Source organism: Balaenoptera ricei, chromosome 2 (assembly GCF_028023285.1).
Source record: "Balaenoptera ricei isolate mBalRic1 chromosome 2, mBalRic1.hap2, whole genome shotgun sequence".
Classification (NCBI taxonomy): domain Eukaryota; kingdom Metazoa; phylum Chordata; class Mammalia; order Artiodactyla; family Balaenopteridae; genus Balaenoptera; species Balaenoptera ricei.
Window position 1 is genome coordinate 139,487,473 of NC_082640.1, and position 121,896 is coordinate 139,609,368.

General features: G+C 39.0%; 1 protein-coding gene across 3 annotated transcripts; it reads left to right on the plus strand.

Moving 5' to 3' along the window:
• Window positions 1–37,556: 37,556 nt before the first annotated feature.
• FRMD6 (FERM domain containing 6) lies at window positions 37,557–121,526 on the plus strand. 3 transcript variants are annotated; one of them, XM_059914228.1, is made up of 14 exons: window positions 37,557–37,679; window positions 81,602–81,846; window positions 87,522–87,612; window positions 90,541–90,644; window positions 91,621–91,697; window positions 93,934–94,120; window positions 97,288–97,443; window positions 100,685–100,750; window positions 101,640–101,708; window positions 104,206–104,380; window positions 108,924–109,259; window positions 110,014–110,145; window positions 111,459–111,550; window positions 118,581–121,526. In XM_059914228.1, exons 2-14 carry the CDS (start codon window positions 81,748–81,750, stop codon window positions 118,863–118,865), a joined length of 1,869 nt encoding a protein of 622 aa, XP_059770211.1. In that variant the 5' UTR covers window positions 37,557–37,679; window positions 81,602–81,747; the 3' UTR covers window positions 118,866–121,526. The 3 variants fall into 3 exon arrangements, with proteins under 3 accessions (XP_059770211.1, XP_059770214.1, XP_059770213.1); XM_059914231.1 differs by having other exon boundaries at window positions 90,541–90,620; XM_059914230.1 differs by having other exon boundaries at window positions 81,646–81,846.
• Window positions 121,527–121,896: the final 370 nt, after the last annotated feature.

The window sequence follows — 121,896 nt, forward strand, 5'->3', positions numbered from 1 at the left end:
CAGTGGTGAGGAAGATGATCTTGAAAAAGGGAGGCAGGTGGGAGGTTATGACAATAATCCAGGCAGGGGTAACAGAGAAACACAAAAGGGTGTATTAGAAAGATTGATAGGCCTTAATGATCGTTTGCGTGTGCTGGCGTGGGCAGGGAATGAGAAGAGGAATTCGAAGATGCCTGTGACCCAGATAGAAAATCAGGAGGGCAAGGTTGGTGTGAGAAGTGCTACTATGGATACATTAGATGGAGAATCCACGAAGACAGGGCAGATTCGTGGATATGTGTCCCTCTAAGACTGGAAGAAGAGAGGTTACAGGATCTGTGTGCCAGTGGTGAAGTGACGGGTACGTCAATGTTTGTCTCCGGAAACACCAGCAGTGTTAGGGGTTTCCAAGGCAGCCTGTCTCTAATGTGGACCAAGGACAGCCTTACCAGCATCACAGACCCCTGGTGCTCTGTCAAGGCTCTGTCAAGGCCCACTGAGACAGAATCTGCAGGATGAGAGATGAGCATTTATATCTCAGCAAGTTTCTCTTTGCTCTAAGAAAAATAGCCCTTTAAATACTGATGAAAGCTATGGACACAGTACCATCCAACAGAAATATAATGTGAGCTAAGTAGGTAGTCTTGGTTTTTCTAGTAACCAGGTTTAAAAAAATAAAAATAATCAGGTAAGATTAATTTTAATAATATTTTTATTTAGTCAAATACATACAAATATTATAATTTCAACATTAATCAGTAAAATAATTATTAATGAGATATTTTGCATTTTTTTTTATCACTCTAAGTCTTTAAAATCCAGTAGGGATTTTAACACAGTACACTACAATTGAGGCTATAATATATCAGGCACTCAATAGCCATGTAGTAATGGCTACTGCACTAGACCGTGTAGTTACAAATACCTCCCACTCCCCTGCTTTGGAAAAAAATACATACACACAGAATTTTTCTAGAATTTCTAAGGATGCTCATAGCTTCTGAAGCATATCCATGTTTGGTTAAGAACTCTTGTTTTTCAGGTCTTTGAGTTTTTTGAGACTGATTCTGAAAATAGATGGCTTTCTTCAATATTGTGAGGTTAATTTTAAATATTATAGGCGTGTAGAATATAAAGTAAGGTACAGTGCAGAGTGATAAGAATTCATTCTTGCACATAAAAGAAAGGATTAAACAAAACTTATTATTTTAAAATTCTGCAGTGGACTGTCTACTCTAAAAGTTGGATTTTTACATTTTCACAGGACATACTATTGGTTGCAGACTTGATTTGTTAACTCTGTGGATATTGTTTCTAGGCTGGACAGAAACAAAGGCTTAAATGCAACACTTTCTAGGTGAATCATTTTAAACACGCTTTTTAATTCAGTGAATTTTAAAAATTGGTTTAGATGGTTTCCTTTCCCCTCATCGTGGTTATAGACATATTGCAGAGAAATGGCCTGAGACATCACTCCTTTTCCAAACTCCTATGTGTAGTCGCTTTAAAGCAGCACCATTATAAAGGAGACTTCTTTCTGAGTCTCAGGCAGAAGTATTTTTAGAGAAAGCATCATGTTGTATTTGAAAGAATGACCCTTCCTGTAATTGGCCTGTTGGGATGATTTGGTTGTGGTCTCACATAATTACAGACCCGTGCCAAGGGTCTGAGGGCCATCAGCATATTTCCAAGCCCTCTAAATCAAGGTTATTTGGTTAATTGCTCACAGGTGTTTTCCTGTGCTTATGAATACACGCAGCCTATGAATTTTACAAAACTTGGCAGAAGGAAGGGCCGTGCGGCCAAGGAGTTTCTTAGATTTACTCAGCTGATTAATCAGGCAGGGTAGGGATTTGGCTATTCTGTTGAGGGAGCTAAGCGTTTGGAGTATGACTGAGAAGTAACCTGTATTTTTGAAGGAGAGTTTAAGAGGAAAACAAAAGGAAACAGAAACACTTCAGTAAGCTGCTGCCGGTGAGAGCTCAGAGTGGTGGCGTAGCCTATTCTGGCTGATGTGCAGAGCTGTATCAGCTCTGCCTCTGCAAAGAAATGGTGCTGGATTCTAAAAGTGGCCGTATCAGGGTATGAATTTTAATTTCTAAAACTGTGTCTAGAGTACAAGCCACACTGTTTATTCTTCTTTCTTCTGATTTCTCATGATCATTATTGTTTGGGCAATGGCCTTGGAAAGTGTGGAAATTCTGAGGAGAGGATTCCTATACTGGATTTGTTTAGAAATTCATCCTAAACAAGTGAATATGACATTATTCTGTGGCATAATGTGAAATCCAGAAGAATGTCTCAATAATTGCCCTAGGTCATTTCTATGATAGTTATTCACGGGAGAAAAGCATGGAGGCCTGGTTAAATGAAATTCACCTACAGTCAGTTAGACCACATCATTCTGCCCAAGAAGCTGGATAGAAAATTGTTTTGCAATTCATTTCAACAAGTGTAGGTGAATTCCTACAAAAAGCCAGGTGCCGATGTTAACAAAGATGAAAATGACATGATTTCTGTTCTCAAGTCTCTTACATTTGAGGGGAGAGGAGAGAAAACAAATAGAGAATGTCAATTGAAGGTACTACACGCTATGGAAGAGTCTTGATCCAGCCAGCGAATCTGGGACTCTTTCATGGAGGGTGTATGTAGCAGCTGGGCCCAATTATGAAAGATGAGGACGAGTCCAGCTAAGAAAGCCTGGTATTCAGGAAGAATATTACCAGCATACAAAGAACTAAGTGGAGAGTAGATGGGCATGAGGCTGGAAACAGAGAGGTGACAAGCTCCATGGATACCTTTTCAAAGATGAGAGAGACTTAATATTGCTTATAATCTAAAAGAAAAGATCCAGTAGAGGGGAAGAGATTAGAGCAGGTCCTGGAAGATCTTGGAAGATATGGGTATAAAGGACATAGTTTTCCTGAAATAGAGGGATGACTCAACCAGTAAGACCAGAGGGCAGGACAACAGGGTGGCGGCACATGTAGAGAAGCTTGTGAGCAGATAGGAATTTGAGATCTTTGGTGTTTACTGCCTCACATTTTCTGATGAAGTTGGAAAGTTCTCTGCTTTAAGGCAATGGTTCTAATCCTTAGCTGTACACTGGAATCATCTGGGGAGCTTAAAAAAAAAAAAAAACTGATGCTTGGATCCACTGCCAGAGGATCTAATATAATCGGCCTGGGATGCGGCCTAGGCACTGGGATTTTTTAAAAGTCCTAGGGTGATTTTAATGGGTTGCCACAGTTGAGAACTCCTGGCTCAGACTAGAGTAAGGGGGCTGAGGAAAGTAGTGAAGAGGTCTAGAACAGCTGCTGAGGTCTGGAAAAGGGAGCTGAGGAGAAGCAAAATAATTGTGAGGCAATCTTAAAGCCAGGTGAGTCTTAAGATCATATCTGTATAAGAGCCCCAATCCACACGGGCTGATTTGTTCCCCCAACGACAGTGTTACGTCAGCCAAGGAGGCTACTTGCGGGACTGGTCCCAAGGTGGGCTTTACACAGTCTCCAGGGAACAGAGGCGTGAGAAAGGGGTCAGGTCATTTCCTGCAGTTTAGGCTGGGCTTCGAAGAAAGCGAGGCAAGGAGCCGCCCAGCCCAATTCCACCACAATCCTATATTTCTACTAGTGGGAGTTCTTCTCAGCAGGAATTTAGACCAAAAAAACCAACAAGTAAACAACCCCGCTGGGAAAAGCCAGGGAACCGGACACTCCAGCACTTACATAACTAATTGCTGAATAACCTAGAGGTGAGTGTACACGCTTACTATAAATATGTGTGCCACTGCATGTCAGGAACTCATTTCATGCCCATCCCTATTTGAAAATCACCTTTCATGCCCGTGAAATAAAAAACCAGGATGTGGTTGATGGTGGGTATGGCTCTTCCATTTGTCATAGAAGGCTTGTCCCAGATCACAGGAGGGCTGTCTACTAGCCCCCTTTTTTCCCCTGGGGACGGGCAGCATCGCTCTCGCTAAGGCAGTGACCTATTATTGAACCATTTTGCATGTGCACAGTGAGTCATTGTTCTGGCAGAATTCCCCGCTCTCCACACACATTTTTACCCACCTTTGGAATGTGGGAACACTGACTATGTATATAATAGCCTGGCAGAAAAGTGGCTCTGCAGAGATTTTCCTACTGAACAGCAGGAGGGGAAGCCAGGAACAGGAGAAGGGAAGGGAAGAGGGAGGGTAGGGAGAGCAGTGGCAGGGGACATAGAGAGAAAGAGAAATTTCAAGAGGGACCAGAAACCATGTTACCATGTAGAAGAGTGAAATTAGAACACTCCCTAACACCGTACACAAAAATAAACTCAAAATGGATTAAAGACCTAAATGTAAGGCCAGACACTATAAAACTCTTAGAGGAAAACATAGGCAGAACCGTCTATTACATAAATCACAGCAAGATCTTTTTTGACCCATCTCCTAGAGTAATGGAAATAAAAACAAAAATAAACAAATGGGACCGAATGAAACTTCAAAGCTTTTACACAGCAAAGGAAACCATAAACAAGACAGAAAGACAACCCTCAGAATGGGAGAAAATATTTGCAAATGAAGCAACTGACAAAGGATTAATCTCCAAAATATACAAGCAGCTCATACAGCTCAATATCAAAAAAACAAACAACCCAATCCAAAAATGGTCAGAAGACCTAAATAGACACTTCTCCAAAGAAGATATACAGATTGCCAACAACACATGAAAAGATGCTCAACATCACTAATCATTAGAGAAATGCAAATCAAAACCACAATGAGGTATCACCTCACACGGATCAGAATGGCCATCATCAAAAAATCTACAAACAGTAAATGCTGGAGAGAGTGTGGAGAAAAGGGAACCCTCTTGCACTGTTGGTGGGAATGTAAATTGATACAGCCACTATGGAGAACAGTATGGAGGTTCCTTAAAAAACTAAAAATAGAACTACCATATGACCCAGCAATCCCACTACTGGGCATATACCCTGAGAAAACCATAATTCAAAAAGAGACATGTACCACAATATTCGTTGCAGCACTATTTACAATAGCCAGGACATGGAAGCAACCTGTGTCCATCGACAGATGAATGGATAAAGAAGATGTGGCACATATATATACAATGGAATATTACTCAGCCATAAAAAGAAATTGAGTTGTTTGTAGTGAGGTGGATGGACCTAGGGTCTGTCATACAGAGTGAAGTAAGTCAGAAAGAGAAAAAGAATACCATATGCTAACGCATATATATGGAATCTTAAAAAAAAAAAAAAAAAAAACATGGTTCTGATGAACCTAGGGGCAGGACAGGAATAAAGATGCAGACATAGAGAATGGACTTGAGGACACGGGGAGGGGGAAGGGTAAGCTGGGACGAAGTGAGAGAGTGGCATTGACATATATACACTACCAAATGTAAAATAGGTAGCTAGTGGGAAGCAGCTGCATAGCACAGGGAGATCAGCTCTGTGCTTTGTGACCACCTAGAGGGGTGGGATAGGGAGGGTGGGAGGCAGACGCAAGAGGGAGGGGATATGGGGATATATGTATACATATAGCTGATTCACTTTGTTATACAGCAGAAGCTAGCACAACATTGTAAAGCAATTGTACTCCAATAAAGATATTAAAAGAAAAAAGAAAAGAAAAGAAATCATGCTACCTGCAGTATTCCTCACTAATGAGAACCCTGACTGAGTAAAGCTCAATGTCAGTGAGATAACCAACATGAATACGTATGTAAAAAACATTTAACATGATGCACATATATATATATATGTTTAAGACCCTGGGCAAGTTACCTAACCTCCATTTTCTCAAAAAAAAGAGATATTACCTACCTCACAGGGTTGTTATAGGGATTAAATGAGTTAATATTATTGGAGCACTCCTGGAACATCATAAGACAACAATAAATGGTAATCATTGCTGTTGTTAATATGTTTTTTCTATGTATTAGGCAGCTCTGAACTTGAGGATGTTAAGTCACCTTTCCTAACTTATTTTTTTTCTTGAAACCTGTTTTTTACTATCTGTAAAAGGGGGATAAAATCATCTGGTCAATAGGTACATACATTTAAGGGAATTAGAATGCTCATGCACCTTAAAGTAAAATAAAACATGCAGTGTACAAATGCATTATAATGACGATCTGTTTATTCACAAATAGTTATTGAACATTTATTATATGCCTGCACTGAGCCAGGACACGCATGATGTCTGCCCACATAGGGCTTAAAGTCTGCAGGAGAAGCTAGACCTTATATATGATAGAATAATACAATATAGTATATGTTTTATAATATGTATTATATTATAAAAATTTACAATTGTGGTGAGGGTTCTGAAAGAGAAGAACCAGTTGTTATGTTTGAGCATTACAATGGGAACTATGTTAGTCTGGGTACAAACCTTTGCTGAGGATTGATGTTTAGTTAAGACCTGCCTGATAAAGAAAGTAGAGATGGGGGTGGAGGTGGAGGGGAGGAGGAGGAAATGTTCCAGATCAGTTTACACACCAAAAGAAGAGTAAAGGCAGCTAGGGTTTAGGGAGCCAAGGGAAAAATGGCAAGAGATCTAGACCTGCATTAAGGAATCTGGAACCAAAGCACAACTTGCTCCTGTTTACTTCTCTAAAAGGTCACCATGGTTGTTGGGAGCAGAACAGATTGGAGAGAGGCAAGGGTGGAAGAAGAGAGACCAGGTGGAAGGCAAAGAAATGATGGTGGCCTGGGAAGACTGGAGTAAATGGAGACGAGAAGCAAATTAGGCAGAGTTGAAATATATTGTGGAAGTGAAATTGGCAGGACTTGGTGAATGGATTGAATGTTAAGGGTGAGGGCTGAGAGGTGCCGAGAATGGGTCTCCGGTTTCTAGCCTGAGATGCTGGCTAGATGGTGCAGCCACCAATGGAAATGAGGAAGTCTGTTGGAGGAACAGATCTGGTGGGGAAGATGATTAGTACTTGTGGTTTGTTTTCAAAATCATTTCATTGAAATGCAAATTATTGTAATCCATTGCAATCAGTAAAGAATTATAATACAATTATGATGTATATTTTATGAAAAACTGACAAAGTTTCATCTGATATATATATATAGTTATCATAGTAAGGCAATCTGGATGATTCTTGGACTCCCTATGTTTGAAGAACCTCAAGTAATTGGTTGTGAGGCAAAACGTATGATCGGTCATCTGGTGTTTTAGTACCCCCTTGACTGTTATTCTGGAATCATTTAAAGTTAAAGATTACAGCTCTGTGCACAAAACAGAAATTTCTCATGACAGAAGTTCTGTACTAAAACTTCCTGGTCTTGATTATCTATAAAATGAAGAGTCTTCTTGTATTTATATTAAAAGATGAATATTCATAGTATCTATACGAAAGCTGAGCAACATGAAGGAGCCCTTATCTTTCATATGTGCACAGGAGGCCAAGGCTCAACAAGTGACCGACTGATACAGTATCCCTTCCACAAGCTGTGACTGTGAGTGACTGTTTATTAACTCGCACAGTTGAGCTTTGAGGTACAAGGAGGAAAAGGAGGAGGAGGAAGAGAAAAGAAAGAGAAGAATAAGGAAGACAAATAGGGAAGGGGGAGGGAGAGAGGAGGAATGGAAAGTAGGGAGAGAGGGAGGGAGGAAGGGAGAGAAGGAAGGAAGGAAGGGAAAGGAGAAAGAAAAAAGAAAAGAAAAAATAAGAGAAAATCTTGACTTTCACTTCTATCTGATGCCAGTACATAAAGAAAAAATACCATTTGGAAGAGTTATCATAAACATGACAAGAAAGATTTCTTCCCAAATATGCCATAAAACAAACCTCCCTACCATCACTACCTTGCTAACTACTCTTAAAGCGCCAGAGACAGATGGGGAGTCAGAGAATATTCCAGACTCAGAGCATAAAGGTTTATAGCTAATGCACAGTTTATGACTGGAGCCTAGGACACAGATCAGTCCAGATGTTTGGGGAGTTCATACTTTCCAACAGCTGGTCCCCGTACCTACCAAAATTACATCAGCAACTTTGTATACTTTTCAGAAAGTCTGAAATATCTCATCAGCTGGATTCCACATGCTTTCTTTAGGGATACAACATTACTCCATGAAAACAAGTGAAAAGAAAGACGAACTTGAGAAAAATAGACAAGGCCTTTGCTTGTGACAACTGTATTTAATTTGCCCCAGAAGACAAACAGATATTTCCCCTGTAGTCAATAGTGTCACCCATGCCCTTTGCGCTTTCAGTGGTGACTGGTAAATAGCTATGTGATTGGGCAGGTTAATTCACCTTTATGAGCCCCAAGTCCCTCATTGTAAAGCAAAGCGCCTGAACTAAATGGTCTCCATGAGATTTCTTCCAGGTCTTCCTTCGACTTTAACTTGCCTCCCTGGGAACACTGTGTTTAAACCCCATGGGAATTGGCTTAACTTGCTCTGTGGAGGTCATCCAAACCTGATTTCCACTCAGCTTGTCCTGTGACTTCTACTTTTAAGTTGGCCTGGGAACTTCTCCTCTAAAATTTACAACTGGATGAAATAAATCCATCAAGGGCGGCTAATTAGCATGAATATAGTTGCCAGCACTAACTTATGAAGGAAGTTCTGTGAGGATAAAGGGAAATGATTCACCTCAGGCACAAGAAAAGTTCCACTGATTTGGCACACGGTGGGGGATTGGGTGCCAGGACATAGGGCAGAGGGGTGATTACTAGGTCTTTTTCCCTGAGAAAGGCAGGATTCCAAAGTGGAAAGGGATAAAAGAGACCCTGTGTCCCTGTATTTAGGATGAAGTTAGACTTCACCGGTCAGACATTTGCCTGGGCCCATGAGGTCAGGGCTTCTGCAGCCAGCAGCTGGGAGACATTGTCTTCACTTCTAGGGATGTCACCTTCCCAGGAAGCCTTGCCCACACCACCAGCCTTTCTCTAGCTGGATTTCTCCAGCTTGCTGAGCAGTAACTGTCCAGCCCCAGCAAGATCTGGCAAGACAAGGTGAGACACAGACCCAGGCCATGGCCACTGTCACTCCCATCGGCCTCAGCAATTTTCCAAGGGCTCCCACTGAACATGAGTGACCACAGCTGCTATGGGCCAACGTCTGCAAGCCGTGTCCCAGACATATTGTTGGTTGCAAGCCGGCCTCAGCCTTAGAGAGCTGGGCAGTGCACCCACGAGTTCTGACTTTCCCAGAGAGAGTTCCCAAGTAGGAAGTAGTAAATTCAGGGAGAAGCAGGATCCGGGCCAGCTGACTTGCCAGTTTGCTGATAGAATCAACTTTGCTGCAATGGGGCTTTCACATCGCCACATTCCAGCACTGTAGTATAATTACTTTAAACACAAAGTGGCATCTAACCATGCCACTGTTTATGTGCCCAAATCAGCACTCAGAGGAAACTTTTTGATGTTACCTCGACATTGCATGTGACTTTGGCAGGGAAAATAAGCCTGGTTATTTGCGCTTGACGTCTGACTCAAAGGCTCTGAAGTGGTGTGTTGGATCTGGTAGCCTGCCCACAACGGAGCTGTGTTGTCGTTCTTACTGGTCCAGCCTGCAAACCAGCTTCACATGGGGGCAGAGATTTCCTGCCTTGCTTGTCTTTCTCTAATAGCAATGAACTGACACAGTGTGACCCACCAAGGCCAAGCTATTGCCAGGATAACACTTCTTAACTCCACCAGCACATTCAGACGCAGTGTTTCACCCAAAGGGTAGGCACCGACCTATCTTTTTAACTAGGCCTGAATGTCCTGCTGCTTCACCCTGTAGGCTGTTCAAGAAGGTGGGTGGATCTTCATGAAAGCATAACCGAGAGAACTAAAGCTACTGGATTAGATGGTGTTACTTACAGATTCTTGGATGTCTAAATGAAAGAGGCCTTACACACCTCTGACAAATTTTTTAAAGTGTGAATTTATATAATATCAAAACGATGACTCTTAAGAAGAGTCCTTCCTTGCAACGCACAATAAGTAGGTCAATGTGATTAAGACTTTAAGACTGGGAAACTGGGATTCTACCAGACCTACTTGGGGCAGAAAGGCAATGAAGATGCTAAAGTCAGAACTGAAAGCTCCCACCTGGGACCAGCTTGTGTGGTCACAGAGGTGTCCAACATAAATAGGGTGACCATACACTTTATAAGGCAAACCAGGACTGTTTTTTCAGAAAGAAAAGGAAATTATTAAAATTTAAACCTGGACCCATATCTCACATCACTCACAAAAATTAACTTGAAATGGATTAAAGACTTAAATGTAAGATCTGAAACCATGGAACTCCCGGAAGAAAACGCTGGAACACTGAAACTCTTTGACATGGGTCTTGGTAATGATTTTTTGGATTTGACACCTGAAGCACAAGCAACAAAATAAAAAATAAACAAGGGGGCTACGTCAAACTAAACAGCTTCTGCATAGCCATCAACAAAATGAAAAGGCAACCTAAAAATTCAAAAAAAAATTGCAAACCATATATCTGATAAGGGGTTAATGTCCAAAGCATATAAAGAACTCAAAACCCCAAATAACCCGATTTAAAAATAGGGAAAGGACCGGAATAAACATTTCTCCAAAGAAGATCTATGAAATGCCAACAGGTGCATGAAAAGATGCTCAACACCACTAGCCATCAGGGAAATGCAAATTAAAGCCACAATGAGATATCACCTCACATCTGTTAGAATGGCCATCATCAAAAAGACAAGGTATACAAGTGCTGGTGTGGATGCGGAGAAAAGGAAACCCTTGTTCACTGTTGGTGCACAATGTAAATTGGTGTAGCCACTGTGGAAAACAGCATGGAGGATCCTCAAAAAATTAAAAACAGATCTACCATATATGATTCAGTAATTCCCCTTCTGGGAATATATCTAAAGGTAACAAAAACACTAACTCAAAAAGATATCTGCACCCCTGTGTTCATAGTAGCATTATTTACAATAGCCAAGACATAGAAACAACCTAAGTGCCCATCGATGTATGAATGGATAAAGAAGTTGTGGTATATATATATATATATATATATATATATATATATATATATATATATATATACACACACAATGGAATGTTATGCGGCTACAAAAATTGAAGAAATCCTAACATTCGTGACAACGTGGAAGGACCTGGAAGGCATTATGTTAAGTGAAATAAGTTAGAGAAAGACAAATACTGTATGATCTCACTTATATGTGGAATCTGAAAACAGCAACAACAACAAATCAAACTTAGAGAAAAAGAGATCAGGCTTGTGGTCACGGGGAGGGGGACTTGGAGGAAGGTGGTCAAAAGATACAAAGTTCCAGTTATAAGATGAACAAGTTCTAAGAACTGTAATGTGCAACATGATGACTACAGCTAACACCGCTGCCTGTTATATAGAAAAGTTGTTATAAGAAGATCCTAAGAGTTCTCATCACAAGGAGAAGTATTTTTTTTCCTTTATGATTTTCTTCCTCCTTTTCTCTTTATTGTAGCTAGAGGAGAAGATGGATGTTAGCTGAACCTATTGTGGTAATCATTTCACAATTTATGTAAATCAAACCATCATGCTGTAAGCCTTAAATTTATACAGCCATGTATGTCAATTATTTCTCAATAAAACTGGAAAAAAAACGTAAACAAGAATAACAGGCATTACCTGGGACTTTCTAGCAAACCAGGACGTACATCCAAGTCATTCTCCAGCAGCCTTTATCAGTGGTACTGCATCTGGGTGAACCATGAGGCCAATGAAGCATAAGCTTCGAGTCCCTCACTTGCATTGGTCCCTGTGAGTGCTGGGAGTGGACCGAGCCTGTAGCGTTGCAGGTGTGAAGGGAAAGCCAGACACAATCTGGAAGCGTCTCTATGGAAGCAATGCTGGTAACTCCCCTAAAGATATTTTAGGAAAAGTCCCAGATCTCCGAGGCTTCAGTTACCTGTTATGATTTCTTTCCTAAATCATTATTCATTTCTGTACTTAATTTTGCATAATACACAATTTTTTTCTTCAAGAGTATCCCCCTTTCCACCCCTTCACCTCCACCCAAGTTATCTAAGCCTCAGGTTTCATACCTCGTGCTAAGGGCACCTGCTTAGGTGGGGCAGTCTGGGGAGAGAAGTAGGGATCAACATCATCCCACAGGGTGCAAATAGGCTATTTCTTACCCTCACCACGTTTATACTAATGAAATTAGGATAAAATGATCATTAAGGGCAGCTCAAGAGAAGAAAATCAATCTCCCAGGTGGAGCTGAGGGTCACAGCTGATAGAAAAGGGGTAGCAGTAGTCTTGACTCCTAATCCTTAGTTATAGGAAGAAATACAGAAGAAAATGATTTAGCGTATGTCTGTGAGCTTCAAGTCTTTTTATAGTCCCCATTAGTAGAGTTATTTCTCGCCCTAGAGCTTCACTCAGAGTCAGTCCCTGACCCGGCTTCTGGGTTGCTGCCCAACCCCCAGCTCACACAAGCTCTGTTCCTGTTCCAGGGTATTTGCTCCTATTCACAGTACCCTAAAGATTCATCCCAAACCAAGCTTTGGGAATCCTTCAATCTAATTCTTTCTCTGCACTGACTTATTTTGTGGCTCTGCCATTTGTCACAAGATCCTCAGTTTTCTTGGATGTGCAATGAAAGTAAATAATGCCAGCAGCTCCTTGAAAAAAATAGATCAAAATTTAAAGTCAGCTGACCTCTATGTGTTAAAGCAACACCTTAGGTGCATGGAGTATGAGAAAAGAATAGGTGATTGTTAAAACAACACAAAAATGATCTTGATGGACTTCCTGATCATACTTCAAGAAATGAAGTGAGATACTCTTGTTTTATCACCAGCTGGATACATTGCAGAATCTTTGCCCCAAGGAGTTAGGCATTTTGAACCAGTCTGCCATCATGTTTCCTGACTGCCAATCAAGGAAATGTTCTTTTGGGCTCCTGAATTCCACAGATCCAAACACTCAAATTGATTAGATTGTGAAAACTAGAGGCTGGCTGGTGACTCTGAAAGCTATAATTCTGCACATCTCTCAGCCCTCTTCCAGCTCTGTCATCTTTCATATTTTTACAAAGGTCATGCACATTTTCTCATGCCTCTGGACATGCTGTTTTTCCAGTTAGAATGCCTCTTTACAACTTCTCCATCTGGGCCACTCCTCCTTCCTTCACAGTTTCCCTGTTTCCAGGAAGATTTCCTGAGCACTGCTGCCCTCCGCCCATCACCATTAGCACTTAGTTCCTGAACACATCATAGGGCTCTACACTGCATTTATTATCTGTCTACTCCACTGGACCAGGAGCAATCTGGGTGTAAGGACTGTGTTTACTATAGTTGTAGTAGACAGTCAGTAAATGTTGAATAAATGAGCAAATGAATGAAAGCAAGAAGGTATTGTAGATCATTAATAAGGCATGAACTGTGATTTAGTGACTCTGGAAATAGATTCAAAGAATTTCCTATGAACCTTATTTTGATGTTTCCCAACTTAAGAGACTGTAGCCCTTTTTTGGGAACACCGTATGGGCAAAATATTCACAGATTTGGATAAAAGAAAATTTCAACGGTCTGGGAGACTTTGAGTGATATATAAAAGGGTAATTTGGACTCTCTTTCCTGGCTTTTAATATCGTTGGCCTCCTAAAAGCAAGATGGATTTGTAGGGTGAGTGTGTATGGTGTATTATCCCACAATGGAATATATGTCTCTCCCATTGCTCTGTATTTTTAAAACAGCCTCTGCTAGGCACAGCTTAGCCAGTGAATGCGAGCAGGGTCCGAAGCTGCTTCTGTCCAGCCTCAAGAGCCCCGAGGGATGTTTTTCACTTGCCCTTCTAAACTGCAGCACTGAGATAGCTAAACATCAGCACCAAATATTTTATGCTCAGCAAGTTAGTAAAATGAATTTTTAAAGTCCAAATTAGAGCCAAGGGAGCTTGGGAAAATTTGTCTGGAAGCCTAACTTGCTTTGTTAAAACTCACTAACAGAATTGCTCACCCCAATCTTGCACAAATTAAAAACTGTGTAATTATACACATTGGAAAGTTTTCAAGTTGTCCAGGTAGTAGGAAAATCGTAATGACAATAATTACATTGTATCTAGAAACTATGCTTGAAGACTATAAAGACAGTTAAAGCTATTTCTCTTGTTTCACTAAAAGATGCCAACACTGTTGTAATTTTAAAACCACGTCATTTACTGCCCACCGTGTCTCCAGCATAGAATGAGCTGTGAAATAGGTATAGGGATATGGGAGTGAAGCAGGGCAGTTTGGGGGCACTTTCATTACCAAAATCGGTACTTGAAACACTTGGTATCATACCTCCAACAATCTGCATATTTAGAATGGGATGAGTTTGTCTGTGTTGGGAGAGGTGGTGATATATTTTTTCCCATTTAGCAGAAACTAATTCAGAAGAAGTTCAGTAATTTCTACTGTTGCATTTTCAGAGAAGAAATGACTGAAACTGAAAACAGAACCCAGAAATTCTGATTTCTAAACCCATATTTGTCCCATGACCTTTCTGGGATTCCCCTTACTTTTTTTTTTTCTTTTTTCCCTGAATGATGGCAAAAAGTAGACAAAGCTCTACCCATGACAGGACGCAGTACCTGGATAACTATTCCCTGGACCCAGACGTAACTTCTTTAGTGTCATAATGAACTGCCGTAGGATAAATCACTCTAGCGTTTGAGTCTTTTTGCTCCCTGGCACAAGCCCCATCACACCAACTGGGTAGGTGTCCTCACCGTTCTGGGATTCGGCATGCTCATTCCTAGTTCCAAGGATGCTCTTCCCTCTCTTCTCTGCTCATCCAAACTGTGTCTTCTGTCAGGTTCAGCGAGGCCTCACGTCATTCGAGGAGGCTCCCCGCTATTCTCATCAGCTCATAACTGGGTCCCTCTCTAAATTCCTCTAGCACTTACTGTCTGAATCATTCTTCTTAGAATTTCATTCTCTTCTCCTCTCTTTACTGAATTGTGAGCTTCTGGAGAGCAAGGTCCATGTCTTACTTTGGAGGATTCTCATTTCCTACACTTGGTAGGCATTAAATAGGCAACTTATAAATGGTTGTTCAAGCAGCCCACCAAATCATCTAATCCTTAGTGGTACTCCAAGGCTTGATGAAGAATGAGAAAGCATGATGGAAAGCACATGAATTTCGAGTCAGACAGAATTTTTTAATCTCCCTCTGTTCTGTTTTTTTCTTTTTTTCCCCTGTAAACAGGAATAAGAAGACCTAACTTGCCAAGTTGTCTGGATTAGAAATACTGTGAAATGCCAAGTACAGTGCCTTCTATATAGTAGGCTCTCAATAAATGGAAGCTGTTATTGGTTATGTACCAAGATCTGGAAAATAAGGATTCTATTTTGTATTCGTTTGCCAAACAGATGAAAGAGTTTTGAGATTTCTCTTACTGAGGGAAAATAAAAATTATTGAGTAATATTGTTTGAACTCATGATCAGAGAAGTCTGTAGGGAAAATGGAAAAGGTTGCAGCATGTTACAGGCTGTGTGAATATTTTTTTTACTTACCAGCATCAGGCTCAGAACTGGGGTTTTCTGCAGTGAATATAGCAGGAGTCACATCTTCACAATGAAAGGTTTTAAAGCATATTCCTCTGCAAATCATTCACTCTGTTCTCAGGATTTGTCAGTCTTCTCTGCTACTCTTGCCTGATGTCAGATTAAGAAGATAAACAATTCTGAAACACACCAAAGGGAGATTTTAAAGGAATTTGAGATGCAATGATTTACCTTTAGTCAAATGACTAGTTTTAATTACTTAAAATGTGTGCATATATCCACCGTGTGATAACGTTCTTGATCCATAATCTCCTGTCTTTTCCTCAGTGGAACGGATGCCAAAATCTTTTGCATTGAATGTAAACCGAAGTTGCTACTTAATTTGTTCTAATGACCTGGTAACCTGAACACAAATGGTCCTTTTATTTTCAGCCACTCCAGTGATTTTCAGCAAATGAAGAGTCTGAAATGTTCTGGCTGTCTGGAGAACCTATAGCTGAAAGTCAGGTGAGTACCCTAGAAGAAGAGAGTCCTGTTCAGGAGAGTCTTACAACCTGGTGAACAATTTATAAAACACTGAAGAGGAGGCCCGCACGGCTCAAGAACAGAAATCTATAGAGGACCGACTTGATGCCTATTCTTGAGTGAGTCATATGTCCTTGGCCCCTTGTGGCGTCTCCATTTGTAAAAATGAGGGTGACAATTTTTACAAGATATTATCATGAGGTCTACTTGGATGTATAATGTAGTGACTGAGGGCTCTGGCTTTGGAGTTGGAAAGACCTGGACTTGAATCTTGGTTGTACTAGCTATCAACGGCCACTTTGAGCAGAGAACCTCTTTATGTCTTACTTTCCTCATTTGTAAAATTGGGGTAATTATTGTTCCTATCTCATAGGGTCATTATGAAGATTAAATAAGGTGCGTAGAACATCACAGTAACTCAATAATTATTAGCTATTATTTGTGGAGTACTCTAAGCTTCTTATGGAAAAAAAAAAAGCCATATAATTCAAAATCCAAACTATTCAATTGGCAGATAGGTTTGGTAGGGCATTTTTAATTTTAAGTAGATTTAAATAGGCTTCCACTTTAAATAAGTACTGTATGCCAAATTATCTCATATTTTCTGTGTGAAATGCACACAATTTCTGATTTCTTTTATATACCTGTAGAAATTTTTTATATGCCTGATTATTTTTCATAGACCTGTAGAATTACAACCATCAAGATTAGGAGTGCATCACTTTCATCTGCGTAACACTGCTCCCTCGTGATAATTTTCCCGTGAAATACTGGAACTGGATGAAGTAAAAGGGAGAATTATTAAATTATCAAGTCCTGAACTAGTCAAACTTCACTATTTTTTGAGATTCTCAGCCACATTCACTTCTTCAATAATGTAAATTGCAAATTAATAATCTTAGCTTCTTAGGTATATGTTTGTAGATGAGACCTGGAAAGAAGTTTGATAAGTAACTGAAAAATAATAATTGGAAGATAGGGTTTTCCTTGGTTTGGACTGTTACATACAGGGGTTAAGACAGTTTAGAGGATCTAGCCAGATAGGACACCCTGGTGCGCAGATGACTGAGGGACTAATAGATGGAGAAGCACAGCTCAGAGGAAGTTGGAAATCGAAAAGCAGGAGTGGGATAGGGTGGGGCAAAGAGAGACTGCTGGCCAAGATAGGAAGTGGCAGGATGCGCATACTGGGAGCTGGTTTGCCAAAGATCAGGCCATGCAGGTGTGTGCTACCACCCCCATTCCTGACATCAATGTACAGAAGTAGTTCCGGTCTGCTTATCTGCCCTCTGCACCTTCTCTTCTGTGGCTGACATCACCCAATCCTGCTTCCCTCCTCTGCTCACAGCTTACCCAGTTGGAAAGTTGGAGCATTGGGGTTGTTTACTGTTAGAATCAGAGAATAATGAATATGTGAGCTGGAAGACAGATGTGTCCCTATTTCTAAGAATACACCCTGATTTTCATATTCTCCACAACCTCTGAATGTTACTTTTGATAAGGAGATCATTTCATGAATTGCATAACAATAAGCATTCTTTTTAAACAGCTTTATTGACGTATAATTGATATATCATCTATTTTAAATGTACAATGTAATGACTTTTTAATAAATTCATAGAGTTGTGTAATCATCACCACAATCCAGTTTGAGAACATTTCCAACATCCCCAAAAGATCTCTTATGCTTGTTTTCAATTAATCCTTATTTCCACCCCTAACACTAGGTGACCACCAAATCTGTCCCTATATATTTGCCTTTTCTAGGCATGTGCACAAAAGCATCCATTATGTCCCTTGCACCTGGCTTCTTTCACTTAGTGTAATGTTTTTGAGTGTTATCCTTGTTTGTAGCAAGCTTCAGTAGTTTGTTCCTTTTTAGTGCTGAATAGTATTCCATTGTCCAGGCACAATTGATAGACATTTGAATTGTTTCCAGTCTTTTGCTATTATAAATAATGCTGCTATGAACATTCATATATATGTCTTCGTGTAAATATATGTTTTCATTTCTCTTGGGTTGATTCCTAAGAGCAAAATTACTGGTGAGGTTTAACTTCTTAAGAAACTGCCAAATGATTTTTCAAAGTGAAAAAATATTTTACATTCCCACCATCAATGTAAGAGGGTTCCAGTCTCTCCACATCATTGTCAACACTTACTATTTTCTGTCTTTTTAATTATACCCATTCAATAGGATCATAAGCATCCTAAAATGACCAGAGGTCATTTACCAACTTGAAACAGACCCTTTGATGTCTGTACAAACATAAAAGGAATGCTTATTTGCTATTTCTTGTTTTGGCCAAACAAGTAGAATAAGTTCAAACACATACACACACACCTAGCACTTTATGTGGGCAGGGGCGGAGGCTCAGCACTGACTGTCTTCTCCCCCGGGCCAGTGGGCCAGCTGCTTCTCCTATACAACTCCTCTGCTCCAGCAAATTGAAGCAGGTCCCTTTAGGATAACCCTCTCATAGCCCATGGTGTTATTTCAAAGAAAACAAGCAAACAAACAAATTCAGGGAAGTAAGTTATTCTTTATTTTCTTCCCCAAATGGCGAGATTGGGTGATAAATAATGCAAGCAGAGGAGAAGAGAAGAAAGCAGAGAACTCAACATTTGTCAACTGCCCAAACACTGGAAATGAGATAAGCGTTTTCATATTTTTCACATCATGAAATTTTCATAATCTTTGATATAATTTTATGATCACTATCTCACGGGTGAAGAAGTGAAAGCTCAGAGAGGTTAGGTAGATTGTGTAAGGTCACACAGCGAGTAAAGCTGGGATTCAAGCCCAGGTCAAGTAGTTCTGAGCCAATTTTATTTCAATATGCCAACTGAGAAGAAATAAATAAGGGAGGAAAATTCTAAGAAACAGGGAGAAAAAAGGTCATGTAAATGTTAACTAGTGAGAAAATATAACAGTGAGATTTACAATGGTCTAAATTATACAGCCAACAATTAGCTTGTGGTGCAGGGCTTCTATTATTTCCACACTTTGGTGCCTATGCATATACAAAGTTCACATCCTGGGGACTAGGAATCAAACTCGAAGCTTCAGGAAGGATGGGGAGGAGTGGTATTCCTGATTATTTGATTTTCTCCCAGCTGAAAAAAGATTGTTCATTCTGAGCACTTGCCCAGATAGTGCAGAGAAAAACCGCAGAGACATTTTTACCACCCAGGGTGAGAAACTGAGAAGTTCCAGAATTAACCTGGTACATTTTTTGAGTAATAGTTCTGCTTCCCGCGGGTAAGCGGAACCTTTGCTGATGTCATCACCACCCACCATCACCTGGCATCCCTGAGAGGTGATGGTCATAGCAGTAGAGAAATAGGGTGGAGCATTTAGAAGAGGTTACTTGCAGGAGCTGTCTCAAAGAAACACATTTACAGATTCCACAGTGAAGGCCTCCTTAATCTCTGTCTTTAGGAATATTTGATATATGTGTCTCTTACTCCATTTTTTTCCATAAATGTTTATATGGTCATCATGAAAGAAAAAGTGGTAACTCATCTTTAGGATGCCTAGTTTCAGGGGAAATAGCACTGTCTCCCTTTAGTTTTTCTAGTCCTCAGGGCATTAAGTTAGGGGTTGTTCATGCTTAGGTTGGGAATGTGGTAAGAGGGACAGGGGATGAGAGATGAGAATATGAGTAATATTCTGTGAAATTACTTTTTCTCTAACAACCAACACAAACTCTAGTATTTGGGGACTATTTGGATTTTTGCCAATTAAGTCTTCAAATTTTAGGACTTTAAATTAAATCCTGACTCTGGCAGCAAACTTGTTACTCAGCTCATATTACGTACTTAATAGCTCTTATTTTTGAATGGGAATAAAAATACCAGTTTACACCACAGGATCTCAGAGTGAGGGGAAAAACTAGCAAAAGTGATTACAAGGTGCTTTGCCAGAACAAATGTTTATTGGTGTACCTAATAAAAGCGGTAATAATAGTACAATAGATCAATGCAGACTTCCCAAACTACGTTCTAAAACATGTTAACAGGTGATCTGTGGTGGAGAAAAACAACCCCAACTCCAAAATCAGATACATTTGGGAAACACGGAGTGAAATTTGTGTAACACCAAAAAGACTTTAATATATTAAATGTGCATTATCAGCTTTCAAGAGGGGTATGCTAGAGGGGGATTTTCTGAGCTGCTTGAAAAGAAAAACTTTTAATCACAGAAACATTTCGTGAAACATTTTGGGGAAAGATGACACAGAAAATTTGCAATTGCTTTAGGAGTATATTTTCTTGTCCTACCCAAAGTTCACATATCCAGGCAACTCTCCATTTCGCCCATCTTTTGTCTAATATCTCCAACCAGGACCCAGATTGGTAAACCCACAGAGCACAGAAAGATGTTGAAAGAGGAATGATATCTATGACGCTTTCTAAATCTGAATTATCTTCTAAAAGCCTAGAGAGCCAGCCTGATTGAGACACTGATTAATGGTGGTTTCACGTGAAAGGGGAATTCTTCATTAAAACAAACAAACAAACAAACAAACACTACACTTGTGTAATAACTACATGCAGTTCGTGGAACTTGTTTGGACCTGGATTCTAACAAGCCAACTATAAGAAGATATTTTGGGGATAAGTGGAAAGTTTGGAGGCTAAGGAATTATTATTAGCTGTGTAACCAGATAATTGTATCTGGTTATCTAAGGACATACACTCAAGTGTTTAGTGTGAAATATCCTGATGTTTAGGATTGGCTTTAAAATAATTCAGGGAATTCCCTGGCAGTCCAGTGGCTAGGACTCCGCGCGTTCACTGCCGAGGGGCTCGGTTTCAATCCCTGGTCAGGGAACAAAGATCCTGCAAGCCATGTGGGGCAGCCAAAAAACAAACAAACAAAGAAACAAAATTTCAAAAAATAGAGGAAGCAAATATGGCAAAATATTAATAACTGTTCAATCTAAATAATGGGATATATGGGGATTTTTGTTTAAAATATTTTTCTGTCAGTCTGAATTTTTTGATGATGAACAGTGTTTTTTTTAATGAAGATTTATCAGTCCCAGATCTACTAAATCAAACTCTCTGAAGATTGGGCCTGAAAGTCCGCTGTTGTTTCCCTCCTCCTCTCTCTCGCTCTCTTTCTTTTTTAATCATATGTAGTATCAGGGTTTTTTAGGAAAGCTGAGTTGCTAGCTTCCTCCGGACTGTTATAGCCTTTGCACGTTGCCCCATCCTTCACAGCCCAGTACTTGGCAGTGATGTAGGTGTGTAAGGTAGTTTTAATATAGGGGAAAGCCTATCACCCAAATATGTAGGGTGAGGCTACAGATGCTTACTAAAAACCATCTCATTAAACAAGTTTAACATGACGTTTTTACTGATTAGTTTTGGTGTTTACTGTTTGTAATATGAACACAGTTGCACATCTTTGAATTAAAAATAAAAAAGTGAATAATTATTTGCCGTAATTAGAAGGTAACCATAAAGTTATAATAAAAAAGTAATGTATTTTACAAATAAAACATTTTAAAACAAACAGTATAAATAATAACCCTAATCAATTTCTAACACATTTACCCAAAAATAATTTCCTTAGAGAGAACGGCCACTATGAGTGATCAGCTTAATAAAGTTATGTATTATACTTCACATGCTAAACGACTGTCAACCTTCAGAGGTGACATTTTGATGTATCTTTTAAAAGAACACAGTGATGAACACAGAAATTCAGTACCTGCAGAATCCATGCTATTAATCCATATCAGCGGTACTTTCAAAAAACCATATTGTCGTACTTTCTAAATGTTATGGCAGAAGGTTTACATAACGGGCCTGAGTGTCATGCTGTGGTGCATACGGTCTGCAGAAAGTAGTCACCAGCATAATTAGCCATGTTCTAAGCCATCACATCCATTGAATATGGGTTTGTGAGCTGTTTTCATTTTTCTAAAATATTACACTGAAATGGACTCATAACTGTTCTTTTTAAATGCTTGTCTGTTACCATCTAAAATCATGTGGCATACCACAAGGAGTACCCTTAATACACCTTGGGAAACATCAACCTAATTTAAGAGCAGCAAGATTATATCAGATCCTTTGCTAATAGGAAAGAAAGGGGAAAATGATTCCTAAAGGGGAAGAAGTTATGTCGTAATTATATTTGTATGACCTATAGCTAGCACAGTGCCTAAAACATAATAGGCATGCAATACATGTCTGAGTAAATGAATGAACGCTCATCATGTCTCTGAATTATCTCTAGCCCCTACTCTCAAAACCAATTATTTGTCAAGGTAAAGGCTTTTAATCAGAGCTCTTAGCCCATGAAAATTAAATTGCTGAGCCTGGCCCCTTTGTAGGAAATGTAACACTCATGAAATTCAAGTACTCTTGGGAAATCCAAACACATTTTCATTTACCAATGTATATAATCGAGGCAAAAATAAATTTAGATAAATTTATTTAAATAATGGATATTAGCTTTTGACATTTCCTAAAACACTGGAAAAGGAAATGGAAAATTCTATCTCACGGATTTGGCGGCAGCTTAGTGTAACTGAAAGAATGCAGACAAAAAGCCCAGGCTCAAATCCTGGCTCTGCTACAAGTTAGCAATGTATAACCTGGTAAAGTCACGTAATCTCTCTGAGCTTCAGTATTCTCATTTATAAAATGAAAAGGTGAGATTAAACTATCTATAAGTTTCCTTCCAGCTCTGAAATTCTATTTTCCAATTCTTCTCCCAGAGACTCCTGAGCAGTGCTTGGTATGAAGCTTCAGGTCTTTTCCAGTACTGAGTAGGCAGAGTCTGGCATGGTCCAGTGTATGGACCCAGAGCCATTCTGAATTACTTGAGCCCAGGTACTGGCAAACAAAATCATTGGCATATAAGTAAAGCCTCTTGGTTTTTCAATTTTCAAAAAAATATATTCAGAAAACAATTTAAAATGCTCTCATTTCCTTTAATATTTTAAGTAAATTTTATCACAAGGCAGTACATTTAGCTGTTAAGGTCTACTCTTGGCAATCAGATTGTTTAGGACTGAGTCCTAACTTTAGAACTTAGACAAGGATAGATGTGCTACCTAATCTTACCTAATCTTATTGTGGTAGTCATTTCGCAATATATATGTGTATCAAATCATCACACTGTACGCCTTAAACTTACACAATGTTATATGTCAGTTATATCTCAAAGCTGGGGAGAAAAGATCTTAGGACAAGGGACTTCTCCATGACTCAATTACCTCATCTTTTTTAAGTGATTACAGAAAGAAAAAAAATGCTATCTACTTCACAGGTTTGTGGGAGGCATAAGAATTAAATGAAAAACAATACTTGCAAAGCACTTAGGAGAATGCCTGACATGTAGTAATCACTCAATAAAGCAGCTACAGTTGGTCTTTTCCAAATATCCTTTATCTAGGAAACAACTGTTTTTTCCTACTAAAGAACACAATAAAAGAGTTCATTTGATGTGTACCTACCCCTTCCCTCTGAACTATTTACATTTACATCTGCAGAATAAGTGAGGAAGGCAGGCAGGGATCATAGCCTGTCTGCTCCTGGCCACTCCTACCCTAGAGTTCTGTTCCACTCTGCAACCAACTAAATCGCTTTAGTCAAGTCATCAAATTTGCCTAAAGTTAACCATCTGTCTAGCTGTGTGCTATTGGCCCATTCTGGGCAGCTCTACAGAAGTTGCCATGTGAAATGCTGACTTGTGTTGAAAATGATGGTTCAGGAAGTCCCTGTCCTGTTTTTGCAAGGCCCATGAGATAATGCCTGTGGTTTAAATGCTGCAAAATGCTGTTCAAATGTCACTTATTATACGTAAGGTCCAATTTGAAGATAAAATCGAAAGGGAAAAGGCCAGAATGTGGGATGTGACCTCTGGAAGGTCTCTCATTATTACAGGGGACTGTGCTCATGTCCCATGGGTCCTGGCGTGGTTGTTTCTCTGTCCTGATTTGGCACAATGAGAGGGATGACCTGAGGGGGAAGAGGAGAGACCCTGTTCCCCAAGAGGGCTGGGAATGAAAAGATGGAGGCACCATAGGGAAGAAAAGGCCATATTCATTTTGAACTATTTTCTCACATTCATAAACATTTTAAGTAAACAGTAATTGTATTTTACATTTTAAAAAATAAATGTTTGTTTTTCTTTAAAATAACTGACAGGAAATTTATATGAATATGTCCCCTATTTAAGGGAAAGAATAAACATTTGAATTCACAGCCATTAAATCAAAATCCTTTGAAAACTGGTTTTACTCTACAACTGATGTGCCCCCATTTCATATGTTAATGAATGATGTTAAATGTATGTGTCATTCCTTTATTTTAGAAACGTATTTTTGCAATTTTTTTTTGGAAGCATAATACATAAGAGTGATACCACTGGCTGGAAGTAGTTGCTGGGGGAAACAACTGACATCAAGCAAATGGCATGTAATCAGCCAGAACAGTACAATTAGCAATAACATTTTGCCCAACCGCACACACTTGCAGTGCCCTGTATCTAAAAACAAGCTTCAAGGGAATGGAGAACAGGGTAAACATTTTTTCCTTGTTAATTAGCATAAGTCACAAAGCTAGAGGGATTTTAGTTTGAAGTAGGAATTACAAATAATGGGGGCAATCTCAAAAACTGAGGCTAAAGATTAAATTCACAAGACAAGTTGATATCTTTATATCTTCGGGAAGGTAATCCATAAATCCATCTAAAACCATTTAAAAAAATCATTCCAATTTAACTCATCTCTCCCCAGATCTCTCAAAAGATTTTAATGCCTGGCTTTTCCTGAAACTCAAGGACTTTTAGTTCTCCAAGTTGGCGAAGAGTAATGGGGAAATCTCTGGTTTAAGAAATGGAACGTTTGCCAAATTCTTTCCATGGGTTTGGAGTGAGATAGGATAGCACAGTGCCCGATCCTCATCCTCAACATCAGTGGGAACAGTAATTCGGTCCCTACCACCCCATTCAGACTGGGAGCCTCCAGCTGTGGGTGGTTCTGCATTGTTCACATTCCTCCTAGAGACCGTCAGGGCTGGGCTGACGGTCACTCTGGGAGCCACAGCTGACAGAGGAAGCTCCTGTCGCGTGCTACATTTTACAGCTCGGCTCTAGCAGTGATAAACAAAACCATAGGAACGAAAGGCAAAGGTGATTCCAGGGACTGCCATCAGTTCCCTACATGGACCCTGAACTGTCCAACTCTCTCCTTTATGTTGTGTGTGTGGCTCAGATGAAGTAACTGGAAACCCTAAGGGGAAAAAAGCTAGGCTGCAGATAGAATGCAGAGGCAATGGCAACTTACCTGAGAGCTTTGTCATTCTTCCTTCAGTTTATCAATTTACAACCCAGGCAAACTTAAGCTGTTAGGGTGGAAGGGGTGCCATCAGGCACTGCCCTATTGACACCTTCTTGTCAAATGATATATAATTCTTTATAAATTCATTTAATTCTCTATAATTATTTAAAAATAGATCTGTCCACTGGCAGCAGGGCTGAGAATTTTGTCCCCAGCCCTTTCTATCTCAAATCTGGGTTTGCACACGTTTGAGTGGGCACAGATCTTGGGTATTTCTCAAAGTTTTCTGATACCATAGCTTGCTGTCTGAAAAATCAAACACTTTGCTAAAAAGTGGACGCTCTAGTGTCAGGTTTTAAAAATTGTATTGAATGCAAATGCAAACTGTGACTTTTCCATTTTGCTTTAAAAAAATTATTTACAAACTCTAATACTAAGGGGCATTTTGTATTTGGGTATGTTGTCTGTGCCCTGGTTTCCTTATTTGTGAAGTAGGAACTGTGATGGTACCTATCTCAGGGGGTGACTGCTATGATTAAATGAGATAATAAATTTAAAACCCTTGCCACAGTACCTGCAACACAGTAAATAATAAACCATCAACTGTCATTTTATTTTATTCCTGGAAACCACTCTTTTGAAGTCACTTGTCATTCATAGAACAAAATAGTATCTATCCATGCAGGCTTGCACTTATTATCCATGAGGTGTCGGTCACCTTCCAAAGCCCTGAGTGGGTCAGTGCAGTGGGCATGAAATATATAGATGTTTATCAGGCAGCATTAAAAGAGCAAAGCTATGAAATGGGAAGAAATAAAAACTGGGATGCTTATATATTCTGTTCAGTCTATATTCTCAGAGCTGCCCTGCAGCATGTTTACAGAAATGTTAGTTAAGACTGTGATTCATTTACATGCTATTAGATTCATGAGGAAGTTTCTGGGGACTTAATGTTATTGTGATGTTTCTGGAGATGCGTTATTCATGTTATTTACGTTATTCACTAAAACTGGTAGTCTCTATTGCTTTGTCTTCAGTTGAATGACTTTGTAAAAATTAATAAACAGAAACCTCAGTTGAACTAGAGTTGGGTTAAAATGCCCTACAACGATAGCAGAGCCCAAAAGGAAGAAGAAAGACTTCCTCTTCTTGCCTGGCAAAAGCTCAGCCAATGAGAGACTCAGCCAATGAAAAGCCACTATACTTTGAACTCTCAATTCCTCCAGTGGACTCTGTTTACTATAACCCTCCCAACTTCCTTTTCCCCTTTATGAAAGAGATCTCCTCTCCCTGTTGTGTGGGACTTGAAAGTGGCTCCCCATGGGTGCAGACCCCGAATTGCAATTCTTTGCTGGTCCTGAGTAAGCCCATTTTTGCTGGAGAAATAATTGGCAGTCTATTTGTTTAAGGTCAGCAGCTTCCTATTGACCAAATTAATGATCACAGTTTTAGTTACTCCATTCACATCACAGAAAATTAAAAATAGGCAACCCTTTGTGAATTTGAATTGGATGCACTGACATCAATGTCCTTATTGTGATAAAAAGATTACTAACACATTACCTCCCCACCAACACACATTTTTATTCATTGGATAAAATGAATTGGTGGAGTAACAGTACCTAAAGTATTTTGGGGCTTTCAAATGAAACATTTCAAAAGTATCTTTAATCTGGCCTCTTCATTTAAATCTTACTTTAGCATCGGTATTAACAGAGCAGCTGGTCACAAATGAGTGTCAGAATCATCTGGAGAGTTTGTTGCTTTTTTTTGAGATTCCCAGCCCTGTCACTAGTTCTTAAAAGGTTCTGATACACTTATGGGTTTGGAAACCACTATCTAAAATAAATCAGCTAATAAGTCTAAGTGGAAATCGGGCAATATTTGTAAAAGGTACTTACTGATGTCTTTTTAAAGCTATTTTTCTTGGGTTTTGCTTTCATGAGAATTTGAATATATTTGAATATATACATATATATTCTTTATTTTAAAATGCTAGTGATATGAAGAATAATGGAAGGAAATATAGAGACAAGGAAATGGCTGTAGTCAATATGAATGTGATCAATATGATTTATGCAAATAATTTTTGATAGCCCTAATAATCCTTTCAAAGTTCATTTCTATGTAGTATTTGTCAATAGCTATTTGTTCAAAACAATTTTTAATATTTAATCTATTAAGTACATTTCTATCACACTATTTTAAAATAAAATTTAGCGAATTATTTAAGTAATTACAATTATTATTCATTGTGAGAACTAATAACTAGTCAGGTCTTGTTAAATTATAAAGTTTATACTTTATTAATATAACTTTTCCTTAAGGCTAATTTTAGTTCAGTAAGTTGATTTTTCACTGAAGTGAAAAGCTTTAGTGTTTCCAAATTTTTTCTTCTCTGACATCACTATCATTTAATATGAATTGAGATAAATCTTGCCATACCTCGGCTGACAAAGAGGATGTGTTCTACCACCTTAGAAATTTTATAGCCAGAGATAGAAATTATGCTAATGCAAACAAGGCTTTTGTCAGATAAAAAGATTTTCCTATTTTCTTTCCCTCTTAAAAATCACTGTATACTTATAAAGGTGATACAGGAAGACATAAAATGTGTATCAAGTCTTGGGGCTGAGAAAGAGATCCAGGTAAAGTTAGGAGAGTAGATGGAGAAACGGAGCCTAAATACCTCACTCTTTCAGTCCCAAATGATCCCTCACCTCCAGCAACTCTTTTCAACAGACCTTCAGTAGGCTCAGCCAGCATCCCTAGATGGGAACCTCCCCTCATCCCAACTCACAGGGCACCTAAATGTTCCAGTCAAGTTCACCCTTTAGATCAGCGGTTCTCAACTAGGGGCAATAATTCTTTATCATGAGGTACCCTACACTGTAGGACGTTTAGCAGCATCCCTAGCCTCTACCCACGAAATACCAGTAGTATCACCCATCTCACCACGCATGCCCCACCGCACTGTGACAACTGACCATGTCTCCAGACACTGCCAAATGTTTCTGGAGGGGCAAAAGTCATATACTGGTTGAGAACCACCAGATTAGAAGTGGCAAAATAGGGGTTTGAAAAGTGCCTTATCTCAAAAATATACATCTCTCCCCTTAAAAATGCTGAAATTCCTATAATAAGACCTTGTATCTTTCTTTCCACAATTGCAGAATACAGGGCTTAAACTTGTACCTATTCTTGTATAGGTACCAGTCTGAGGTTAACTTTGTGGGAATACTTTCAGCTAAAGTGCAACTAGTCAGTCAATTATGACAAAAGGTTGGACTTCCCTGGCAGTCCAGCAGTTAACACTCTGCATTTTCCACCGCAGGGGGCACAGGTTCCATCCCTGGTCAGGGAACTAAGATCCCACGTGCCATGCGGTGCGGCCACAGAAATACATACATACATACATAACGTACATACATACATACAAAAGGTTGGTTTTCAGAACCTTCCCAGGTCTGCTCAGATCACCTCAAGTGGACCACTTTTCAGAAAGAGGACTAAGAACAAACTTCCAAACCTTGATGACTTTACCTGGAATTGTTCATCTACCTGTCTAACACATACCTGCTGCCTTGTCACGATTGGTGCTAGATGTAGTGTGAAATATACAGTGACTTCAACATTCTGTAAGTGGAAAGAAGGGTCTAGGAGAGGTTCAGATATTGGATATTTAAGAGGGAGAGTGGATAATTGAAATTTAACTACAGGATGGGAGATTAGGTCTCGTTTACCTCTGTGTCCCCAACACCTGGTACACAATAGGTACTTAATAAGAATTTGCTAAGTGAATAAACGAATGATGGAGAAGGCCCTCAAGCAGCTGGGGGGACTGGGGATACAGAGCTTTGGTAGGAGGAAATTGACTGAGAAGAGTCAGGAGAGAATGGCCTAAGAGGAAGATACATGGAAGCTTGGAAGTGGAGAGGACTAAAACCCTAGTGAGAAGATGCCTGATCAACTCTGCACCAGAAGCAAGGCAGTTTAGGGAGAAAGCATGAGCTTGGACAGATTTCCTGAGTTCAGATCCAGGCACAACCACTTGTTTTCTTTAAGATCCTGGGCATCTGTAAACCAGGGATAATGACAGTTCCTCTGTCAAAAGGCTGTCATGAGGGTTCAATGAGGTAATACTTATAAACCTCTTAGACCAGTGACCAGCCAAGGGTCAAGCTAGATCAACCCTTGAGAGTGGCAGTGTTTCAGAGAAGGATGAGGGACTTGAGAGCCATAAAAATCTGAACGATCATTGTGGTGAAAGGAAAAGGAAGCCAACCAGGAATGAGTAAAAAGTTGACCAAACATCTGTGAGCACTCCACTGACGCAAGTGTTGTCTTGGTGATATGACTAATTGACTCATGTATTCAATTTTCCTTAATCTTCCTCAGTGACTTTAAAGCAAAATGCAAGAACATTGATGATTGAGTTGACCTGAATTTGGGGATTGTTAAGAAAGCTGCATTAGAAGGTCAAAGAGATATGGGACGTTGAGACTAAGGGGAGGATATATTCAAAATGGCAAGCCCAGGCATTAAACTCAAAGGTTAAGAAGGGAAGCCCAAAACAGCTAATAAACTGAAGGAACTGGGGGGTGGGTGCGGGTTGGTGACTGAAAGTCTCAAGGTCAAACAACAGCTCTGGTGGGAGAGGTGGAAGGGCAGGATGTGGTGGACAGAGCAGTTTCCAGTGTTCAGAGATGGAGCAGCTCCAGATGACACAAGGTCCAGTTAAACTTCACATGGAGGTGGGGGAATCCAGCAAGGAATGGAAGCAAGGCCACTTCATTTCCTCTTGATCAACTCAAACCACTCTGTTCCCAAGGGTATCTCATCAAAATGTTTTGTTGGCAAGGAATTCAATAATTGATTAACTGCTCTATTAAAATCCCTCTAACGTTCTTCTTGCTATCTCAAAAGGCTGTAGTGTGAGTAGTTAAAGTCAGGGGGAAGGCTCACACAGAAATAAAGTACACATCAAGGAATATCAGTAGAGACAGAACATTGATAATTATACCATATGTTTATACTTTAAATATAAACATTAGGTAAACTGGCTGATGTATGATGTCCCATTCAAATCAACTGAAAGTCTTCTTAAGAGATTGATTCTTTCTCATCATTACCTGGGATATCTGTCCAAGAACCATCTCAGCAAATGTTAATCCTCTCCCATTCTCATCTCAGTGCTTTCTCTCTTTTCTCCACCTCACTCTCAAAGCAGCTGTGTGCGCTTGCGAGCGCACACACACACGCACACACACACACACATACATACATACATACCCTCCCTACACACAGTTTATGCGATTCATTCATTCAACAAATATGTACCAGACACTGTTCTAGATGCTGGGGCCACAGCAGTCAGAGAGGTTAGAACTGTGCTTACATGAAGCTTATATTCTAAATGGAGAGACAGTTGACAAACAAGTGAACATATTCATAAATAATTTCAGATTGTGAAAATGCTACCAAAAAACTAAGTGATGTGATAATAAATTATTTTATATTCATTTGTATATTAAATCTGTACGTATATAAAATTATCATGTAGTAGGTATATATCCCCATTATTTTTTAAGAAATTGGGGTGAAAGTGACAAAAATTATTATCCAATATAGAACTATTGGCAGAAGAGAAAGTCATTAATTTGCTGATTCTGTTTTTCTGCTCCAGAAATCACATAGAATATTTGGCTTATGATATATGAATCACAAATACTTTATTAAAAGTTTTTAAAAGAAAGCAAGTTTAAGAAAGCCTATTCCCGCCCCCCCAACCCCGAATGGTCTTACCTTCAAAGCAAGATCTAGTTAAGAGTGCTACCAACCAGCACTTTATTCTCCCGGCCTGTCAAAACTAAACTTCAGGGTCTGAGATCCTTTGAGAACAATCTCAAATCCATGATCCCTAATTCCAACTCCATAGTCTAATTACCAGTGTCCCTTCTTCAAAGAACTAGAGCATAAGAATTCTGTTTAGGCTAACAGAATGATATATTAGGCTACCCTTGAAAAAGAAAAATGGAACCACTGCTTTGCCTGCAGAAGAATTTCTTAAGATTTTTTTGGCATTAGGTTCCGTAGGCAAGCCAAACAAGAGTGAATGTAGGTTTTGTTTCTAAACTAGGATCAGGTGAAAGGGAAACATCGATCTAATGTGGGTGTTCACAAATACTTTTTCCCTTTTATCCTACCAGTTAATAATAACCAGCACGCCAGGACCTTGTGTTATAACCAAAATCCCAACCACTGCAGATGGGTAGGGCTGTCTCTTGGAGGCCCCACCAACAGAGTTCTTTAGCCTCAGTGAATCTCCTGTGAAATTCCAGAGAAAGCACATCTTATTTGTACTTTTATCCATCATTCTTTTTTAAGCAACTAAAATCAAGTTTAAGAGCATGTTCGTTATGCCTACAATCTACTCAAGGTAACCAAATTAAAACAGACTGGACAGATTTTAAACCTTCTTCATAAATGGACTTTCCCTCAAGAAAGCCAGAATCAGCCAGGCTGTAAGTCTGTATTCATTTGGGAAGATGGACGTTCATACCTCCCCCGTTCTAGTTCAGTATGTTTCATGTGCCTCAGGCACAAATCGATAAGATGGCATTTAAATATGGAAGAGAATTTCAGTGACATCTGTACTGTTATCATTTGTGTTTCAAAGTGACGCCACCTAGAATACTATCCCAGATAAAGATCATCAGCGTGTGCCCGAGGCATAACTCAAGAGTAACCAGTCTATCACCAGAGTCCTACTTCCTTTCCTTTCTCATCTGTCTCCCCCAATGGGGAGTGGAGGGCATTGCCTTCCATCTCTGGGGGGTAGGAATGTTTTCTTTCAGCTTTTCGGAGAGTAATCAAGGAATTGGACCGAAAAACTGCTCTGGGACCTTAAAGGCCCATTGTATAAACACACAAGCGGCATACATCAGGAGGTTTTATACTGTAGGCAGTCTACCCCTTGTCTTGTCCCTTCTACTAGACATTTTTTGGTATGAGGGCCCTTCTACCTGTCCTCAGTCTTCTCTAGAATGTGAAGCCCATGCATAAGGCAGCAGTGCTCTTTTCACACTTAATTCCAAGACCTCAGTGCAATTCTCTGTGCTGGGCTCTCCTACCTTGTGTACCTAATACCTCCGCTGTACCACTTAGAACGGCCTCTCCTCAAGAGTAAAGGGCCTGGCCTGCCCGCCCCCGGTCTTCTGGAAGCTTTTGTCTGGAGTATCAAGAATTCAAGCCCTCAGGGAATTGGAATGTGGTGTTTGTGGTGAAACTAAAACCATAACGGAATAGAAAGAAAGAAGCTCTTCAAATGTATCTCCTGTAAACTTTTATATACTGTATTAAAACCAGACTTTGTCCCAGGATAATCAAGTTAACCTATTTAAAAACAGTGTCTCAAAATTTGATGGCCAAGAGAACAGAATTTAATGAATGCAGACTTTTTCAAGTTTGTATCTCTAAATTGGGTAAAGGTAAATCTTCCTGAGTTAGAGGTACATAATATTAATCCCAATGCTGTGCTGTCTCTGCAATATACAATTGACCCTTGAACAACCGAGGGGTGTGGGGTGGGATTTAGGGGCACCAACCCTCTGTGCAGTCAAAGATCCAAGAATAATTTATAGTTGGCCCTCCACATATACACATATACCCTCAGTTCCTCCATATGTGTGGTTTCTCTGTATCTGCAGTTCCATATCTGCAGATTCAACCAATAGCGGATCCTGTAGTACTGTAGTATTAACTATTGAAAAAAATCCACATGTAAGTGGATCTGTGCAGTTCGAACTTGTGTTGTTCAGGGGTCAAATGTAATTCTTTCTATTCCTGGTTAGGGATTCCTGGTACATAATAATGAGACAGCTGGATTAAATGACTGTTAATCAATTCTCCTGCCTTTCCTTGAGAATTAAAATATCCTTTGGTGTTTTTATTTTACAGAACACAATTTATATACTAGCTGAGAATAATAAAAAGGGCACTTGGAGTTTTAGTCAGTGAAAACCAGGACTACATCACTGCACTATTTGTTTCCACAAGTGATTCTTTTTTTCTTTCAAAGTGATATACGTTAGCTAAAGGGACATTTAAGACCTTAGAGTAGGACTTACTTAAAATTTATTTTGCTTTAAAATGCATTTTGTTTAGCTTTTTCAATGAACTTCAGTAATTACCAAAAAGAAAAAGGAACCTAATTTCTTTACTATGACCTTCAGCCAGAATGATGAACAGTATTTAATTTAGGGAAAGTATTCTTTAAAAGCTAATATGTCAAATTACTGGCTTCTCCCTTTGACTAGAATTTATATTTCAGCATTAAAACATACGGTAAGTCCCAAATTCCCTTGAATTATGTATAAAAGATGAAAAATAACTAAGCTTTTTTCTTCTAACATACTGAACTCATCTTAATTCTTAACATACTATTCTGGTGTTTGGAAAATATCAATACTTATAAAGGAATGTAAATTATAGCAGTTCACATCTCTTAGTTTTCTATACAACTGTGTTTCTTCCATAAAAGTGTGTAACTATCACCCACCAAACCTTAAGCCTCTTCAATTCCAAAATGAGGCTACGGCCATTGTCCTTTAAAACCATGTCTCCGTGCACCTGCTCATTCTGCACTCTCTTCCTAAGATACCCTAACCCATGGTTCCCACATGTGTCTTCACTTAGAATAATCTGGGGATTTTGAAAACACTCCCAAGCCCAGGTCACATCCCAGGCCAATTAAATCATATGCCTGGTACACAGGCATCAGGAGTTCTTTTTAAAGTCCCCAGGTGGTTGCAATATGCTGCCAAGTTTGAGAACCACCACCTCAACCAACTTGTTCCCAAACTGTCCTTCATCCTTCCCATCTCAGTTGACAGGGTATGTCTGAAGCCCTCCCTGAAGGTTCTAGGCCTTCCCATTACTCCTCCTGCATATCTCTACCATAGCAAGCAGTAAAAAGTATATTGTAACTGTTTACCTGCTCACCTGTTCCCTCAAACTACTCCAAGAGTCTATTTTTAGGTCTGAATCCCACAGTCTCACCCTGTGCTTGGTGTAAGGGCGTACTCAATAAATACATTCATGGAACGAATAACTTCTTCCTGATAAAACTAAAGCAAAAACATACAGTTATGTTAATATTTATATGTTATGGAGAAAGTATTAGTTTAAGATGTGTTTTAGGATAATGTTTCACTTGATAGGCAATGTCTCATATTTAGGAAAACATCTCATCATACCAATGAAAATAAATCTATATCTCAACATCAAAAAGAATAATAAAATATAACTTTACCTACAAAACTTCATTCTTTATTGTAATAAGCACAGAAAAACGTTTCCTGTGATAAGAAACATCTAAAACAACCCATCCTTTCTCAGTTCCATTTCCATCTTGAGTGGATTATGCGTTGTTTTCCAAAGCAATCCTTTCCGAATTTTATGATGTTTCAGGGGTTTATAAAACTGATTTTTAAGAGTTTTAAAGTACTTAGTTGGGACTTCCCTGGCGGTCCAGTGGTTAAGACTCCGTGCTTCCAATGCAGCGGGCTGGGGTTCAATCCCTAGTCTGGGAACTAAGATCCCACATGCCACGTGGCGTGGCCAAAATAAATAAACAAATAAATAAATAAGTACTTAGTTTACAAAATGTATCATGTTAAGAGTCTATGTTTATCAAGGTATTCATACTGTTAACATGATCATTATACTTAAAAAAATTCATACAGTAAGTTTTGCTATAATCAAATTCTAGACAATAAACCCAATCTTAAACGCATGTTTTAAAAAAGGGTTTTTTTTTATTTTTTATTTTTTTGCCTTATATATCCTGAGAGGTTTATTGATTTCTTTCTTTTTTCAATGTAATTGTAGCTTCTTTTCATTAGTAGGAGTGATAATATGATGTTTTATTGTGGTAAAAGATATATAACATAAAATTTACCATGTTTCCAGGTTTGTTGAGATATAATTGACATATAACATTTTATTTGTTTCAGGTATACAGCATGAAGGTTTGATATACGTATAGATGGTGAAATGATTACAATACAAGTTAACATCTATCACCTCATATAGTTCCAAATTCTGTGTGCATGTGTGTTAACTTTCAAGATCTACCCTCTAAGCAACTTTCAAATATACAATACGTTGTTTTCAACTTTAGTCACCATGCTGTATGTTACATCCCCAGTACTTATTTACCTTATAGCTGAAAGTCTGTACCTTTTGAACACCTTCACCCATTTTGACCACTCCCACTCACCCCTTCCTCTGGCAACTGACCAATCTGTCCTCTATATCTATGAGTTTGGGGTTTTTTTAGAGTCCACATATAAGTGATATCATATTTAAAATATTTTGCTCCTTGGGTTACCTATTCATCTCATATTGCAGCAATGTTTTACAGTCTAACAATATGTTATTCTTTATCTGCTAGATTTTTATGCATGAAGCCTGAAAAAAAAATCAAATTTAGGAACTGTTTTCCAAGACAGTATTATATTTCTCACTTGTCTCACATCAAGTTAATTTAAGACCTTAACAACTACTGTTCAATATGCACTCATTCTGAATGCATATTAAAGACAAAAATGAGAGAAAAAGCATAATCCTCCACTTTTTAAACGCCAACATTGTAATCAACTACTAAACAAAAATTTAAATTTAGTCTGTTAATTAAATACAGCTAATTTAAAAGGTAGTCATTGGAACATGGTTCTTGACCTCCTTCCTATAACGGGAGTCATGACTTTAAAGCATGAGTGCAATAGGCTTAGAAACTGTTCTGCTTTATCTGAAATAAGCTCCGAATGTATTTTCAGTTGTGGAAAGGCAAAAAGATTACCGTTCCTAGTATTCAGTTCTAATGTCATGGTTCCCAAAATGTAAAAGCTGTGAATAAGACAACTATTCCAAGGAAGCTTCAGCTGTGAACACAAAACGGAATTTCTTTTGCTATGCAAACAAGGCACACATACTTTCAACCAATAACAGCTAGCTTTATACATTTATGTTTGGCTCAAAAGAGCAGGGCAATTTTAAAGCTGGCTTCTGTTAGCATCAGTCTGATCTGGGGTGGTGTCCTTTCTTAGGTCCTCTGCTTCCTTGTCTCCTTGTCACATGCAGACCCACCCCATCGCTCCTTTAGTGAGGGGCCCTGTGGGGCGTTACTGCCGCCCCTGGCCAGGGCTCACCGGATCAGCAGGCAACAGAAGACCTAGGAGGGTAGAAGCCTGGGGGGCTGGGGGTGGGCGGGTTGGAGCTCTGTGGGTCGCGGGCCTGGGGGCCAGGTGGATGCTGGTTCTCTCTTCGTCTCCAGTCCCCAGAAGCTGGTCCAGTTGGCGCAGGCTGACTGGAGAGGCGTAACTCACCCCTTCCCTAGACCCAACAACTAAAAGTGGCAAAGAAATCTCCATCTCCTGTCCTGAGTCTTAGTGTCATAAAAAATATCTTCCACTGGCCCTTCGCATCACGCGCCGACCCTCGGCTACCATCAAGAGCGGACAGGTATAATTTCTGAGAGGTCACTGGCACTAAAACCACAGCGGATAGAGAGGCCTTGTCTACCTGAAGACCTGGAGAGGCAGAGTTAGCGGGGGAGGCTTGGCTTCCTCGGCGGCGCCCCCTCCATCCAGCATAAAACCCGCGAAAGAGCGGCGTCCTGAGTAGTGGGTGGGCAGGTGGGTGCGAGACAGGAGGACGGGAGGGAGCAAGGAATCACGAAGCCTCTTCCGCTGGGACCGCCTCCTCTCTCAGTGGCCTCCCCACAGTCGCTCCGAATTAATAAGACGAAGATCAGGCCAAATTGCCGCCCCCGGCCAGCCCAACCGAGCTCCGGAGGGAGCGATCCCCGGGAGCGGGGGTCCGCGCGTCGGAAGGGGCCATTAGGCTAGAAGGCGGGTAGCTGACAGTGTCCCGTCGCGCCTCCGTCTCCGTCTCGCGGGGAAAGGCCTAGATCGCCGCGGTCCTAACACAGCATCCGTCTGCGGCTCGCCTCCCTCTCCGACCCCGGAGGCGTGGCGCCCTCGGCTTCCTCCCGCCCCCGACTCGCGGCACCCCTCCGCAGGACGCTTGGTTGGGCCCGGGGCGGGGCCTGCAGGCGCTCCACGTGCGGCTGCAAGCTCCGCTCCCGCGGCTCTGCCACCGCCCCCGCCACCTCTGGGCCGACGGGGGGCGGAGCCTCGGGGGGCGGGGCGGGAGGCGTGGGCGAGGGGCGGGGCGGACGCGGAGCACTCGTCCGGCTGCCCAGGCCAAGGGGCTGAGAGCAGTGGGGCAGGCGTGGCGGCCGCAGGAAGGCACTGAGAGCTGACGGGAGTCCGACGCCTGGTGCTGCGAGCTTTCTCCGAGGTAAGACCAGGAACCCGGCTCCCCAGGACGCCCCCCCCAGCCCGGCCACCGCGCCCCGGCCGCTCACTGTGCCCCTTGCCGGCCGGGTGGCGGTGGCTGGACGGGACTTCGGGAGGGCTTCTGGAAGTCGCGAGCCCCAGCCCAGGCGGTGTCCCCTTCTCTGCGTCTTTCTTCGCCTTCTCGTCGCTGCCTCGGCTCTGGGCGTCGGGCACCGGGCTGGAAGGTCGCTTTTCCGCGAGTCGGAGCTCGCCCACGCCGGGAAGGGAGGACGGGGCCCCGGGGCAGCCGAGCCGGGCGGCGGGGGAGGCGAGGAGCTCCGGGGCCGCGTCTGCGGCGAGGGCGGGAGGCCGGCCGGGGCTGTGGGCTGCGCCCCCGGGGTCGGTGCCCGTGCTCGGCTTCCCGGTGGTCGCCGGCGCCCTGGGCTTGGGGCGCCTGCCCTTCGCGCCCCGTCGCTGTGACCCGGTGGCGGGGCTAGCCCCTGAACCCCGGAATTCCTGGGTGCCGCCTGTTGTGCGCGCGTCGGCCCGGGCAGCCCGACTGCGGGAGGGGACCTGAGGCGCGAGGTCTGCCCCATCGTCCCCTAGTCGGGGGAGCCGGAGGCTGAGCTCGGGCTCGGCGACGCCGGAAGGGGGCCTTGGTGGGATGCGAGTGGGGGGCGCGGCCTACAGAATTTGGGTTCCTGGTGGAGCTGGCGGAGCGCAGGCCCGGCCCGGGGCAGAGGAGACCCCCAGCTGCTGATCGGGGAGGGCCAGGACCTGTCAGGGATGGACAGCTGGGAGCAACCGGGTGAGGTCCACAGGGATTATAGCAGCACCTCCAGTCCCGGGACAGCATAACCTAATGGTGAGGGCGTTTTCTTGAAGGCAGGAAAAAATGGAAAGCTGTCAAAATAAGCCCATTTTAAAGTTGAAATGAAAGTTGGCGGATTTTCAGGCCGTGCAGTTGTGTAGCTAGTGTCCAAAGAAATATTAGCTCCTTGACACCCTTTTCGTTTGGATTTCTTAGCAAAAATCTGTTTTGCCAGTATTTCCCTCAGGAGTTGTGCATTGCCCGCAGCGGGGAAGGAAAACTTAAGCAAGCGTTCTCGGGTTGCTTTTAACTTGCCTGTGCTCTCCAGCCTTTTTGAGTGTGCAGAAAAAGTATCTCTTGCTGGATTTCTCATGTAGGATTCCGTCTCTTCTTCTCTGGGACCCGACGATGTTTGTTTATTGGTTTTATAAGCATCTATTTAAATTTAGTCCTTGAACGAAATACTCCCCGTTGCCACAGGGTGTAGTTTAGGGATTAGAGAATACTGTTGGATAAAACTGCTAGTGGCTTCATTTTGCAAGAATGTAAGTCATTTCCTTTCTGTGATTTCAGGGAGTTGATATTTCACAGCATCAAAACTTTGTGGGGAAAATTTTCCGTAATACATCTGTCATTAAAAAGGCTTTTGACTTTTGGATTTCTCTTCTTAGAGCAGGGCATAAATTTAGACTCAGCAGTGTTAAAGTATCAGAAGTTTTTCAGAATCTACAGCATCTGAAACTACTGTAGAAGGTAATTTTAACAAGCACCAAGACCGGCAAACTGCCTGCAGGATAGAGAGTGGGGGAGGGGAGAAGACCAGAAGAGAGAGGCAGGAAAACAGATGCCTGTGTTGTTGTCCTTTGTCGTATAAAACTTCTGGCACTTAATCATTTTTCCTTGGGTGTGGTTTTGAGAAATAAAAGTATTACGTTAAAAATGAAAATACTCCACAGTATGAGACAGCTGACATTAGAATGCTCTTTCAGTATGTTTGTAAACATATTGGATTTACATTTCATATTAAAATGGACTTCTGGGATTATTAGATGAGAAGGGTCCCCCAGGGGATATCTAGTATCAAGTTATCTGCAGGATATCTTTTCCAGAAAGCAGACTGCCTGTAATATGAACTAATTCCCCCCCACCCCCCTTTGAATTGCTTGTAAGAGTGCCTGAGATCTGACACTGATGGACCACAGTAATCAGTTCTTGCAGGGCCCCAAACATTTCAAGGGACAGGAAATCTTTCTCTGTTGCTACCCCCTCCTTTTTGGTGGGGCAACAGGGGTAAGCTACCAGCTTCAAATACATAATTTGAACTTGCAGATTTAAGGTGCTCCTGGCTCTACAGGAAAACTGAATGGGCCAGGATGAAGACCGCTGCTTTTGAAAGCGAAATATCAATGTGCTAGGTAATAATCTTTAGCTACAAGTTCTTTAGAAACTCATTCAGCTGGTCTAGTTGAATTGGGGGAGGGGGGTGGGTTGTAGAGCTTTTCTGATTTCTGAACTTTGTTTCCACTTTTAACTACACTTACAAAGCTTTTGGCTTTCAGAACTTATGACATAATAGACCATGTAGCCTTTTGCTGCAGATGCTTGAAATGAAAGTTTCAAACAGAATTGTTTTTGACTGAGCTGTCAAGTTCAGAGTTTAGTGTAAATGAGTCCTGTCTCACAAGTAACTTTTTTGATAAAGGAATTCTTTGTAGTTTTCAACTTGAATGTTGCAGATTTTGATTTCTGAGTCTGTGGGTTTTTAAAAAAAAAACTAAAACCTGCAAACAATTATTTTAATACATGAAAGCCGGCACCAAGAAAAGATTAATTCAGTCCAGATGTAAAAATGTATGTGAATTTTAGATTTGGATGATCTCAACCAGTTTTCCCTTTTGTTGATGAGGCTGCCTGGATCCCAGATGGCATTCACAAATTATCCCTTAGGTGGTTTTCTGAGTTCAGAACTAAATTTCACCAGCCTTCTCTAAAGTCATTTTAATATTTTTTCAAGTCTTCTGAAGGATAGAAAGTTTTCTGCATTTATAGAGAGATGGATTTTTCATACTACTCATTAATACTAACCTTATAAATGCTCTGGTTTGGTAGATGAAGCCTATGGGGAAACTGGAGGTAATCAGTATCGTGTATTCTTTTTCTTTTTTTTTTTTTAATTAAGAGGTACAAAACTCCAGTTATAAGAATTGTGTATCCTTATGGGCAAAGCATAGAAGCTTTGGTTTTCGCTTATGCAATTCCAACTTTCTTCTTTTAAAGGAAAAAGTTTTAAATGTGTTTACAATCTTCAGTAGAATCCTGTTGTTAACAGTTTGTGGTCTCTGATATAGCAATTGTATGATGAGCCTCTACCGTTCTTTCTCAACAAGAAACAGCAAACACAACTAATAAGAAGACTCCAGCATTTTTTTAGCTTGTACTCCCAATACCAGAGTTATAAAGTATGTGTGTTATATATTTAAAATTATATATTTTTAGGAAGTCTTTGTATGATTATATAATTATACATTTTGGGTGTTTGAATACATTATGATTGTATATAAAACAATCCAGTGTAGGAGGGGGGGAAAGGAAAGATTTAGTGAAGGAATTTATGAGTGATGAAATTTTAGTTAAAATGTATCTTTCCTGAAACCCAAACAGGAAAAATGGTATTGTTGGTCTCTGTAGTTAAACTTTGATATAGGGAGTAGTTGAGAGGGCTTTTTGAATTGCACATTCTTCTGAGGAAGAGGCTTTGGGGGCCTATAAAAATAAGTAGAAACAAGTTAAAGGGATAATTTGAGAGGAAGGAAGAAGTAGAATACTGGGCATTGAATTGCAAGGAGCATCTAAACCTAGAAGGATGAGTATCGAGAGCAAGGCTGAAGTAGGGAAAGCTTTCTATTTAAAAGTGTAAATTAAAGAAGATCTTTTTAGCTGAGAAAAAAAAGGATTAGAATTAAGGTGCCCTATAAGGTCTGTATACAACATGAAATAGTGCTGCGGAGTGATATTTATCCTGGAAACCTTGCCTGCATTTGTGTTGAATCACTAGTTTGGTGTTAAATATTGCATTCAGGGACTGGATGCTTATTACTGTCCTCTACTCCCCCTCTCCCCCTTATACCCCCCCACCTCCACTTCCCATTTCAAAGGCTGGAAACATTTTTTGTCTAAGTTCTAATGATTCGAGAAATATTTAATTAGTCCTCCAGCATTTGGGAGAACTGCTAATGCCCACCCCCCATGCTGTGGGACCAGAGGGACTCTACAGCAATATTGGCTGAAGTTATCATAAAGTTTTGAGTGAAAACAAGCCATCTGTGTTTCCAGTTATCTTATATGATTTAGTGGTGTAATTACTTCTGATGCAACTTTGTGTACTATCACTTTTCATACGTATCAAATGGAGCAGTCCTGCAGTATACCATATTGATCAAAGAGGGATCCTAGAACATTGGGGAGGGGAAAGAAATCACTGATCTGACAGCTGGTATAACGTAAGGAGGAAAGTGTTGTGCCGAAACATTCACGGATAAACCAAACATAGAGCAAAGGAGAAGGCATTTTTTTCCTGGAGCTTCCTTGGAGTTGTCTGTAGCACAGAGTTTTCTGGAATGCCTTTCTCTACCTATGTGGCCTTACCTAGCAGAGTTTAATCTATACAGCAAGAATCTAGGTAGAGATTTGGTCATTAACCAAATCATTTCATTAATGTGGTAATTGGGATAATTCTGATCAAAAGTATTTATTTTGAGCCTCCATATTCCAATTAGATTATCCTGGGATATTTTCAGATGTTTTCTAATAACTTTGCCTTTGTACATGTATGTTATAGAACTTTGAGCAGAAATGTTTTACTGGTATATGAAGATAGAGGGAAAAGCAATATTTTATACTACCTTATAGCCACAGTTTCATGTGAGGGAGGAAATCATTATAAAAATCAAGGAAATTCTGGATGAAGATTTTAGGAAATTAATGATGTTTCTCACTTAGCTTCTCACGTGGTTCTTTGTCTGATTCACATTAAATGAAATGTAATTAATTTTCTCCCTACAGGTAGCAGTACTTACACTGTCCAGTTTTAGTAGATGGCTTTTGTTTGGAGGGAGTAGGTGTCCCTGTGGCTTTATTTCTTTGAACTCGTTCCTGAATAATTACATACAGCCAGAAAAATGCACAGATCAGAAGTGTACGGCACAAAGTGATCATATCTAGGCAACCAGCATCCAAATCAAGAAACAGAACCTTACCAGGCACACCGCCCCCCCCCACCCCCCGCCCCAGCTCCAAGTTTCTTGCAGTCATAATCCCTGCCCCAAGGATGACCACTATTCTGACTTTTACTGCTGTAGGATAGTTTTAACCTGTTTTAGGGTTGCATTCATTTATTTTTCTTAATTTTTAAAAAAATTTATTTATTTTACTTATTTACTTTTGGCTGTGTTGGGTCTTCGTTGCTGCACACGGGCTTTCTCTAGTTGCGGCGAGTGGGGGCTACTCTTCATTGTGGTTTGCGGGCTTCTCATCGCGATGGCTTCTCTTGTTGCGGAGCACAGGCTCTAGGTGTGTGGGCTCAGTAGTTGTGGCACGTGAGCTTCAGTAGTTGTGGCTCGCGGGCTGTAGAGCGCAGGGTCAGTTGTTGTGGCGCATGGGCTTGGTTGCTCCGCGGCATGTGGGATCTTCCCGGACCAGGGCTCGAACCCGTGTCCCCTGCATTGGCAGGCAGATTCTTAACCACTGCACCACCAGGGAAGCCCCTCTTGGGCTGCATTTGAATGCAATCAAGTATAAGTTCTTTTTCGTGTCTTTTTAAACTCAACGTGGTGTCATGTCCAAACTGATTCAGGTAGCAGTACTTCTTTTTTCTTTTATTTCTGTGAATAAATATACCTAGTTTGGTTATCCATTCTGTTGATAGACATTTGGGTAGTTTGGGGCTGATGTGTGGGGCTTGACCTTTTGATGGCTCAAGAAAAATCAAGCAGTTTGGAATTGAAAAAAGAGTAATCTTAAGATTAAAAGAAAAAAATACATCAGAAACGTGAGAGAAAAAAATACAATATCACCCAAACAATAAAGGCTCAACTCAGTCCACAGAATCCTAGTGTTTCAGGGACACATTTCGGAATATACCAACTGGATATTGCCGGATTTCACTTGAGAATTGGGAAAAGGTAAGGGACCTTAGGTGACAGCTAGCCCCTTCATTTCTTAAAGGTGAGGGGACTGAAGATCCAAAAGACTGAGTGACTCAGAGTCTCACAGCTAATGACAGTGCCAAGAGTAGAAGCTGCTTCTGACTTCCAGTCTAGTCTAGACTAGTGCCATCTGAGGGCTGAAACCCAGCTCACTACTCTGTTGTCCAAGCAGTGAGTCCACTGGCCTGGAGCATGGGGTGCCCTTTCCTGATCCACACAAAGATATCCTGTGGGTCAGTTCAGATGGAAGCAGACCTGCCCGGAGAAAATGGAGCTGTGGCCCAGTGAGGCAGAATTATACTTCCTCAAGCCTGCTCTGCCTCTGCCCTCAGTACAGAGCCCTTGGAATTTCTGTTTAACCCCTTTCTCCTTCTCTCCTCTCTACTAGGGCTCTCCAGTGAGACTTTGGGTTATAAGCGCCAAGTAGGTGATATCTTGAGGTCCCTCCTGGCTCATTGTTTTATTCATCCATAAACAATCTAGGATTGACCCCAGTTTCAAAGGACTGCTCTCTAAATATTTTCAGAATAGTTTATTCTTAAGGATAAGAATATATATAAATATATATTTTTTGCCTCTTCCTGCCATTATGTCACCCCCTTTCTATACACTTTTCTCCTCCATTCTGCCCCCCCCCACCCCCTTTAAGTTATCTTTTCTTAAATATCCCTGGAAACATCCAGTTTCTGGTCTCTGTCTACCAAAAACAACAGTGAAATTCTGATGCTGAAATCTGTGGCAATTATTGTAATAAGTGCTCCCAGGAAGCACTTATTGTAATAAAATATAGGATTATGAGAAATCTGATAGGTAAAACAAAGTGCTTGTGAAGGAAGACTGTTGGTATAGATATTTTCTTTCATGTTTCCCTAAAGAGAAAAAGGACATTTTCGTGGTTCAAGAAAAGACTCAGAATTTCAACTTAGGCTCATTAGGAAGGTGAAAAAAAGGTAAAACAAACAAACAAATAAAAAAAAGCAAAACCTGAAGTTTCATAAATGGGTAGTAAATAACATATCCTGCTCAAATGAGATACAGCTTATAACAGCAAAAACTTAGCATGTATAATCTTAGCAAATAAGAGATAAATAAGAGATACCTGGGGGAAGAGTGCTCACCATAGGGCCTGACAAATTGCTCACTGAAATTACCACAGAAAAGAGTAATAAGTTTTGAAGACAAAATGGAAGAAAGGCAGTAGAATATAAACGTTAAGAACAAGATTTTTGAGATTAGTTCTCTGGGGTCCAAATCTAGGCTCCACTGTTTTCTAGTGTGTAACCTTGGGGAAGTTACTTAACTCTCTGAATCTCTTTTTCCTCATCTGTAAAATGAAGATAATAATAGCAACTATCTCACAGGGTTGTTTTGATTAAGTGAAATAGCACATGTAAAGCAAGTGCCATGGTGTGACACATAGTAAACAGTCAAGAAACGTTGGCTTTTATTACTTAACAGAAAAAGAAATGATGTATACAAAGATTTCTAGCCATTGGAAATCCCTAAGCTTTTGTTTACAAGCAGTTGTTCACAAGATTTTTTTTTTTTTAATTTTTAATTTTTAAGTATTTGTTTATTTATTTATTTATGGCTGTGTTGGGTCTTCGTTTCTGTGCGAGGGCTTCCTCTAGTTGCGGCGAGCGGGGGCCGCTCTTCATCGCGGTGCGCGGGCCTCTCACCATCGCGGCCTCTCTTGTTGCGGAGCACAGGCTCCAGACGCGCAGGCTCAGTAATTGTGGCTCACGGGCCCAGCTGCTTCGCGGCATGTGGGATCTTCCCAGACCAGGGCTCGAACCCGTGTCCCCTGCATTAGCAGGCAGATTCTCAACCACTGCGCCACCAGGGAAGCCCTGGTCACAAGATTTTATTTTGTGTTTTGATCACATTAAGTAGGCAACAAATTATAGTATTTCTCAGTTACAGATATTGGGCAATCTATAGTGCTGCACTAAGAATAGCTGGCATGTCCCACTGATCACTAATTGAGTTATTTTTCCTAATTCTCCTATTTCCAGCAGTCTCATTCCCGCAGCTTCTGCCTGCTTGCTAATATTTCTTTCCAGCTGCCAAAAAGTAAATTTACAGATTTAAAAAATTCTCTTTGTGATGAATAATGTTGTACAAAGTACTTTTAAACTTAGAGTACGAGTGTCCCATGTCTTTTTCTCTTGTACTCTGTAGATTTCATGTGAGTCCTTTTTAAGAAAGCCACTATTACTGGGATAAAGCAATTGTTTCTTCCTCCCAGCCCCACGCCCCACCATTGGCACAGTTTATAAAACGTGGGCCAGACCCCTTTACGATTTTCTGTTAGGCCCAAAACTTAAGATTTTTAAACCATTCATTCAAAGAAAATTAATAGTCTGAAAGTTTCAAAGGAGTTTTTAAGAAAAACAAACTTAAGCACATTAGAAAGACACATTTACATCTAAATAGCATAATTACAAATCCAGTCAAAATAGGCACAGGATAGTCCAGAATAATCATGGTGTCATTCTGCTCTGTTCATTAAAGGGGGAGCCTACCCCAGATAACCCTGTGCCCTGTTATGTGTTGTATAATATCTTAAATTTAATAAACTTAATACTTTAAAAATGTTCACCAGGTCCCTCAAAAAACAGGTTTTGCTTCTGTATGAAGTATCCAGGACTGTGTTGAATACTTACTGCAAGTCCTGCCAAAGGGTTTCTTGTCTTGGTGGGGGAACAAAATATATGTGTTTGGAGAGGTATTAGATATTTCCCAGTAAGTGCTAAGTGGACTCCAGGAGCAGAACCAATGATGGCCAAAGGTAGGATGGCCCTAGCTTCCCTGGGGCTGCTGGATTTGGGTTGGGTCAGGAGATCAGGCTGGGACCTTTGTATTCCTCAAGTGCAAAGGACCTTTTCTAGGAGCAACAGAAATGTTCAGGATTTGGTAAAAGTCTCAAATATTAAAAGAAAATTATGAAATTGAAACTATTAAATGTTTAAATTCATTCATTCATTCAACATAATACATGCCTACTGTGTGCTAGACACTGTTCTAGGCTCCATAGCTACATCAGTGAACAAAATAAATAAAATAATCCGGCCTTTATGGAGCTTATATCCTATTAGGAGGCAAACACTAAACATAACAAAGCTATAGTATTTTAGAAAGTAGTGTTTGGAAAAAGAAAAAGCAGAGCAAGGTAAGGGACATTAGGAGCGCTGGAGGAGGGAAGCAGGGCCTTTGGCAATTTCAAATAATATGGTCAAGGTAGGACTCACTGAGAAGATGACATGAGGGAAGAAGGTGGCCATACAGAGACACCTGGGGGAAGAGTGTTCCAGCAGAGGGACCAGCGAAGGCCTTGGGCAGAAGTGTGCCTGGTCTGTTCCAGGACCAGTGAGAAGGCCACAAAGTAGCAGTAGATGAAGTTATAGAGGTTTGGGGAGCTTATCACGTAGTGTCTGCCTGGTGGACCATTTTAAGAACTTTGGCTTTTACTCTGAGTGAAATGGGGAGTCACTGGAGAGTTTTGAGCAGAAGAGTAAGGTGATTTGACTTGCATTTTAATAGAATCACTGGCGGCTGTGTTGAGATTGAAAAATGGAGTGGGGTGGTCCCGGGAAGCAGGGATACAAGTTAGCCGCTGTTGGCAATAATCCAGTTGAGAGATGCCAGTAGCAGTGGAGGAGGTGGCGAGAAATGACCAAGATTTATTTTATAGGTCGAACCAATAAGATTTCCTGGTTTGAGGGATATGAGAAATAGCGATCAGAGGAAGGATAACACCAAGGCTTTTTGCATAATTATGGAGTTGCCATGAACTGAGATGGGGATCTGATGGAGGAGCCGGTTTGGGAAGGATAACCGAGAGCCATTTTGGACATGTTATATTCAACTTCCAAGTGGAGAAGTTGAGCAGCTTGTTGGATTTAGGAATCTGGAGTTTATGGAAGACGTCCAGGCTAGAGATAGATATTTGGAAGTCGCCAGCAGGCTTTGGATGAAATCATATAGGGAATGTATGTAGACAGGGAAAGCAGTCAATGGACCAAGCCTCATATCCATATTTATAGTTTGTGGAAAAGAGAAGTCTCATAAGAATGTATCTTAAGCCAAAGGAATTATGCACATATTTCTGACATAGTGGACCTAATTGTTTCCATTCCCTAAGTAACAGTGTTATTATTAGTAGATATTAATTCTACTGACCCACACCATGGGAAGAAGGAACTATGAGTTACTTTTTCTGTGATGAGGGGCTTGGGCTGAGCCTGAGGCACTTGAGGCTTTAGAGAGTGAGTTGATAAGGAGGAACCAGTAGAGAAGACTGAGAAGGAGCAGTCAGAAGGACAGGAGGGAAATTAAAAGCATATACCTGAAATCCAGTAAGGAAAGCATCTCAGGGAGGAGAGAGTGATTCAGTGGTGTCGTGTCAAGTCAAGTAGCTTGAAGACCGAGAGTTGCTCATTGGATTTAACAACCTTGAGGTCACTGGTGACCTTGACAAGAGCTGTATTAGTGGCAGGGTGGGGACAAAAACCTGGCTGGAGTGGGGTCAAGAATGAAAAGCTTCTGAAAGATGATTCTTATTTTCAGTTCAGTTTCTTATACTATAAATATTCAATATTGTTTGTGAGTACATTTTAATATGTCTGATAAAATGCGGCGTGGGACTTCAGAATGCTGGGGGCCATGAGGGTCTTCAGCGGGTTCTGACAGGCATGGGGAGCCTTTGAGTTTCCCACTAGTAGAGTGTATGGTAGGATCGTTTTGTTTTGTTTCTAGTGACGACATGTTCTTTAATTCAACCCATTAATCATTTCATATGAAAAGGATAAAACAGAGCCCCAGTGAGACATGTGTTTTGAGTTGGCTTCTTTTTCAGCAACACTGATAGGTTTGAGCTGACCAGTCTATACGTCATGGTACTCCACCAGCCTGAAAACCTTCATTCCTGGAGCGGATGGCTCAGGTTAGGGGTTCCCAGGGGCCAGAGCAAATTGAGTAATAGAAACTTTGCTTGTTTAATATTTCTTTTATGCTTTGATAACTTTCATTGTGAATATTATTTCAAGGCATGTGATTGAGCAATTTTCATAGTTCTGTATTTTATATCATAATTATGCACTAAGAATTTTCTCGTCTGGGAATTACCTTTGAATTATAATTCTAACTTTCTGTAATACTATCATCAGAAAGAATCAACAGGTCTCTGATACTAATTATCTTTTCTTTCTCTAAGCTTATTAAAATGCTAAAACATAGGCCTTTAATGCTTAAATATTGTTTTTGGGTAGTTAAAAGCTTATAGTGATTGGTAGAATTAAAACATTGTTACATATATTTGAGTGCTGCTTGGTAATGAAAGTACTGTATAGTAATAGCCTTTAGAAAGCTGCTGATTATGGGAAAATGCTGGAAAGGGTAAGGACTTTTCATTTGTAGTGGATTATGGCACATGTTTTTTGAGAAGTGGAGCTCCAGTGATTATATGTGTGTTTCTAGTGGGTTGTGGTATACACATATAATGTCAGCATTCTCTGAGGTACTGCTCTGTCAACACTGTTTTATTAGTATCATTTTGAATGTTGTTCCAGCTGAAACTTAGAAGTCACTCTACAGTTAATTAAATGAATGAAATTGGCCTGTAACAGTGAAATACTTAACACAAGGCCAATGTGAAATAATTTGGCAGTGCTGAGTGTTTTACATGGTTAAATACTGGAGCGTGCAGAGGTATAAAACTAAGCAAATTATGAAATAAATGCTAAGTCTCTTAAGTCATTGACTACAGGATGAACTCCAGATCTCTTAGCGTGGAGTTCGACATGCCAAACCAGAGTTGCAAGCCTGTGGCGCACCAGCAAGATTGGCTACAGACATGTTTTGGTTTTAACACAGTGTTGAAAACATCTATTTTCCAGCATTTAAAAATTGAGAAACTTTAAATTTAAAAAAATTGAATTTTCTTAAAAAACTAGAAGGCATGGCAATGATCTGTTGGAGGAACATAGCAGCTTCCCTTTTTATACGGGTGTGTGCTCTGCAATCCCCCGTTGTCCCCAACAGAGATCCTCTTGCTTCCAACATTGAGACCAAGTGTCTGTTGACATTTTTCATCCTGCAGGCTTCACTCCGATGTTAACTGTCCCTGTGGGCATGTGAGTTTGCTGTCCTCCTGTTGTAAATACTTATTTTCCAGTGTCATCTCGAAGCTCCTTAAGTCTAGCCAAATTGTTCTGCCCTTTGTCCCGTCAAACACAGACACAGTTCGTCTGGGTCATGCTTCCTCTACCCCTTCCACTGAACTGAGCTGCTTATTGCCTGTACCACTTGATGGAAACAGAGCACATGCTACTTTGTATAAGTCATCCTTTTATATATATTTCCTAGCTTCTCAACTGTATTAGAATTTTCTTGAGGGCAACAACTATATTTTAGAATTTACTAGTGCCTATCAAGTTTATTTTAGATTTAATAGATTAACTATTGTTTAGATTTAGCTTCCAGTGTATGGTAATATATGATTATTATGATTCTGTAAAAAGATTAGAAAGTATCAAAATCTTGTATAAAGTCTACTTCCTCAAATAGGACTTTCTTAATTTACTATGTCCATTCCTTTGTAGCTTTGTAATCACATTTATGTAATCTAATTGAGTATTAATTCACTAAACACCTCATTTATTGCCAATTCTCTGATTCTGTTAGGCAGATGAATGAAGTTTCCAAATAAATGGGTCATTGTAACATATCATTTAATTTATTTCAGGTATGCTTCTAATGGCTATTATTGTTTTACATGGCTTATTTTCTCATTCATTTGACAAATAGTGTGTACACTATACGGAAGGCCCTGGAGATGTGTGAACTTGACAAGCATGATGGTACCTGCTCTTCAGAAACTTTTAGCTGGAAAGGCAGATATTAAATAATGGAGTATATAATTGTTCAATTTTGATAAGTATTAAGAAGTAGGGCGTGTTCTGAGACCTTATAACAGAGCACTCTGGTCTGGGGGCAGGGGCTGCAGTATGGCGTATAACACGACTGAATTCTAAACTCCTTGACTTTCTCATAATTCCATAGCAGTTTGTAAAATATTCTGAAGGTAAAAATTTAACCTTAGAAACAAATAAATTAAGGGGTAATTTATGTAACAAAATAAGAGCTTAAAAAAAAAAACTTTTCCAAAGAATTTACCTTTGGCTGTAGACATTGCATTAATGATAAAAATTATAATTTATAGCACTAGAGTCTTTGTTTAATACTTGAGTTGAACTCTGTTTAAGTAAACAAAAGGGAAAAGGGAAATTGAGCTAGAAATTTCCAATGTAGCTAACTTGCAAAACAACTTTTGTTTTATGACACTAATTATTTCAAAGGCATTTGTAGTAAGAACTTTTCTTATGACTTTCAAAAATAGGATATAAAAAATAAACTGATTTATTCCTTCAAGAGTAACCAGTGGATAGTACCTTAATTTTATACTTGTAAGCCCATGACTGAGAAATATTAATAGTTTATCAGGCTGATCTTGGAGTGAGGTAATGTGGTGTCACGAAAAACCTCAGCAGTAAAGTTAGTGACAAGTGTGAGCCAAAAAATAGAGTGGAATTTTGTGTGGTTGCATATATTTTATCACAACAGTCAGACATGCTTTAAGTGTTTTTTCCTAAGGAAAATAGAATTTTATACTTAACCCATCTAAATATAGTGGTAAAGTTAATTTTTTGCATGGTTTATTGTCACACTGAAACAAAGGTCAGCCGCAGTGGTGCCACTTATGAAATCTTCGTTAAGAACCTCGTGTCACTTGCTAATTATAAAAGGAGATTCAGAAAAATCACCATACTTAAGGAAGGTTTAGTTCAAATAAACCCAAGAGTTTTAAATGTGATCTTAAGGAAATGCAAGGAAATCAGATCAGGGCATAGTTTTTAAGAAATGTCAAGTGTCACGTACAATTTAAAATAAATTCCAAATAAATCTGTTTAAAATAAAATCTTTTTAACTTCAAATATTCATTAACTGAACCCACATTCATTTTAAATCTGTAGAAAGGATGTTGAACTGATAATTTGTCATTTACTAAATTATTTGCTGTTACTGGTGCCTGGAGAAATGTAAAGATAAATTTTTGTAAATTTCAGTTGTCGATTAAAACCTAGCAGGAAAAGCTAATGGAAGTTATTTTATTCATAACATAGAACGAAACTTCCTTTATTTATTTTTTATTTTATTTTATTTTTATTTTATTTATTTATTTTTGGTTGTGCTAGGTCTTAATTGCGGCTTGCAGGCTCCTTAGCTGTGGCATGCGAACTCTTAGTTGTGGCATGCATGTGGGATCGAGTTCCCTGATCAGGGATCGAACCTGCGTCCCCTGCATTGGAAGGCAGATTCTTAACCACTGCACCACCAGGGAAGTCCCAGAACAAAATTTCCTTTAATAATTGGCTTATGGATTTTTGAACTAGACTCATGTTTCTGACCAATACGTTTTCAGGAAATTTGTAATCAGTATATTATAGATACAGGAGTTAAATTAATGCATTTTAATGTATAATCTATTTTCTACTGAGGAGACTTTGAAATATATACTCAATTGGCAAGGGGATGGGAAAGGATATAAAATTTTATTTGGGGGCTTGGTAGGCTGGTTAGTGGTCATCTGAATTCCATTTTCTAGTGCTTTGAATCCTGACCAGACATGTTGTAGTGGGACTCCTGTTTGTCTATCTTTTTCTGGTATGATGTTATTTTCTGCATTACTAAGGTTAGTCACATCTTCCATGTAGGCAGTAAGCTGTTTGAGGACAGACAAGATGCTGCATTTCTCCCTCTGCTGAATTCTTCCATAGCTCCTAGAAAAGTGCTGGCTCTTGACTTAAGCACAACAGGATTACAGCTTTATTCTTTCTGATCTCTATAAGGTGAGAGAACCATCATGTAGATTTGAACCTTCAGCAAGTCAGGGAGGTATTTGACCCATTAAAAAAAGTAACAGAAATGTGTTTATGAAAACCCATATGCCTATTTCCCAAGTCTGACATGTAAGTAAAATATAACTCTTCCCGTAACAGTCATGTGTATTCAGATTTAATGTTGGCATTCAAAAATACACATTGTGTTGCTTAAATTTTCAAAAGCCTGTGAAAATACAAATTTTGTTTCTTAAACTTTCAAAAGAGCATAAGATTGGGTTTTTAACATTAACAATAGAATGCAGTGATAGAAATTATCTGTGATTTCTCGATGCAGAAAGGCAAGGTCTCTTTTGAAATGCCTTAATTTGGGGTTTTTTCCTGGCCTGCGAAAGAACAGGGTTTCTTGTTTCCTCAAGCCATCAGTTTTCTGTGAGCATAAGGAAGGTAGAGTGTGCACAGATTTCCTCTGCTTTTCTTGGGTTGGCCAAGGCATAAGCTTAATCCATTGAAAGTGTCCACTTGACCATTCCTGCAGTTTTTTCTCCTTGGCTTGACAGGTGGTGGTGTCCACTCATGTTGTGGTGATCAAGTTGTCCATGAGGAGGTAATCTTAACTTGACATGGACCTCTGACCATTTGGGTTGATATGCTTGGCCCTGTGGCCTAGGAATGAGATGATAATGGATGTCATATTTTATTATTAAAGAGTTTATATTGGTCTTACCTTTCTTTCAGATTAGGGGCAAAAAACACAAAAAGTTGGGATTATTTAATTATAAAACTTTTGTGTTGCTGGGCCACCCATCTTCTCTGCTGTTGCCTTGACTTCCTTGGAAATAGGAGTTTTAACTTCCCCTGACCTCTACTTCTTCACCCCTCTTCTGTGTTCTGTTCCTGCTTCATCTGTCCACCTGTGTGTTCTCTATTCTTACAGAAAACAAAATCTCTGCATATGGTATGTTTTATATTGGGATAAGGAGAAATTAACTAAAATCATGTATAGAGATTCCACCCCTTCCTAGTTTATTTTACCGTGTGTGTGTGTGTGTGTGTGTGTGTGTGTGTGTGTGTGTTTCCCCCTGAGGATATTAATAAAGTTACTTTGTGAGTATTTTTATGAATTTAAACCTTCCACAAGCCAGGGGGAACAGTTTGACCCATAAAGCAAACTTAAAAATGTATTTATGAAAGCCAAGTATGTACCTTCCAAGTCTGACATATGAGTAAAATATGAATAAAAGTAACATGTAGTTAAATTTAATGTAGAATTGAAAAATATTTTGTTTAAATTTTCAAAAACTATAAATAAAGATTGAATTTTGAAGATTACCAATAGAATGTAGCTATAAAATAGAACATTTTCCTCAAAAAAATTGAGATGTCATTGATGAGGTTCCTATGGTAATTTAAAAAATCATATTATATATTTTAAATGTTTGATTATGAGAATAATTATATATAATCATAAGAATAATTACAAATGGTGTTTTTTCAATTCTCTGAGATGCTAAAATGTAAAATAAAATAGATTTTCATAAATGTTTATGCACCTTAATTAGTGAGATTTTTCTGCCTAAATGTAGATAGAAATATAGCCATACAGTATGATTAAGAATTCTAACTACCATTATAGTTTGGTATTATAATAAATTACAGTTAGGAAGTTAAATTATATCTGATATTTGAGTGAGGCCATGGATCTTAAAGAATTATTAGCAACTGGAATATACTACTAAGATGAAATAATGTATTTGAAAGTGCTTTGTAAATGTGATATACTGTATAGACACACCTCGAAGTCTTATCACAGTTATCTGGATTGTCATTTACTACCGATACTGTAGGAGAAAGAAGAGTGTAGAAATGATCATAGTGTGCCTGGGCCAGCCTACAGCAGGGTGCTTAACCTAGATTGTAGGTCATGAGAGAGAGACTCTAATTCTAAAATTAAACACAAATATACTGTATGTGTGCATGGACACATTTGTAGGGCAAGGATGCATACTATTTTTCAGATTATGTAAGAACCATGATTCATATACTGTATGGTTTTTTTTTTTTAAAGAAATTCACGTTCTTTTATTTATTTATTTATGACTGTGTTGAGTCTTCGTTTCTGTGCGAGGGCTTTCTCTAGTTGCGGCAAGCAGGGGCCACTCTTCATCGCGGTGTGCGGGCCTCTCACCATCGCGGCCTCTCTTGTTGCGGAGCACAGGCTCCAGACGCGCAGGCTCAGTAATTGTGGCTCACGGGCCCAGTTGCTCCGTGGCATGTGGGATCTTCCCAGACCAGGGCTCGAACCCGTGTCCCCTGCATTGGCAGGCAGATTCTCAACCACTGCGCCACCAGGGAAGCCCTGTATGGTATTTTTTACTTAAACATTAAAGGAAGGTGGGAATTCCCTGGCGGTCCAGTGGTTAGGACTCAGCGCTTTCACTCCCAGGGTTCGATCCCTGGTCAGGGAACTGTGATCCTGCAAGCAGCACAGCATGGCCAAAAAAAAAAAAAAAATTAATGGAAGGTAAGCATTTATTTCCTTTAACTAGATTTTCTAGCATCATAATAATGTATATCTGTAGGACATTTTTTATTTTACTAATAAATAGAACTTTTACTTGGTTACTTTATTTGGTCCTCAAAGTAATAGTCTCTCCATTTTACAGATAAGGAGGTTAAATGACTTGTATGATTTGACACCTTTACCTGATTCAGTTTGTGACAAAACCAGAACATGACACTCTTCTTCTAACTCTGGGACCTGTGCTTGTTTCTTGCCACCTCAGTCACAATTGCCCTGTTGATAAAACATTTCTAGAGTGTTTGTAAAATATGGTGCAACATTTTGATTTCTTTTTTTCTTTTTTTTTTTAAACTACCTATTTAAGTGAGTTTAGTTTCTGCCAGATACTAAACGTGTGGCCCTTAATTAGCTTACGTTGATTTTGCCATAGAGAATTTTTGTGTCATTCTGAACTAGATAGGATAATCTTTTCAAACATTCTACTTCCCATGATAATGCATTTAACTTGGCACAAAATTCCAGATCATTGGATTTTGTCTGAAGAAAACAAGATACGCATAAAATTTCACACTATCAATCCTTTTGTTACCTTGAAAAAATCTCTACTAATTTGTAGGGTTGGTTAGTAAAGAGAAATTTTTTTTTTTTTTTTACTATTTTGTCCAATGGTTATTTGATGTGTTCACTCTTTTTTTTTATTTAATTTTATTTATTTTTTATACAGCAGGTTCTTATTAGTTATCCATTTTATACATATTAGTGTATACCTGTCAATCCCCATCTCCCAATTCATCCCACCACCACTCTCCCCAACCCCCCGCCGCTTTCCCCCCTTGGTGTCCATCCGTTTGTTCTCTACATCTGTGTTTCTGTTTCTGCCCTGCAAACCGGTTCATCTGTACCATTTTTCTAGGTTCCACATATATGCGTTAATGTATGGTATTTGTTTTTCTCTTTCTGACTTACTTCACTCTGTATGACAGTCTCTAGATCCATCCACATTTCTACAAATGACCCAATTTCGTTCCTTTTTATGGCTGAATAATATTCCATTGTATATATGTACCACACCTTCTTTATCCATTCGTCTGTCAAGGGGGACTTAAGTTGTTTCCATGTCCTGGCTGTTGTAAATAGTGCTGCAATGAACATTGGGGTGCCTTTGTCTTTTTGAATGATGGTTTTCTCTGGGTATATGCCCAGTAGTGGGATTGCTGGGTCATATGGTAGTTCTATTTTTAGTTTTTTAAGGAACCTCCATACTGTTCTCCATAATGGCTGTATCAATTTACATTCCCACCAACAGTGCAAGAGGGTTCCCTTTTCTTCACACCCTCTCCAGCATTTGTTGTTTGTAGATTTTCTGATGATGCCCATTCTAACTGGTGTGAGGTGATACCTCATAGTATTTTTGATGTGCATTTCTCTAATAATTAGCAATGTTGAGCAACTTTTCATGTGCTTCTTGGCCATCTGTATGTCTTCTTTGGAGAAATGTCTGTTTACGTCTTCTGCCCATTTTTGGATTGAGTTGTTTGTTTTTTAAATTTTGAGCTGCATGAACTGTTTATATATTTTGGAGATTCATCCTTTGTCCGTTGATTCGTTGGCAAATATTTTCTCCCATTCTGAGGGTTGTCTTGTTTGTAGTTTCCTTTGCTTTGCAAAAGTTTTTAAGTTTCATTAGGTCCCATTTGTTTATTTTTGTTTTTATTTCCATTACTCTAGGAGGTGGAACAAAAAAGATCTTGCTGTGATTTATGTCGAAGAGTGTTCTTCCTATGTTTTCCTCTAAGAGTTTTTATAGTGTCCAGTCTTACATTTAGGTCTGTAATCCATTTTGAGTTTATTTTTGTGTATGGTGTTAGGGAGTGTTCTCATTTCATTCTTTTACATACAGCTGTCCAGTTTTCCCAGCATCACTTATTGAAGAGGCTGTCTTTTCTCCATTGTATATCCTTGCCTCCTTTGTCATAGATTAGTTGACCATGGGTGCGTGGGTTTATCTCTGGGCTTTCTATCGTGTTGCATTGATCTATATTTCTGTTTTTGTGCCAGTACCATATTGTCTTGACTAGTGTAGCTTTGTAGTATAGTCTGAAGTCAGGGAGTCTGATTCCTCCAGCTCCGTTTTTTTCCCTCAAGACTGCTTTGGCTATTCGGGGTCTTTTGTGTCTCCATACAAATTTTAAGATTTTTTGTTCTAGTTCTGTAAAAAATGTCATTGGTAATTTGATAGGGATTGCATTGAATCTGTAGATTGCTTTGGGTAGTATAGTCATTTTCACGGTATTGATTCTTCTAATCCAAGAACATGGTATATCTCTCCATCTGTTTGTATCGTCTTTAATTTCTTTCATCAGTGTCTTATAGTTTTCTGCATACAGGTCTTTTGTCTCCTTAGGTAGGTTTATTCCTAGATATTTTATTCTTTTTGTTGCATTGGTAAATGGGAGTGTTTCCTTAATTTCTCTTTCAGATTTTTCATCATTGGTGTATAGGAATGCAAGAGATTTCTGTGCATTAGTTTTGTATCCTGCAGCTTTACCAGATTCATTGGTTAGCTCTAGTAGTTTTCTGGTGGCATCTTTAGGATTCTCTGTGTATAGTATTATGTCATCTGCAAACAGTGACAGTTTTACTTCTTCTTTTCCAATTTATATTCCTTTTATTTCTTTTTCTTCTCTGATTGCCGTGGCTAGGACTTCCAGAACTATGTTGAATAATAGTAGTGAGAGTGGACATCCTTGTTTTGTTCTTGATCTTAGAGGAAATGCTTTCAGTTTTTCACCATTGAGAATGATGTTTGCTGGGGGTTGGTCGTGTATGGCCTTTATATGTTGAGGTAGGTTCCCTCTATGCCCACTTTCTGGAGAGTTTTATCATAAATGGCTGTTGAATTTTGTCAAAAGCTTTTTCTGCATCTATTGAGATGATCATATGGTTTTTATTCTTCAATTTGTTAATATGGTGTATCACACTGATTGATTTGCGTATATTGAAGAATCCTTGCATCCCTGGGATAAATCCCACTTGCTCATGGTGTATGATCCTTTTAATGTGTTGTTGGATTCTGTTTGCTAGTAGTTTGTTGAGGATTTTTGCATCTATATTCATCCCTAATATTGGTGTGTAATTTTCTTTTTTTGTAGTATCTTTATCTGGTTTTGCTATCAGGGTGGTGGTGGCCTCATAGAATGAGTTTGGGAGTGTTCCTTCCTCTGCAATTTTTTGGAAGAGTTTGAGAAGGATGGGTGTTAACTCTTCTCTAAATGTTCGATAGAATTTACCTGTGAAGCCATCTGGTCCTGGACTTTTGTTTGTTGGAAGATTTTTAATCACAGTTTCAATTTCATTACTTGTGATTGGTCTGTTCATATTTTCTGTTTCTTCCTGGTTCAGTCTTGGAAGGTTATACCTTTCTAAGAATTTGTCCATTTCTCCCAGGTTGTCCATTTTATTGGCATAGAGTTGCTTGTAGTAGTCTCTTAGCATGCTTTGTATTTCTGTGGTGTCTGTTGTAACTTCTCCTTTTTCATCTCTAATTTTATTGATTTGAGTCCTCTTCCTCTTTTTCTTGATGAGTCTGGCTAATAGTTTATCAATTTTGTTTATCTTCTCAAAGAACCAGGTTTTAGTTTTATTGATCTTTGCTATTGTTTTCTTTGTTTCTATTTCATTTATTTCTGCTCTGATCTTTATGATTTCTTTCCTTCTGCTAACTTTGGGTTTTGTTTGTTCTTCTTTCTCTAGTTCCTTTAGGTATAAAGTTAGATTGTTTATGTGAGATTTTTCTTGTTTCTTGAGGTAGGCTTGTATAGCTGTAAACTTCCCTCTTAGAACTGCTTTTGCTGCATCCCATAGGTTTTGGATTGTCATGTTTTCATTGTCATTTGTCTCTAAGTACTTTTTGATTTCCTCTTTGATTTCTTCAGTGATCTCTTGATTATTTAGTAACGTATTGTTTAGCCTCCATATGTTTGTGTTTTTTACGGTTTTTTCCCTGTAATTGATTTCTAATCTCATAGCGTTGTGGTCTGAAAAGATGCTTGATATGATTTCAGTTTTCTTAAATTTACTGAGGCTTGATTTGTGACCCAAGATGTGATCTATCCTGGAGAATGTTCCATGCGCACTTGAGAAGAAAGTGTAATGTGCTGTTTTTGGATGGAATGTCCTATAAATATCAATTAAATCTATCTGGTCTATTGTGTCATTTAAAGCTTCTGTTTCCTTATTTATTTTCATTTTGGATGATCTGTCCGTTGGTGTAAGTGAGGTGTTAAAGTCCCCCACTATTATTGTGTTACTGTCAATTTCCTCTTTTATATCTGTTAGCAGTTGCCTTATGTATTGAGGTGCTCCTATATTGGGTGCATATATATATTTATACTTGTTATATCTTCTTCTTGCATTGATCCCTTGATCATTATGTAGTGTCCTTCCTTGTCTCTTGTAACATTCTTTATTTTAATGTCTATTTTATCTGATATGAGTATTGCTACTCCAGCTTTCTTTTGATTTCTATTTGCATGGAATATCTTTTTCCATCCCCTTACTTTCAGTCTGTATGTGTCCCTAAGTCTGAAGTGGGTCTCTTGTAGACAGCATATATATGGGTCTTGTTTTTGTATCTGTTCAGCAAGCTTGTGTCTTTTGGTTGGAGCATTTAATCCATTCACGTTTAAGGTAATTATCAATATATATGTTCCTATTACCATTTTCTTAATTGTTTTGGGTTTGTTTTTGTAGGTCCTTTTCTTCTCTTGTGTTTCCCACTTATAGAAGTTCCTGTAGCATTTGTTGTAGAGCTGGTTTTGTGGTGCTGAATTCTCTTAGCTTTTGCTTGTCTGTAAAGCTTTTGATTTCTCCATCAAATCTGAATGAGATCCTTACTGGATAGAGTAATCTTGATTGTAGGTTCTTCCCTTTCATTACTTTAAATATGTCATGCCACTCCCTTCTGGCTTTTAGAGTTTCTGCTGAGAAATCAGTTGTTAACCTTATGGGAGTTCCCTTGTATGTTATTTGTCGTTTTTCCCTGTTGCTTTCAATAATTTTTCTTTGTCTTTAATTTTTGCCAGTTTGATTACTATGTGTCTCAGCGTGTTTCTCCTTGGGTTTATCCTGCCTGGGACTCTTTGTGCTTCCTGTACTTGGGTGACTATTTCCTTTCCCATGTTAGGAAAGTTTTCGACTGTAATCTCTTCAGATACTTTCTTGGGTCCTTTCTCTCTCTCTTCTCCTTCTGGGATCCCTATAATGCAAATGTTGTTGCATTTAATGTTGTCCCGGGGGTCTCTTAGGCTGTGTTCAATTCTTTTCATTCTTTTTTCTTTTTTCAGTTCCGCGGCAGTGAATTCCACCATTCTGTCTTCCAGGTCACTTATCCATTCTTCTGCCTCAGTTATTCTGCTATTGATTCCTTCTAGTGTATTTTTCATTTCAGTTATTGTATTGTTTATCTCTGTTTGTTCTTTAATTCTTCTAGGTGTTTGTTCTTTAATTCTTCTAAGTCTTTGTTCAACATTTCTTGCATCTTCTCGATCTTTGCCTCCATTCTTTTTCCGAGGTCCTGGATCATCTTCACTATCATTATTCTGAATTCTTTTTCTGGAAGGTTACCTATCTCCACTTCATTTAGTTGTCTTTCTGGGGTTTTATCTTGTTCCTTCATCTGGTACATAACCCTCTGCCTTTTCATCTTGTCTTTCTGTGAACGTCGTTTTTGATCCACAGGCTGTAGGATTGTAGTTCTTGCTTCTGCTGTCTGCCCTGTGGTGGATGAGGCTATCTAAGAGGCTTGTGCAAGTTTCCTGATGGGAGGGACTGGTGGTGGGTAGAGCTGGCTGTTTGTTGCTCTGGTGGGCAGAGCTCAGTAAAACTTTAATCCGTGCGCCTGCTGATGGGTGGGGCTGGCTTACCGCCCTGTTGGTTGTTTGGCCTGAGGCTACCCAACACTGGAGCCTACCTGAGCTCTTTGGTGGGGCTAATGGCGGACTCTGGGAGGACTGATGCCAAGTAGTACTTCCCAGAACTTCTGCTACCAGTGTCCTTGTCCTCACAGTGAGACAGAGCCACCCCCCACCTCTGCAGGAGGCTCTCCAACACTAGAAGGTACGTCTGGTTCAGTCTCCTAAGGGGTCACTGCTCCTTCCCTTGGGTCCCGATGCACACACTACTTTGTGTGTGCCCTCCTAGAGTGGAGTTTCTGTTTCCCCCAGTCCTGTCAAAGTCCTGTAATCAAATCCCGCTTCCCTTTAAGGTCTGATTGTCTAGGAATTCCTCCTCCCATTACCAGACCCCCAGGTTGTGAAGCCTGATGTGGGGCTCAGAACGTTCACTCCATTGGGTGGACTTCTGTGGTATAATTGTTCTCCAGTTTGTGAGTCACGCACCCAGCAGTTATGGGATTTGATTTTATTGTGATTGCGCGCCTCGTACCATCTCATTGCAGCTTCTCCTTTGTCTTTGGATGTGAGGTATCTTTTTTGGTGAGTTCCAGTTTATTCCTGTCGATGATTGTTCAGCAGTTAGTTGTGATTCCAGTGCTCTCCCAGGAGGAAGTGAGGGCACGTCCTTCTACTCCACCATCTTGAACCTGTTCTAGTAAAGGGAAATTAAAGATTTTTTGAAATGATTGCACATCATATATTTAAAGGTGAGACATTAAATACAGTTGCCTGATTTCTCTTTAGAACTTTGTAATTTTTAAATTGCAATAAAGAATGCTCTGAAGCTTGAATAAAATAGTGCTAATGTTTTATGGAAGTGCATCTACCATATGTCCTCCTGCAGGAAGTTTTACTTACATGTGGACTTTGGAGAAGAAACCTAATTTAGCATGAGAATATCTGCAGTTCATTCTTTCATTCAACAATCATTTATGTGCCAGGCAGTTTGCTAGAAATTCAGTGATGAACAATGCATGGACCTGTCCTCTAGAAGTTAGAGCCTGGTTGATGAGGGGAGACAGACAAACAAATGAACAGTTATACCATGTGACAAGTGAAATACTACCTATTAAAAACTCTGCTATTGCAATTTTTAACAAGAAATTTTCTTTTGTCTCTCCAGAATTCTTGCTGGATGGTAACCTTTGATAAACATAAAAGGCCAACCTTTGTTTTTACTTAGTATCCTTTAAAATTATAGTCTATTTCCAAATCACCGTGACTTCCTACATTTTAATTCTAAGGTCTGGTTTAAACTTTTTGAAGCCATGGATTTAGCCAGTTTACCTAATGTATTGTTTCACTTTTGTTTATGCTCTGTGTCATGCAGTGAAGGGTTTGAGGTGATGTATTACTTAACAAGTAAGGCACTTTAATGAACATGTAGATTCATTAAAATTTTTTTAAATTAGCATTTTTTAATGATATGAATTACATACAATAAAAATAAAGTTCACAAATGTTAAGTAGATAATTTGATGACTTTTGACAAATGTATATAATCATGTAACCAGTGTCACAATCAAGATAAAGATCATTTTTGTCCTGCCAAAAAGTTTTTTACAGCCATCTTTTAGCCTCTCCCCCACCACCACTTCCTCTCTTCTCTGTCTTTTCCCCTTACCTCCCCATCCCTGACAACTACTCATCTTTAGTTTTGCCTTTTATATAATTTCATATAAATGGAATCATATGGCATCTAGTTTTTTCTTCCTTGCTTTTATATCTGACTTCTTTCACTTAGCAAAATGCTTTTCAGATTCATCCATTTTGTTGCATGTATCAGTAGTTCCTTTTTATTGCTGGGTATTATTCAGTTGTTACAATATGTTTATTCATTCATCTGTTATTAATGGATATTTGGATTGTTTCCAGTTTGGACCTGTTATGAATGAAGTTACTATGAACATTCATGTGTAAGTCTTTGGTGACATATCTTTTCATTTCTCTAGGGCAAATACCTAAGAATGAGATACCTGAGTTACGTGATAAATGAATTTAATTTTATGAGAAATTGTCAAATTGTTTTCCAAGGTGACTGTATCATTTAACATTCCCACCAGCAGTGTCTAAGAGTTCTAGTTGCTCCAAATTCTCAGCAAGACTTGGTATTCAGTCTTTTTAATTTTAACCATTCTTGTGAGTGTGTAGTGGTATCTCACTGTGGTTTTTGTTTACACTTTCCTAATGACTAATAATGTGGAGTATCTTTTCAAATCCTCATTTGCCCTTTGTCTATCTTCTTTGGAGAAGTGGCTATTTAAATCTTCCGGCCATATTTTTAAGAGAATTGTTTTCTGTTAGTTATAAGAGCTACTTATGTATTCTGGATTTAAGTCTTTAATCAGAGAAGTGTTTTAAAAATAGTTTTCTCAGTCTGAGGGTTGCCTTGTCATTTTTATGTGATTTTCAAAGAGCAGAATTTTTAATTATAAAGAAGTTCAATTTATTTTTTAATGTGTCATGGTTTTATGTGCCCTAAGAAACCCAAGATCACAGAGATCTTCTTCTAGAAGTTTCTGTAAGTTTTATAGTTTTAGCTTTTACATTTGGATCTGTAATCCTTTCAAAGTAATTTTTATATATGCATTGAGGTCGTTTTTTTCCTTAAGGATATCTAATTATTCCAGCACCACTTATTGAGAGTTCATTCTCTCGCTGAATTGCCTTGGCGCCTTTGTCAAAAATCAAATGACTTTTTATGTATGGCTCAATTTCTGGACTATTTGTCCTATTCCATTGATCTATATGTCCTATTCCATTGATCTATATGTCCGTCTCTAGGCCAATATTATACTGTTTTGATTACTGTTCGTATGCTTTTAATAAGGCTGACAGTCAGCTAGTAAGTCCTCCAACTTTGAATGTGAGTAGTGAGAGCAGACATCCTTGCCTTGTTTCCAATATTAGGGGAAAACCATTCAATCTTTCACCATTAAGTATAATATTAGCTGTAGGCTTTTCATAAACTGTCATGACTTCTTACACTCTTGGAGCAAATAATTTCCACATTGTAGACATATTAATTCAATTGGAAGATGTTTTCGAAAGACTCTTTAGAGGGAATTTCAGGATTTTATCTCCTGAATTTCCTGAGACTTTTACTGAAGTTGCAAAGCCAATAGATAACTTACAATTTTCCAAGTCTTATATCTGAAAACGAATTCTCATCCAGCTTTCCCTAGAAAGCCCATGACTAGGACCAACACCATGTTTTCTTAATTCACTCTTCCAAATGAGAAAGTCATGAAGGGAAAGAGGTACTTCTCTCCTAATGACTTTTTGAACGCTTAAATAGTTTTGCCTCTGGATCTAAGATGAAATGATTCCAAGGCAATTGTTGGCAAAATACAGCCTTTTTTTGGTAGGGTTAAGGGAGTAAAATGGCAATGATGCACTATTGGTTTTACACAACTGTCCCGTCAGGAGTGATGGCTGAGACCTTGGAATAGGCTGCTCATCTGGTTTCTCCAGGATAAAAGTCTATAGGTCAGCCTCAGAACTAGTTGCCTTTCCAGCATGATTAGAGCCATATAAAAAAATCAGTCCTGAGCAGAGGTAGGGTGGTTTCTGTTTTTTGTTTGTTTGATTGGTTTGCTTGTTTGTTTTTAACTCTAACCTTCAAGGCTGAGCTGTGGTTCCATTTTTCATGGAGGATTAACCCTGTTAGTGTAGGGCAAGGTGTAATTCTGATTTCCTTCCTCCACACCCTTTAAAAACCAGACTTGAAATCTTTCTCACAGCATTAGAGGATGATTACTGTAAGAAGGAATGCTCTCTTTTGGCAATATGCAGGGGGAATGCACAGCACAGAACCAGAAAATCCAATGAACAGGTAGGTCAAATGGGCTATTTAGTGACTTACTCTATTGGGTTTTGTTGACTTCACACACCAAGGAGCCCAGAGGTTCACTGTTAAGTGGCTTTTATTTCTATTCCCTTTGGAATATGTGGGTAATAATTGAGTAGACCTTGGTTTTTATCTTATTTCAAAACCCTAGTTGAGAAGAGTTCCAGAAATAAGGCCTGTGTATTAGTATATGGGAAATAGAATGTTAGTACATAGGTAAGTACCACTGGAAAATCAGATTTCACACTTGATAGAACTGGCAAATTCATGGTAGTTGTCTTCCAGAAGCTAAGGGAATTCAACACTGGATGGCAGGTAGAGGAGAGCCAGCTTCTGATTGATGATTCCCTTGGGAAAAACCTAAGACCGCAGCCCTGGCTCCCAGTGGAGTTCCCCATAGCAATCTTAACAGTCTTGGATTCATGTTTCTCCAGAATGACACAAGCCACTTCTCTCTCCTTAGAGTAGATTGGCTAATAATTTGATGATGCCCCAGAGGAATGGGGTGGGGGGGGGGTGGGGGGGAGGAAGTGGGTGGCAAGATGTTTTTAAAGTTTAGATTGTTAGTCTCTGGTTAATGGTAACTGAAAGCTTTGTTAGGAATGAGTGTCTTTTAATGTGTTGGAGATGTATCCCTGCATGACAATAGCAATGATAAATATTTTGTAAAGCTATAATAAAGAAGTCCTACATATATCTAAAAAAGACAAAAACTAATTCAAAAAGATACATGCACCCCAATGTTCATAGCAGCGCTATTTACAATAGCCAAGACATGGAAGCAACCTATAAGCATCCACTGACAGATGAATGGATAAAGAAGATGTGGTATACACACACACACACACACACACACGTACATACACACACAATGGAATATTACTCAGCCATAAAAAAGAATGAGATAATGCCTTTTCCAGCAACATGGATGGACCTAGAGATTATCATACTAAGTGAGGTAAGTCAGACAGAGAAAGACAAATATCATATAATATCAATTATATGTGGAATCTAAAAAAAATGGTAAAAATAACTTATTTACAAAGTAGAAACAGATTCACAGACAGAGAAAACGAAACCATGGTTACCGAAGGGGAAAGGGGAGGGATAAATTAGGAGTTTGGGATTAATAGATACACACTACTATATATAAAATGGATAAACAACAAGGATTTACTATATAGCAACGAGAAGTATATTCAATATCTTATAACAACCTATACTGGAAAAGAATCTGAAAAAGAATATATATATATAAATAACTGAATCGCTTTGCTGTACACCTGCAACTATCACAAAATGGTAAATCAACTATATGTACTTCAGTTTAAAAAAAAGAAGCCATATATAAAACAAACATTTATCATTTCCCTTAAGGATTTTTCAAACTGTAAATCAGAGTTCTAAGGAGGGTTTTTAATGATTAAAATAATCATTATTTTTCTCTGATTTTTTAAATTGGTATTTTCAGACGTCTTTTATACTTATGTGACAGTTTTGTTTCTAACTTACATATTCACAGCCAAACCCCTAAAGGAATGTTAAATAAGACTTTTGTAGCATTATAAAGCCCCGTTAGAATGTCCAGAGGAATCTTTTACTTGGAAGTCTGTAGACTGTGCTTTTGATCTTTTACTGTAGAGGGTGCCTGGCCCTGTGAGTCTCACTGCACACCATTCTGCACGTTTGACACATGCACAGTATGTGTACGTGTGTGAGGGTGTGTCCAGGTAATGCTGCTTATTTGGGTGTGTCCGGTTAAAACAATTTCAGCCCATAATTTATATGTATAAGTGTAAAAATTGGATTCTTAGCATTTCAAAGTCTTTTTCTGGCTTCATAAACTTTATTTTTACGTATAATTCTACAACTATTAGGATAAAAGGCAGGTTTTACTAGCATTTGGGTATGTTTACTTTAGTGAATCATTTTAACATGTTTCTTAACTTTCTACTTAAATATATGAAATATGAACTCTGAAAAGAGACTAGTTTAAATTGTTTTCTACGCATGGGAGTTTTTGAATAGAACTTAGAGAAGAAAAATTCTGGAAGGAAAACACACCAGCTGCCTAAAACTACCTGGTATCATCTTGGCCCAGTCATTCTTTCTAAGTGTCAGTTTCTTAACCTATAAAATTAAGGATTTGGACTGAACCATCTTGAAGATCTGATTCAGTGGTAAGGTTTTCATTTGATTGTACTTTATTGCATTATTTTTTCATTTAGTAGTAGATAGAAACCCATGCATAATCCACTGTCGACTTAAAGGAAAACACACAACATGAGAGTTGTGAGTTTAAGTTTTATTCAGTTAAGTTTTATTCTCACTGGGGACTATATAGCCCAGGAAACAGCCACTCTAGCTCTGAGTTAAATGCTCCGAAGAGGTAGGCGAGGAGCCAGTATGTATATGAATTTTGGGGCTAGGAAATACAGGTAGTCAAGCATACATCTTGGTAAAAGATTACTACTAATCACAAAGAACAGATATCACAAGTTAATGATTCTAGTGCTTTTCTATGTATGGGAAGATGCAAGAAGCTGGGGTCTTTGAAATTCTTCCTGAGATTTGCATCTAACTATCTAGGAGCTTGTTTGTCTAAAGCACAGAATGCCTCATCCTGTTTTTTCATCCTGAATTCCTTTCAAGATGCATTGTTGGTTAGTGACTACGTGGTTTGTGACTTAACCCTTGTATAACTGGCTGTTACATGTCTTTTTAAAGTTTAATCAGTAGTATGTGATTATTCACAGCATTTTAACATCAGTACCTCTGACTTCAACTTTTCTAAATCGCGAAATACACACATAGAATGTCTATGTGCATTTTAGAATAGAATTGCGAAATACACACATAGAATGTCTATGTGCATTTTAAACAGTAATAGTTATAAAAGAACACCATTGTATTTACCACGAAGCTTAAGAAAAAGACTATTTCTGTAGCACCTTTGAAGTCCCTGACCCTTTCCTGAAGACATTCCCTACCTCAGCCTCCCCCGCCCCTCAGTACCACTATTACAATTTTGAGGTTAATTGTTCGTTTCCCTTTCTTTATAGTCTCACCGCATATATATGTATCCTTAAATGAATCATTGTTTGGTTGCCCGTTTCTGAACTTGTTATTCATAGAAAAGAATCATAGCGTATATAGTCTTCTGCAACTTGACTTTTTTTGTTCAACACTGTTTTTGAAATTCATACTTGTTCATGTGTAGCTGTAGTTCATTAATGTTCGGTGCTGAATTGTGTTAATGTACCGTACTTTATTTACCTATTCTACTGCCAGTGGACTTTTGCATCTCCAGCTTGTATGTTTATTTCATTCTTGTTATTAAGAACCATTTCATGACATGTAAAATCCTTTTGCAGTGTTATAAGAAAGCTAGCAGCTTCCCAAACGCTTAATTCAATCTTTAAAGAGCTCCATATATTACCACCAGATAATGAGAATTTCACAGCAAAATTATTATCTAGAAAGCTGCAGTTCTGTGTCAGAGGGAATTGAATGCAACTCCCATGAATGAAGGAATCAGAGATTTCATTGTGGAAATTAGAAGCAGATGCTTCTAAGTTGGAGGATTTTCCCTGAGAACAGCACTTTTTGTTGGCGATGTCATGCTAGAAATCCATCTTGGTTGAAAGGAATTTTTGCCCTGGTTGCTAAACCGATATGACTTTTGAATACAGATGGCTATGAAAAAATGAAGTTTCAGTGGTTTAAAATTTATGAATTTTTACCATTGCCTTTGTTCTTCTTGTTGGTTGCTTACCTAGCATCTGCCTTCATCTCCCAACTTCCCATGTTTTTGTTTTGATGTCCATGTACTTCAGGGGAAGTTGATCCCACCTCGAGCTCTGGAGGTGGGCCCTGGGAGGCTTCAGCTCATCTAACTATTCCATGCTCCTGCCCAGTGATAGGGGGCTTGTAGCCTAAGACATCCAGTCAGAGTGAGTATGAGTACTCTTGTTTGCCTCTACATTCTGGTTGATTTGACTGCTCTGAGAGATGCCAGCCCTGAAGTGGAGTGATTCCAAGGTGCCAGGAAGAAACTTGGTCCTGGATGACGTGTTAAACTACTACATCAAACCAGCCACAGGCTTACCCATCCTACTTCTAGGCTTCCAGTTACTTTAATTTTTATAAATTCCCCTTATGTCATTTAACTAGTTTAACTATCAGTAGTTAACACTTATATAGTATCTACCATATGCCTTATAACTCCCTTTAAAGTAGATACAGTTATTATTTCCATTCTAAAGATATGGAAGCTGAGATGTAGCGAGGTGAAGGGACTTGTCCAAGGTCATACAGCTAGTAAATAGTCAAAGAGTCCAACCCAGGCAGTGTGGCTTCAGAGTCCAAGTTCAATTTGGATATCTTGGGTACTTGCAACTTAGTGCATCCCAACCGATGTATCTTTATATATGTTTGCTTAACCTGATACACATGGAGAAAGTTGGCTTAACCTGATACACATGGAGACTTTCCTAAAAACTGTACTTTGTTGACAGTATTGACATTACGTTTGTCCACTAAATTTAAAGACAAGAAAAAAGGTGCCCTCTTTCACCTATAAATAACATACAGAAAATATTCAGGAAGCTGTGACCAATACTGACTCCCATTGCTGGGGTGAGGGGAGTGCTTCTTAAAGAACCTAATTTTAATCTTAATTTTTAGGGAATTCATTCACATTTCTGGTGACTTTCTAAATAATTTAGTCAACATACCTTACTGGGTGCCTGTTACAGACCCAGTACTACTCCAGGCATTAGAAACATAGAGATGCTGGCAGAGCCTATCCTTGAGGAGGTTCCAGTGCTCTTTGGGGAGACAGACTTGCCAACAAGTACAAAGGTGATAAAAGTGCAGGAGAAACGCCCCTCAGCTGCCTACTGATGTGGAGACGTGCTTCACAGACCAGTGTCTTGAGTTTTCCAGGGAGAATGAAGATTCTTTGCTTTTGTTCTTTTGGAGGTGGGTGGAATAATAGGCAAGGGAGGATATTATAGGCAGAGGAAACACCATGGTCAAAAGCATGGAAATATGAGAGCAAGACTTGTTCAGGGAACCATAAGGAAAAGAATTTCAGTAATATATAAAACGTGAGTTGGAGGATGGCCACACTGAGGAAGGAGGGGACCTGATGGTGAAAGATTGCTGTGCCTCAGAGTTCAGATGCTATCCTGTGGAGGTGCTGTAGCCCTGAAGAATGTGAGCTGGGGTGTGATATGCAAGATCGGATGTACAGTTTAATGAGGTCACCCTGGCAGCATTGCGGGGGTGGTAGATTTAAACAATGAGACAAGACAGAACATTTAGAAATCCAAGTGAGAACACAATGAGGAGGTATGGCAGGGGAGAAAGCCACTAGAATGATAGACTAGACAGAAGGAAGGGTTTTTTTTTTTCCTTACTAAGGTTATTTTTTAAATGTATATATAGCAACTAAATCTATCCCAACCTTTCAACCATTGAGGATCACTTGTTATCCTTCTCTCCCACCTTCCTTGGCTTTAGATTTGGAAAAATTGTCTATCAAAATAAATTTAAGTCATTTGTTTTCACTTTTTTAATCTGGCAGGTAAAACTAATTGTGCTATGAAAATAAGCACTTAAAAATGACTTTAAAGTTACCTAAGTGAATGCTCTTTTAACTTCCCTTGAGATATCACCATGGGTACATATGCCAATTTTATTAGACTTTTTGAAATATTTAAAATAACTCTAAAGATTCCCATTGCTTCTTTTATGAACTTCAGGAGGGAAGCCATTGTAATTGTTGATTAAAAGAATTATGCTTATAACTGTTCTGTTTAGGGAGAGTATACCAGAATGGTGCTTTGCAGAAATATGTTTTTAACCTCAAGCGTTTAAAAAAAAAAAAGTGGTGGTTTTATTTCCCCAGGTATCACTGTTATCATTACCCTTTGCTTTGCCTCTATAATTGAGTGAATAAAGTGAGTATGGTCATAGAAAATAATGTCAAAGAAGGGGAAAATTCAAAGGTCTGGGAGTCAGATTACCACAGTGTGCAAAACCATTGCCAGAGCTAGAGGAGGTGATTGGTTGCATTAACTTAGAACACAACTTTGAAAAAAACGACCCACTGTATGATGTCCTAATGAGCCGGAAGCCTCTCAGGGTACTGAAGAAAGTGCCTTAAGATGCAGGGGAGCTCCAAGACCTGATGTCATCCATCTGGCCTTTGCTGGGGCGGGGGGTGCGCAGGCCTCTCTCCTGCCTCCCCTCCCGGGGCCTTAACTGTGTTGCTTTCCACCCTTGCAGTTCTTCCTTCTTCTCCCAACTGCATACAAGTCATTCCTTTCCCTCCATGAAATTGGCCTGAATGCTGCACTCCGCTCAGGTCTCAGTCTTTTCTCAAATCCCACAACCATTATGTTACCGCGCAGTTTAGCATTTAACTTAAAATACAATTGTATTACTTTCTATTGTTTCTACTGTTAATTTCAGCTCTTCAGAGAGATTATAAGGTCTCTAAGGGCCAGAATTTAGAAATGGTATGAGAGACAAAAAGTAGTAAACTTTGGGCTTCTCTGGTGGCGCAGTGGTTGAGAATCTGCCTGCCAATGCAGGGGACACGGGTTCGAGCCCTGGTCTGGGAAGATCCCACATGCCACGGAGCAACTGGGCCCGTGAGCCACAATTACTGAGCCTGCGCGTCTGGAGCCTGTGCTCCGCAACAAGAGAGGCCGCGATGGTGAGAGGCCCGCGCACCGCGATGAAGAGTGGTCCCCACTTGCCGCAACTAGAGAAAGCCCTCGCACAGAAACGAAGACTCAACACAGTCATAAATAAATAAATAAATAAATAAAAGAACGTGAATTTCTTTAAAAAAAAAAAAAAGTAGTAAACTTTAACAAAGTGTTATAGTACTCAAATGCCAGTTGGCTTATGATTGTTCACGGACTAACAGAATACTTGCAATCTTTTTCTTTCTTTTTTTTCTCCCTACCTCTTAGATTTAGAGGCTTTCTTTACTTCTTTATTCCTGCAAGTTCTGTTCGAAAAACATATAGTGAAACAGGGTAATTTTTGCCTGTAGTGGGTATTTGTGATTTGGTGGGAATGTGCTCAGTAAATGGTGTTTTTTATTATTGATGTTATTTTTGATATAAAATAATTCACTAATCCATTGCTGTTGTTAGACTATTTAGATTTTCTTTTTCCGGTTTTTACTCTGATGGATAATGGTTCCTTAAGTACATTTGATCAAAAGTGTGGTGCTCTGTTTGAATTATTTCCTTCTTATACATTTCCCAAGGTTGGCTTACTGGGTCGAAAGGTATGAACATTTTTAGGCTTCCTACTAGAGTCATGTTGGTCACAGTGATTTACAATGCTAACTACAGCTTATGAGTACATCCATTTCACTCATTTTTCTCCTTATTGCAATACAAAGCTTCCTTGCCTATCTTTCTTATATTCTCCCTTGTCTATAGCCAAGGACTAGCCATATAATTTTATTCATTAGAGTATGATAAACATTACTTGGCACCAGTTCAAGTCCACTTTAATTGGAAGGTTCTTTCCATTCCCAGCCTCAAGGTGCAGCAAATCTCATTGGTTAAATACAAAAATGAAATAATTTATTAGCTACTAACAGGAGAAAAATACTATGTCTTGCAAAACTCAAGATATGATTAATGACAGAATAGATAGATTAGAACCAACACATATTACCAAAAAGCAGTTCCTCCACTTGCTTTCCATGATAGGAAGTCAGTAACATTACCTAGTAGTAAATGAGTAACCCAATTAATAATCTTCCCAACAATTCCATTTCAGAGGTGAGAAAAATGGACAGAAGGAAGTGAAGAGACTTGCCCAAGGGCATCCAAGTGGCAGGTGTCAGAGCTGGCATCCAAATCAGAGCAGTCAGGCTCCAGAGTCCAAGCTTAAGCAGCACATTATATTGCCTCTTTCCTAACTTAACTTTCCATTGATTCAATAGCTACATTTCACGTGTAGTTATCACTTGTATTATATGTACATATTTACATACATACGCTATTTATGTAAAAATATATATGTATACTTACATATTTACATATATTTACATATCTGCAAACTTTTCATACAATAACTATATATTATAATAACTGCATTTCAAGTGACATACACAGCTACTTATGTAGTGTGTGTAGTGTAATAATGTTACAGTCAGGTTAAGGTCCATACTAGATTGCATTTGGTAATTAGCTTAATGATTTTCCCTTTACCAATTTTTGCAAAATTGCTACAACTATACTATAAACTGACCAATTCCGAAATTATATATCAACGATGCTTTCTAGCTATTTTGTTTGCAGAAAAAGCATTTTTTTGCAGCTACTGTAATTTATTATAAGTGGAAAACATAATAAAAGCATATTCAGCACAATTCTGTAAAAACACATAGTGGTCTTTAATAAGAGAGGATTATTCACCCACAAATTAGTATTCCAGATGAGATATTCTCTTGTTGCTGAAATTTACTGTTATGAATTAACTTGCCCTGTATACTTTGTTTGCCTTGAATGAATTTATGCATTATACCCATAAATCACTTGCTGTATGTAATGATCTTAGAGAATGATGGTATCTGACCGGCAACTCAACCACCTAAACTTTTCATCTACTCAGATTTTTTTCCTGCCTCTCAGGTCTTCTCTGCTAATGGTGAATATTCATCATAGAGAATATTCTCCTTTGTTTTAGAATCAAGAAAAGCTTTAAAACTTAGGGCAATGTTTTTTTCAAGTAAATATTGATGTGGGTAGCCAGTGATAGTAGGCATTCAGTGAATTAATGAATGAATGTATCAAGCAGTATATCAGCTTGTTTGGATGGGCTGTATTCAGAAAGACTCATTCAGTTGCAAGTGGCAGAATTAGCTGAAAAGAATGAATAATTTATTCACTCACATATGGAAATTCCTAGGGGTAGTTTCTGGCTTCAGACACAGCTGGTTGTAGCAGCTCAAATGATGTAACGAGGATGCTTTCTGAGCTTCTCTTTCATCTGTGATGTCTTCCTACTTCACGAAAGTTCTTACCATGTAAAGATGATTGCCAGCAGCTCCAGGCTCATATCATTCTCACAAATAGCAATCCAGAGAGGAGCAGCCCTCTCCATTTGTATACTTTTTTATGGAGGAATTCTGGCCTTGCTTGAGTTCTATGTTCTTCCTTTAGACCAAGCACTGTGACTGAAGATGACGTACCCTGTTTGGCCAGCCTTGAGTCACATCCCTACCCTTCCAGGTAGAGTATACACTGTGATTGATAGCTCCACTAGAAATATCTGGGATGGGAGAGGGACACTCCCCAGTGGAGAAATGGTACCAAGCAGATGAAAACAGATGTTTTTTTACATTCCATCCTTTGGTCAACAAGCACACACATTTGAACCTATACACTCATACATACTTTCTCTTTTTCAATACGTAAAATTTCAGAGGAATTACCACCTTATATAATACAGCTGTCCTATTTACAACCAACAGTAGACTTAACTTCTCCACCCCAAATAGACATCCAAAGTTTAGCCCTGATGCTGCCTCTGGCTCTAAACTCTAGATCTCTAGGTGATATGTATTTTTGTCAATCAGTTGTAGATGTGTCTTCTCATGAGCTGGCAACTCATGACTGTTATTTTAACGAGCATTCCCCCAACAACCTGATATCTAGTACTTTATGTCCATTGTCTCATTTAATCTGACCAATAATCCTAGTAGGCCAGTAGTACATATTTTACAGATGAAGACTCAGGCTCACAGATTAGGTTCCTTGCCCGAGTTCATACAGCTTTTATTGTAGAATCTAGGCAGGATTCAGGTTTGTCTGATTGGGGAGGTTAAGTCTATCTTCTTAATCAGTATTCTGTCCATATTGTCTCTAAACGTCTGATGTTCAACCGTATGGGAGGTGATCTTCAGCTTTTCAGTCCCTCCTTTATCTACTAGAACAATAGTTAGAGGTGGGAAAGAGACAGCAACAAAAGAGTCTGATGTTCTTTCCAGAGGGTTTGGCTCCAGATAGCTGATAGATGTCAGCTACTTTCTTTTTTCGATAAAACAGTAACTGCAAAAGAGGCCATAAAATGTTCAATTTACTTACTCTTTTTTAAAAATATATATATATTTATTTATTTATTTAGTTTTGGCTGTGTTGGGTCTTCGTTGCTGTGCGGGCTTTCTCTAGTTGCGGCGAGTGGGGGGCCACTCTTTGTTGCGGTGCGTGGGATTCTCATTGTCGTGGCTTCTCTTGTTGCGGAGCACGGGCTCTAGGCGTGCAGGATTCAGTAGTTGTGGCACGCGGGCTCAGTAGTTGTGGCTCACGGGCTCTAGAGTGCAGGGTCAGTAGCTGTGACGCACGGGCTTAGTTGCTCCGTGGCATGTGGGATTTTCCTGGGCCAGGGATCGAACCCATGTCCCCTGCATTGGCAGGCGGATTTTTAACCACTGTGCCACCAGGGAAGCCGTACTTACTCTTAAAATTATATGAGGAAAATAATTCTGTGAATCCAAAATGAACCTTGTAAGCAAATGACTCTTACTTAAGAAAGAAAATATTCTCGTAATACAGAGAGCATACAGACAATTTGAAAATCAGGTATCACTTGTTTCCAGGTCAGTTTTTATATTTCTCGATACTGGGATCAAAATATAGGACTCGCCAGCAACAAGTAACTGGTAATAATGAAAGTCTGCTTACATGAGAAGTTTGGCAATATACTCCATTAAAAATTGAAGTTTCAAGAAGGCTAAACTTCAAAGTGGTTCTGAAGCTAGAGGCCATTAGACATTCAAGACGTTGAAAAATTTGACTTCAAGGTTAAATCCAGATTTCTGAGTTTGGAACTTAGTTGCTGACCTTTAGTTGGAAGATGTTTATTTGGTAAGAATTATACTACTACTTAAAAAATAGCTGGATGGTAAAAGTAGCCCATAGTGACTCAATAAGGAAACCTGTTCTCAACAATTGGTTCTCAACAATGGGTGATTTTGCGCACAAGTTGACATTTGGCAATGTCTGGTGATATTTTGTGTTGTCACAACTGTGGGGTGGGGGGATTCTCCCTGCATTTAGTGAGTAGAGACTAGAGATGCTGCTGAACATCCTGTAATGCACAGGACAGCCCCTCACTACAATGAGTATTTGGCCCTATAATGTCAATAGTGCCAAGGTTAAGAAACCTTGCTGTATAATCTTCCTTGTCCAAGGACATGTGTGTAGTAAGCCAAACAACCCACTTTTAATGAGCATGTACTATGTGCCTGCCATTGGAGATTAAAAATACACACACACACTCACACACACACATACACACATAGCTAGTGACCCTGCTCTAAGAAGATCTGAATAGAGGAGATAGACAAGAAAAATAACAACTACAAGTTACTGAGTCATCCATGAGGCAGAACTTCAATGGAACATGAACTAGTCCAGGGCCAGCTCAGATTCAAGAGAAGGGGAAACAGATCCTGCCTCTCCATGGGAAGCATGGCAAAGAGTTTTCAGTTTTCTTTAATATATCATAAGTACTAAACATCAGCACTTGGCACATAGTAAGTAAATGTTAGCCATAATTAGTGCTATTATTTTACCTTTTCTGAAGAGTAAGTGAGCCTTGGCATTTACTGTCCCTCTACTTGGAAAACTCTTCCCTGGGATGGATGGATGGATGAAAGGAAATAAGGAAGGAAAGGAGGAAGGGAGGGAGGGAATAAATTACATCCCTCTCTTAGTTCTGGTATCTGCTAAAACATCAACTTGTCAGAGATGCTTCCCCTGGTTACCGTGTATGAAATAGCAGTCCACACTACCACATTATCTTCATCAACTCTCTCACCTACTCTGGGTTTATTTTTCTTCATAGTACATGTCACCATCTACGTTATATTGTCTGTCTCCATTAGAGTGGAATATTTGTTTTGTTCATTGCTGTGTACTCAGCACTTACAACAACACGTGACACATAGTAGGTGTTTAATGCATATATGCTGAATGAATGAATGAATAAGTGAACAACAACAACAAGCCAACCAATTTTACCAAAGGCATTTTGGTATCACTTTTAGGATACCATTCATTAAAAGACCATGTCCTTTTTTTCCAAAATGATCTTAGCTACAGTATTCGTATACCTAATGCTGTCATCTGTTATGTCTTTTCATAAGAAATGCCCATTGGAGTCTGTGTGCTCTTGGGAAGCAGGGACAATGTCATCATCTAAGCGTCTTGGCCCTGTTATATCCCTAACTAGATGGTGAATTCATGGGTATAGGGGCACATCTTCTATTGCTTTTGTGTTCTGCTTTTCACCAAGTAAATACTACAGTGCTGTGTGTATAACTTGAGTTTCATTAATGTGTAGTGATTAAATTAAAAGATAGGGCTGTCTGCAATCCAGTTTTTCAAGATAATGTTTGCCTTATTTTTGTTAGGTAATAGAGATACCTTATTGACTGTTGAAATATGCCTATTAGCCATGCTTGCATTATAGTAATTTTCTTATCAAATTAACCACCTGTTCACTTTTTTTAGGGCGACAATCTCAGAATTGAGAATCCTCCTTTGCCTCCATTCAAAGTGAGACTATACATATTGTATGGGTAGGAAGTTTCTGGTGACCTAGGGTTTTTTTTTTAATAAACTTTTTAACTTTAGAATACGTTTAGATATACAGGAGTTACAAAGATAGCACAGAGTTCCTCTATACCCGACAGGTACCCACTTTCCCTGTTGTTAACCTCTTACATGAGTGTGGAACATTTGTAATGAACCAGCATTGATACATTATAATGAACTAAAGCCCATACTTTTATTCCAGGGTGACCCAGTTTTAAAGGCTACATTCAATAATTTCTAAAAAATGAAAATCAATATTGAATGTCCATACTAGGCGGTAGCTTCCTGATTCTTAAAAGAAATGAAGTAACTTTGTAACCAGCGGGGCTTATCAGGAAGTAAGGAATTTACAATAATGTGGGTTTAAAATTCAAGTGGGGAAATCTTATAGCTTAACATTTTATTTGTAAGTTGGGTGTTTGTAAAGATGGCAGGATGGGGTTTGATCAGTATCTAAGCTGTTTTGTTGTTGTCTGGGAAATATGGTACTATAACATGGTTTGTTCTTCATAGATAATCTATCCCAAGATGATTGAACAGACAAGGGCTGCCCTGGAGTAGGAAATGTGCCCTCCTGGGACTGAGTCGGGATTTAGCTTAGGATACAGAATAAGTAGCCAATGGCTCAGAGGCTAAATTCTACGATTAAAATTGGTTTAAATTTAGTCGAATTCTTTCCCCCAGGACTCTCCAACTTAAGATTAAATCTTATACTGAAGCACATTAGAGATATGGGTAGTTTGCTATTTCAGTGGAACCTTTTAATCAGCTTTAATGCAGGCCTGGGTAAAGTAAAATCTTAATACTATCTCTCTTTCAGGGCTTTTCTAGTTTGCTATCCTCAAAGCAGAAAAAACAGCAATGAAGCAGCACCGCTTCTTAAAGACTCTGCTTTTATTAAATTTTCTTCAATAATCCTCTTCTAGTCTTTTTCTTTTAATACTGCACTATCTGAACCATAAACAAACTAGTAAATAAAAATCATATCCATGAAATTTTAAAATTATTTTAATGAGGCTCTGGAAACATCCCAAAACTCAGAAGGTATTTTTCCCTAGTATATTTTTTAAATTCTAAAAATTAGGTCAGTAGAATTATCCCCCTTTAATTAGTTTAATTAGAAATGGAAAATTATATGAGTAACTCAATTTGAAGTATAGATTTGAATAATTATACTGAGATTATCATTTAAGGGTTTGAATTTAAACAAGTTACATTTAATCATAGCTTATAATTTCTTGAAAAGATTTTAATGTCAGAGAAGAGGCCTAAATGTTAGAATATATCAATTCATAGGGAAAAATTTTGCCATGAAATATAATATTTGACAATGAAATTGTTTCAGAACTGTATTTCTCAGGTGGTATGCCTGAGAATATTATTCTACAGGACCTTAATAGATTTTTCTTGGTGGGAGGGGGGAAATATTCTGAGCCCAAGTAAGTTTGAGAATTATTAAGTTAAATTTAAGAAGTTGCCCTTAGGACTTCTCAGAGCCTTCAGTGCTTTCTGAATTGCTAAGAGAGGGTATACAGGATATCCTGTTTCCTCACCTAGTTACATTTTTTAGGAAAATATTCTGAGTACACAAATTTGACCTGATTTAGGAATTCATACCTTTGAAAATGTTGAGGACTTTTTCTTTTTTAGTTATAGTGATGCTGTGTGCTATATTTCACATATGTTGCTTATCCCTAATTCTGTACCTCAAGATATTTTCCCAGTGTCTCCTATGAAGGTGTTATATCCAACCCTCTGCTCAGCAACTTCTTTCTGTTAGCTAAAGTGTTGTTTCCATATGTGACTGCATATCAGAAATACTTGGGGAGCTTGTTTAAAAGATTAAGACTCCTGGGCCCTGACCCTGGAGATTATGAGTCAGTAGCAATGTCACTGTGCTCAGGATTCTGTATTTATTACAAACACCTAGGTGATTCTGATGCAGCCGACACTGGTCCTTCAATTGGTGCGTCGGAACTGTTAAACTAAAAGTGTGCGTTCTGCAGATGGACGATTGGATTTGGAGTGCAGTTAGTTTGTGGTCACAGAACACGTGGGCTAAGCATCCCATACTGGAGAGAACTATAGCACTGACCTCTGGTGACCCTGTAGGGTGATGTACTGGCTCCAACCTAATGTGAAACAATTGCTATTATGCTTTAAGAAAAGCAGAATACTCCCAAGGGGCTTTTGGTCACCTTCCTAATAAGGAAATACTTACTGTATATGTTTTTACTTAGTTTGAGTAGCTCCCTTGTGGATGGTATTTCATTCATAGTTTAAAAAGAAATACTAGTTTATATTTACTCATGGTGCCATCTAAGAATATGTTCTGTCCCGTCTTCCTGCTGATAACAGATGGACATTGAACCTTAAGCAAATAAGCCTCATGTATGCTTTGATTTATGTCAGCAGTGATAATAGCTCTTCTATTAAAACTGTATGGTTATACTTTCTGCCTGGGAATTCCTACATATCCTACAAATGTAGCTGGAAAGGAACAGTATAAATAATTACTAATGGTTTCACAGACAAATAGTCTTAACATACCTTGGTTGAATCGTGTTATATTAGCAATAATATATGAAACGCTAGACACATTCATTAAAAATAGGAAATATCCACCATTGTTTTAAAATTATTCTTCAAGGTCTTGCCAATGCAACGAGACATGAAGCAGAAATAAAAGTGTGATTATTGAAAATTGGAGATAAAGTCTTCATTACTTGCAAACAAAATTGTATACACTGAAAATCTGAGAGAAGTTAAAAAATAAAATGACATGGTTTAATAAACTGATTACATATGAGAGGTATCCAAAATCCATGGTATAGAAATATAGTTTATACAGTCATGTTATTTCTATGTATTAACTGGTTGGTGAAATAACATATAGAAAAATTAAGTTTGCATTGTCAGGTTAGAGAATCAGAAGAGGGAGCAGCACCATAAAAACTCAGGAAGAAAAAAGTTGGAAGGAGGGCTTAACAACCTCAGTAAGTGTTGTACATAGAGAGATCAATCAAAATGAATCCTGTGGATTCTCATGATGGTCTAGAGATCACTGGCTTCCTGTAGCAAAGCCATGCTGGTGAAGAGAAGGAAGTGGAAGCCAGACCTCAGTGGTTGAAGAAGGAATATAATGTAAGAGCCAGGACATTTATTTGAGTTTGATTGTAATGGAAGAAAAAAAGAAAGAGATTGATAATTTTGTTATTGTTGCAGTTTTGTCATTTTGTTTGTTTATTCCAGAACCCTTCATTTTCTCCCATGTGAGGCTGGAAACTTCTCAAAGGCAGGCTTCTGCTTCTGTGAGCCATGTAGTACACAGTACTGCCTTAAATGTAGAGGGTTTGTGTTTAATTCATGACTGTGAATGAAAGGTTTTTTTTTAATAGTTATTTTATTTATTTATTTTCCTTATTATTATTTTTTTTTGGTTGCGTTGGGTCTTAGTTGCGGCACACGGGATCTTCATTGAGACATTTGGGGTCTTTCATTATGGTGCTCAGCCTTCTCTCTAGTTGTGTCCTGCGGGTTTTTCTCTCTCTAGCTGTGGCACGCCGGCTCCAGGGTGCGTGGGCTCTGTAGTTGAGGCACGCCGGCTCCAGGGCGCGTGGGCTCTGTAGTTTGCGGTACATGAGCTCTCTCGTTGAGGCGTGTGAGTTCAGTAGTTGTGGCGCGCGACTTTAGTTGCCCTGCGGCATATGGAATCTTAGTTCCCTGACCAGGGATTGAACCCGCGTCCCCTGCATTGGAAGGCGGATTCTTTACCACTGGACCCCCAGGGAAGTCCCTGAAAGTTTTAAAACACTTGATAGCGGGCAAAGCACAGAGTACGTTTCTGTGCATTCTCATTGATTAAGCGAGGGAGCCCTCACCGTGAGACGTGCTGTACCTGCGCCAACAAGACTAGCCGTGCTGCTGCTCCTCTCCTCGTCTCTCTCCTCGTCTCTCTCCTCCTCTCTCTCCTCGTCTCTCTCCTCCTCTCTCTCCTCGTCTCTCTCCTCACCAGCCTTACCGCCTTTATTCACAGCCTCCTTCTGGGCTTTTGTTACAGCTATGAAACCCACGTAGTCGAACGTCATGATGCTTCTTCTGTAGGGCGTGTGATGAGGAGCAGAGTTTGGCTTTGGAGTGCTCGGAACCAGAGGAATTGCCGAGGACTCGGAGCCCAGCCCTGATCCCTAGAGAGCCCACAACACAATGAACAAATTGAACTTCCATAACAACAGAGTCATGCAAGACCGCCGGAGTGTGTGTATTTTCCTTCCCAACGATGAATCTCTGAACATCATCATAAATGTGAGTAGATCCCACTTTAGAAATGTGTAAATGATGATGTTTTCCACCAGTGACCACATTCAAATTATGACTTGGCTAAGGATGAAATCATTACAGAATGAGACCATTAATAATGTGGGAGAATTGGGGTGTATTAAAGTGGTCTACACAGGTATAAACTTTGAATTATGGCTTAAGTTCAGCTGCTTTCAGCATGCTCTTGTCTGGTAAAATAAGAGAATTTTGGTTATTATATTATAGAAAAATGAACACTGCTATTTTTAAACCCTTATTGAAATATAATTTTTATGGATATCTGAGTTTGCTTTTTAAATACTTTTGAGTTGTCAACCTACACACATGAAATGGTAATACACAATTGCTAGCTTTTTAACATGCGCTTGATCATTGTTTTAATAGTAACCTGTAGCCTAAGTCTAGCCAATTTCAAGAATAGGCTGTGTATTTGAGTACTAAACTGTTGCTTATGGTTCATGAGTTGGAGTTAACTCTTTTAGTTAACCTGGACATTGAGGAATATGATACTTTTTTTTATTTTTTACTTTTAAAGTTGGCTTATAATTTACTTACAGCGAAGTATAGGAATCTTAAGTGAGCAGCTCAGTGAATTTTTACAAGTGTATACATCCATGTAACCATCATCCAGCTTGAGATATAGTAGATTTCTAGTACCCCAGAAAGATCTTTTGTGATCCCTCCTAGTCAGTAATCTCCACCCAAGGGTAATAACTATTCCCACCTCTATCACCATGGAGTACTTTTCTTGTTTCTGAACTTCATGCAGCTAAAATTATGTGATATGCTCACTTTTATATCTGGGTATATTTTATGTACTCAACATTTGGCCTGTGAAAGTCATCCATTCTATCACATGTGACAGTAATTCCTTTTTCATTATTGTATAATATTTCATTGTATGAATATGCCCAGTTTCTTTTCCTACTATTATTGATGGATATTGGGTTATTTTAAGTTTGGGGCTGTTACAAATGAAACAATTTGGAACGTTTTATGTATATGCACATATGTATACATTTCTGAGCTTATACCCGACAGTGGATTGTGAATCATGAAGTAAACATATGTTTAGCTTTGGTAGAGACTGCCAAACAGTTTTGTGTAACCACAATCATGCCTAGCATTTTTCAACCCCTCTCCCTATTACCAACTTTCATATTCTTTCTTTCACTGATTGTATTCTGATGGAATTAAGGAAAAAATTGCCTTAGTGCATGCCTTGAATTAGTTTTTTTTGCTATATGCGACTATATTTTTAACCCAATTGCTGTATAAAAGAATATTTCTAAATGTTATAATGAAGCTAATGACATTTAAATAGCTCCATTAAAAGTTTAAATAGGAAAAGGTTCTGCTTATTACCATAATTATTTTGGTTTTATTCTGTCAGTCACCACGGTTTCTTGATTTACTAGTGTAACCTTGTTTTTGCTCACAGGAATTGTCTGAGCATCAAACCTGCCTGTTGAATGAACTTTATCAATCTGTTAGGCAGAATTTCTGTTGATTAGCTACATTTCTACTCAGCACACCTGAAGTTGTTTTGGTTTTGTGAAGTGATAGGCTGTTATTTTTGGCAACATTACCTCTCTTTGTCAGTATGGGCACTGTCAGACTATATCAAAGTGTAATTTACATGTATACATGAATATGCTGTTTGAGTTCTTTTATACAGTTATATAAAAAAGGTATCAATTACATTTTAAACATATACATAAATATAAGCATAAGCACTTAAGAAACTTCTCTCCGTTCCATTTCTGTCTTTTCACCTGGTAGAATGTGTATACATGTGTTCATGTGTGTGTATACACATATACAGGATATGGGACAAAACCTTACTGACCTCAGGTAAGTTAGAAGGAAGACTAATCTGACTTCATGAGGAATACTAGGAGCTGACTATAATATTCTAAGAAATTAATTTGTACTAAAATCTTAGCTGAGGAAGATAATTACAGAGAACAGACTGGCAGATAGCCAGTCCATTCGTTCCTGTAGATCAGTGATTTTACGACTTGATGTCCATCAGAATTACCTGGAGAGCTTGTTAAATACCCAGACTATTGGACTCCACTCCTTGGAGATGCTGATCTAGTAAGTCTAGGGTAGGACGCGGGGATGTAGGTGGAAATCGGTGCTTCACAATTTACTCTGCAACCTTGGGCAAGTTAGTTTTTTTGCTTCGGTTTCCTCTTCTATAAAGTGGAGATAATCTTACTCTCCTCACAGGGACATTGTGAGGATATAAAGACATAACATGCATAAATGCTTATTGCAGTGCCTGGTACCTGGGAATTGCTCAGTGAATGAGCACTTAATAGAGTAGCACTTGTTTTCATTTCTTTGAGCTGTGTGCTCACTGTTAATGAAACTCAGCTGTGGAGTCTGAATCCCACGTAGACCTGTTCTTATTCCAGGGTCCGTAGACGGCCCTGCCATGTCCCGACTCCTCATTAGCAAGCAAGCTGTTGGACCAAAGGAGGGAGGAGGAGGAACTAGGTTAAGTAGTATGGAGGCCCCTCCTTGCTAGAAAGCCAACTCAGGGCTGCCAAAGGCCTGTCGTGTTCTACAAAGTGTTAGTTTTGTCTTTGGAAAATAGCAGCTGATATTTGTAGAGTTGTGGTAGAACAAATTAACTGTAACAAAAACTATTTCATTAATGGTCTCATTTTTTAAATCATTTCTAAACATTTTTTTAAACAAAGAAAGTATGTTCCCTGACAAATGTAGTTGATAGAATGTTGCCTTTCTGCATGTGGGGTAAATTTAGTGTTTGGGTCATTTTTAATTCTCCATGAGTTGAACTAATAGGGACTGTTCTAAATGATTTTAATCATCAGATAATAAATATGGGAACTTGGAAATTTTTGGAAATCAAGTGATGGTAAATGTAGGAGCCACAGAATTTTTGAGTGATATAAATTATGGGTAAGAGGTTATACCTCTTCACTGAGACGAAAGTGAACAGTTCTTTTTCTGGAGCATATTTTAAACATTCTTGCTCAATAACAAACCATTGACATTGAGAATCAAATGCTGTTTTTATTAGAAAGTTCCATATAGAGTATATTTTTAGATAATGCTTTCGTTCTTATTCTTAATACCTCATACTCTATGGCATTTTTTAAAGTTCCCATTGCTCCTGAAGATTAAAGAACTTGAAAAATTTCACAATCAGCTAAAATGTAGCCTTAAAGACTCATAATATGCAAATGCAAAAAACTCAAGCTTGTTTTCACAGCAGGTAAGACTTCAGAGCCACAGCCTTACTTAATTACAGTTTTTAAACAAGAACATTGTTATTTCCTTAATAGTTGTTAAAGAGCTTTATCAGTTAGGCTCCAAATACTTGATTTAAACTAGGGGAACAATAATAATCATATAGGATGTGTGGAGGAAATGCACAGCATTATTTGAACAGCAGTTACACAAAATTACAACACAGTTCATTTTGCATACACTGTGTGGTTTGGCATTTTTCTTTTAACGTTTTGGCACGTTTTACCCAGAGTGCTTTGTATATGACATTTTATTATTTTATTTTATTTTTTAAAATTAATTAATTAATTAATTTATTTATTTTTGGCTGCGTTGGGTCTTCGTTGCTGTGTGCAGGCTTTTTCTAGTTGCATCGAGCGGAGGCTACTCTTCATTACGGTGTGCGGGCTTCTCTTGTTGTGGAGCACGGGCTCTAGGCATGTGGGCTTCAGTAGTTGTGGCACGTGGGCTCAGTAGTTGTGGCTCACGGCCTCTAGAGCATAGGCTCAGTAGTTGTGGCACACAGGCTTAGTTGCTCTGTGGCATGTGGGATCTTCCCGGACCAGGGCTCGAACCCATGTCCCCTGCATAGGCAGGCAGATTCTTAACCACTGCGCCACCAGGGAAGTCCCATGACATTTTAAAATACAGTCAAAACTAAAGATTATAGAAGTCCTAGACTGTATGACATCTGAAGTCTCAAATTTGTAGTATCTAATTCAATTTTATTTAACATTAGACACTTTTTCCATTACTTTATCATTTTCTTTATTTAAGCTTATTTGTAAAGTGGAATTACAGTAATACAGAACTCAAATCCAAAGTCTTTTTAGTGAATGAAGATAATACTGATTTCCTATTGGCAAATGTATTCCGCCAGTGGTGTTGGTGAATTTGTATTGATACATTTTCCCTAAATTCTTACGTGGCACATTACTAAATGATCTGCTCAGTGGGTCAGAGAGTAGTCTGTAGTCATGGAACAGAAGGAAGGTGAGGAGCCCACGGGAAAATCAGATCCCTGGCTTTCGTTCATCAGACATTTACTGAGTGCCTGCTGTATATCCTGAATATAAAATAAGACACTGTCCCAGCTTCACTGAGTTCCTGTAACTTCTAAAACAGCCTAAGTGGTACTCTCTGGCCTTACATAAATACTTTCTGCACTTTCTAGTGGATAAGGTGCTTCAGATTATTTGCCGTTTAATAGTGAATGTGGAAAAGAGCTGTAAACCTATTTTTCTTACTCCAGTTGACATTGTCACCATTTTGAATTGTTTGGCTTTCAGTTGTCAAGAGATCTCAACATGTTTTTATTTTCTGAGTCTGAGTTACATATTAAGGTATGATAAGAAGTCATTAATTCAGAGTTAACTAATTTAGAATTTGTAATCATTAAAACTGTAACTGTCATCATTGTTGAAGAAAGAAGTTGCAAGTTAATATTACAAATACGAGGGGAAATGCCACATAATATATGTACCTAGAATGCTAAACTGTCATGTTGCACATATTTTATTAATATACACATACAAAAATATTGTAATACACAAATGAGCAAAGGTGTGAGTTGCTGCCTCTGCCTCTACTAGCTACATGACTGCAAGCTGTCTGGGTTTTCTTTTCTACTTCTATCAGATGAAGAAATTGACCCATGTGGTCTCTTAGTGTCAATCCTAACACTAATAAGCTTTAGTGGTTCTGAATTCAACAAGGCAGACTCATTAGAATTACTGTCTCCCAAAACACTTCATTAAACATTTGAAAAGTCATTAGAACTATATCTTTTAAAGACTGTTATCGTTCAACATGTGACTTTTCAGAATAACTTAACCCCAGAGTTCCAAATTAATATGGTTTTATTATGTTTAAGTTATACTAGGACTCAGAAAAAGAACCTGGTTTAGGTACTTACAAGATGTGTCAATACAAGTTATTATTAAAGTAAATAAAAGCTAGATATTCACTCATTGTGCAGTATGTGAGCATTTTGTTTAGACCATCAAGAAGAAAACATTCCTTGTAAAAATACTTGCCAAATTAATAATTTTGATAATCTGATTAGGCTACTTGGGGTTCCTTCTGAAATACATATTTATCATGCACCATATCTATAGAGTAAGGCCTTGTCCATGTATCCTAAGATTTATGAGTCTTGTACAAGATTGCAGTGGTACTTTATTACCAGGTTGTAGAAATTTGAATTGTGATCATTATTGAAACACAGCTGCAGATTAAAGTGATTTCCATAAACCAACTGTTGTTTAGCTAGTGTCAGCTTGTCCCTTCAAGGCATGTATTTAGGCTGCATTACATTGCCTGATTGTGGCTCACTGTCTGGACTTGGCTGAATTGTTATCTTAGATGTGTGTTTGTCTTTGTCTTTTTTCCTATAGGTTAAAATTCTGTGTCACCAGTTGCTGGTCCAGGTGTGTGACCTACTCAGGCTAAAGGACTGTCACCTCTTTGGACTCAGTGTTATACAAAGTAAGTCTCAATCCCATCTCTGATGGAGTTAGCCAGCTGTCCCTGAGGAAGTGACATTTCATAGCTGTAACTTAAATTGAGCATATTGTTATGTAATTATGATTGTCAAAATACCCGTAAACTGATCATGATTTTTAATCTAGTACTCATATTTTAATATGCGTACTGTTCTGTATTTCTTACAAGTTTAGAATTTTAGGTCATGAATTTATTATGGTTTGAACTTAAAAACTGGTTCCTCTTTAGGAGTCTGGGTTTTATGTGTTTGCTCTTTTATGTTTTAATGAACTAAGCTTGATTTTTGTTTCTTTGCACTCAGGGAGCAGCTGGCGCTAGTAGGAAATTGGATGTTTTTGTAATTTAATTTGTTTTATAATTTTTAACATTAGAAGACATTTAGACATAATAAAACTGACTTTCCTCTATTCAAGTTCTCTTGCTGTTGAATATATAGTATAACAAAGTGATCTATTAATTTACTCTTATTTTCTGTTTTTCCTCCCTTACCCCTTCTCTTTTTTCCAGTCAGAACACATGACTTGGAGATATGGGATCAGTTTCTTCTGTATACTTTATGTGGAAAAGATTTTCAAGCAAAGGGCTCCATATAAGCTTTCTCTGCCAATAACACCTTAGTTAGAGTTAAGTTCCCAGGGTTTAAGTGCAGCCATTCCTTAAAACGTTCTTCTTTCAAATCATATTTTAAGATTTCTCAAAGTTAGTCTTCTAGATGCCAGAAACCTTTCAAATCTTTGCTCAGTTTTCCAAGGAGACCTTTTTTGTGAAATTTATCTATATTTTATATTTGGATATGAATTATTTTCTACTGCTGGAATTGGTTTCAATTTAAAGGCTTATGATATCTTGAGAATCTGGTTAGTACCATAAAATGCTTAGGTCTGCCACGTTGGAAAGTATATCATGATCAACTGATCAACAAGTTCAGCTCCAAAATGTGAGCAGTTTTCAGTTGTCTAAAAAGACAGCTCTGGAGAGGCCAGGGAGCATGGAGCAGGAAGTGAGGAACCAACCATTTGCTCTTCAGTTTCTTCCTGTGGTAGTGAAAGCAATAAAAACACAAATGCTCAGCTCTATCCTTGTATTAGTATACACCTCAGTCATTCTTTCAAGGAAGGGTCTGGGGGTATAAGATGCCCTACAGATTCTAATAACCTTACTTTTATTTTGTACTCAGAGTTAATTCTTCTTACTACAGCTACAGCCAGACTGTTGATCTTTGTTGTTGAACAAGTCAATCTCATAAAACCAGTTTACAGCTTCCTTAGGTTTCAAAATAAGAGTTCTTCAGATGTCCTTTTTAAAAGAGAGATTGCAGGATGGCAAAAAAACATTGGAGCAGGAATCAGATGACCTGGTTCTGATTTTGGTTCTACCAATAACTAGCCGTGTGGCTTTAGACATATCCCTTGCCTTCTCTCCATTTCAGCTTTCTCTAAGGTCAAATGGAAATCACTGTTCCACCTGTTTCCAGGATTGATGTGTGCTTGAGAATTCCTAAAGTACAAAGCTCTGGTCAAACTGTCAGATGGTAGAGACACAGTGATAGTTTAAAAAAATATGTATGTGCCATCATTATGGTGAACAGTCTGTTCTATTCATTATGTTGCTTCTTCAGACAGGAACTCAAGCCAAACACAAATCAGATTCAACAGGAAGGTTGTCTGATCTTGTCCATTTCATGTTTAATTGGTAACATAAGAGAGATGAGAGATAGTTTTAGTTGACGTGATTAGTGGATTTTAGTAGCGTCCTCTTGTTTTGGGGACCTCTTCCTTACCAGTTTCATCCAAACTGGTTGACTTAATATGCCATTCATAGACAAAAAGTGGCCTTACCCTTCCTGTTCTCTTATGACGCTTTTCCAGTCAAACTCCAACATTCAGTCATGAGTGACAGCGTGGTCAAGTGTGTTATCCGTGGAGTAGTCAAAGAGACACACTTCTCTTCCAGAATGAGTACATTTGTATCCAGGGCTTTCCAAGAGCATGCCCCCATAGTGATGGTTAGAGGAAAAGGAAGGAGCTTTTTTAAAAAAGATTGAAAACTGTACAAGATAGGAAGGCTTTTCATATGAAATATCTCTCTCTTTAAAAGAGTCCATTTGGGAAATCGGAAAATTTTTACATTTTTTACCAGCTTGTTTTCACATGTTTAGATCATTTTTACATGGGTTTTTTAGCAGTCTTATTTTCTGTTCATCTTAAGAACATCATTCCCTTGAAGAAATATTTTGGCATTCATTCTTGTTTTGCATAAGATTCTCCTCCTCTTCCCACAAGGTCAATCCCAAAGGCAGTGCGAGTAATGCTTTATCATTTCTTCATGCTGTTTTATGCGGAGGAGACAGAGAAGGAATAGTCTAAAAGACTTCTCTTCACAAAGCACATGGGTCTTAAAGACTATTCTTCACAAAACACATGGGTCAGGCTCCTCACTTGGGAATGGGTTGGTTCTCATCAATGTTTTCTAATTTCTTACATAGAATTAAGGCGGTGTTTCTGCCCTGTTTCATTACTTTGCACTTATGAGATGAGTCCTCTGTGAGCCAAACAAGAGCATGTTTTTCTAAAACCGAGTAACACCCACAGTGTTGGAAGTTAAACTGTAAGTTATAACGACCCCAGAAACTAAGTAAAAGTAAGAGTTGGAATCTAATATTTCTTCTAAATGTTAACATATTTTTAATGAGACGTGTTCTGTATTGCAAAAGCAAAATAATTCATAAAGATTGTCATTAATGTCTATCCCACAGAACCTTTTATCTTTTAATATCCTGTTGAGTTTTCTTGGTAATATGTGAATTCAGGGTACTTTCACAAATCTTGAGGCTTTTTTGAAAAACCCATTTCTTTTCTTTTAAAAAAATCTATCCTTTATCACCTTGTTTCCTTTTTTTTTAATGTGCAGATAATGAACATGTGTATATGGAGTTGTCACAAAAGCTTTATAAGTATTGTCCAAAAGAATGGAAGAAAGAGGCCAGCAAGGTACGACAATACGAAGTCACTTGGGTGAGATTACATTTATGAGCAAAATTCTTTTGATTTTTTAAAAGGTTTATTTTAATTATTATACATTAGAAAAATATCTTAACACTTTATACAGTAAAGATTGGGAAAGGGAAATGAATTATAAGTTCTAAAATATCCCATTAGTGAAGTGTTAATAGCTTATAGCATGTAGCAATAGATTTTGAATATCTGCTAAAATAATATTGGATAATAACTTTTTAGTAATCTTGGGATAATGTTTTGAAATGAAAAGCATGGAAAAAGTATTTGTTCCTGTTCTTCGGCCACGTTAGTTGTCAAAACTGATGGTCTAGAAATTATTAGTCATTTTAAAATCCACTTTTACTATCCTTTCATTTGATATTTTGTTACTTTATTGAACCAGTGCCTTCCATTTGCATAGGGGAGCATTCACTGGGAATTTACCTAGTGTTTTCAAGATCACCCCCTCGCAAATCAGTACTAATCCCCAGTGTCTAATCCTCAATCCTCCAATTTGTATTTAAGAATTCTTGGAGTAAACTGGAAGGCTACTTCAAAGCCAACTACAAAGTAAGGAACGTGAATGTCTAAATAAACAAACAGCATGTTAGCATTTGGTATGTGGAATGTCAGACGAACAGAACATTGTAATGAGGAGCAAATGGTCACCACAGGGGACAGAGCTGAGAGAGGAGCTGGATCTCAGCTAGAAATTTCCACTGGCATTTATTTTTATCTTCCCGTATGTTGTCATTGGCATTACAGTGAATGAGTATCAGATATAGTTATAAAACTTCCCGTTTTCGCGTAAACCTGGTATCCATCTAGGACAACTGAGACAACTGTCTACCCGCTGCAAGCCCCTACTCATTAGAAGTAGATCAAACCTTTCAGTGTTTAAAAAGTAACTTGTAAATAATGGTATTTGTTGTTTTTGAAACCCACTTTTGAAGTAACTAAAAACAGCCTGATTTTTACGCATGTCTTTGTTTAGGGTATTGACCAGTTTGGACCCCCTATGATCATCCACTTCCGCGTGCAGTACTATGTGGAAAATGGCCGATTGATCAGGTATGAGGACAGGGAGAAATTCCAAACATTTATTTTTCTACAGTACTCATCCTCTAACATATCAGATAAAGTACTTGTGTTTATTGTTTGTCTCCACCTGCTAGAATATAAAAGAGCAGGGATTTTTAAAAAATATTTTTACGCACGCATGTATCTTCAGTCCCTAAAACAGAGGTACAGTAGACACTCAATAAACATGTGTTGAATGAATGAGTGATCATGTTAGACTATCAGTGAAAATGTTAACAATCTCATCAGCTCACATTTTCTCTACTCCACGTTTTCAATAACAAATCAGTCACCAAAAAGATATTTCCTTTAAGAAAGAGCTAGCACTCTTGTGTAAAGTGGAAAGTTGGTTAATGGATTATATTCTTTTCTGGTGGTGGTGTGGGGAGTGGAACAGCAGCAGGAACTCTGTCTTATAAAAATGCATGGGTGTTTATATAGCCTGGTTTTCTTTTCACTTTTGGGGTCTTGCTTCTGTTCTTGGCAGTAGCTTTAAAGCTAAGATTACGCCCAGTGGAGGTATCCTGTGTGAATCTTAGATGCAGTTTGGCAAGGGCAGGTAATTGATTCTTTTTCTGGAGGCAGATGCATGAATAATACTGTGCTCATGATACAGACTCAGAATTCCCCAGTTTAGAAGCTCAGTTTATTATTTGTATAGGAGGATTCAGTGCTGGAAGACTTTGAGGTGATTTTGTTGGCTGATAGAAAATACTAGAAATGTGAACTCTGTGCTTTACTTATTTATTTTTAAATTTTGAGAAACCCCACATAAAAGGGACAAAGATACATGTGGCTAATGAGTTGTATCTGAGATTTGCTCTTAATATCTATGTTACTGCCACATGCAAATTAAAAAGTAAAAAATATTAGCCTGTAAAGAATGTTTTTAAAGCAGAGAAACTTTTCTAGTTATTCTCAGTTTATATAAAACTTTTACTCAGTTTACTTAATTGGAATGGAATGTGCTGGAAAGAAGGAAAATATATTATTTAGCCACTAATTAGCCCCCTGGGACTAATGAATGTTTAATTGATCCACACTTCTGCCCTTTTCCCCAGTGATGAGCTAGTCCAAACACTGTGTACTCAACATTATAAAAAGAAGTGCTCTGAAAAGTCATAAGGGAAAAAAAATTACATAAATGCTTTATTTTTAAATTTTAAACTTTTCATTTTTAAACACAGTCTTGGTTAAAGTAAACCCATATGTTTTTATTATCATCAACTAATGAGCTATTAATCTCAGGTGAACATTCAACCTAAAATAATAGGAAGACAAATACTCATTAAATACATACACAGACACACACACACACACACACACACACACACACACACTTTTTTCTTGCATTTTTCCTTTGATCACAGAGGCGTCCTGTTTGCCTGTGACATTTTTTGGAGCTTGACCATATTTTTCCCCAGTCAGCACTTCTTACTCAGTGTATTTAATGGGGACTGTATTTATTTCTGACCTCAATGGATTGTAATGAGTGCACTATTAGTATTTCCATTTGTGACGACTATCATGATTCTTACATCATGTGCCTATAAAATCACACCCATAAAGTAACAGCCACTTAATTAAAAAAAAAAAAAAAGATTTAAGGAGAGTTTTCAGTTTATTCATTCTTAGAGGAAAAAAAAAAAAGACTATTCATAGTTAGGCAAATTCTTTTCTAGTAGGGCATATAAACAGAAATATTTTGAAAAGGGCCTTAGTGTATTTGTAATGTGCTCAGATGAAAAACAAAACGAAAAAGGACAGCATAACATTCAAGCCAGGATTGTCTCCTCAAATTTGTCCTTATTTGTGTCATGTGTGCAGCATTATTGTAGCAAAATTATTTTAATACAGACAACAGATGCCTAGGCTTCTATTCTAATACTTGTTCAATGTAGTATATCCCATATTGGAGTGGAATGATTCAGATCTGTTTTCCATTCTCTGAATGAATCAAATGCTGTTGGCCATAGGAAGTGTTATTTTTGCCGTCTGGGTTGTCTGACTTGGGGTCCTGACGCTCTGCGACCTTGGTGAAGCAGCAGTTAGGCAGCAATCAGGTATTAGCTACAACCTCCCCCTTTTCAGTGAGTGAGGAGGGAGGGGGAAGGAGGGTAGCAGGAACAGAAGAGCTCTTGTCACCAGATGGATAGCAGGATTTGGGTTCTGTTTACATGCCTTTAGATTGTTCCATCAAAATGTGAGTTCTGTTTTATTTTCCTAGTGACAGAGCAGCAAGATACTATTATTACTGGCACCTGAGAAAACAAGTTCTTCATTCCCAGTGTGTGCTCCGAGAGGAGGCCTACTTCCTGCTGGCAGCCTTCGCGCTGCAGGCTGATCTTGGGAACTTCAAAAGGAATAAGCACTATGGAAAATACTTTGAGCCCGAGGCTTACTTCCCGTCTTGGGTAGGCACTGTTTTCAAATTCTAAAGTGTTTTCTCTAGCACATTTCTAGTTCATTGTGTGGGTAGTCATGCTGCTACAAGAACTGGGAACCCAGATGTTTGATGGCCAGTACACCCTCCATCACGCCCAGATACACATTTCACACTTGAGAGCGTGGCACATACAGTCTCTCGATGGACTCAATCTGCTTATGGCTTATGAGGAAGAGGATTGCTATCCATCCTAAAGATGGTGGAACTTGGAATTTGCCAGCCTTCTTTCGGCATTTACATGGCCTTGACCTTCTTATTTACTCTTAATTCAAGCAGCATTTTTTCCCTTCGAAGGGAGAAAAACATTACCCTTTAAAAGGTGAGATCATTCACAGCTTCTCCTGTGTTGAGGAAACAAATATAAGTAAACTGCTTGCTCTGACCACCATCTCCTTCACTCTCAAAAGAGGAGCCACCCCCTTAGTTCAGCAAGAAAACTTAGGTTATTTGAGCACTGACTGTCTCAGAGGTCCTTTCTCCATCCCCACCCTGTTGATATCGCTTCCCATTCTTCCTCTAGGTCTCTCCTGAGACGTCTCTCTCTCTCTCTCCCGTATCTTCAGCCTCTATCCCAACTAGCTCTTCTTAAGTCAGAACATACTTTGTTTGGTTCACACCTCCCCATCCTCAGGGAAGAAAGGAGGGAGGGAAAGAAGACCTACCAATCTCGCCTTCCCTTCTCAGTAAAGCTTCTTGAAAAAGTGACGACGTATATTTGATTTTTTAGCTTCTTTACTTCGACGTGTAGTCCTCAACCCACATCCATCTGCCTTCTTTGCTCACCACCCCCTCCACTCATGGTGCTGTCCTTAAAGCCAGCGGTGACCTTTAAATTGCCAAATCCGTTGGACACTTTTCACTTCTTTTCCTGAATTTCTCTGCTGCATTTGACACTTAGTCACTCACATCCCAGGAGATCTCCTCCAAATTAATGCTTTTTACAACCACCTATGTGCTGGCACCTCCTGAATCTGTTTCTCTCCCCTATGTCTGTAAGACATCTGTTTACCCATAGGCACCTCACACTCAGAATGTCCCAAATCAAATTCGTCTTCTTCCCACCTCAATTCTCTGTGTTCCTAACCTCAGCCGGTGGCACTGCCGTCCACCTGATCACCCAGAAACTTGAGTCACTCGGGGCTCTTTCTTATCACCCTCCTTTCTCCCTGCCCCATCCAGTCGACGAGAACATCCTCTAACATAAACCCTTGATTCCGCATCACCCAGCTTAAGAAATAAGATCCTCTTGTATTTTTGTTGCTCTTAACTTCCTAAACATTACCACGTGTCCTCCCCGTCGTGGTTCTTCATGTTTCCCAGCCTCCAGCTCTCATCAGCACTCCTGCAGACGCGTGTCCCTGCTTCAGGCTTTACTTGCAGCTTGCAGAGGAGTTGATTTTGCTCCTGATTTAAACCTTCATCTGCGGAGTGAAGCCCCGGCTCCCAAGCCTGACCTAGGAACTTCCCGGCATGTGGTCCCTGCCAGCCTTTCCAGCTTCCTTTCTGGTTGTCCTGCACCTTGTGTGTTGTGCTCTAGCAACACCCAGCAATTCCTGTGTCTGCACACCTACTGTGGTGTTTCACACATTGGGCCTTTCTGTCTGCAGCTCCTTTAGCTGGTGAGGCCCCCTCCCTGTTTTACCTGGCTACTCGTGCTCATCAGCTCAGGTGTGGTTCCCTGGGCAGACTGTCTAGGTGCCCAGTGCCCCTCCTCTGGGCTCAGTAAGACCCTGAACATAAGTATTTTATTTTCAAATGCTCTGTTTGTCTCTTGCACCCAGTGATCTAAGTGTTTCTTAGCATATTCTAAAGGACAGGCGTAAACTTAACCTTTTCTGTTTCTTCGGCATTTCACATCACGGTGCTCAACATAAGCTTTTGTTCACTGGCTGACTGTGCTTCAGTTGTTCAAGAAAACCCACAAAAGATGTCAGGCTATTACATAGCAATGTCTGTTGGGCCAAAATTAACCTGTATTTACATTCCCTAGTTATCAACAGGTACTCAATGACCCTTGGTCTTTAAAGCAGAGCTTGCCATTAGTGTGCCATGGCACCCAGGGTGCTGAGATACCAGCTTTCTCAACCCTTGCGATCACCAAAATCATCTACTTCATTGCCCTCACAGATATTATTTTCTAGGGGTTCTTTGACCTGAAAAAGGTTGACAAGTACTGATTTAGGTGATCTCCATGTAAAAGGAACCTAGAAAGAAAAATCTGTAACTTGAGTTCTCAGCAAAACTTGATTATTGGCCAATAACTCATCATGTTTAATTCTCCTTAAAATATTCATAGGAAGAAACAAAACATCAGGAACTATAAAAACAATGATAAAACTAAAAATTCTCTAATTTTCAAATCCTGGTCATTTTAAGCACTAAAATGCTTTTTGTTCACTTTGCATAATTCTTTCCATATTTTATAATCTTCGTGAAACCAGCTAAGACTTTTAACTTATCACACCTTTCTTTGAGCCTGCAGCTACTGGATACTGTATATTTTTGATATCTAAAAGCTTTGACTACTCTCTGATGAAAACTGAAGTCGCAGTGAATTGTAATGAATATTTGCGTGAAACTGTTTTCTCATAAGTATTCGAGTAAAGTGTTCATATCAGCCTCTTATGCAAAAACCAGAAATGTTTCTGAGAATTCCTCGCAGTCCCCTGCTTTCTTCGGATTAGCATTTAGAACCTCCCACTCTGTGGCTGTAATTTTAGAAGAGTTAAGTCGGATCCGGAACCTGAAGATGTGCTGACAGTGGCTGCATTTCATGGTACCAGTAATTCTGCAAGTATAAGCAGTGAGGTGGACAAAATTGTGCAAGTTTGCATGGTTTTTCTTTGTTGGTGATTTTAAAGCCAAGAGAACATATTTTTCCCATTTCTTGTGATTTTTCTTCTTAGATATGGAGTACTACAGCTAAATTGACTCTGTAGCTTCTAGTATTAGCTGATTCAGCCAGGTCACATAACAGATGATCAAAAAAGAATAAGCGTGGGAAATTTTCTAATGGAAATCAGCCAGTTTACATGGCCTGTTTTCGGCTCTCATCCTTTCATCATTTGGGGGATGAGGGTAGTATTTGCATCCCTCCAACAAATGTTGCATTGTGCTCCCATTGTATCCCAACAGGTTGTTTCCAAGAGAGGAAAGGACTACATCCTGAAGCACATTCCAAACATGCACAAAGATCAGTTCGCACTGACAGCTTCTGAAGCTCATCTTAAATATATCAAAGAGGCCGTCCGACTGGATGATGTTGCCGTCCATTACTACAGATTGTATAAGGTACAAAACTGCAGTAGGTCTGCAGCCATACCTCCTTGATCAGGAGAAGCTTTTATTGAAAGTTGTCATTTTAATTTTTTTTAATGGGCTTCTAAAAGAGTTTCATTTCAAGCGCTGTTTGTCATCATTGGTCAGTCTTGGAGTCAATGATGCTTTTCCTCAGTCCTGGGAGCAGAACGGAGTCTCTTTAATGGTCCTAGTATTGAGATAACAAGTGGCTGTAGGTTGTGCATCTGGCATTTCAGTGATTATGAAATAGTTATTTTTCTCCTTCCCAAATCTGCATTTCTGCCTTGGGGAGTAACATTTGCAACTTGTTCAATCAGTAATTTTTAATACTCCTTGAAGTGAAGCCGTACCTGCATGTATCCATTAGTAATAAGAACATCACCACAATAGCTAATGTTTATTGAGTATTGTGTTTATGGGGCCACTTTATATTTATCCTCTTTTTAAAATCCTCATAACTATAAGATAGGACTGTAATCTTCATTTTACAGACCAGGATACACACCAAAGATCACAAAACTAATAAGAGCCAGGATTCAACCCAGGTCTACTTGACAAGAGCCTGTGTGCTTAAACCACTGACTCTGTGCTGTCACTCTAAAGTTTGTTACTGCCATTCTCCTGTGTCCTTGTGTTTTGTGTTCTTGTGTCTCTAGCCTCATTTTTCCATCCTGGGTCAGAGGTCACAGACCCAAATAATAACTGGGGCGGGCTCTGCAGGGAATCACTGGCAATACTATTTATCACGTTCTGTCTTCTCTCCTGCTTCTCCTTCCCACTCCTCTCCCTATTTCACAAGTATCACTTCCATGGCAAGAACCCTTGAATTCCCACTTAAGTATTCAAAGGTATATTTCTTCTCCAACCAAATAGGATGAAGTGGTTCAGAGTGTGGTCTGTTGGGCCTACCTTGCTGGGATTAAATCCCAGCTTCACCCCTTACTGTGTAACCTTAGGCATGTTACTTAGCCTCTCTGTGCTTTAGTTTCCCCATAGATAAATGGGGATGGTAACATACCCAATAAACTCTGAGATTTATTGAAGACTAAAGGAATTAGTGGTTGAAAAGTGCTTAAAACAGTACCCAGCATGTGTTAGGCATGAAATTAAACGTGTTGCCTTTACCATTATCATTGTTATTATTAGGTTTGTTATCTCTCCTACATCCTTTGTGGTAAGATTAGCATAACCAGACAATTGGAGACTAGACCGTAGTTTGGATATATTGCTGGGTAATTTTCCTGGCTGGTTCAAAAGACTTAAAAAGAGAGCAAAGGATGTTATTTTTTCTCTTTCATGCGCAAGAGATGCATTGTTAATGCCCTGTCATCTTTCAAAGGCATAGAGTTCCACAAGATCTCTTCAGCTAAATTCCTGGAAGACTGAATTCTTTTTTTTCTTTTAAGGGAGTTCATTGTGACACCTCAATTTATATGAGAAAATGCAAATAAATGACCTTTTTTGACAATAAATTTATATTTTTAAATGTATTAGAAGTATGAATGATACATCAGCAAGACTGTGGCTTTATAAACCCTCCATCAGCATTCACTCATGCTGGGATCCTAGGCAACTGTTGCTACAATCCTGGGCATCTGTTAAGTGGGAATGATCCTATACATATCACAGGTTGGGAAGATTCAACAAGATGGTGAATCTGAAATAACCAGATGGAGTGCCTGGCACATTAGTGAATGCTCAGTAAATATTGGTTGCTTTTTATTTTCTAGGGAAGCTTTGGTATTTTAAAGAATCCTATTAAGATCCTATTAGGAATCCTTTAGTGAAGTAGATATCTCCAATTTATCTTTCATGTAAAAATTAATCTTTCAATTTGCTTAAAGTGCACTACTTTTATGTGTCATAGAAAATCACTCTGGTCTGCTTAAAACAAGATAACTAATATTAATGAACTCAATGAGGTGGGGAAATAGATATTTTTTCCTTATAGGCAGAATTTTCATTCTTTAAAGAAATCACGTGGCCGCCATTAAAACTGCGTCATTTAAGGACTGTTAATAAAATGGAGACAGAAGACAGGAAACTTAAAACAACAAGAACAACAACAAAAACAACCTCTGTGCCTCTTTCCCAGTAATACGCACCTCATACACGCACGACCAGCATTTTTATGAGCACAATCTTATTTCAGGAAGCAATCAGAACAGCCTTGAAAGGGAAATTGGCCTAAGCTCATAGTGATGGATTGGTTTCTCCTGTTAAGTCTGTACTGTATGTGCCTTTCTTGATGTGAAGAGTTATTAGTGGGAAAAAACAGCCCCAATAGTGGAAATAGGCTGTGGCTTCTCTTTACTATGCCAGGTAAGGATGCATTTTCTAAAAATATCCCTTTCCATGATCATGCAAAAACTGGCAGTAAATGTAATAAAGATCTGCATGTACTCATTTATTGTTTTTATTGAGAAATCTCATAATGAAAATGTTTTAGTTACTCAGCAATTTTGTTTTCTATTTTGAACTTTATACCTTATATCCACTTGTTACAGATGAGCACTTAGAAGATGTGGCCAAGTTCAGAATACATTCTTAATTGTACAACTTTTTCCCTTATACTTGTTGTAGTATTTTTTTTTTTTTTAGTTTATGGTTTAGCTGGTAGAATGTATATCATATTGGCAAGTGATAATTGAACTTCTTAAACATAAGTATTTTCTTTCAAGACTAACTAAATGTAAAGCTTTTATAGCTTTATTAGCTATCTTCATGAAAGAGCATTAACTATTCAGGCTTGCCTCTGACTTTGTTTTCAGAGTTGGGAGATTTAACCAGTTTTAAACACATAAAGTCTAGTACACCTCAGAATATAACTACAACCTTATATTCAAGATTCTAACTTCTGAGAAAAGATTAAGCATAAGAGAGAAGATTTAAAAAAATGATGTAAAAGCAGCAAAATAGTCTTACTTACTGGAGTTCTCAGTAACACAAATATTTAGAATATTGTCAGATATGAAAGTGTATATAATATAGTAAAAACACTAAAACTTTGAAATCGCAGGGATTTAGAAAGTAGAAGATACCATTACTGATTTAATATGTGCCCATGATTTTCTTAAATCTTACAGAAAACAAGGGATGCAGAAAGACAAGCAAAGTTATTTTAAGTCAAAAGCTTTCTAATCCTGAAATTTATCTTTGGTTCTTTTCTTTGGTGCTGAATTGTTCATTGTAGAAGAAAAATATACTTTTTCATACAATTTTATTCCTATAGGATAAAAGGGAAATTGAAGCTTCTCTGACCCTTGGATTGACCATGCGGGGAATACAGATTTTTCAGGTTAGTTAATGGGAAGTAAGTGTCAAATGGCATCCACTATGTCTTACTGTGGCACTGTGCCTGCCTGGTCCTGCGATAGGTTCACTGGCCCATTTCCAGCCATTGATTGGTCGTTACTTCCTGTTTGTCTAGCACAGATGTAGATAACGTGGGATAGACGAAGTGAAGCAGTCTGATCCTTGACACTAGTAAGTCCTCTAGAACAGAAAACAACAAACCAAAGATTGGCCCCAGTTCATCACTCACAGATCATTAATATCCAGACATTTTTCTTTGTGTGTCATTAATTTTTAATATTCTTTTTTACCATCTGGTACATCTATAACTGTGGAAGGAAAAATGACTTTTTAATACAGTGACTGACCAGACATTTTAATTTCCTTTACAATTTTCTGATAAAACCTGTCCCTTGAGTAAGTAGTTACCATCATCCTTTTGCAGGTGGGATGGTTTTATGCTACAGCCATCAACAAGGGAGAGAGTGCCTCCCTCTGTGAGACCGGGGAGAATAAAAGGATGCCTTATCTTCGATATAGGCAAAGTATCCAGTTATGAAAGTCGAGTGCCTGATCTCATCTCTTGAATGCCTGAATCTTCTGGACTTTTTATTTAAATTTAGGGATAGGCCAGAAGGGAAAAGATTGCCTTAAAAGGGCAGGTTCACGCAGTCACTCAGGAACCAAAAGCGACAGAATTGTATCACTCCTCTTTTAATTACTGTCTGCATATCTCCAAAGAGAGTTGGGGACCTCTTTCAGATTTTAATTACTGTATTTTAGTTTTCTGGGAAAGAAGTTAGAGCTATTTTAGAATATCTGTCAGTTTCCTCAGTAACTCTCTGTGCATTACTTGTAAGAGTTATAAGTAACTCTTATAATTCTTTCCACAGAATTTAGATGAAGAGAAACAATTACTTTATGATTTCCCTTGGACCAATGTTGGAAAGTTGGTGTTTGTGGTAAGTTTAAAATAACTGACTTAAAATACTCAGTTTTTTGTTTTTGTGGACTTGTATTGTTTTTTGTTTTGTTTTTTTAAACAAAATGTTGTTTCAGGCACAAAACTTGATATTTTCTCAAAATTGAAGATGAAAATAGTTAGTTAGCTGTCTTATATTCTTATGCATGTGCTATGATTATAATCCTTGCCACTTTTCAGTAGTGAACCTAAAACAGAGTCTTATAGCAAAAGAAATCACTAATTTTAATTTGTGTATCTGGTCCCCACCACTCTACCCTAAGTTATTCTAGTTTCAGAAGAAATGTGATGGGAGAAGTTCAAGATGAATTCATCAAACAGAATTGTTTTTAAAAATGTACAGCAGAGGGATTAGAAAACAGAAAGCTGTAATCAGAGGGTAAATTACTCTTAGCATGGGGGTTGGCCAGTTCTTGTGGAAGTTAACTTCTCTTGAGCAAAGAATAAAGAGTGATATAAAAAGATGTTTCTATTAATATCTGTCTGTTGAAACTCATCATTATAAAGAAAGGACTGCCATTCTTAACGGGAAAAGTACTTTTACTTTTAGATTATTGAGAATGATACACTTTCTTTTGTTGGAGCAGATTCTTGATTTTTCCCAGCTGTTTCACTGTTTTGTCAGCTGTATCCATTTGCGGGAGGGTTCAAAGAATTACAGTTAATTATATGTATTTCTAGTGGTCGTTAAAATTCATAATTTCGCTTTGTTCAGAAATTATTGGAAAAAATACACAAAGAAAGGAGGAAGATAAGGATTAGGACACATGTGCTTCTTTCTTTCCATCAGGAAGATGGCCTATATAAATAAAGGGCACTGTTGCCAAATAGCATTTGGGCACTGACTCCACACTGCCCTGGGAGTTAAAAGACCTGTTTCTGACTTTACATTGGGCACAGTCCAATCTGATTTCACTTCACTCATACATTAAATGGGGCCTGACCTGCCTCCTACTTGCTGGCTCTTTCTCGTTCAAGCTCTTTGGGAAAGGAGTGGAGCTATTTGTAAATGAGCAAATTATTACCCCACTTGCCCCCTTCATGTCCCCAGTTAAGAAGTAATAAAATACATTTATAGAAATTGAATTTCTTAAGGGTCCTGCACCCAGTGGTTCCTGAATCTAGTTGTGCATCACTCGCATCTGAGGAGCTTATTTAGATTTCTGGGCCTCATCATCCTCACCTAAGAGATTTTTGATTCAGTAGGTCTGGGGTGGAGACCAGGAATCTATCTTGGCAAACTTCCCAGATGATTCTTCTTGCAGCCAGCCCAGCCCTGCCTAGTTGTGTGACCCTGGGCAAATCACTTAACATCTCTGTGCCTTGGTTTCTTCATTCCAAAATGGGGATAATTGACTGTCCCCCCCGCCCACCCCATAGACTTGTGAGGATTAAGTGAGTTAATACATGCTTAGTGCTCATTAAGTGTAAGTTATAAGCATTCTAGCATTGAGATCCAATGTTGGTTCCTTTTAAAATGGAAAGTCGAGAGGTAAGAAATTCCATCCACGTCTGAGTTACACAAACCCATATTGCTTTGCACTGACGTTAAGTGTGTAGTTAGAATATGCCTCCCTCTTTGCTTTATCTCTCCCCTCCAGCTGAGAATCACTGTGCCTGGAATATTCCTTTCTGTAGTCCTGCTGCCCTATTCATTGTCAGGAAAGTTAAAGGAGTTAATAACATTCCATAACTGTAAGGAACTTTGCCAAACCCTCGCCCTCAACTTAGAACTTTATGTTAATGATCCCAAACCTAACGAATGAGATTCCTCTACTGACAGAAAGATACTTACGCTACTTCCATCTCTTATTTCTCCTTCCTGTCTCATCCCTCTAACTGTCCTTCTGGCTTCCAGCTCCCTCTTTTATCCAACTAGAGAGTTTTTCATTTTTTCTAAACCCTAAATAGATATCCTTTATTGTTCACTATCATAACTCCTTGTTTATTTCCTTCCCAGAATTTATCATAAGCTGCAGTTATTTTATGTGTTTATTTACTGTCTCTCCCACCAGCATGTAGTGACATGGGGGTATAGGGACTTTGTCCTCTGCACTGTTATTTTCTCAGGGCCTAGCAAAGTGTTTGGTACATTGTAAGTGTTCAACAGATATTTGAATGCATTACCCTTCTAGAATTTGTTGTCTTGTTTACTGAGTTAGGGTGTTGGGATTACATTTAGGGATGCTTTTGTGATGGGCCCTTCTCTTCTCCACTGTGTAAATGGCCTGGCCAGCCAGAGAAACCAAAGATAGAACCAGAAGGCCCTGGCTAGGCACTTGCCTGAATTTTTGGTCATCCTCTGTCCTGTGACGTTCTTGAAAGGGAAAACAGTAATTTATCCTCCGGGAATTTTGGATGGAGCTTTAGACATCTATTTCTGAGTCTGTAGTTTTCCTTACTAACTAGAAAATGAAGGGGAGCTTGGCACATCGGACACTTTTCTTCCTGGTCTGATTCATGCCTTCCCTCCACAGGGGAAGAAGTTTGAGATTTTGCCCGATGGCTTGCCCTCAGCCAGGAAGCTCACCTACTACACGGGGTGCCCCATGCGCTCCAGACACCTGCTGCAGCTCCTGAGTAACAGCCACCGCCTCTACATGAACCTGCAGCCTGTCCTGCGCCACATCCGGAAGCTGGAGGAAAACGAAGGTCCTGCAGGGTCTCGGGCGGGAAGCAGATGGTGCTCTTGCCACCCGGGGCCCCGTACTCTACAGCTGCCAAGAACTGGGGCTTTAGTCTTCTGAAGAGTGGGACCTGGGGGCCGGCCTCTCCAGATCCCCAGCAGCACTCCTGTTTCATCTCAGCACTGTCCCGGAGGGCCCACCTCCCACAGTGCTAGTCAGCATATCCGAGATGATCCCTGCCGTTTAGCTACCTTCGAGAACAGCCTCTGTAAGGTTTCCCCACACTTGGCTTGAGAGTTCTTGCAGAAAGCCACCACATGAAGTCGCAGGCCAGGGTTTCTGTGCATATCAGCTTTTATCTGCGTCTCAGAGCTTTGTTTATACACTGATCCACCTTGGTGCTGTTATCCACAGGCTATCTGGAATTCCTTCCAGTGTGATTATTCCTTAGGTTAGAGTGACAATAAAGGTGGGTCACAGAATGTCTCCAGCCTCTTGTTGACTGCTGGGAGGCCCCACGTCTGGCTGAGCAAGAAAGACAAACAAAGGAGAGAGAAGTTTACAATTGAGGATCTCATCAGCCAGTCCTGTGGGAGCTTTGCTGAGACACAGAACAGAGCAGTGCCTTTGGGGCTTCAGAGTTCCGGGCCGTGAAAGGGGGGTCAAGTCATGGTGAAGAGAGGAAGACGGGGATGGGGGCTTCTAGCTGCAGACTTCAACTTCACAGTATTAACCTAATGGTTAACTCTGTATCTCCTGTGGTTACCCTGTTCGGCACACTCCAGCTTCTAATCCCCAAAAATGCTACTTTGCATATTTGGTTTTTTAATGTCTTCGATTTTTTTTTGCAAACTCATTTTGTAGTAATTCTTGGTAATTTGATCGGATTCGATTTGGGGTATTTGCATGAACATTAGGCTGCAGATTCATATCTTAGGTCCATATCGGAAACAGATTTCGACCTCTCAGACCTCACTTTTCCTATAGAATTGAGACAAGTACCTGTCCTCTTTTTTTTTTTTTTTTTCCCTAATTGGGGTATAGTTGCTTAACAATGTTGTGTTAGTTTCTGCTGTACAGCGAAGTGAATCAGTTATATGTATACATATATCCCCTCTTTTTTGAATTTCCTTCCCATTTAGGTCACCACAGAGCATTGAGCAGAGTTCCCTGTGCTATACAGCAAGTTCTCATTAGTTATCTGTTTTATACATATTAGTGTATATATGTCAATCCCAATCTCCCAGTTCATCCCACCCCCCTTTTCCCCTCCTTGGGGTCCATATGTTTGTTCTCTACATCTGTGTCTCTATTCGTGCCTTGCAGACAGGTTCATCTGTACCATTTTCTCTCTTAACAAACAAAAACCTTATAGAGGTTTGCATCTGATTGATTTCTCTCAAAAGCTGTCTGTCAATTTACATGAGACCCAGCTTGGAGAAGCCATTGTAATTTAAGTATCAGTTGGAATGTGAATCATTTTCCACTGTCTGCCACCAAACTGCCTCTGTCTTCGGAGAGAATTGGTCTCACTGTCAAGTGTATTGGCTTCCCCTGCTGCCAGACTGCCAGTTCTTTCCCATGATGACTCATCAGTATAATAAATGCATATATCTCTCTGACGCTGATATGAAGATTAGGAATTTAAACAGGACAGAAGCGCCAAGGAAGCTTGTGAGCATAGGTAACTTAGGTGCAGAGCCCATCATTTTGCCAAGTTGGCTTCATTCCTAAATGGCCAACTTGGCACCTTGAGAAATTCACTTATTCCAGCAGCTCTCTGCCAGCAGCATTTTAGTAAATTCTTGTTTAGGTGACCTTAACGGGAGCCCCTTAGAGCTTGAAAGAATTAACGAACCTCCCCTACAGGTTCTAAAGCAAAATTACATAGAATGTCGTGTTAAGAGGGGAGGGCTTTGTCTGTTACCAAGCATAGCACCAAGTGCATTTGAGGGCTTATGTGAGTAGGGGCAGTGAGAGAATGATAAAGGTGCAGATTGGATCTTTTACGTGGATACATATAGATAGATTTTGCAGGGATGGCTTTTTTTCCTTTACATCTTTAGTTTTCTCTGCTTAGAAATCCCTCCAGATCTGAAGAAAACCTGAAACAGTTTCTTTGGACTTACCTTGGCCTGAATCCAGTTATCTCACCCACACTTAAGGACTCCATCATTTTAAACAAAAAAAGCTATTAACATTAGCCAAAATCACAGCATGAAAAGAATCTATATTTTTCTTAATTAAATTTCATCTAGAGTCACCTTGTCTGAAACACTATTTTCTCATTTTATAGTAAAAATGATCACAAGAATCTTACGGTATTTAGAACAGATGGATAAAAAATGCTTTCTGTCATTAAAATTTTTTTTCAACTCAACTTTATTCAGTAGCTAGGGCTTATTCTTAGGTCTGTGTCAAGAGGGCACATTGACTGCATTATATTACAAAATAACATATGAAAAACTTGGTGGTCTGTGGGCTTTTACAATAGAGGGAATAAATAGAACACTGGCACATTGATGATTTGCCCTGTTGACACCAGTGATTACTAGGGGGTGAGAGGTTGCATTTTGCATCTCTTAGAATAAATTTCAGAATTATTTCAGCATTTCCCTCATTTTGTAACCGATTGGTGTGAAGCTTCTTAAATGTTTGTAGAGGGTCTAAGAGATAAAGCACGATGACAGGAATAGAAGCCAGCACATGGAACACCAAGGCTGTGCTTACACATTGACAGGAAGTAATTCATGCTAGGCTCCTATTAGATAGAAAACAAGTCGGCAAAGTGCTTGTCTTCTGGTGACTATGCTTGTGAGTATAGAATAACTGAAGTTGATTCCAAATCTACCAGAAATTTGGGAGTAAAAGGGCTATTTCTAAAGAGATAGAAAAGTTTTTAAATTATTAGATCCACAATTCTCAATTGTCTTAGAACTCGAACACCATATAGGACTTTTTTTTTTACTTTTTCTCTTCACTTTCCACCCTTCCAAGGGCCATATGGCTACTGTATTGAAACTACAGTGAACAGAAAGTATGAGAATTTTGCAGACCCCTTTAGTTCTTCATCTTCAAACTCCTGTTGCCTTCAGAAAATAGGAATCATTAGAACCCAGTCTAACCCTAAAAAACGGGCTGTAGATGGATGTACTTTTGTTGCAGTGATATGTGTGTTAGGCTCTGATGTCTGGTTCCAGTCTGCCTCTTTGTGGCTCCGCACACTCACCTTTGTGTGTTTCAGCTCGATTCCTTAGAATTGACATGAAAGGGCTGAAGCCCAGAAATGTACACACAACCTTCTCCAAGCACTTTTTCCATTTTGCATCCTGGAATGCATATTTTCTCTTCCTGCTGATGTTCATTCCCTCTCTGGGGAAGCCTGTGGTGATTATACTTCAGAGCTGGATTCAAACATCAAGAGTGCAAGTATTTTTACTTAACCAAGACACAATACAATTAAATCCATTAACAGTCCCTTGAGAACCCAATTAGTCTAATAGTCAGCAGTTTCTGAAATAATATCAATTTAACATTCCCCAAATGCACTCTCCATTTTTAACATTGTTCTAATGTGTTACTTCTCATCAGTATTAAAGATACAAGGCAGTTTAACTATTTCTTTGTTTTAAATTTCTGACCTGAAGCACAAAAATAGTATGTTTGTATCAGTTGTACACCTGTAGCTCAGGTAATTTTGTGCCTTTATGTAATGGTTAGTTTAGCATTGGATAAAAGGGACTTTCCAATATTGTGTCTTTGCTATGTTAAAGAGGTGTACTGACATGTTAAATCAAAGAACAGTTTTCTCAGTCAGAGGCTACATGGGTATAAATTATCAAACCAGTAGTGATTACTATGTGTTCTTAATAGATGGTAAAACCTCACTGATTCAGCCTAAATGGAGAAAAGCAATCTTCATCCATGAAAATCTAAATTCTAGAATTTTTTGAAAGAAATTCTCAAAAGAATAATTTTATTTTAAATTGTCTTCAACAGTTAGAGCTAAGCTAACAATGGCCCAAATTGAACAGATGAACAAATCAAATGAAAGGCAATTAGCATAAGTATATTTATTGAACCGTTTCTGTAGCAGCCCTTTTGAAATTATCTGTGGGGAAGGACCAGATTTTTAAAAACTTCCAATCCACTGTGGACCGATCCTTTTGCGAAGTTCAAAATCACATTCGTGGATGTCCTGGCAATGGCAGATCACTCTAAAAGTTTCTAAATGTTTATTCTCAATTCCTGAACTTATTCCACTGTGGACCGATAACAGTTTGCAGACAAGAAGTGATCTGCCATCTTACACTTTGAGTAGCATTCTTCTATGGTGTTTGAAGCTTTAAAACTCTTTGAGTAGTTAAATACTCGCCTCATATCTATGGTACTGGTTTTTATTCACTTTGCAGTCTTCTTAAATTGAGCTCCTATCAGAATTATGAGCACTTTCCAGTCACTCACTTCTGAATGTGAAATTGTACTTGTTCTTGGCTTGACCCCAGCTAATCAGCTGTTCCTTCTGCCTTGGTTGAATATAATGACGAGCTGTCTTCCTCACCACACAGAGAAGAAGCAGTACCGGGAATCTTACATCAGCGACAACCTGGACCTCGACATGGACCAGCTGGAGAAGCGGTCCCGGGCCAGCGGGAGCAGCGCGGGCAGCATGAAGCATAAGCGCCTGTCCCGTCACTCCACCGCCAGCCACAGCAGCTCTCACACCTCGGGCATCGAGGCCGACACCAAGGCCCGGGACGTGGGCCCCGAAGATGCCTACCCCGGCAGCGCCATCCACCGCAAGCTGAAAACCTGCAGCTCCATGACCAGCCACGGCAGCTCCCACACCTCCGGGGTGGAGAGTGGCGGCAAGGACCGGCTGGAGGAGGATTTGCAGGATGATGGTAACCTGCCCCCCAGGCCCTCGGAGCTACCCGTGCTGACCTGCTGTCTGGGATGCTCTGCTTTTTCTCTTCCAGTTTTTTCGCATTATTGTTTCTGTAGAATTGATGTAGTAATAGAGAAGAAAGAAACACAGCATTTGGCTGCTTAACCCTGTGTTAAGGAGACACGATCAGACCTATAGCCTGTATCAGCCAAACTTAGTACTTGTGTGCATCTTTTTTATTTTTCTGTTTCAAATAATTGCTATAGCATTCAGGTTTGGGGAAAAGATACACTGATTCCATTAAGGAAAACTGCGGCGCATACGTGTGCTTACTATAGAATTCACGTGGATATCAAACCAAGTCGCTAAATGCTCTGAGAGAAGGCAGCTATAGGTGATGGGGAGCTTCATGCACCACTCATTCTGTCCTTGTCGACAGTCTGCTTTGGCATGAGGCAAACGACCCATCAGTCTCCTTGGGCCCTTTGTTATCACAGCATGCTAGTACAGCTTTTCTTTTTTCTTAAAGAGAAAGAATAATTGACAGTCAAATCATGGCATTAGCAGACATGTAGATAACACAGCAGTCCTGTGAAAAGAGAAGCAGCATCTAGTTGAGAGCTGTTGCTAGAGTTTCCTATTGTGGAGTCTCATTAGCAGATTTATTTTGAAATATGAATAATTAAATAACCTCCCTCGAGGTGTGGCTATGAATTACAGTGGCCATTTCCCCTTATGTCACTAAATGTCTCTTCCATCTTCTGTGTCAGAAATAGAGATGTTGGTTGATGACCCCAGGGACCTGGAGAGGATGAACGAAGAGTCCCTGGAAGTCAGCCCAGACATGTGCATCTACATCACAGAGGACATGCTCCTGTCTCGGAAGCTGAATGGACACTCTGGTGAGCTCCCTCGGGAGGGTGCTCTCCTTAGCTAGTGGGTTCAGAGGATACTTAATAATATAAGAAACCTAGGTAAGAAAAACGGTACAAATTGTTGAGATAGTATGATCTCAAATTATAAAAATGTTTATGTGTATATGACAAAATATGCATAAAAATATTAATAGGCTTTTCTCTGGATGATGGGGTTATGGATGATTTTATTTTCTTCTTTGCATCCTCCTAGTTTGCCAGAATCTCTACAATGTGAGCCCATTGTTTTAAAAACATGGAGCTAAGATTGAGTAGTGACGTAGTGTACTGCTCTATCCTTCGTTCTCGTGGAAGTTTGGCAGGAGTCTGTTCAGTGTTCTGAGCACCAGGCTTGATACTGAGTTTTCTGGTGCGGGTTCTGGGTTTTGGAGCAAGTTATTGACAGGCAGGAAAGGGCACATTTACAAGGAAATTCAAAAGGAACCATACCCAGTGCCAACCAGTGCACTAGTCCACATCTTCTTCCTATGAAGATTGACTCAAAAGTTGATTCAAAAGGTGACAGGGAGCTCCGTTGACCTCAGAGCCCCAGAACTGACTTCTCACCGTGGCCTCCCATTTTGGTGTCTCACTGGTGGGATCTGCTGCAGGAGGCCTGTGCCACGGTGTCCCCGTCGGCCAAGAGGAGCCTCCGGAACACAGTGTGTTCCATATGCTGGCCCTGGACCTAGCCCTTTGTGGGCGTTCGCTCTTTAGTTGGATGGGTACTAGGCTCAGCGCCATTTATAAGAGGAGCAGACAGACACAAGGACACACAGACACTGGCCAGGACACACAGCTCCTTAACTTACCTGAACCCTGTTCCCACCCAGATCTGTGTGACTCCAGAGGAGGCCCGAGCCCCACACTTAACCCACTGCTCGTCTAAGTAGAACCAGACCTAGAGGCTGTGTCCAGGTTAAATTCAAAGTCAGTGTTGTGTGGAGAGTGGGGGGAGCTTTAGGAGATACAGTAAACAGATTGCTTTGCACCTTCAGCCTTTGTGTTCATTCCCAACTGCATCATAAATAGCTTAATTAAAAGTTTATTTTAGGAAATGCAGTTTCTAACCTCCACCCTGTGCTCTAACCCCACGTGTATCTCACTGCTCCTGTTCACTGCAGCACAAGGAGAGAATGTGATCCCCCCCTGGTAATCTGCCGCCAAAGGGCCACAGTGAGATTTGTGGGCAGTGGTTAATATTTGCCCTTTCCTTCTTGGTAGCAGTATATGTCAGATGAGTGGCAAGAGGGATGAATAATTTGAAGTCTTCACTGGTTTTTCTCTACGTTTCACTTTAGGGTTGATTGTGAAAGAAATTGGTTCTTCCACCTCCAGCTCCTCAGAGACGGTGGTCAAACTTCGAGGCCAGAGTACCGATTCTCTTCCACAGGTATGGAAGGGATTGAAATTTTAAATCAGCAGCTGAAGTTATAGAAAATTTTAAATAGGAACTTACATTTATAATTACATAAATGAGCAGAAATTTAAAACCTTAATGAAATGATTCCTAGTAGATACATACATTCTAGTTTTAGTCTGAATTTATGTCCATTTATTTTCTAGTTCTGTTTATCTTTGAATTGGGTTTTTATTTGGATAAACTATGTACTTTGTTTCATACTTTATGTGGGTGGGAAACCTCTAGTCTTCAGGCTTCAGGTTAATTCTGGTGTGTGTATGTGTGTGTTGATCTCAACAACTGGGAGAGTGATTTTCTCATCAGGTGTGTTGTGGTAGAAATGTTTCCACACTCTAATTATTCCATTCAGATTGAATTTTCAAACTATGCTAAGCTAGAGCATTTGATAACCCATGATCACTGGTTAGACTATTAAACTATCAGAAGATATAGATAAATTAAAATACACCATTGCAGCATTTAGATATAATCTACTGCTGATATTCACCTCTGTCTCCAGGGAAGCACTTGGGTGTTCTCTGTCTCTTTTGTTTTTTTCCTTCTACGTGTGTTCCTCTTTTCTTTCTTTCTCTTGCATTCTGGCAATCTTTGCCTCCTATATTTTTCTCTCTTTCTTCCCTTTTTTCTCATTTGTCCTTTTTTTCTTTTCCATTTAAGTAACCATAATGTGAACGTGACATTTTATTAAATATTCTTCTGGAAACTCCAATGAGTGATATTTATTGCAGTACATGTAGCATGATGATTAGGATTACAAGCTCCAGGGTCAAACTGGCTGGGTTTGCACCCCAGCCCTGCCAGTCAGCGTTAGCTCTTACTGTACATGAACGTTTGTGGGGCACCGCGAAGGATCAGCTTCCACATCTACCAGATGGGAAGAGCATTCAGTTGCCTGCCTTGATGCTTTGTGGCGATAACCTGATGAATTCTATGTGAAATTTCAGTGGAGCCTCAGAAGACGTCAGTACAAGGATCGTCATCTTCAGGAGGCTTTCAGACCTGACCCTTCCAAGTAAAATGTTGTTGACCTCAGGCTCTGTCCTTTCTTCCTGGTACTTTTGCCTCCAGCAAAAGTGATACCTTATTCTAACAAGGCTGGCCTTTGTGGTTTCAGCTGAAAAAGTAGATTAGAACTGTAATGCCTCGTTTCATTAAGTAACCATTAAGGATCTTCTATTCATGTAATTATTGGAACCATTTTTTTTTTTTTTATACTGCAGGTTCTTATTAGTCATCAATTTTATACACATCAGTGTATACATGTCAATCCCAATCGCCCAATTCAGCACACCACCATCCCCACCCCACCGCAGTTTTCCCCCCTTGGTGTCCATATGTCTGTTCTCTACATCTGTGTCTCAACTTCTGCCCTGCAAACCAGCTCATCTGTACTATTTTTTTAGGTTCCACATACATGCATTAATATACGATATTTGTTTTTCTCTTTCTGACTTACTTCACTCTGTATGACAGTCTCTAGATCCATCCACGTCTCAACAAATGACTCAATTTCGTTCCTTTATATGGCTGAGTAATATTCCATTGTATATATGTACCACCTCTTCTTTATCCATTCGTCTGTTGATGGGCATTTAGGTTGCTTCCATGACCTGGCTATTGTAAATAGTGCTGCAATGAACATTCGGGTGCATGTGTCTTTTTGAATTACGGTTTTCTCTGGGAATATGCCCGGTAGTGGGATTGCTGGGTCATATGGTAATTCTATTTTTAGTTTTTTAAGGAACCTCCATATTGTTCTCCATAGTGGCTGTATCAATTTACATTCCCACCAACAGTGCAAGAGGGTTCCCTTTTCTCCACACCCTCTCCAGCATTTGTTGTTTGTAGATTTTCTGATGATGCCCATTCTAACTGGTGTGAGGTGATACCTCATTGTAGTTTTGATTTGCATTTCTCTAATAATTAGTGATGTTGAGCATCTTTTCATGTGCTTCGTGGCCGTCTGTATGTCTTCTTTGGAGAAATGTCTATTTAGGTCTTCTGCCCATTTTTGGATTGGGGTGTTTGTTTCTTTAATATTGAGCTGAATGAGCTGTTTATATATTTTGGAGATTAATCCTTTGTCCGTGGATTCCTTTGCAAATATTTTCTCCCATTCTGAGGGTTGTCTTTTCGTCTTGTTTATGGTTTCCTTTGCTGTGCAAAAGCTTTGAAGTTTCATTAGGTCCCATTTGTTTATTTTTGTTTTTATTTCCATTACTCTAGGAGGTGGATCAAAAAAGATCTTGCTGTGATTTATGTCAAAGAGTGTTCTTCCTATGTTTTCCTCTAAGAGTTTTATAGTGTCCAGTCTTACATTTAGGTCTCGAATCCATTTTGAGTTTATTTTTGTATATGGTGTTAGGGAGTATTCTAATTTCATTCTTTTACATGTAGCTGTCCAGTTTTCCCAGCACCACTTATTGAAGAGACTGTCTTTTCTCCATTGTATATCTTTGCCTCCTTTGTCATAGATTAGTTGACCATAGGTGCGTGGGTTTATCTCTGGGCTTTCTATCTTGTTCCATTGATTTATGTTTCTGTTTTTGTGCCAGTACCATATTGTATTGATTACTGTAGCTTTGTAGTATAGTCTGAAGTCAGGGAGTCTGATTCCTCCAGCTCCTTTTTTTCCCCTCAAGACTGCTTTGGATATTCGGGGTCTTCTGTGTCTCCATACAAATTTTAAGATGATTTGTTCTAGCTCCGTAAAAATTGCCATTGGTAATTTTATAGGGATTGCATTGAATCTATAGATTGCTTTGGGTAGTATAGTCATTTTCACAATGTTGATTCTTCCAATCCAAGAACATGGTATATCTCTCCATCTGTTGGTATCATCTTTAATTTCTGTCATCAGTGTCTTATAGTTTTCTGCATACAGGTCTTTTGTCTCCCTAGGTAGGTTTATTCCTAGGTATTTTATTCTTTTTGTTGCAGTGGTAAATGGGAGTGTTTCCTTAATTTCTCTTTCAGATTTTTCATCATTAGTGTATAGGAATGCAAGAGATTTCTGTGCATTAATTTTGTATCCTGCAACTTTACCATATTCATTAGTTAGCTCTAGCAGTTTTCTGGTGGCAGTTTTAGGATTCTCTATGTATAGTATCATCTCATCTGCAAAGAGTGACAGTTTTACTTCTTCTTTTCTGATTTGGATTCCTTTTATTTCTTTTTCTTCTCTGATTGCCGTGGCTAGGACTTCCAGAACTATGTTGAATAATAGTGGTGAGAGTGGACATCCTTGTCTCGTTCCTGATCTTAGAGGAAATGCTTTCAGTTTTTCACCGTTGAGAATGATGTTTGCTGTGGGTTTGTCATATATGGCCTTTATTATGTTGAGGTAGGTTCCCTCTATGCCCACTTTCTGGAGAGTTTTTATCATAAATGGGTGTTGAATTTTGTCAAAAGCTTTTTCTGCATCTATTGAGATAATCATATGGTTTTTATTCTTCAATTTGTTAATATGGTTTATCACACTGATTGATTTGCATATATTGAAGAATCCTTGCATCCCTGGGATAAATCCCAATTGCTCATGGTGTATGATCCTTTTAATGTGTTGTTGGATTCTGTTTGCTAGTAGTTTGTTGAGGATTTTTGCATCTATATTCATCCCTGATATTGGTGTGTAATTTTCTTTTTTTGTAGTATCTTTGTCTGGTTTTGGTATCAGGGTGATGGTGGCCTCATAGAATGAGTTTGGGAGTGTTCCTTCCTCTGCAATTTTTTGGAAGAGTTTGAGAAGGATGGGTGTTAGCTCTTCTCTAAATGTTTGATAGAATTCATCTGTGAAGCCATCTGGTCCTGGACTTTTGCTTGTTGGAAGATTTGTAATCACAGTTTCAATTTCATTACTTGTGATTGGTCTGTTCATATTTTCTGTTTCTTCCTGGTTCAGTCTTGGAAGGTTATACCTTTCCAAGAATTTGTCCATTTCTTCCAGGTTGTCCATTTTATTGGCATAAAGCTGCTTGTAGTAGTCTCTTAGGATGCTTTGTATTTCTGCGGTGTCTGTTGTAACTTCTCCTTTTTCATTTCTGATTTTATTGATTTGAGTCCTCTCCCTCTTTTTCTTGATGAGTCTGGCTAATAGCTTATCAATTTTGTTTATCTTCTCAAAGAACCAGCTTTTAGTTTTATTGATCTTTGCTATTGTTTTCTTTGTTTCTATTTCATTTCTGCTCTGATCTTCATGATTTCTTTAGGTAGGCTTGTATAGCTATAAACTTCCCTCTTAGAACTACTTTTGCTGCATCCCATAGGTTTTGGGTCGTCATGTTTTCATTGTCATTTGTCTCTAGGTATTTTTTGATTTCCTCTTTGATTTCTTCAGTGATCTCTTGGTTATTTAGTAACGTATTGTTTAGCCTCCATGTGTTTGTGTTTTTCACGTTTATTTCCCTGTAATTCATTTCTAATCTCATAGCGTTGTGGTCAGAAAAGATGCTTGATATGATTTCAATTTTCTTAAATTTACTGAGGCTTGATTTGTGACCCAAGATGTGATCTATCCTGGAGAATGTTCCATGTGCACTTGAGAAGAAAGTGTAATCTGCTGTTTTTGGATGGAATGTCCTATAAATATCAATTAAATCTATCTGGTCTATTGTGTCATTTAAAGCTTCTGTTTCCTTATTTATTTTCATTTTGGATGATCTGTCCGTTGGTGTAAGTGAGGTGTTAAAGTCCCCCACTATTATTGTGTTACTGTCAATTTCCTCTTTTATATCTGTTAGCAGTTGCCTTATGTATTGAGGTGCTCCTATGTTGGGTGCATATATATATTTATACTTGTTATATCTTCTTCTTGGATTGATCCCTTGATCCTTATGTAGTGTCCTTCCTTGTCTCTTGTAACATTCTTTATTTTAAAGTCTATTTTATCTGATATGAGTATAGCTACTCCCGCTTTCTTTTGATTTCCATTTGCATGGAATATCTTTTTCCATCCCCTCACTTTCAATCTGTATGTGTCCCTAGGTCTGAAGTGGGTCTCTTGTAGACAGCATATATATGGGTCTTGTTTTTGTATCCATTCAGCAAGCCTGTGTCTTTTGGTTGGAGCATTTAATCCATTCACGTTTAAGGTAATTATCGATATGTATGTTCCTATGACCATTTTCTTAATTGTTTTAGGTTTGTTTTTGTAGGTCCTTTTCTTCTCTTGTGTTTCCCACTTAGAGAAGTTCCTTTAGCATTTGTTGTAGAGCTGGTTTGGTGGTGCTGAATTCTCTTAGCTTTTGCTTGTCTGTAAAGCTTTTGATTTCTCCATCAAATCTAAATGAGATCCTTGCCGGATAGAGTAATCTCAGTTGTAGGTTCTTCCCTTTCATCACTTTAAGTATATCATGCCACTCCCTTCTGGCTTGTAGAGTTTCTGCTGAGAAATCAGCTGTTAACCTTATGGGAGTTCCCTTGTATGTTATTTGTCGTTTTTCCCTTGCTGCTTTCAATAATTTTTCTTTGTCTTTAATTTTTGCCACTTTGATTACTATGTGTCTCGGCGTGTTTCTCCTTGGGTTTATCCTGTATGGGACTCTCTGCGCTTCCTGGACTTGGGTGGCTATTTCCTTTCCCATGTTAGGGAAGTTTTCGACTATAATCTCTTCAAATATTTTCTCTGGTCCTTTCTCTCTTCTCCTTCTGGGACTCCTATAATGCGAATGTTGTTGCGTTTAATGTTGTCCCAGAGGTCTCTTAGGCTGTCTTCATTTCTTTTCATTCTTTTTTCTTTATTCTGTTCCGCAGCAGTGAATTCCACCATTCTGTCTTCCAGGTCACTTATCCGTTCTTCTGCCTCAGTTATTCCGCTATTGATTCCTTCTAGTGTAGTTTTCATTTCAGTTATTGTATTGGTCATCTCTGTTTGTTTGTTCTTTAATTCTTCTAGGTCTTTGTTAATCATTTCTTGCATCTTCTCAATCTTTCCCTCCATTCTTATTCCGAGGTCCTGGATCATCTTCACTATCATTATTCTGAATTCTTTTTCTGGAAGGTTGCCTATCTCCACTTCATTTAGTTGTTTTTCTGGGGTTTTTTCTTGTTCCTTCATCTGGTATATAGCCCTCTGCCTTTTCATCTTGTCTGTCTTTCTGTAAATGTGGTTTTTGTTCCACAGGCTGCAGGATTGTAGTTTTTCTTGCTTCTGCTGTCTGCCCTCTGGTGGTTGAGGCTATCTAAGAGGCTTGATGGGAGGCTCTGGTGGTGGGTAGAGCTGACTGTTTCTGTCTGGAACCATTTTTTAACCTACTTATATTTTCAGCTGGAACCACCTCTTGAGATAATGAGTTCTAAAAGTCTGCTACCTGCTGTGTGGAGCATTTGTCAGAGTGTGACCTCTTGCAGTGTTCGGGAGCCACCTCTTTGTCCTGGGGCTGTCTCCCAACATTTGCTATACCAAGAGCACTTCATGTTACTTTTCTACCCAAGAATTCTGGCTTTTGAAAAAATAGTTTTTTAAACTCTTGTTTCTTGAGTAATAATTGGTTTGTTTTCCCATTTCTTATTAAAAGAATAACAGACCTCAGCATGAGAGTGTTGCTGTGCTGAATTGCCATATCCTCATGGAAAGACCAAGAAACAATATCTTTACCTCTGCAACCTTATTTTAAGATAACTGCTTGGCTTCTGAGATGCTAGAGACAGTTGGATTCACATTGCACTGACTTCTCTGTGCCTTGGGTTATTCATCTGTAGAGTGGGGAGAATAATAGCACCTGGCTCACAGACTGATGGGAAGATTAAATGAGTTCTAGGGTCTAGCACATAGTAAGGGCTGAGTAAAAGCTAGCTGCTATTATTGGTGGTGGTGGGAGTGGCGTTTTGCCCCACAGGGCCTCAGGGCCCACAAACCACAGATTGGAAACCACTTCCTAACATATAAGAATTCCTTAACCTTTTATGATTTTGCAGCTTCTCTCTGTACAAGGCAAATGGTGCTAAACTTTCGCTTTAGTCTGTACTCTTAAAGTTGTTTCAACCTTCTCTTGTCTTGTAGACTATATGTCGAAAACCAAAGACCTCCACCGATCGACATAGTTTGAGCCTCGATGACATCAGACTGTATCAGAAAGACTTCTTGCGCATTGCGGGGCTGTGTCAGGACACTGCTCAGAGTTATACCTTTGGGTGCGGCCATGAACTGGATGAGGAAGGCCTCTATTGCAGCAGCTGCTTGGCTCAGCAGTGTGTCAACATCCAAGATGCTTTTCCAGTCAAAAGAACCAGCAAATACTTTTCTCTGGATCTCACCCATGATGAAGTTCCAGAGTTTGTTGTATAAAGGACGTCTATGTGCAGCTGTACAGACAGCCTGCTGTTCGCTAGAGGCTGTGAAAGCCATGAGTTCTTTCTTTACCTATTACTTGTGCCATATTTTCTTCACCCCAAAAAATAGCTCTTTCTTTATAATATTTGCGACAGAAATAAAAGCTGAGGGACAGTTGCACTTTAAGTATTACACAAAAGTAAAAGGACTACAGAGAATGTATACCAAGACAAGTGCCCAGAAGTTCACTGATCCTTTGGAAGGAAATGTGCTTTACTGGTTACCAAGCCTTCAGAATATCCAACTGTGGTGTGTTTGTTCATTGTTTTGTTTCCCAGTTCAGTTACGTGTAACAACACTTTTTTTTTTTATCATGTGAAAGATGTTGTTGGGTTCCTTTGTTTGTTTGTGCTTTTTTTTTTTTTTTACCACTCCCTCATGAAATGCCGGTGGTTGGAGGGAAGAGAGAGAGAAGAGGCTCTTATTTTTTAATAGAGAGACCGTCACCTACTCATAGCCATTGCCACCCCACTGGGGCTGTATGAAAGTGAACACGAATGAAGCAGTCAAAATCCAGCACGCCAAAGATGCCTCCACCAGAAGGGCAGCCCAGGGCCAAGAAGATGTGAGTCAAGCAATAACCAAAAGACCGTGCATGCCGTGATGCCTTGTGACTCCTTCACACCTGGTCAGTGCCACGTCATCCTCCTGCTCTTCCAGAAAGCTCTAGGACTCAGCTGAGCCCCTTGTCCAAGTAACGGATCGGTTGTGTTCATGCCATAATGAATTTTGTGGAGTTTCCAAAACCAGTTTCTGTTAAAACTATGGAAATGTCTTAAAATATGTCTGTACTTGGTGGATTTTTTTTTTTTTTAAATCAAGAGCAAAGTATGGTCATGCTGGTTTCTGCTTAACCAAAATACCCTAACTATACGTACATGTTATACATATGTATATATGAGACTGTGTGTGTTTATATGTATTTAAAGCTTACTAACTTTTCATTTTGACTCCCATGACTATCTCGTATACATGGTCTTTCTTGTTTGGTACAGAGGATACGTCATCAAATGAATGATGCCTACAGACAATCAGTTGATAGATAGAGTTAAGAATGACTGTTTTCTCATGTGTCTTTTGCCATAGTTCTCAACCCTGGTTGCATCATAGAATTATCTGGGGAGCTTTAAAAAAATAACAGTGTCTGGGTCCCACCTTGGATGAATTAAATCGGTCTCTCGCGGTGAGACTCAGGTGGAATTGCCTTTTCTTTTAAAGTTTCCAGATGGAGCTAGTATGTAACAGGATTGAAAACCACCGATCCAGAAGATGTCTTTTTCGTTAATTTTGAAGTATACAGAAAATGTTAGTGTTTGAGAAAGAACTATTTTTAAGACAGTTACTGCCACTGCTGTTAGGATATATGATGAAACCAAGTCAGGAGATTGAACTTAGTAACCTTTAGCTGTACAGTAACAGTGTTGTTCACACTTCAGGAAAGTACTTTAGCACAATGTCTTTCTATGAGATGTTTTTAATGATTTCATATTTTACAACATTTGTTTACCATATTTTGATATACCATTTTTTCTATCTACCAGGTTTTATTAAAAAACTATATTATTTTCTAAAGAAATGGTCATATTTTTATACAAAATTAAGTTTTCAGGTAACAAAGAAATAGACTTAGGGTACGGCAGCACCTGCAGTGTTCCCCATGGATGGGAGTCAGTATTATAAACACATGGAGAACGAGAACAAACTCCACCTGTACTGTCCCGTGCATGCCCCACCGTGGATGTGACAGGGCAGCGTGTACACACAAGCCTGGTCAAATTGGCCTAACTTGACACTTTAAAAGGAAAAAAATTCTATGACATTCTGTAGTCATGAAATGATTTTGCTTTTATGAAATGTTTGAAAGAACCAAAGTTTCAGGTATCAGAATGTATAAAAGTATCTCAATCTTTGTATAAAAGGATGAAAGTATGAAAGGATCATCTAATGACTATTTTACTTATGTCATTAAATAATCCACCATTTCTTACAGATGCTTAAGAGACAAATCCTGATGAAGTTTGACTCTAAAGAGCCCAGCTCATAATGTGGTACATTTCCTTAGCTCCTAGTGTTTCTTGTTTAAACATTAAGAAAAAACATATTTAATTAAGTACATAGTGCTTTATACTTTATTTTCTCTCTACTTCAAACAGAATCAGGTCTTTAGGGTTTTTCCAGCATCGTTGGTGGTTTTGCACACCCTCTTTCTAATTGCATTTATGAATAGTCTCGTGGGTTTTCAAAAATGAAACGTGCTAAGGACATTTTTGCTTTTTGATCCACTGTTTGCAGCAGAATTATATATATGTATGTGAAAATCCATTTTGAATATCTACATTTTTGTATTTGGAAATTGTTTGAAAAATAAAAAAGGAGAAGTATAAAGCTGTTATTTATTCTGCATTTGTTAATATCCATTGCTAGTCAGTATACCAATTTGGTATATATTGCCTCTATACATCTACATTTGTATTTGCAACAATGAACTTTATATCTACATAAACTGTAAATAATCCTTTCTGTGAAAGGATCATCATATCAAGATGATACCAAAAGTGTGTGAAAAAAAAAGAACTGCATTATTTTGTAATTATTCTTATAGGAATTTCGTGGTAAGATTAGCAGTCAATAAAGTTACTTTTTATTTGTCTTTGAAGTGCCTTTTTTAACTTGAGTTCTCAGTTATGCAAGAGTGAATGTTCTCTTTTTGTTCTTCTTTCCTATAACAGAGCACATTAAAGGACAACCTGGTAGAATTCTGAGCAAAATGGCCCTTGTGGAGATGACGCTAATAGCTGATGCTGAGCCCTGCCATGTGCCCCATCCTGCTCCACGTGTGATAGAAGCTCATGTGTTAACTCATTGAATCCTTGTATTCCCATAAAGCAGGTACTATTATTCTTCTCAACTTAGGGATGAAGGAACCAAGGCTCCAAGAGGCTCAGTCTGAGAGGGTGTGGCAGTCAGCCACTATTCAGTCCCAAAG

Coding starts and splice junctions, on each gene's coding strand:
- FRMD6 (XM_059914228.1), top strand. CDS start 81,748: ATGAACAAATTGAACTTCCATAACAACAGAGTCATGCAAGACCGCCGG. Junction 90,645..91,620: donor GACAATACGAAGTCACTTGG/GTGAGATTACAT, acceptor GTCTTTGTTTAG/GGTATTGACCAGTTTGGACC. Junction 100,751..101,639: donor GGGGAATACAGATTTTTCAG/GTTAGTTAATGG, acceptor TTCTTTCCACAG/AATTTAGATGAAGAGAAACA.